The sequence below is a fragment of the Rhinatrema bivittatum genome, chromosome 17 (genome assembly GCF_901001135.1).
Source record: "Rhinatrema bivittatum chromosome 17, aRhiBiv1.1, whole genome shotgun sequence".
Classification (NCBI taxonomy): Eukaryota; Metazoa; Chordata; class Amphibia; order Gymnophiona; family Rhinatrematidae; genus Rhinatrema; species Rhinatrema bivittatum.
Window position 1 is genome coordinate 9698864 of NC_042631.1, and position 144179 is coordinate 9843042.

General features: G+C 43.3%; 1 long non-coding RNA gene across 2 annotated transcripts; it reads right to left on the bottom strand.

The window, feature by feature from the left end:
* Positions 1–20066: 20066 nt before the first annotated feature.
* Positions 20067–96452, bottom strand: LOC115079443. 2 transcript variants are annotated; one of them, XR_003853290.1, is made up of 5 exons: positions 96276–96452; positions 80496–80616; positions 50973–51189; positions 21165–21235; positions 20067–20896 (listed from the first exon to the last, which is right to left on the bottom strand). It is a non-coding gene; the product is annotated as an uncharacterized LOC115079443 (long non-coding RNA). The 2 variants fall into 2 exon arrangements; XR_003853289.1 differs by lacking the exon at positions 50973–51189.
* Positions 96453–144179: the final 47727 nt, after the last annotated feature.

Below are 144179 nucleotides of genomic sequence, written 5' to 3' on the forward strand. Positions count from 1 at the left end.
CGCATTCCCCGCACATTCCTGCTGCCTGCACCACACACCAGAACAATAGGCCCGTCTTCTTTCATACCCATGCCCGGCTCCTGTGAACAGAACTCTGTTGACAACCGAGCCTGCTCTCAGCCCATAAGAATTCAAAAAATTGAACAATATGAGGACAGCCTCTGACTTTTTAGGAGACTGGAAAAAAAAAAAAAGGCAGTTTGTTTTTAAAATTGTGCCTTGCTGCTTTTATGTGTTTCAAACTTAAGAAATGCAGAAAGCCAGCCTGCTTTTTACTGGATCACTATCCAGGACAGGTGAGCGATGAAAGTATGCAGTGTAGGACTGGCTAGTGGGTACCATATTTCCCTGCCAGCAAGGTCCAGTGGTGAGCTACAGTAAAAACCGTGGTCTGCATTTTACATCTGGGTGAGTCCTTAGACATTTCCAGGGAGCTAGAAGCTGGCGAAGGTTTTAAGGTCTAGAATGCTGGAATAGCTATTATATGCAACCTGCAACCACAGCACTAAGTTTAACAATAAAGGCATTTCTCTCCATTCAGTAGCAATAAGCTTCCAAGCCAGCACGTATTATGAGCTTGCATTACAACTCTCTACTGAGTTCTTTGAAATACTTATGTGTAAGTGTGACTGATGCAAAAAAAAAAAAAAATGGTTACAAATGTAAGCTGAAATCTAAGATCACCTAGTGAAGGAAAGATGAACCTTCAGTCTTCCTGTCTGAACACAGCATGGAACTTAATTTTACATTGCAACACTGACAATGTTGACTGCACCCCTGAGAGATGTGCTCATGCTGCTTTGACTAGTAGCTGTAAAAGTTTGCCCTGGTGTTTCTTCTGCTCTGTGTGCCATCATTCCTTATGCACCCTTCCAGTTTTTCAGGATCCTGGAGCTCATGGGACTAGGTCTGCCAGAAGAGGGCCCTGGGAAGCTGGAAGTGGCCTTACTGATTTACAAGAGAACTCCAGTCCAGCCTTGGAGGGCCACACACTGGCGAGATTTTCAGGGTAAGCAAGTGTCGCAAATCAGCCTTTCCTCATGGATTACGTGTACGCCAGCAGATCAAGAGAGCGATAAAGCCACTTCTGTGGGATGAAGCAGGCCTTTCTGTACAGAAGTGGACTCTGAAACTTGCCCTCCCTGACTGATGCTCCTCATTTTACCTGCCTCTGGGTCGTGTTCCCGGGGGCGGGGAGTGAAACACAGAGAGCAGGGGTGATTTATCTTGAGGCAGTTTTCAAAGTCAAAGCACACACGTGCTAGTGCACATCCAGTGGGTTAAAAGCACGTGCAAACTCTGCAGATCAATCAAATCTAATTCACATTGAAGCTGAGTTCATCTTTGCACATATTTAAAACAGGACCTTTGCCGTTTAAATCTAAAAAAAAAAAAAGGACCTTGGAAGCTCTGGGCGCAATGATTAAAACTTGGAGCTTGTAATCTTTTTGACCTCTGAGTTTCCCCTTTCCTCCCTTTTCATATTTCAGTTGTTTCGTTTGTTGGGACTGTTTTGGTTTGGGTTTTTTCTGATGTACTCCCGGCTGCCAGCCATAGAGCCTGAGCACCTGTAAGACATCTCTCCTTATCCAGAGCAGTGCTAGGCATCTTTCTCTTCTGCCCCCCATCAGCTGGGTAGAGGGGGCTTGCAAGACGCAGCCCAGCCCTTCCCATCTCTAATAAACTCCACAGCCATCAATACTCCTCAGGCTCCCGTAGCCTTTCTGCACAGCTCCCCACCAATCTCTTGCACCCTCCAGGCCAGTATCTGGTCGTGTGCTCAGTAATTCTTTTTATCACAACAGAGAATATCTGCCTCAGTGCCAGTCAATCTTTAGTCATCGTGTCCCCCATTCGGTAAAACATTTACATAAAAGCACCTCACAAAACACAAAACAGCCCTTGCACCGGTGGTTGAAAAGTTGAGATCCGGCCACTGAGTTGTGTGCCCTGGGTTTCTTCGCTCCTTATTCCCCAAAGGACCTTGTCTTTTCTGGGTGGGTCTGACTCAATCCAGGGCCAAAATGGAACATGAATGAACTAACTTGCTGACATCACCCAGAGAAAAATAACAACTGGAAAATGACAATCACAGGAAGGGGAAAGATCTTGTCCCAGGCCTTCCTGACACTGCTGATAGTTTATTCAGATGTTCTTTTGATAGTGTTTGCCAGCTTGATCATACAGCGAATTATCATTCCTTGGGTTTCCTGTTTTACTCTTTTTTTGCAAACACGTGAGGCATAATTATAACCCATTTGCATTTCATACAAACCTATTGCAGACTTTGCAAGTTTAAGTCTTGGACTGGGATTGTACGCTGATGATCAATAGAGCTGGGTTCAGGATTATGATGGCCCATATGAGACAATATGTGTTAGGGGGAGGGGGAAGGAAAGAGGGCCTTGTTTTTTTAGTGCCTTTAAAACTGGGCAGTCTAAGAGGACCTGGCTAATAGCCTCATCCAGCCCCGATGATCACTGTGCACTCACAGACACATAACGAGTCAGTGTCTGATTGACCCCAGATGCAAAAAAATCAACGCGCACATTCTAACTCACAAAAATTAATGCCATCCCAGGAGCACCCCAAAAAAACAGCCCAAAAAACTGATTTCCTGTTATTCCTTCAACTTAATATTGTCTCAATACTAGGTAGGAGAAACCACAGAAAGCAGCATCATGAAAAAAAAAAGGCTTGACGGCGGTCAGGTTCAGAAACAGACGCTCAGTTTACCAGCGTCCGTGTTCCCAACCCACAAAGGCACGTCTCCTGGCCACCCGATGCAAAGGATGCGCTGGGGATGCACAATTTATCCCCGGCGCATCCTTTTTAGCTGGCACCACACCACCGTATCGCATGGGGCGCCCAGCAGAGGCAGAGATGGGCGCAGGTTAGGGAAACGGGGCTCAACGCAGGGCTTTTGTTGCATCGGACCCTAAGCGAGTGCGTGCGCATCCTGTCCCGATGATCAGTGGGCACTCACAGACACACAGCACGAGTCAGTGTCTGATTTACAAAGCTCACAACCGGGGGCTGCCTGTATAGAGGGGAAACCATCAGGTAACAAGAGAGTCAAACAGAAACCAGGAAAAGGTGGCAGGAAGATAGAGAAACAGCTCCCGCAGGCCTGATGAAAAAGAGTTTCCAAGTGCACCTCCGTGTGTTTTCTGCCCTCTGCATACGAGCTCTAGAAGGAAGCGTAAACGAGAGACTAGCATTGTGCCCAACACAGCATAAGCCGGTTTAAAAATAGGCTCATTCTGTTCGTGGTATACGCAAAACAAACCCATTTGGAGAAACTAATCTGTTGATACAAGGCTGCTTGCAAACCTTATTCACTGGAAGGCTAATGGATCTGGCTCAGACAGCTTCCTAGCCACTCTTTATATCCGGTAAAATGGGTTTATCTAATCTGCCAATCCACAGATTGTTTAACTCAGGATATCATGAGTATTATTCGCTAACACCAATGACTCTCTTTCTATTAAAAACATATCTAAACCCTAAATTTGGGTGACTCGAGTCCCCTGTGATTAGTGCTTTGCACTACATGGCTTCCTTGCACGATCACAGTTGAAAGCTGCTCTTGGCTACCACTGGACTGTAATGTCCAGCCCGGAAGGCATAGTCTTCAAAGGTTTTCTGTATTTTAAGGAAATCTAAGTGCTCTCTTTTTTTTTTTTTTACCTCAAGTACTTTTGCCAAAGCAGGAAGACCCCTAGACACCCCTGACTGAGAAAAGCCCTAAATCTTTCAGAAATTCAAATAAATTGAAAATTACATTTGTGCAATTTCAGGAAAGAATTGCTGAGAAGCTCCAGGTGAGATCTTTCTCCTGAGGCCTAATGAAGCGCTGAAAATTACATCGAGTAACCTCGCTCTGTGCTAAACCTAGGCCTTACAAGCTATACATTTGTGATAATATTCCTTATAAAGACTTATAATAATTAATCCACATAAGACAAATCAGTGAATGCAGATTTGTAGCACTAAGGCCATCTTCCTTGCACTGAGCTCTCTAATCCAGTAAGTGAGGACCGGTTCTGGGTCCTGAGCAGGGCCGGGCAGAAGTACTGATCGATTTGACTTCGTTTCTAAAGCCTGCAGCAATATGATTAGAACAAATGGAGATTATTGATAGAAATCACAAGGGTACAGAAGAGGGGACTGAAAATCTTCCATATGCTGTGATAAGCACCCCCTCCTCCCCCAGCGAAAGCTCTGCGTTCTTTCAGGGTCCGTTCGCTCATGGGCCTAGTGCGCTTGGAGTCAGCCATATTCATCCATGCTGTGCCCACAGAAGAAGCTCCTTCGTTTCAGTTTAGGCTCCAGCCCAGCCTGCAATCCCTTCTCCGGCCAACCTGATCTGCAGGTCCAGCATTGCAAGTTCCCTCTCACCATTTAAAAATAAAACAGCTCTGTTTCAGCGGGGCTAATGTTCAGGAAACACCACATAAACAGAGCAAAGCTCGATTTTGCATGACGGTGCCAAGCTTTCCATGAGCAAGGCCACAATATCCCATTGTCCTCCACCAATTCCTACTGTAAACAGTGGATGGGAATGGTCCTCTTATACTGCACATTCTCACTACACTGTTACCCTGAATGCCCCCGCAGCGAGGGCTACGGGCCTGATTCACTGGGCTCCCATAAACACAGAATGGGAGGGAAGTGAAGCAGGCCCGGCATTCGTTTCCATGGCACCGAGGGATGGGCTATAAATATCAGAGCTCAGTTATCTGTGGGAAAATTATACCAAAGTTATTTCCGTTGAAGTTTAATATTGGCCCGGCCTGCTCCTTCCAGTTTCCCCTAATCTGTTCCATTCACAGAGAATGGCCGTCTCCTTTCACAGGCAATGACTTAAAAGTGCTTAAGTGTTGCATATGGCACATATTAAGCAAATAATGCCCTGATTCATTCTAATGCTAAACCTAACGTGAGCCATTAGTGTTACCTTGGCACCCAGGGAATAAAGTGGGTGGTTGAAATCACGTTGACACTGCAACAACAAACTAAAGGATTAGGCGATAGGGATTATTGCACATTCTAGGTTCGGATACCAAGCGATGCGGCGATATTTCCTGTACTCTCGCCCATGGCACGTTGAAGGTGAGACAACCCACCCCAATTACTATTATTCCAAATGAATGCCATCTGCAATTGTCCTTCCTTCTCATTGTTTCAGGGCATCCTGGGAGAAGCGCAATTAACATTTGCATTTCTATTATAGCCCCCTGGAGATGGGGATGCGGGCGAAGCTCTGGCAGTTGTTACAAAAAACAGGACCAGAAAGCAAATCGAAAATGGAGACCAGGCTTTAATGCACAGGTTTTATCCGGCTGTAACGAGGGGAAGTGATTTTAACCGGTTTTGATTCAGGAAGACACAAAGCTGTATCCCTGAGGTCTTTCTGTAAACATCAAAAAGAGCTTGTTTTTTTCTATTCTGAGGTCCAGATTTAGTTATCAGACAAGTTAGGCAGATAAATTGTTATGGATATTCAGTGGGACAAGTCACCTGCTGCTAAAATTACTTGGATAGCCAGCAATCTGCTGTTGAAATATATAAAAATCCTTGGAGGCCTCTGTTTCCTTCCCCCACCCTTGCAAGTTAAAAAAACAAACAAACCACAGCCGCGATCGGCCGTGCCCTCCTGACACTCCATAATATTTTATAAAACTTGTCCTGAGGGATCACCGCACGCCCACTGCCCCCTTCTCAGGACCCCCCATCCACACCCCCTCCCACACTGAAAACTCACCTGCCAGGATCCACTGGGGTCTTACAACAATGAAAAGGCAAAGGAAAGACAGAAAAATCCTGCCCGCTTCCCGCATTGCTCTTTTAGCTATTAGGGTGGGGGAGAGAATCACAAGGAGGGGGCAGAAACGAGGGATTGTGACCCGTGGGGGGTTCTTAAAAAATGATGGGCAAGGAGATTGCATCTCTGTGTGGGGTTTTTTTTTAACTTACTACCTTGTGGGGATTTGTGTGTGTGTGGGGGGGGGGGGGGGGGGAGGGTGAATGCCACCTGTGCCTTGTAAGGGTTGGGGGAAGGGGGAATTGGGCCTCAGCCGGCTACGTTCTTTTCTCTTTTCACACACACCTCGCTAAGTCTTACCCGGCTACGTCAGCTCTGCCCCAAAACATCTATAAATCATCTGGCTAAGATTTCCCTAGCTGCTGCATTAGCTGGCTCACACAGTGGTGGTGCCCGCAGTGGGATTTTTGAACCCACAGTTTGTCTGGCTAAATGCCAAATATAGCTGGGTAAACTGGCCAAATAAGTGCCTCTTTCTGCCTGTGGAAAAAAAATCTTTATTGACTAAAGCCCATAATATTTTAAGTTTTGCTATAGGCTCACAGTGAACGAAACCATTTTGAGAACAGAGTCCGGGGTAGACAAAGGTGGCATCAGCTCTGGGGGGTTTATACAGAATGCAATGAAACAATAAAGATACACATATTTATAAAATAACCATAGTAGTTAGGGTAGAGTACTTATAGTGGTTCTTCTCTGCAGAAGGTGCCAGAACTGGCTACACAAGCATCGTGACATGTTTCTGAGCCACACAGCTGGTGCAAAACAGGATCATGTTTGTAGATGGGATCTTGAGAGGCTATCAGATGAATGCAACTTATCACAGGATGTCTGCAGAAAGACATTGTGATTCAGTCACAGAATAGTGGGATAATTTCATGGTCACAGTTTCCTCCAGCTTGCTCATTTTTGGGGGGCTACAGTGCCAGACACATTCATTTCCTACTACCCATGGTATTTTCCCCTATTTTTATGTCCCCTTTCCCAACTCAGCTTGGCCAGGGCAATAACGATCATCAGCTAGGGGCCACGCACTGTGGCTGGCTCTGGGCATGGCCACTAGGTGTCACTACCAAGTGACAGCTGAGACTCCTCCTCCTCCCGGGGCTGTTCTGAGGCATCTCCAGCCCCGGCCAATCCAAGGAGCACAGTCCTGGGCTGAGAGCAGAGCTCAGACCCTCCAAGCGGCAAGTGCTGAACCACCGGACGGGCCATCGATACGCTCAAGCCTTAATGTGATCCAAGAGAGCAGAGTTGCAGAACGATGAATCTAGGTCTTAGATTGTAAGCCCTCTGGGGATAGGGAAATACCTACAGTACCTGAATGTAATCCGCTTTGAAGTGCCGAAAAGTGGAATATAAAAATCTAAATAAATAAGAGTTCCCGTAGCCCACATTGATTCTGGAGAAACCTTTATTACATAAAGGTTAAAATTATCAAAAAAAATTGTTGTGCGTGCACTTTCAAGACCACTGAGGACCCTTCTTCAAATGTAAGGAAGGGACATGTCTGAAGAAAGATAAAGATAAGGAAGGGACTATCTTTGCACTGTTGGTGCATTGATCCATCCTGATATTGCTACAGTGCGTTCAGGCCTACCGGGGGCACCTCTCAATCAGCCTGCAGAGTTGCAAACCACACAGAAGGTATTAACACATGCAATTCCACTACCTTATCAAAGGGAAACCTGCAGACATGTTCTTTTTTGAAAATTTGTATAAAGTATTGGCCATTGGGACTCCCCACGTGCTTTGCACCTGCTCAGTTGTAGCAGTGGCTGAGAAAGAGAATGTATTTGTGGGAATGTTAACGTGCGAGCACTATTTACCTCTCCTGATCTAATCGCGCCTCCGGGAACACCTCCTCGCCATCCAGCTAAAAGTGCGTGAGCTATGGCGGGCAATTTTCAGGTAGGGCTATTTAGGCGCATTAATCTGTTTTAACGTCGCCGGCTTGCTTTGATATTTATACAGACAGATAACAATGTACTCTGCCATCTTTGTCCTCTGAGCTCAGTAGAGTTTTCTCAGTAAATAGTGCAAGCTTATTTGTAAGTGTAGAAAGTGAAGTCTGCATACAGCAAGCCACCTCACATCTGAGAATCTCAGCTCTTTAAAATATAACTGCCTGATGCTTAGGAATTTTAAGCAATATACTTTACTGTAGGGTGCTCACGCCAGTTAAAGGTACAACTTAATGTTGTATATGGCGTCGGCAACAGCTTGCTTTAGCAAAGAAAGGGATGTTTCAGTGGAAGCAGCAGCCTTGCTCATGAATGAGAAATGTGGGCTTCATAAGAACATAAGAACTGCCATACTGGGTCAGCCCAAGGGTCCATTAAGCCCAGCATCCTGTTTCCAACAGTGGCCAATCCAAGTCACAGTACCTGGCAAGTATCCAAACATTAGATAAATCTCAAGCTACTATTGATTATTAATTAAAAGCAGTTTATGGATGTTTCCTCTAGGAACTTATCCAAACCTTTTTTTAAACCCAGTTACACTAACTGCTGTAACCACATCCTCTGGCAATGAATTCCAGAGCTTAACTATGCACTGAGTGAAAAAGAATTTTCTTCAATTTGTTTTAAATAAGCTACCTGCTAACTTCATGGAGTTCCCCCTGGTCCTTCTATTATCTGAGAGAGTAAATAACCAATGTATACCTCTATCATATCCCCCCTCAGTTATCTCTTCTCCAAACGGAACAGCCCTAACTTCCTTAGCCTTACCTCATAGGGTAGTCATTCCATGCCCTTTATCATTTTGGTCGCCTTTCTCTGCACTTTCTCCAGTGCAACTATATCTTTTTTGAGATGTGGCAACCAGAATTGCAAACAGTATTCAAGATGTGGTCTCACCATGGAGTGATACACAGGCATTATGACATTTTCCGTTTTATTTGTCATTCCCTTCCTAATAATTCCTAACATTCTGTTTGCTTTTTTGACTGCCGCAGCACACTGAATCGACGATTTCAATGTGTTATCCACTATGATGCCCAGATTTTTTACCTGGGTGGTAGCTCCTAAGATAGAACCTAACATTGTGTAACTACAGCAAGGGTTATTTTTCCCTATATGCATCACCTTGCACTTGTCCACGTTAAATTTCATCTGCCATTTGGATGCCCAATTTTCCAGTCTCACAAGATCTTCCTGCAATTTATCACAATCTGCTTGAGATCTAATTACTCTGCAAAAAACCTCCAGTGTCATGAAACACATAGATGACTGCGTTTGTGAGGTACGCTTGTGTTGAAAATTCAGAACTCCGCTGAATCTTGCCATACCATCGGTGTTACAATACAAGTTACTAAAACCTCTGAAGCCTTGATACTATCAACAGCAACGTTTCACAGGGAAAATACAAACCTTTTTTTTTAAATTAAAAAAAAAGCTTCCTTTAAAAGGAAATCTTTCCATTCTCTGACTTATGCTTTAACCCAAGTTCTTCCTAACCTCCTTCATATCTCACATCCGGTGCAGTATCAAATGAACACAGCTGTGTTGGTTATCTGGTGTTTAAATTTTACAGATATCAGACAGCAGCAAATATCTCAGTCATTTTCTCCTTAAACCCTCAAAACTTGTTCTGTAATGTTAAATAGTTTATTCCCCCAGATGGACTCTATGTTTTTTTTTAAGTTGGGGAGGGAGAGGCCTCCTATGTTGTGGATATGTGGTCAGAGGGGTGGGAGTGGTCTTCAATTGATAGGACCTACAGATATCGATTTCAAAGGCTGTGAATGGTCTTTGGATCATGAATGCTAGCAAAGAATGCAGGTAACCATGCCATTAAAAAGCAGTACATTCAGCTCATAGAGAAATTAAAATTTGCTTTGTGTAAGATGCCATCCCTTGGTGTTTTAAGGGAGAAGAACCAAATGGACCTATCACAATAGCTGTCAGTAAATGAGATCCTCCTGGTCCATTCCGGCCTGCCCCATCACCCCCTGCCTGCTGCCTCGCCCCTGACTGCTGCGCCATCACAGACCCTACTCCATCTCTGATCATCTCTCTCCCTCGCCCTTGCCACAGCCCCCAGCATCGGCCCTGAGTCTGGCCGAATTCTGGCATTATTTTGATGACAATCAATTTTACTTTCTAAAATGGTCCCATCTGTCACAATAATAATAATTACAGTTACTAGACTTGTTCATTTACTCAATTTTTTATCCTCTTTAAACTCATTTCCCTCTTTTCTATAAGGTTTGAACCATTTTGCTTGCTAGGCGGAGAGGATGTAGATGCCCCTGGGATTATAACACAGGAAACGATATTCTAGGAATGGGCTCAGAGGTACCAACTAGAATGTGTGATGTATTCATTCTTCTGATGGAATATCACATCTGTAGACTGTAATGACAGTTAAGAACATAAGAACATAAGAAAATGCCACACTGGGTCAGACCAAGGGTCCATCGAGCCCAGCATCCTGTTTCCAACAGTGGCCAATCCAGGCCATAAGAACCTGGCAAGTACCCAAAAACTAAGTCTATTCCATGTAACCATTGCTAATGGCAGTGGCTATTCTCTAAGTGAACTTAATAGCACCATAAAAATCAAATAAAATGTAAGCTTCAAATACCAACAAGCATAGAAGCATCTCAGGTTACCAATTATTTTATTGATGTTTCTTTATTATTTCATTGTTGGGATCCTCTTCAGGTTCTTGCATGTTCTACCTGGTACAGCTCCCTGGGTCATTTTGAAATTAAACTATAAAAAATAGTTTTGAAATCTTTGGCATGTTTCTGGTGAAGGATCCAGAATCTTTCCTCTGCGACGGGGCCACACAGGTCTTCAGGTGACTGTCAGTCAGTACTGCTCTTTCACCAGGTTCATCTTCCTCCTGTTTCTCACGTTGCCGAAAGCCCGAGGAGAAGGGGAACAAGCCAGGCAGGTTGGGTCATCACTGCTGGTGGCTGCTGATTCGAAACTCGAGGACCCTTTCCTCTTGGGCCCTTGTAACATGAACCAAGCATGCTACACTCCCTCCATCACGCAGACATTGTTTATGTGGAAGGGGAACATTGGCGCGCACACTATATGAAATACGTGTAAATCTACCCAACGACATGCTTGCATATCAGACATGGCCACATAAATTTTGATTTATCTGGCTAAGTGGCGACAAATATCCAGCTAAGTAATGCTGTGACGACTTACAGTATCTGGCAGTGCTATTTAAGACTTATCCGGCTCTGCAAGATAGCCGGATAAGCACTACATAGGCAGATAAGTAAGATAGTTGGATAACTAGCGTTTGAAGATGTATCAGATTATCTTACTTATCCGGCTATGTAGCACTTTTTAAGATTTATCCAGATAAGTTGAAAATAATCTGGAGAAGTGGTGGATGTCTGCTACGTGCGTGGATTTGTGCACCTAATTTTATTCATCTACACAAGGAAATGTCTCTCACGTATTTACCTTTATTATTTGTTGGCTTTTACATATGAAATTATCTAATTTTATAACATGTGCACGTGAAGGAAATTACCAATTTTACCAATTAGTCCACCAGTTTGCCCAGTCTCTCTCTAGGACCTTGGGTCTTCAGCTGCACTCTCCCCAGTTTACCCAGATCCCTCTCCCAGTCAGTATTTGCCTATAAAGAGCATACCCTGGTATATTGAACGTTAGTGCCTGTGCAATAAATACAAAATGTTGAACTTTACCAGTTTCTCCCTGTTTGTGCTCACTGGCAAGTATCTCCCTGCAGTTTTCTCTGCTGCTGTTTTCTTTCCTTGCAAAGTTTATTTGATGAGGCGTCAAGCTGCAAGCTGAAGGGACAATTGAAGGAGAAATCAGCTCATCAGCATTTGCAAGCAGGCAAGACAGAAACACAGAGGGCAGAATAAGAACAAATGGCCAGGCAGAGGTGTCAAATATACTGGAGAGCAAGTTACAACAGTCAAGAATTTGGAAAGGAGGTGCCCCAGGAATGGAGAACCTCTGCCTTTCCATCCAGCAGACTTGTCTTTTTATAACAAACAGAGTGTAATCATTTAACTTTATCTTTTAGCTCACGTCATAAAGTGGAAGTCAACTGTGTTGAGTGTACAGCTATAATGAATCAGGCCATTATTTGTTGCACATTTCTTTCCTTCCTCGGAGTGGGTAGTGATGCCCCTAAGGGCATGGCATTTCAAAAATAGTCCGAACCCTAGCAGAGAAAACCTAGAAAACTCTAGAAGCTATAGAAATGGTCCAAAAAGAAGACCAAAAACAAGTTGTAGGTAGGTAACATCAATTTTTTGGGTGATATGCATTTCTTTCTAGCTTTCGAGAGCTACAGTATGCTTCTTTTATTAGGGCAAAGCAAAACCCAAGTGCGTTAACATGGTAATCACACTGTTTCATCCTGTGAATGTGAAGGAAAAGTCCCCCAGATTTCACAGTCCCAGGGCATAATGGAGTTTACTGTCTGCTCATTTCAGTACAGAGTAAGGATTCTCACTGTGAGTCACATATCTGAACGTAAGGAAGGAAGAAAAGTGTCAGCAATTCACCTTGAGTACCTGCAAAAGTCATTTTTGTCTTTTCATGACCTTATGTTTGTACGCAGTTCACCTCAAATAGCAGAACAGTGACAATGTCTTTGAAAACAAATGGTGCTACCTGCATCTGCCCCCCTGAATCCCCCACCTCATCCCCTCTGATTGTTTTCTCATTTAGCACTATATAAATGTTTAAAGGTGGTAGTAGTTTGCAGAATCATCAGTCATCATTACTGACAATGCAGGATCCCAGGATTGTATGGTCCCACTGTCCACTCTGCATTTCTGTACTGCATCACTGGCAATCAGGCATTAAAGCCTAAACAAGGGGTCAAATGAGCAACTTCGTAAGCAGAACCTATCAACAACAGGACACTCCTGTCCTGTTAGTCACATCTCTTCCTGTTCAGTGTTACTGCAACCAATTTTAATTGTCACATAGTTTGGTCTCAGAACAAAAGCGGTAATGTGTTTGTACAATGTCAGAAATAGATAACTAAAGCATTGCCTGGAAAGATTCACACCAACACACTGATAATTCTCTCCCTGATAGCACCTTGCATTGACTTGAATAAAGGAGCAAGTGTTGGTTAGGTGGTCCGCATTTCAAAACAAGTGGCTTGGTATGAACAACTTGTTAACAGCATCACACTCCTGGCCATTTGCTTTGACGACGTTGGCCAACAAGGCAATAAGAAGGTGGGTTCTGCTAAGGGGAAGTAGGATGATATTCTAGATAAGCAGCCTATAGCCAATATGATTTCAGATTTCTGGTGATTTATTTTACTAACGAGCTATGAGTTTTGATGGTTAATATGCTCGTTGTGAATCCAAGAGCAGTGATGGGAAGGCAGAGACATAGAAACAATATCGACAAAACTGTTTCCTGCCATGTTAGAACTCTGTTGATCAGTCAAGATTTCTCAGTTATCACTGGATTTACCATGGCTTGCTAAAGACACAGAGGGCATGCTTTCCTAAGTGTTTAACTTCCAAACAGGCCGACACAGTAAGAATTGCGGAAGACTCGGGCGCTCCGTGTTGAGTGTCCACTCTCCCAACGCACCCCCAGCCACCTCTCCTGGGCGCATGATTCTTTATTTAAATGAGGGGTTGTGCTAATAAGGAGGCGCTAGGGACAATAGAGTATTAGCGTAGAGGTGGCTGTCAGCGGGTTCCGACAATCAACGCTCAGTTTTACTGGCATCAGTTTCAGAACCCGCTGACAGCCATGGGTTAGGAAAACAAACACTGGTAAAATTGAATGTCTGTTTTTCTAACCTGCTGACCGGCGGGCAGATTTTTTAAAAAAAATTTCTATTATTTTTTTTTTTTCTGACTTAATATCGCTAGGATATCAACTCCCTTTTAGTGCTGACCATTCCTCTCCCTATGCAGCCAAGCATCTTTCTGGCTTTTACAGTCACTTTATCCACCTGTTTGGCCACCTTAAGATCATCAGATACAATTACCTCCAGATTCTGCATTCTGCATTTTTTTAGCATTAAATCTTAGACCACACCTTGAGCTTTGCTAGATCCCTCCTCATGTTTTCCATTCCTTCCTGGCTGTCCGCCCTGTTACAGATTTTGGTATCCGTTATGTCCCTCACAATTAATGATTCAAAACATAAGTAGACTTTGGAATCTTTTGTCTGCTTTTATATTAAATATCCAAAGTCCTGACTTGCACTGCTCTTGATTTAATTCAGACAATTGGATATTCATTATCGGCCTTGGATTAGATGGCCCATGCTGTCATGTCAGCATCCTGATATTTATGTAACAGCGTCGTAGACCAGCAGCTACTAAGGGGGGGAGCACCAAAATCCGGGAGACAGAAAAAAATGGAGGAAAACTGAAGGGGGAGGGGGCACAAAGGGTAAATGCAACATTTCTGCCCAAATGCCCCGGGATGTGCAATTATTTTCTAATTAAAATGTATTGAGCAGATTATGGTGCTGTGCATGTGCTCATGTGGGGAGCCGCACATTCAGAGCCTGGAATATTTTCCCGCTCTGGTTCTTTGGGTAGGTTCTCTTGCAGCTATAGCTGATAAAAGTTCTCATGGTTTCAACAAAAATCATTAACACTCTCCTTTCTGGGCAAAAAAAAATATGAAAGAACGGTGAAACGGTCTTTTTTCAGCGGTGCGCTTTGCTTCAGCGAGGGTGCGTCCGTCCGTCTGTCCGCATGAGAGGATGTGCACACTTGCATGGCCGCAAGTACCTTTCCGGAGCGGCCCATGAATATTTCATGTCGGGACTGAAAAAAAGTGAAATATTCACATGGAGTAGACAGTAAATCTGGAATAGAAAAGCAAAACCTTTATCTAGAATAGATACAAAATTCTTATGCTAACAATTAGGATATCATAAAAATGGATCTGTACTTATAAGTTAATAATTAGAAAATGTTAGGAATGATATGATTTCTATATGTAATGTTTTCAATACATTGAACATGTATGGTTCCATTTGAGATTGTAAAAAGATATATTTATTCAATAAAGGTAGTAGTCTTGTGTTAACAACTAAGCCATTAGTTATGGTAAGTTGTAAAATTGTGTATGTATGAACTATCTGAATATGTATCTTTATTATGCTTTTATAATATGTAAGTGTGGTGTTCTGATGATGTATGCCTGTGTTTAGTGTTATGACTGTGTATTTTATAATAAAAGGTATGTTTATGATTACTGTAGTCATATAGGATTTTTGTAATAGCTGGTAGGTTATATAGTAAATAATGTGATAAAACGTTTCATTAGTATGGTCCTTTCTTTTTGTTGTTGGTTATAAACTTGCATTGCTACCAGCCTGTGCAACAACTGTTTAATGGGCTCAATGACTAGAACCCACTTGTGGGATGGGACAGTCCTCTCTGTAACTATGCTGATCTGATGAAGCACAGAATTTAAAATCCTATATTGTTGGCCTTTATTGTACCTGGCTTGAACCTTGTTGGAGGCACTTATTCAGCCCTGGTTCAGATACAGCAATGATGTACAGGAAGAAGCAGATGCCACTTCGGAAGTTTAAGGCTTTTGTGTATCATAATTGAATTGGACCTAAATGTTTTCATTCCAGTTGTTGCTATATTTCAATTTGCCCGGGACGCTTCTATCTTACTGTAACTTTTCTACTGCAGAAACTGAACTGTGTTGTATTCTTTTGTTGTACCATGTATACCCCAAAATAAATATAGCATCTAGGAAACATCCAGTCATGGTGTAGAATTTCAGTTCATTGCTTTAGATAAGGCTGCCGCTGCTTGGGAGATCCTTTTGTTACTAACTTTAGAAAAAGCTATTAAATGTATGTGAGAATCAGGCCTCAAACCAGCCTTGGAGAAACACAGTTACAGAAAGATTAGAAAAGGGGAATAATAAGAATCACAAAAGTATATTTAATCTTACCATGCAGTAATTCACATGCATTAGACATACAACTTGCAAGACATCAAGAGAATGATTCAGATAGAAATGTGAGGCTGTGGAAAGTGCTTTAGGAGTTTATAAATCCCACATCTGTCATTTGGATTCCTGGGTTTACCATTTCCTGTCTCCTCTTTCCTACATCCTCTGTAGGATTCAATGAAAAAAAATCTCAACAAGTATGAATATAACTCTCCAAGTAAATTTTGGTGAGTCCCAAGTGCTGACTGTCCTTCCTACTCATGGCCAAAGCATGAAGACTAAGCTGTGCTATTTTGCCTATTCAGTTTCTTTAGGAAACAAATCATCCCCAGATGAATTTGTTCAAGTGATGAGTGCAAAGTGCAAGTATCTCTCATTTATATAACATCATTCCCTAGATCAGCTGTAAATAGGGGATGTTGACTTTGGCTGCAGGTTTTGGGTTGCGTGGCTGCACAATTGCTGCTTGACCTAAGCAAAGTCAGACAACGGGAACCCTATAGCAGATAACAGCATCTGCACTGCAAATCTTCCTACGGGTCTTAGCAACGCATTTATTTATTTATTTATTTAACTTCTTTTACTATACCGACACTCAAGACCAGGTCTTATCGTACCGGTTTACATTAGAACAAGGGGAAAAATCAATTAACGTATAAGTGGAAAAGAGAAGTTACATTAAAACAGGGAGAGTAAAAACATGGATGTCGGAAGATAGGACAGAATTAAGTAATTGAACAATAAGTTAACAAAATTACAAACTATAAATTAACATAAAACAATAAATTAATAATACAAAAAACATGGATTATAATCAGCGGAAATATACATGGAAATATATATATATGGAATATATACAGCTGGAATATACATGTTATGTCAGATGGGAGGAGTGGCGGGGGTGAGGGAAAAGGGTGGGTTGAGGTTGCGAGTGGAAAAGGGAAAAAAGAGAAAAAAGTTTGGGAGTGCGGGGAGGGAGAAGGGTGGGTTGGAGGGTGAGAGAGAGTTGGTTAATATGGAATCCTTCAACGATAGGCTTGTGTGAACAGCCAGGTTTTAAGTTTTTTCTGAAGGTTAAATGGCATTGTTCCTGGCGTAAGTCTTGAGGAAGCGAATTCCAATGTAGGGGACCTGCTGTTGAAAAAGCTCGCTTGTGGATGGAGTTGTGAACTGATGATTTGTTGGGAGGGGCCTTGAGCTTACTTTTGTAGGCAGTTCTTATTGGTCTTGAAGATGTAAGTAGTTCCAGAGGGAAGGTGAGTTGGAGAGAGGATTGTTGGTAGACCGATTTGTGGATGATAGTGAGAGCTTTGAACAGTATTCTATGTTGAATAGGAAGCCAATGTAAGATTTTTAGGATAGGTGTGATGTGGTCCTTGCGCCGTGTGTTTGTAAGGATCCTGGCTGCTGCGTTTTGCAGCATCTGTAGAGGTTTGGTCGAAGAGGCGGGGAGACCGAGTAGAAGAGCGTTGCAATAGTCAATCTTTGAAAACAGTATTGCTTGAAGCACAGAACGGAAATCCTGGAAGTGTAAGAGCGGTCTTAGATGCTTCAGGACCTGTAGCTTGAAGAAACATTCTTTAGTTGTAGCGTTAATGAATTTTTTGAAATTCATTCTGGAGTCAAGGGTGGCCCCAAGGTCTCTGACATGGCTTGCTAGTGGGGTTATTGTGTTATTAGTGAAGGGGTGGTTATCGCTAGGGGAGATAACCAGGAGTTCCGTTTTGGACGTATTTAGGACCAGGTTGAGATTCGTGAGAAGCTGGTTGATGGCATGTAGGCAGTCGTTCCAGAAATTTAGAGTTGAGGAGATGGGGTCCGAGATGGGGATTATGATTTGCACATCGTCTGCGTATATAAAATGGATGAGGTTGAGGCTATTGAGCAGCTGGCATAAAGGAAGTAGGTATATGTTAAACAGGGTAGGGGACAGAGAAGAGCCCTGTGGTACTCCTTGTTTTGATGGGACGGGGTGGGATTCTTTGTCGTTTATTTTAACTTTGTAGTGCCTGTTGTTCAGAAAGGATTTAAACCAGAGCAGTGCAGAGCCAGAGATGCCTATTTCCATTAGACGGCTGATGAGGATGTCGTGATTTACCGTGTCAAACGCCGCAGAAATATCGAGTAGGGCTAGGAGGTAAGATTGTCCCTTGTCAAGGCCCATCAGGATGGTGTCCGTTAAAGAAAGAAGGAGGGATTCTGTGTTTAGGCGTTTCCTGAAACCGAATTGAGAAGGGTATAAGATATTGTGGGAGTCCAAGTAGTCGGTGAGACGGAAGTTGACAAGTTTTTCCATTATTTTAGCTATAAAAGGTAGGTTTGCGATGGGGCGGAAATTTGCTGGGTTGGCTGGGTCCAGATTGGGTTTTTTTAGTAAGGGTTTCAGCGAAGCAATTTTTAAGGAGTCAGGGACAGATCCTTGATTGAGGGAACAATTTATGATGTCTGCCAGAGATCTGGCAATGGTGTTGGGAATGGTGAGGAGAAGTTTGGTTGGTATTTGGTCTAGAGGGTGAGATGAGGGTTTCATTTTCTTGATAATCGATTCTATTTCCAGGGATGATGTAGGTTCAAGAGATACTAGCGTCTGTTTAAGAATAGTAGAGGATGGATTTTGGCTAGGAGTTTGGCTGGGGGGTTGTAAGGCTATTGAAGATTTGTTGGATGTTGCCAGTGGGCCAAGTAGGTTTTTGACTTTGTTGTCAAAGAAAATCGCCAACTCTGTAGATTTGTTTTGGGCTTCTTCTTCTGAGAAGGTAGGGGAAGTGGGAGTGGTGAGGGCTGCCACATATGAGAAGAGCGTTTTCGGGTCGTATAGGAAACCGTGTATTTTTTTGGCATAAAAATCTCGTTTGGTGCGGGTGATCGATGTTCTGTAGAAGCTCATTGCTGTTTTGTAAGTAGCCAATGATGTGGGGGAGGGGTCTTTCCGCCAGCGTAGTTCCTTGTGTTGTAGGTCTTGTTTGAGTTTTCTTAATTCCGTAGAGAACCAGGGTTTTTTGTTCGAGCGTGCTGGGTTGATAATTTTTGAGGATAATGGGCAAATTGAGTTTGCTACTGCGTGTGTGATTGTTTGCCAGGAATTAATTGCGGTATCAGCATCTGTGAAGTCCAGTTTGGATAGGTCTTTGGCAAGGCTGTTGTTGAGTGCGTCCATTGAACAAGGTTTCCTGAATTGGATGGAGGATTTGGAAGCAACAGGGGTCTGTTTTTGATTAATGGCTAGTTTTGTAACTATCAACGAGTGGTCTGACCAGGGGATGGGGGAGCAGGAAGGTGGGGAGATGGGCGAGATGGTTTCATTAGTGAATATAAGGTCAAGCGTGTGGCCTGCCTTGTGGGTGGGATTATTTATGATTTGATTGAATCCCATAGCCTGGAAGGAGGAAAGTAGGGCTTCGCAATTGGAAGATGGGGAGGGAGAATCAACATGGATGTTGAAATCTCCTAAAATGATAGCGGGTAAGATGGAGTCGATATGTTTGGCTATAATTTCGATGAGTAGAGAGGGGTCGGCTTCTAGGAGCCCTGGGGGGGCGTAAATAAGGCAGATTTGGAGTTGGGAGGATTTGAATAATCCGATTTCTAATTTAGTCGTAGATTTGAAGGCTTGTTGAGTTAGTCTTAATTCTTTTTTTGTGATTAACATTATTCCACCCCCTCTTTTTTTAGGTCTGGGGATAGAGAAGACGTCATATTGTTGTATTGGTAGTTGGTTGATTATGGCTGTATCAGTGTTTTTCAGCCATGTTTCGGTAATGGCACAAATGTCCGGTTGAGAGTCTAGGAGATGGTCGTTGAGCAAGTGAGATTTTTTTGAGAGTGACTGTGAGTTTAGAAGGCTTAAGGTTATTAAGGATAGACCTAGGAATTGTGTTATTGGGGAGATCATGATTGGAATCAGAGATCTCTTTGAGCGTAGATTGAGTAATGGTGCGTTAGCTCTGGTGGGGATTGAGCGAGGGATAATCGGAATGGAGAAGGTTTGTAGCATGTTAATGTCTTTTTTGGATGTAGGTTGATGCTGGATGCTGGAGTGGCTGGATGAATGCTGGATGCTGGAGAGGCTGGATGCTGGGGTGACTGAATGAATGCTGGATGCTGGAGAGGCTGGATGCTGGGGTGACTGGATGAATGCTGGATGCTGGAGAGGCTGGATGAATGCTGGATGCTGGAGAGGCTGGATGAATGCTGGAGAGGCTGGATGCTGGAGAGGCTGGATGCCTCTCCAGCATCCAGCTGGTTGTTTGCTCAGGATGGTTGTTTGCTCAGGATGGTTGTTTGCTCAGGATGGTTGTTTGCTGAATGCTTTAAACCAGACGTTCGCTAATGAGAAACTGGTTACTACTTCCAGAGCTCTTTATTTTTTAACATAACATTTGACTAGAGGATTGTTTTTTCAGTAATATCATGTTGAGTCATACTAAAACAACTCTTTATTGTAGAGGATATACCTAAATCTTGCAAAAACTGATAACACCTGTAAAAAGTTTAATCACCGGTGGGACATGTTTAAGGGCAGCTTCCAAACTAATGACGTGAGGCTCCATCTTTTGAGACAGAGCAAAACCAATGCCCCCGCAATAGAGCAGGCTGTGCATCCCCTGGGCAGGGGCATTGCCTTCTCTTCAGTTTGCCCAGTCTGAGCCGTCCCCTGCCTCGTGCTGCTGCTGCCACCGGGCAGCTCGAGTTGGAATAACGTGGGTCAGAAGGCCACAAATTAGAGAGGCAACACTCTTTGGATGGAACAGAGGAAGCAAAAAAGGAAGAGAGAGAGGGGGAAGAGAGAAAGAAAGATGGAATGGCAGTAGTTCTCAAAGCAGGGTCAAGAATGGGTCTGATTTTCAGGCTCTCCCCAGTCACTGTTCATGGGCTGTCCAGGTGCACACCTACGGTGTCAGAATCACATTAATGAGTCCATCTTAGGTTTCCTGGAAAAACCAGGCCTGATGGGAGTTCGGAAGGCCTGGATTTGGGAGCCACTGCCCTAGTTCGTTCCTCGCACCGGGACGCGCAGGAATCACTCTGTTCCACGGTTTGCAGGGGGTTCCTGAAAAGTCGCACGGCCCTGGCCATCGCCTTCCTTCTATTTTGCTTGCAGATAAACCCTGCCGATTGCATATCAATGGGACATTTATTTAATAGAGCTGAAACGAAAACAAACAGGAGATGCCAGAGAGCAGGTTTGCAAAGTAACACTGGCAAAACTTCAAAACATTTTACAGAAACTAGAATTAGGGATTTTTAACCCAGGATTCTTTAAGCAAAATAAATATTCCAGTGGAGGCCAGAAACTGACGATAACACAGGGGAAGTTTGTTGTGATGAGGAAATCCCTAAATGTTGTCGAAAATATGCTTGGAATGGTTAATTAGTATGTAGGGGCTTTGAAGGAAATGATGGCTTCCAGCTTACCCATCATTTGTTTGCCAGGTTTCCTTCTTATCTGCAGGAAACTGTCTCATGGCTTCTGAATTCACTTTTGGCTAAAAAAAGGGAAAAGGATAATGAGTCATGACTGGGCAGAGGTACAAGATCTATTTAGATTCCAAATTTCCACATTAATGCTGGTTAATGTTATATCTAAAGCCCTTCAGCCTATCCATGGGATATCCAGGGTGGACTCTGCGACCAAGTAAAAGTGAAAGTTCTTTAATAAAGCATGCAAAATTAAAAAAACAACAACCCATGCAATTCTAAGTGGACCCAGGGGATGAAAACAGTATGAGCAATACAGAAAGCATTTCATTTTTCTGATGTGAATCATCAGCTATCAAACAAAATGTGCATTTTAATAGAAGACCAGCAAGTGTGTGTGTGTGTATGTCTGTCTATGTATGTGTGTGTGTGTGTGTCTGTGTGTATATGTAAGTGTGTGAGATTGTATATTTGTGTCTGTGTATGTTTGTGAAAATGTATGGGTCTGAGTGTCTGTGTGTGTATGTGTATGTCTATGTATATGTGTGTATCTGTATATGTATATCTTTGTGTATGTGTATATGTAAGGGTGTGAGTGTGAGTGCCTGTGTATGAATGTGTGTATTTATGTATGTGTGCATATGTGTGTGTATGTGTGTGTATGTGTATGAATGTGTCTGTATGTCTTTGTGGTTGAGGTCTGTGTGTGTCTGTATATGAGTGTCTATGTATATGTGTGTGCCTGTGTGAGAGTATGTATGCCTGTGTACATGTGTGAATGTGTCTGTGTGCTTGTGCATGTGTGTGTCTGTATATCTGTATGTGTGTGTGTATGTATGTGTGTGAGAATGCATAAGTGATTGTGTATGTGAACATTTGTGTATGTGTGTGTGAGTATATCTGTGTATGAGCATATCTCTTTGTGTGTGTATATATGTGTGTATGAGTGCCTGTGTATGAATGTGTATCTGTGTATATGTGTATGTGTGCATGTGTATGTGTCTTTGTATATGTGTCTGTGTGTGTCAGTGTATATGTCTGTTTATGAGTGTCTGTGTGTATGTGCATAACTGTGAGTGTGTGTGTGAGAGTTTATGTGCCTGTGTGTGAGAATGTGTCTGTGTGTAAGTGCGCATTTGTGTATGAGTGTCTGTGTGTGTGTATGAATGTGTATCTATGTGTGTGCATATGTGTGTATATCTATATGTGTGTGTGTGTCTGTGAGAATGTGTCTGTGTGTGAGAGTATGTGTGCCTGTGTCTGTCTATGAGTGTGTGTGTGTATGAATGTGTATCTATGTGTGTGCATATGTGTGTATGTCTGTGTGTGTATGTGTATATGTGTGTGTGTCTGTGAGAATGTGTCTGTGTGAGAGTATGTGTGCCTTTGTTTTTGTGTATGAGTGTCTGTCTGTGTGTGTGTATGTGTCTGTACATGAGTGTGTGTATCTAAGTATGTGTGCATGTGTGTGTGTGTGTGTATGTGTCTTTGTGTATGAGGTCTGTGTGTGTGTGTGTGTGTGTGTGTGTTCACACACGTGCATACACAGTGAAGCATATGACAGGAAGTCACAACCAACATCCCCATGTGAATTTGGCTTTGGTCCATCTCAGTATCAACACCACTGATTACAAGGGCTCATGAGAAAGACACTTTGACATCTGTGCGGTTACTTTTCTTACCCTGTGACAACTGTTGTGTTTGGATGTTCGCTGTTTATTTTTCCTCAGGTGATGTGTTTATTTAAACAGTAAGAAACAAAGGTATAATCCTGCTGTGAGATGTCCACCCTACCAGGGCTTCCCTGAACTGCATCCCCTCCCTCACCAAAATGAAGAAGTACTAAAATGTCCACATTACTTACAGTATTATTGGTACTTATAAAAACTTTCTATCTACTTTATTTTCTTTTCATCAGGCAGTTTCCTGCTACTCTATTGTACTTCCAGCTGAATAGGAACCAGGATTAGGTTCTCGCACCTTGAACCTTCATTTCCAACTACCCGGGGATTTTTCCACTATTTCACATTTTCCACCCTCTCCCCACCCCTACTCCCCAAGATACCAGGTCTGGTCATTACAGCAACAGTCCTGGGCCAGGGGGCCACACACCAGGACTCATTCAGGAACTCTGCAATCATGTGTCTGAATAAGGCCACTAGATGTCGCCCTTAAGCAATGACCATGACTCCCTCCCACCTTGGGAGTTGTGAATGCTGCCTTCACGGCATTTCCAGCCCCAGTTGACCTGGGATCGAAGCAGGAATCTTATTTATTTATATTTAAATGTATAGATCACGTCCTTCAAACCAGCTCAGAGTGATGTACAATCACATATAAAAATAAAAGTATACAACAACATACATGCATATACTTTGCAGCTGCAATAATCTTATCATTTATCAACTATTCTTTGCACAATAAAAACCATTCCCTTATTGCTTAATTAAAAGCTATCCTTTTCAACCCTTATATCCATAAAATGAAACAAAGTCATACAATTATCTCATGCAATTACTCTCAATTTGCATTATTCCTGTACCAGTGAGAGCACTGAGAGGAGAGGATCATTTTACTGGTGGCTGAACTGTTTAGGTAAGTATTGCTTTGGGAAATCTTAGAACTTTTAAAGTTTAGGGAGACATAAACTATTGGGGTGTATTCCGATGTGTCTATGTGTGTGTTTGTTTGTTATAATAAGCAAGCCAAAAGGTAGGAAATAGCTTAGAGTTTGTGTGTGTTTGTCTTTCCTTCCCTCCCACCACTAGCTCATCCGTTGATTTATAGGCAAGAGACACTTTCACATTAAAAATCAATCATCTTTTTATCTAAAACATAGGATTACCCCAGCCCTTATCAAGAGTTTAATTATCCCATTGCAGGTCATTACCAGATTCATAGTGAATATAGCAATAAAGTTAAATGACTCTAATTGTACACATTCCTACTTCCATAGCAACCTATACTTAACTAGGAGCTCAACAAATTAAGATGAAGGCAGCAGTACAGCAGCAAAAAGGGGGTGGGTGGGTGGGGGGGTCCTTCTAGTCTTTTGCATCAAGTGTCATATGTATGATTTTTTACCCACTGGTGAGAGGTTGTATGTGTGAACTTGGTGCAAACAGCTCCTGGGTGTCAGAGAACGAGCCTGATCTCTGGAGGCTAGAGTGGCAGACCTGGAGGAGCTGAGGCAGACAGACAGATATATAGAGGAGACCTTCAGGGACATAGTAGCCAGGTCCCAACTCCAGTCTGGCAGCTTGGTGCTGCCTTAGAGGAAGAAGGTCTCATGATTGGAGAGCATCAACCTGGTGCAGCAGGAAAGGATCCTGTAGCAAGGACCTGCTCTCCAGGTGATGCATTGTCCTTTCGCACCGAGGATATCTCCCCAAGGCCTACTGCCCAGGAGGGAAGGGTTAGGTCGGCCATCATAGTTGGTGATTCGATTATTAGGAATGTAGACAGCTGGATGGCTGGTGGGCGTGAGGATCGCCTGGTAACATGCCTTCCTGATGCAAAGGTGGCGGACCTCACACGTCACCTAGATAGGATTTTAGACAGTGTTAGGGAGGAGCCGGCTGTCGTGGTACATGTGGGTACCAATGACATAGGAAAATGTGGGAAGGAAGTTCTAGAAGCCAAATTTAGGCTCTTAGGTAGAAAGCTGAAATCCAGAACCTTCACATTAGCCATCCTCCAGTCTTCTGGTACCCCAGTAGTTTTAAATGATAGGCTGCAAATCACCAGAATCAGATCTGCAATTTCATGTTTGAGTTCCATCAGAACTCTAGCGTGAACACTATCTGGTCCAAGTGATTTGCTATTCTTATTACATCCTCCATTCTCATAGTAATTCCATTTAGTTGCTCAGAGTCATCACCATCAAAAAATGTTTCTGGTGTGGGTATGACCCCAACATCCTCCTTGGTAAAGACAGAGGCAAAGAATTATTCTAGGGTTTGTTTTTTTTTGCTCTTTCCTTGTGCTCCCTGACCACCCCTTTTAATCAGGGAAGACAAGGGGAGGAGAAATAGGTTAAGAAGGAGAGGAGAAAACAGCATGAATCCCACAGTTATTTACAAAGAGGCTTTTCCTTTATTCGACCCACTAAAATCCTGAAAGGTTTAACGAGGTCAATTTATTCCTTTTCATTAATTGGTCTCTGAGTGTTTGATGTTGATCACATTGCATCTTCTCAGAAAATCTGGGCAGCCTTCAGCTCAAAAGTGCTTTGGAGCTAACATCTGAGCTAAAGATATCCAATCAATGTGTTAATAATCAAGAAGGCAGTTCAATGCATTATAGAGAGAAATGAGAGGAATCTCCTCCGCCCTCCCCCTCCTGCACAGTGTAATAAAGAGGCCCATGTTACATTAACATAACTTTATGGAGCAAGCACAAAACAGCCATGTGAGACACGGGATGTTTCCAGAGAGTGACAAACCCCATAGCGTCAAGGGGAGTTAGTTTGGCAGTAAGAGACTGCAGACAAACAGAGTCAAGAGATACGGTAGGACGGCACCAAGGCATGTTGCTGGTGGCCTTTCATGTGCAATTTAAGCAAATTTGTACTGGGGGGAAAAAAAAATCACAAGTTTTGCAAAACCTGACCTGTTACTCGTTTTTAACGATTTTCACATTCATTTTGAAACCCCCAACACAGAGAATTTCGCTTTGGTCCTGCAGAATGTGTGACTGGATGAGATCCCCCCGTCCCATCAGTTAGTACAAACCGTCCTCTCATACCCCAGTACTTCATATCACATTCCTTGCTATTTAACCAGAAATATGAGGAGTGGTATTTCTGCACAAGCTTCCTCCCATTTTTCTTCTTTTTGTTGTAATAAGTAAAGTCCTGGGAAGCATAAAACAAACACTGAAAATGACAAGCCCGACGTGTTACTTATGTGGTCGGCTTATAAAGCCCCAGTCCATCAGTACCAGCAAAATGCTAGGAGATTAAATTCAGCCTAAGGAGGCAGGGATCCCTATAGTTCCCACAGTCTCTGCATGCCCGGGTCACTCCCTCAGAAGGCCATGCAGCGTTAGGGATGGGCGAATTAGCCAAAGCTAAGATGGGGAAGTGCTAAGTTTTGCATTCATGGGACTTTGCAATAGGTCTGCAGAGCTGTTTGGCAGAGAATTTCAGACAACGTCCACTGTCACCAGTGTTTTCAACGTACTTCATTTAAATTTGCATGTTAATAAAGATTGTTCATTTTCTTAGATTAAAAAAAAAAGATTGCTCCTGCTCAGTATTCTACTGTCAAGACGGTATTGCATTTCTTTTACATTCTGGAAATAAAAACTATACTAAGACGGGAAGAGAGAGAACATGAGAAAGAACTGTACAAATCCATGTAACGCTGGTCTGAGTATCAACAGAAGAACTGCAACCAGCCCACATTATCCACGGTTCGCCTTTCCTAGTCCATGATCTGAGAGAATGATGAGCACAAAATAATCTGCTCCCACAGGTCAGACAGGTGACCATTAGCTGCGCATGTGCACTTAAAACTCTCTATCTACCTCTTTTGAGTCACTTTTCCCAATGCCTCCTTCACAGCACGTCTGGTTCCTGACTTTCCACGCTGGGGATCTGCTGTTTGTTGACGCTGACCAAGCATTGCCAGCCTGCACCCTGTCACTTCTCTGGCACGGTCAGTGTACTCGGAGATGACTGGATTTGGCGTAAATAAGTAGATGCGACACGCAGAAAAACGGGGTAATCTAGAATGCTGAAAAACCAGTGCCATGGAGGATAGGATAGATTACTGCCCTTTCTAGGGGTATTTCATAATATATGTGAATTTCTAATGGCTAAGATTTAGTGGGCCCACGCAGTGGGTTTTAAGCGTCCCCCTAAAGTTACATTTTACTGCAGTCCCCGTCGTCCAGAACACCCTATTCCTTTTTGCACGGTGTGGGGTCTGTTTCGTGAACTCATAACATAAGGTATGTTTCTGTGTGTGTGTGTGTGTGTGTCAGTCACCACTGAACTTCCTGGTGCACTCTGGCATCAGGTAGCCGAGACGGTTTTACTGTACTCGGGAAAAAGTCTTACTTCAAAAACAAATATACATTATACAAACTTTTTCAAACACCACAGTTAGAATCCTGTTCCTAGTATAAACACAGGATCTAGAAGCTTTTAATGCTGCAACATTATAGCAGGAGAAAGGGAGAAACTAGTGCTGCAAGCTTATGTCTGGATGACAAGACAGGACGCCTTGCTTCTAGAGCAGGTCTTTTGTTGACACTGGGTTACCATGCACCAGTCATGTTACATCCCTGTGCCTCTGTTTATCCAGCAGTGCTGCTTGCTTAACAAAGTTGTTCCTGCTCCTGACTTCCAAGCCTACCAGGCTAAGACACCGAACTTGCCAGTGACCCATGACCATGGGTGCCAGCTTTGTGGATGCAATGGGTGCCTGAGATCTTCCCAATACTGAGTAAACTCTTTTATTGTGCCAGGGTGGGGTAATCTATCTTGAGTGTAGCACCCCCAAATTGACTGTCGTGAGCCAGCAGCAGGTCAAACGTTGTCGCACAAAATATAGGTGTCTCCCATTCCTGTAGTACTGTGTCCAGTCATTCTTCATACCCCACTGTCAACCTGCAACCTCTTTCCTGTGACAACAACAAGACTTAACCTGCCCATAAACGAAGATTTAAAATAAGGAATTTTACAAGATGACATTCTTTACCATCACAAGACTGATATATTGTATTGCTGTATCTCAATTGCTTTTTACAATCCTTATGTGAAAATATAATACAGGAAAGCATTTCAACACCCCCTCCCCCCCCCCCCAAAAAAAAGTATTATTTTTATTTATTGTTTCAACGTTTTTAGGTTGAGGACCTAAGAAAAGGCTGCATGAAGCAGGAGTGGCTGGAACAGGCCAGAGGTTAAGTAAAACCAAACCCAGCTCGGGGAGATTTCACAATCGTGGGCGTGTGTGGAGAGATAGAGCCACTACTGTCCATCTAGGTGTCCCACCACTGCGGAAGGCTCTCTCTGCAGGCAAACGTATTGTACTAATACATCCTCTATAGGCTAGCGATAAGGGGAATGAAGGGAAAGACATGTAAGATCTTTCTTACTGCTGCTTTGCTAAACTAGTCTTACAACGGCAACTCCGCTGTCAGTAAATCTGCAGGCCTTCTCCCTTCCAGTCATCCTCTCTCTCTATACTTGATTACAGGCTCCTTCAGCTCGACAGTTTGCCCCTGATTGGAGTGGCGCTCAGGTTTTTTTGGTTTATCGAGCTCGGTTACATAAACATTCTATAGGGGCCCCCCGTGCTCACGCCGTGTTTTCAGAACCTGAAATGCTATCACCAGAACAAATGCCTCTTTCATGGGGGTTTCTGGAAAAGCAGAGTTCATTTAAAGCCGAGAAGATTAAATTGTGTTCGTCTGGGAGACAGGCTGCAGACAAAATCTGTTTCAAAAGTCTGAAGGCCCCTGAGTCAGAAGAAAGTTCAATTAATTTGTCAGGAAACCGAACACAGATGATTCCAATCAGCAGGAGAGAGAAAAATGACTTCATTGCAAGCCTGCACGGGGAAGGCCCAGCCTGATTTTTCAATCCACCTCCAAACGCGTGACTGCTAGAATCTGAACTGCGCTTTACTCGGAGTCCAGAAATATTTCAAGAGCCGGACCTTTTTTTTTTTTTTGAGCTCTTGGGTAAATGAGGTCGGGGGCTGTGTTTACGCTTGGCTACAATGGACCCCCCCCCCCCTTGAGGAGGTCCCGCTCCCGGCTCCGCCGGCGGCACGCTGGGAGCGCGCGCAGGCCGGCTTTCATGAATGGCCCCCCCCCCCCGCTTTCCAGCGAGCTCATTGGAGGAGCCGTGCCGGCCAATCAGAGGCCCCCCTCCCCCCCCCGCTGGCTCGCTCTGCCGGAAGTGACTCCTGCGGAGCGCGTGGAGCCTTTCCCTGCGGGACGGACCAGCCGTAGGAGGGCTCCGCTGCTTCCACTCCCCCTTCCTTCCTCCTGTGGCGCCCGTACGAGTTGGGGGGGGGGGGGGGATTGCAGTGCATTCCAGTGCACGCATGCGGCTGCAAGCTCGGCTTTCATTCAGTAAAACGACCCGCAGCCCTCCAGGAAGGAAGGAGGCTCCTCCGCGCCAGTGCCTGCCAGAAGGAAAACGGCTCGTCAGTCCTAGAAATGCCGAACAATTAGAGGAAATCTGCACGAGGTCCTTCAAGAACCATAAAACCCGTGCAAGCATCCTTTCCATAATTAGCACTGACTTAAGGGCGGGGTTTCTGTACGAGGCTGCGCCTTGAGGCAGGCCGTCCACAAAAGTAGGGTTAACCTGAAATAAATGGGTTTCTAAAGCAATGCTTCCCCGCTTCCAGTTTCAAAGCGAAACCTCCAAACTGTATTTGATCGGTGTCCTGTGCAGTGAGTCGCGGTATTTCTCTGTAAGCTTAGTCTTCTTGTCTCACGTGACCAAGAAGTTCACTCAATAAACCGATGCTACAGATAAAAGTGTTAACTCCCCTCATTGCCTGCACTTACAGGAGGGCCACGCTTCCACCACCCGCCCAGGAACAGGCACTGATTTCTCAGTTGTGCTTCTACTGTATCTCTTTGCATTATTGATGTTTAGAAAGCAGATGTAAGCACGTAAGGGGATGTGCAGCCGCTCCGGGAGTGGAGCGCAGAAGCAATTACAGCTGCACCACATCTTTATGCGCAAAATGGAGGAGGACGGGACCAAGGTGGGATTTCGCGTTCCAATGGGGGCCGATGCAATAAATAGGCGCGGAAAGCGGGCGCTGAGCAGTCAGCGCCCGCTTTCTTAACGGGCGCCGTGCAGTATTTAAATTAGGGGTGGTCGCGTTAGCGAGGAGGCGCTAGGGTTGCTTGCGCGCCCCCTTAGCGCCTCCCCGTTAACGAGAACTCGATCGGCGTTGGCGGTCCGCCGGTTAGGGAAACAGACGCCGAGTTTATCGGCGTTGGTTTTCTTAAAGGCCGCCCGGCCAGGGGTTTCAGGAAACGGACGCTTGTCAACGTTATTAAGTAGGAGTTTAAGGAGCGCTCAGCAATTAACGCCTGCTCCAGGCAGGCGTTAATTGCTGAGCGCTAAATGTGCGTCCTAGACGCTCTTTTTTTTTTTTTTTTGATCTGGAGCGAATGCTAATAGCGCTAATTGCATGCATTTGCATGTGATTAGCGCTATTAGACTCACGCCACGTCAAGGCGCGCGTTGAATAGGCGCTAATCCCCTTATTGCATTAGGGGATTGATTAGCGCCCATTCAACCCACATCCGACTACGGGTTATACAGTGCGCGCGGCTGAGCGCACTGTGTTGCATTGGCCCCAGTGAGAGTTGCCACCGTTCTTTTCAAAAAAGCCCTCTTGAATCTTCAGTGCCCCTGGGGCAAGCAAAATTTCCGGTTTCGCTTCCCATCCCAGACTGCGGCTCCAGCAGAGCGGTGACAGCACCAAGTCTGAGCTGAAGCCACAGGGTGAAAGCTGAAGCCACAGTCATCTGGCTCCGAGACAAGAATGCTACCAACTGACACTCCGCACTTTTATTAAATTAAATAGCAGTGGGGAAAATGAGAGCAGGCCGATTCGCATCCAGGCGGCTTCATGTACATTTTAATCCTAAACTAGAGCTAATAAATACTAATTTCAGAAATAGCCCAGAATGTGGGAAAGTGGCAGTAAATGAACTATTTAAATCTGCAAAGTCTGGACAAGACTGGGCTGTAGGCATGTTTCTGATTTGTGCTGCAATTGCTTGGCTTAGCTACAGAATTTGTGTCTTCTGCAGTTTTTCGGGGCTTGTAGTTTCTCGTTTCTGGAACTGATGGATCTCTCCGCCTGGGCTGGAACTGAATTGGGCGTCATTCTTTCTTTCTAAGCATTTAGATATTTGGCTTTTTCCTAAAGGTAGGCCCAGGGAAGATTGCATGAAGTAACAAATCATGGATGGGTAAAGATGTGGCAGTGGTGATGGAGGGCTGTCTAGGATACGTTGGGGAAATGCAGTTAGCTTAGTGGCAACAGGAGAGCAATTCTGATTCCCACCCCCCCTCACAAGCATACAGATTGCCATTTTGAGTAAAGTACACTGCAAAAAGCGTGCATGACTTTATTATTATTTATGTTTATTCATTTTTCTAAAGAAAGGGGCGGGTGCAGGTTGCAGAGTGAACGTAAATGTGGAAATTTCCCTTTCAGATCTCAGCGTTCGCTTTCCCCGTGCGCACCTCGCACCTGGTTCCAGAAGGAGCCAGGTTCCTCTACTCTCCTCCGGCCCTTCACCTTCAAAGGTCAAATGCCATGGGGCGTTTCCCTTTGGAAATGTGGGCCTGCAAGCTCCCCACCGAGTTTCATGGTTGCTGTCTTGGTAGACGCCTGCCTGGGTAATGCCGCCCTCGGCGGGCATCCGATTCCCTCACTTCCAGCAGATACCCCCATCTTGCCCCAGTGCCACAGTCAATATTTGGGCCACCATTGTATTTCGCCCTTCTTCCCCCCGCAAGGTTCATGATTTTGGATTTACGGTTATCAGACTAAGAAATCTCTTCCTTTGACTTACCTTTTCTGGCCAACGAATTTAAAATTTACATAAATGCCCTTTCCATGTTCTGAAAGAATTGTTGCTCAGTCCATTCAGCGCTACTCTTCCATGTATTCTTTTTTGAGGGGGGGGGGGGAATGAGTGGGCAAATAGAATAAGTGCTCCTGCCACATGAAGTGTTGCAAAGTAAAGAGACGCAGTAAACAGAGAAAGAAAGCCTCCAGGCTCTGAGACTTAAACAGACCGCTGTTAATATGTACCAGTTTCATGCACAAGAAATCAGGCACCAGGCTGCTTGGTATGATGTTTGGACAAGAAACCATGGAATTTAGGTTTTGGCATTCCTGATGTGAGGCTCGTTGGAAAGGATACAGCGAGACTGGTTTACCGTTTACTTTGGGTTTCGCTTACAGTAATGTGCTGGGGTTGGAAGTGGTGAAGATACACAGGTCGGAGGCTCTGCACATTACAACCCCAAGGATCCCTCTGTTGCTTCTGAAAACTTTTGGTTACAGTCATATTGGGATGGGGGGGGGGGAGGGATGGAGGGGCACAGTCCTCTCTGGAGGGAAAATTAATATCAAAACTAAAACTCAGTTATACTTTCTTAACTGTGCGTTGGTGATTTTAATTCAAATGAATTCTAGTGAATTTAGCACCTTGTGAAATGTCCTGCACTCTCCTTCATTTATCAACAAAACAGGAACAGCACAGAGGCAGCAGCAGGGCAAGCTCCTCCCCCCCAAACACACACACACACTGCCCCGTCACAGGGAACAATAGTGCAAGCTTCCTTCACACACACACACACACACTGCCCCGTCACAGGGAACAATAGAGCAAGCTTCCTTCACACACACACACACACACTGCCCCGTCACAGGGAACAATAGAGCAAGCTTCCTTCACACACACACACACACACACACACACACACACACACACACACACTGCCCCGTCACAGGGAACAATAGAGCAAGCTTCCTTCACACACTCACACACACTGCCCCGTCACAGAACAGGTACAGCCAGGCAGCAGCAGCACAAGCTTTCCTTACATGCACACCGCCCCAGTGCAGAGGGTGTAAGGAACAGGCAGCAGCCGTGCAAATCTCACTAAGCACATCCCACACACACACACACAAATACACATTATCCCACCACAGAGCTTCTCACAAACTCACACGCCTCCAGTGCAGGCTCTCCCTCGCCTCACACACGCATCCTGCCCTAGCACAGAACAGACACAGCCACAGCAGGATTAGCGCGGCCTCGGCCTTTGCATTTTAAAAGTCACCATTCTCCCCTCTACAGGAGTACTGAGGCTTCAGATGCCAGGCCTGGACAGCGCTGCAGCCTGAAGCAGACACTTAAGGCACTCAGAAAGTATATTTTGTGGCATTACACAAGTAGGGTTCCCTGCCCAGCTTGTGCGGGACTGATCCTGAGAAGCAGCCACAGGAAATTATACAACTTAGGTTGTAGTGGAAAATGTAATGCTTGTTTTTTTGTTTTTTTTTAAATAAATTATTGTATGAGGATTAAATGGAAGTCTCTCAAGATTGTAATGCAATGTGGTCTCTCTTGTTCCGTTTCATGTGGGACCACCAATATTGAAAGAAGCTGAGGTATGTGCCATAGAGAAACAGCTGGATTGAGTGAAAAAATCTTCAACCACTCAGATACACAGTCTATCCCACTTAATTATGTCTGCTAATTATATTTCCCATGATAATTATATATTCTAATAGTCTATGCTATTTCCTGTTCAGAATGATTAAAAACACTCCAACAATCGCAGAGCCTATGAAGCAAAATTTCAAATGCACTGTCTCCTTTTCCCCTATAGCAGCAGAACATCTCTTGTCAGCCACATGGCCAAGGGATTGCAGGTCAGAATGATTCCTTTAGAAGTCACATGACCATCAAAAGTGCCAAAAAAAACCCCCCAAAATCCAACCCTGAAGAATAATTCGGTTTGCAGCTAAAGCAAACAAAATCATTAAGGTCCCCAATTTGCACTGGGTTTGTTTTGTTTTGTGGAAAGCATTGAACGATTTTGCGAGCTCCTTCGACTTAGCTACTAAGGTAACTGATAGTGCAACAGAAATGCACTGAAGCCTCACTTGATGTAATAATGCGATCAAGGGTGTGCATTCGTACAAAGTAAAATGAAAAAATGCAAGAAAACACCCTTTGTTTTGTTTCACTTTCAAAAAATAAACAAAAAAAAATTCTAGCAAAATTCACTTTTTTTTTTTTTTAGCCCTCAGTATTTGCCAGAAACGAAAAAAAAAAACCCCAGAACCACAAGAAAACAAAATTCAGGCAGAAACCCCACCCCCAGCAAAATGAAACAAAAGAAGAGAGAGTGTTTGGGCACAATTTTCCAAGCATTTTCCCCAGGTTAATCGGCTGTCCGAATACGGTTTTCCCTCCACGCAGCCAGCAGTCTGCGCGTTCTTCCATAACGCGTGGCCTTTTAATGGCATTGGGAAGAGGCCTTCCCAGGGTGGGGGGCGTGCTTAGGGAGGGGGATTGCATTTCTACTCCTGCACACTTTATTGCCCAGAGAAATAGAGAAGGTGCAGATGCAGAGCGCCCGTGGGAAGATTCGCTGCCAGAGCTCATGCAGATGTTTACTTCGTTGATGGGTGCGACGTGGTACAGGGTAAAAGTTCCCTGCAGCAGGACAGCAAACTCGGGGTTGGGTAAAGGTGGGCAGAGAATTATAAAAGCAGAGCATATGACTATGGTATAAGGTGCACACCTTTTATTTTTAGGGGGGAAAAAAAAAGGGGACCCAGAGAGAAGGCCCACATGAAGAAGCATCTGAAACAAGGCAATTGGATTTTTCAGCGATCAATGTATTAAAGTTTGGTTTTATAGCTGGAGCCAAGGACTGCACTTGCCGTGTCACTTCCCTCGCATAAATGGAATTAAGGATCAGCAAACCAGTTACAGGTGAGACCTTTTATTGGACTAACTTAATATGTGTGTGACCGACACTGGGGAGAGGCCCCATGAAGAGAGGATAATTCTCAAATGCTCATCACGGTATCTCGCATTAGTCCGATATAAAGGCATCACCCACACCTTTTATAGCTTGCAAAGTGGATTTTTCTATGGCTGCACAAGAAAACGGCGCTGCCCGGCTCTGAGATGACACCGTTTTGATGCAACACTTGGCGTCTGTCGCAGGGCCGGCCGGCACCACTTTTAAAGAGGAGCAAGTGAGGATCACTCCCACCCCTTTCTTGCTTGAAGACCCCCCCATGGAAGGAGTAAGTGTGGGGGGGGGGGGCGGGCCAGGGAGATCCCCAGTCCCAGATCATTTGTGGAGGGGCCCAGGGAGGCTCCCGAGTGCCCTGGGAAGTGGCAGCAAGGGTCTGACGGTGCCTGGGGAAGCCACATTTAAAAAAAAAAAAAATTGAATGATTTATTGGAACTGAAAATACCTGAACACGTTTGGGTATTTTCAGGCAAATCTATTTCCAGTTCATTATTTGGAATGAACTGAAAATTGACTTTTTTTTTTTTTGTATTGAAAAACCATTTGCTTACAAACAAATGCACATCCCTACTATACAGGTTTGTTCCTGGAGCTGAAGGAAGTGTTTCTAACACCTCAGAGGGCTAAATTTCTGCTAAGTGATGCTAATCCAATTTTCCTTTTCCACCTCCTGAAGACCTCTACTTACCTCATCAGAATAATCTTTAGCTATAAATGCTTCCATTTTGCAGCCTTGCGTGCCTCCTCCAGCAAGCAGAAAACCCCAGAATATTTACGACAGGTGAGGGGAGCTATAATGACATAAATCTTGCTGATCATCCTTGTGGGAAGAAATATGGACGCTCTGGTTTTAGGAGCAGTGCCGCGCACACACACAGTAAGCGTATGCATACTCCATCGTACTGATCAGATTATTTTGGCACTTCTTCACTGAAAAGAGACAGACCTTGCAAAACACAAATACATAGACCTGAGAATAAATGAACAAATACCACTCCAGTTCTGATTTCTTATAAAGGTAAAATAAATAAATATATATATATATATATATATACAAAGCACTACCTTTCTAATGAAGACATGTAATACATTTCTTGATTTATTGAGCAGCTTCCAGGAGCTAACGCTCTCTTCCTCAGGTCCAAACAGAGGTAAAACTGCGCGCTGAAATTCAACATATTGGGGGGTTTTTTAACCAATGCGGTATAAGAAATGGAACTCTGGAGGCAATTAGAAAATGGTAAGATAAAACCTCGGGAGTTAAAATAGCACAAACCCAAGTTAAAATGTGCGCTTAGGGGTGGATTTTAAAAGGGTTACGTGCGTAATATACGGGATGCGTAATATACGAGGTGGGGTGGTCCGGGGGGTGGGGCAGGGGAGGGACTGAGGCCTCCGGTATAGCGACTGTGCCGGCGCGTGCAACCTACGCCTGCCTGGAGGCAGGCATAAAAAAATAAAGGTGGGGTGGGATTTAGGTAGGGCTGGGGGGCAGGTTAGCTAGGGGAAGGGAGGAGAAGGTGGGGGGGGGGGGTGAAAGGAAAGTTCCCTCCGATTTCGGAGCGGCCTTGGAGGGAACAGGGGAAGCCATCGGGGCTCCCCGAGGGCTCGGTGTACACAAGTGTGCACAAGTTTGCACCCCCTTACGAGCACCAACCCCTGGTTTTATAACAGGCGCGCGGCTGCGTACCTGTTATAAAACCGGGCGTAGATTTGTGCGCGCCGGGTTGCGCGCACAAATCTACGCCCGCGCGTTATTCTTAAAATCCGGCCCTTAGCTTTCTGCATCGGCTGAGAGCTCATTTTAACTCAGAAACTGGGGGCAGGGGTTCTGAAGAAGTTTGCCTGCCATTTGCCTTCAGAATAAAAATAACCTCCGTGCTCCTGCCTCCTCCTGCAGCCATGGCCGCGGCTTATCCCAGCTCACAAATCATCTTCGGGCCCATGCAATTTTTGGCTCCCTTAACGCGCGCCGGTCCAGCTCTCCGGGGCGCCCGATGCAAAATGCGAATGGGCTGCCGTGGTGAAGAAGGAGGCGCTAGGGGAAGTGGCGCGGCCCTGGCACCTCCTGGGCAGCGGGCGCCCGGGAGAGGTGGCTGCCAGCGAGTTAGGAAAACGGACGCTCAGCTTACGAGCTCCCCCTTTTCCTAACCTGACAGCAGGCACCCTTTAAAAAAAATTTTTTTTTTTGGGGGTGGACGTTTCTAATTTTTTTATTTCCTCCAACTTAATATCACCCCGCTATTAAGTCATATTAATGTGCATAGAATACTATACACTCGTTAATTGGTGAGCTCCAAGAATTTCCTTTACTCTTCCTTCAAAGCAAATACAATGCATTTTCAAAGTTTTCGCAGTTCGAGTCTTCTATGGAAAAAAAAAATAAATGGTGTCGTTTTTGTGTTGTCAGCCCATGCACTCAATTTGTTCCACAAGACCCCTAGAAATGTTCAAAAAGTTTCACAGAGTTCACAAAGCCCAAACCCTCTCGGAGTTCTCCCCGCCCCATTGCCATGAACCCCGGCTCCTGCATTGCTTCAGCAGTTAATTAACAATGAATGTCTTCCTTTGCAAGCCCGGGGAGGGGATAAAAGCTGAAGAGGCCGAGGACAGACAGAACATGAATGGGAGAGGGGGGATGGGGGCCGGGTGGGTGGCTTTTCCAAATTCCACAAATACCAGGCCTGCCGAGGTGATGATTTCACTAATAGAAAAGTCCATTTGTTTACCAGACTTAATCACCCCTTGTAAGGTTTGTTGTTTGTTGTTTGAAGCAGTTCCAGATAATAATAGCCCAATCTATTTGCTGTTTGCAGAAATGAGGATGTACTATAGATGCACAGGGAGGAATTTGAACTCAGAGGGTGGATTGGTTCACCCTGGACAAGCAGAGAGAGCTTTGGCCAATGAAGGCCAATGAAATCCCACAAGAGAATGCGCTGCTCCTGATCACTGAAGGCTGTTTCCAGGTGGCCCGCACAGGGCCTCTGTTGGCTAATTCATAGGCAAGATAGAAGTAACATTCCTCATCCTGTAGGTAGATAGAAATAAGGGCAATAAATACATTTGTGGCTGGCTTTTGAGAGCTCTGCTGCCTTCCTGGGTTCATCAGTCTAGTGCAGGATAAGCTGCTTCTCTTGCAGAGGTGGCTGGCAGCGTATTCAGTTACAGAAAAGGTATTTTAGTGTCACTTGAATTGTCTAAACTCTTCCGCTTGTGTGAGTGTTAAAGAACAAATAAAGGTTCAAACGTGTGAAAGAAAAGTAGCTGTGAAATTCGATATCCATCCAAAAATTTGGAAGAGAATATAACTGCTAGAGGCCGAACTAAATACGTCATGTTGTGCAGTTCTAGGAGAGCATTAATGTGAGCGAATAAAGCTCAGCGTGGACCTGCTGTTGCTGCTGAATATTAAAAAGAGAGCTAATTTAAATGAATTTACTGTGAGCAACAACAACGTGCTCTAACAGGCCAAGGGACCAAGCTGCAAAGTTTTTCCACAAAGAGAATTTTCAGCTGAAAAAGTGCACAAAAATGCCAAAATAAAACAAATGCAGTAAAATGCAAAAACGTAGATGTTTTGCATGAATTTCTGCATGAAAACCCCTTTTGTGAAAAATTGTGCAAAAGTGGCTTTCACAGCAGGAAACCTTTGCATATAGAGAGCTGCGCATGAAAGTTTGCTTAAATTCCGTAGAAATGAGCTGCTGCAAAGCAGAGTCATGTGCCTAGGAAAGGCTTCGTGGGCCCGTTTCCCCTCAGTGAAGTGAACCCGTCATTAGCCAGAACTGCCACATGCAGTTAAGGGGGTCTCGCAGCCTATGTGAGCACCACCAACCCCTCAAGTGTAGGTGAAAGTGGCTCGGCCCCCCCCCCCCCCCTCGCAGGCCATAAATGAAAAAGTAAGAACCTGAAGGGGGGAAGCCCTGCCCGTACCCCTTGTCCCCCAAAACTGATGAAAATTCCCATTCAACCTCCCCGCACCTTCCACTCACCTGTGTACCCCAAAAGCTTACCCCATCCAAAGACGTGGTCTTCCTGGGGCAGGAGTGATCCCCACTCACCCCTGATCTGTTAGGGCCTGTTCTCAAAATGGCACCAAATGAGGACATGAGCTGCTTTGCATGTATGGCGGGGTGAGGAAAGGTCAACCCCAAAGGGGAATTTTCATCAGTTTTGGGCGACAAGGGGCAGATTAGGAAGGGGGTGAGGCTCCCCTTCTATATTTATGACCTATGAGACGCTCAGGGTCTGAGGAGGGACCACCAGAGACTTTCACTTACCCTTGGGAGAGGGGCAGCAGGGTGCTCACATGGGCACCTCTAACTGCCCTTGAAAGTTCACAGATTCCCGGGTAGCTTCATGCATTGCACAGCCGGGAACACCCATTTTTGCTACATTTGCTAATTGGCTCGGAGCTTATAAGCATATGTATCAAAATCATGCGCAAAATAGCCACTAACCTGCAGAAAATACTGTGGGTTAGTACATTGGCTTATTGGACTGGATATACTTACTTAACGTTGTTCTTGTAGTAGACACAAAGTGGGAGAATCCCATATTAATCTGCCACATTAACTTGCACAAGGTTTTGTGCATTCAGCTGCTCTGCTCCAAAATTATGGAGCAAGACACCAGCACCTCTGCACCTTGAGACATCTTACCTTACTTTCAGAAAACAAGTCAAGACTAGACTATTCAGCCAGGCTTTACCCCAGACACCAATTTAATAAAGACAGAGACTGAGGGGGGTTATTTTCTATCCGTATCGCACGCGATAGCAAGCGGGGGGCGGAGTCGGGGCAGAGTCAGGGCGGCGAGGAGGCGGACGCGGCGGTATCTTCGCTGGAGGCTATAAGGTAAGCTACGTTATCGCCACCAGTAGCGTGCCCAGTGACACCACCTTTCACGGTGGTGCTATTCGGTATGAAAGCCGGCAGCAATAGCACCACCGGCCCACCCACCCCCTTTCGCCACCCCACCCCCTGTTATCGCCAGGATTCACCATTCTCTGCGAGAATGGAAAATCCAGGCCTAAGACTCCCTTTTATCAATGACTACCTGACTCAACCTTAAGGCCACTTCATCAGCCACTGCTGACTAATTTACTTCAATACACCTTTCACTATCCTGACTTCTTAATCATCCCAATAGAGCAAGGATTATTATTGCATCCCGACTAATCCAAGATGTCCAATTATAAACCATTCCTCTATTAATACCTATATATATCCCTTGTGTTTGTCTCTACACTACTGTATATTGTGATGTAAATCTAATGAGAATTTATTATACTTCGATTGTAATCCGCTTTGAGGCTTCTTGGAAAAGGAAGAATATCAAATGTTTATAAATAAATCTGGCCCTAAGTCTTCAACGTCCATTAAAATACCAGGTATTTTACCAAATCAAGAAAGGAAAAGAAGAGAACATAAGAATTGCCATGCTGCTTCAGATCAAGGGCCATCAAGCCCAGCATCCTGTCCACAACAGTGACCAATCCAGGTCACAAGTACCTGGCAGATCCCCATAAAGAAGATCTCATTCCTGTTACTCACTCCTAGGGATAGTGATAACTTTCCTTAGCCTCCCTGGCTAGTAACGTGCTATGGACTTTTCCTCCAGGAGCTCGTCCAAACCTCTTTTAAGCTCCGCTACGCTCGTCACCTGGATCACTTCTTCTGGCAACAGAATCTGCAGCTTGATAGTGCGCGGAGTGAAAAAGTACTTTCCACGATCTGTTTTGAATCTGTTGGTTGTTAATTTCATGGAGGGTACCCTTGTTTTAGCATTATTTGAAAGGGTAAATAGCCATCCTTTACATACCCGTTCCAACCCATTCATGATTTTATAAACCTCTATGTCCCCTCTCAGAGTCTCGTTTCCAAGCTGAAGAGCCCTAGCCTGCGTAGCCTCTCACCATAGGAGAGACGTTCCATCCCCTTTATCATTTTTGTCTCCCTCCTCTGCACCTTTTCTAGTTCCGATCTGTCTTTCTTGAAATGGGACGACCAAACTTGCACATAATATTCAAGGTAGAATTGCACCATGGCTCTCTACAGAGGCAATGTGATATTTTCTGTTTCATTCTCCATTCCTTTTTGGTTCATTCCTAACATTCTGTTTTCTTTTTTGATGGCCGCTGTGCACTGAGCTGAGGATTTCAACGTATTGTCCACAAGGACTCCAAGGTCCTTTTCCTACGTAGGTTATTTCAGATTAAGAGAAACTTCTATTCTCCAACATGCACCTAATGTCTATATCAACTCTTAATCTTCCTTAATAACGAGGTTACACACAAAGTTCTAACGTTATCATTATTCCAACTAAAAAGGGCAATAGTATTTTTAACAGGTAATAAAATCCAGTAGTATCTTGTCTAGCCCTCAGTGAAAGCCAATCCAAGTTTTGTCATGTAACACTATAGTGAGTCCCCAAAAGACACCATACTGAAGAATAATAGACACCAACCTGTTATACAGCTCATAAAACCAAGATAATGCCTCATTGTCAAACATCTAACAAGAGAATCATCAAGGTGAAAGCCTCATTGAAAGTCTGATACCTTTTAAGCACACACAATACAGCTATACCCTGAACATAACCTAGCTGAAAAAGGTCTGATGGAGAAAAGGGAAGGATAATTAATAGCTGTAAAAGGGTTTCACATTCAGAATTTAAAAAGATCAAGAAAGATGGGTTTGGGGAATCCCCACTGAGTGATTTGCTCTTCCTGACTGCCAGGATATAAGAGGGTGCCCAGTGCAGGAAGCATCACTTCAATCATCTTAACATTAATTTTGTAAAACTCAAACTTTTCCGCAACTCCTTCCCCCCAAACACCCATAGCGTGGCGCATTTTATGAGGGGAGCACCCACCCCCCTTCCCATGCCGGCATGCGCCTTGCTAATAAGGAGGGGGACCTCCAGGTCCCAAGACCAGGATCTTACAGACTGCTCTCAGCTTTTATGCCAGGACCATTAGAAAAGTCGGCGTGCGTTTATTTATTCCCATTGAAAGGAGGAGGACACTCCAGCTCCAGCTGGAAAGGACTGGGGCTCCGTACTGCTCAGGTTACCCTCCTTCCTAACAGTGGCTGCACAGTTGCCCCAAAGGCAGGGGTGAAATTGCAAACAAGATTCTTATTTATTCCCTCTCCGCTTGTCTTTTTTTCCCTCGGTGTCTTGCGAAGAATGAATTTTGTGATCAAGTTAGTGGAACTGAAGCCTACTGTGACTTCTATTCTATACTGAACAGAGAGGATGCCCGGCAGCACCCTCAGCTGTAACACACATTTGAAGCTGTCTTTCTAAACCATGTGTTGTTTTTTAATCTAAAAATGTTGAGGCCTCTGTGTTCTTACTTGACTCTATCAATGTTCAGTCTTTGGTGCTTGGCCATATAGATTATTGTACCACTTTGGTTTTTGGGCCTTCCTGACGAGATGTTTAAAAGTCACCCAATTAATCCAGAATACTGCAACCCATATGTTGTCTGGAACTATATAAGTCCTGTCTGCAACGGTTGCATTGCCTCCCAGTTAAATGGAAGGTGACATTTAGAATTGCCGATTGCGGTGCATAAGCTACTGATGGCAGAGGATATTTGTGCCCTTCAGACAAAGCTTTCCCGGTGTGTGCCAGGAAGATCTTTAGTTCTGAGAATGCCAATTTGCTTGAGTTACCCCCTGCTAGGGAATTTAGGGGAGTTGCAACAGGTGCTAGGGCCTTTTCATGGTCTGCTCCAGCCCTGTGGAATTCCATCCCTGTACAGCTCAGTTCGTATTTGTGTCGTCGGGAAGCAGTTAAAAGCACCGATTTTTGTTTTTTAAGAGGGTTATGGACGAGCAGTGTTTATTTCTGTTATCTTGTGACTATTTGTTTAATGTTATTTTTATATTTTTATTTATTTGTTTTTAAAGATTTCTATTGTATGGATGTTTTATGTGATCTGCGCTGGACTTAATTATGATTATAAGATTTGTAATAAATAAGCGTTTGGCCAAACATGATACAGCTACCAATTTACTTGTTCTTTAAATGCCATTCCTTCTTCGTTCCCCTGATGTCAAAGGCTGTCGTTGAAACAGCGTCCCAAGCACTGTAGAGTTACGAGAGAACTAGGATCATAAAGGGGATCAATTTAAGGTTCATATTCATTAAGATTCTAATTATTATTTTCATTATCTTATCATTGTTTACCTTCCCCCACAAATATTCAGCAGTATGCTAAGCTCCCACTCTCTCTCCCATTGACTCTGTTTGATCTTAATCAAATCATTTTTCCCTCCCTGTGCCAACATTTACAGAACTAGAATTTTGTAATAATAATATTATCTGCTACATCTTCCTGCATTCTTTTCAGCATTATAATGCAGATTTGACACCAAAATGGCTATAACCTGACTTTCTGTCCCCAGAGAGGCCTGTACGGTTGTTTTTGGCATTTGATGCTTGTCAAGCTCATTGGGAGCCTGTTTGGGGAAAAGGCACCTCAAACAGCAGCTGCCAGTTACTTCTCTTGTAATTCCTGTGGGTGTTAATACTCAGGATCTTACAGCTTCACAGATTCCATCTAAGAAATGTCATTCCACAACCCATGGATCATTCGAAACTCAAATTCCTGTTTCTATTACAATCCACATTTAGCGCAATTCAATGAAAAGAAGATGACAACAGCCATTAAATGCATGTATACAGGCACCAAACTTTTATATCAACACCAACAGACTCCCACCTAATACAACATCAAGAAAACAGAGATACCATCTTGTCCACCCATGAACTCTCAGCACAACCACGAAACCCATGATACGCCGCTCAAGAACTTTTCCAATATATAATAACTAACACCTTTCCTGTTGATTCTACCATGGTTACCTAACTTTTTCAACTATTATACTCCCTGTAGAAACCCTGATGTTACTTTCCCCACCTATTTTGATTACTGTAAACCGTTATGATGGCGAAACCGAATGACGGTATGCAAAACATGTTAAACAAATAAATAGATAAACTGCGATAAAATTTGACACAATTACTAATATCTTTACTAATATGAGCTCTAGGTATAGATTTATAATGCAATGAATGAAATGAAGAAAATAGGAATAAGTATTATTATATTATCCAGTTTTGTGACCCTACTCAAATTATAGAGCACATTACCTTCCCTATGAAATGCCTTGAAATGTAAACATACAGGGTCATGGATTCCTTCTATGGAACAGAATAATCTGCAGAATTCCGGAGGTCTAGAAATGACCCAATATCTGGTGAGCTTCAGACTGAAGCTCTTCTTTCTTGTTGCAACAGATATTTTGTCTTTTTCCCCAGTCTGGCAGTCATTTCTTGCACATCTCTGAAATTCCCACATCGCTCTTTTTTCAAAGTAACATTCCTTGTTTCTTTCCTCGCTAACACTGATATAAATGCCCCACTCCTCTCCTAATTCCTAACTTTCTTCAAGCTTTTTAATAAGGATTCCATATAAAATGCAGGGTGGGGGGCTTGGAAAAGCAGAAGATTTGTCTTGTAAAACGTGAAATTTCTTAGGAAAATCCATATTTTTGGCACAGCCTCTCTAAAAATCTACTTACACCTATCATTAGTTCAAACTTAATAGTTAAGCAGACTCTTACTTTTCTCCTGTCATTTAGAGTGAGTTAACTGATGAAGAGAATGAGTGAAAGTTTAACTCTTTTTGTTTGGATCTTGATGAGAAATGTAATGACTTGAACAGGCACAGGGATTAATCTGAGAAAGGCAGACATCAGAGAACCAACCAGTGGCATCATGTTTAGCCTTCCAAAAATAAGAATAATTATAATTATACAGATTAGCAAAAGTTATTGCCAGACACAAAAATATTTCCTAGTTAAATGGTTTCAAATAAACCTTCTATTCTCATCAGGCTTTCCTATATTAATGGTCTTCCCAAGTCACAGTAACTGAGGAGAAGTTCCCGGTAGAAGAATTTAAGACTCACTCTTAATTGACTTGCCATTTTTCATTCAGACAATTCATTTTAAGCCCATTTGAATGACCCACAGATCTTATTTAAGTCGAAAAGAGTTCATCAGGATTAAACTCAGAGTCAAGAAGAGCTAAACACCAGGAGAACGGCTCAAGATGAGGCTTTCCGACTTCAGCAGAACTAAATTTGTGTTGTGCCGTTAAATACTGTACCTTGAAGAGTACTTAAAACCCTAATAGCTCCAGGTCTGCAGAGCTTTGTATTCCCTAGAATAACCTGGTGCAGGATGGAAAATGGGCAAACAAGATGGGCCTTGTGGGCTGGCCTCATTTTCTGTGTTTCCACACATGAACAAGAGAGCAGAGGCTATTAACTGTGAAAAATGGTGAATTTTCTTAAACATTAACATATTATGATTATGACTTCCAAACTTCAATTCATAGAATTGTTTGGCCTTCAAGATGTAATAGCTAGCTAAGCCAGTTTTTCCTGAGTAAGATGTTCTGTCTTTCTCATTTTCATGTACTGGACTGGGAAGAAGATGGTGGAATCATTAAGCCACATGGAAAGCAATAGAGGGTATACTCAACACCACTGCTTATTATCCAAAGACTAAAAAATAAGTAGCGAAATAAATGTAAACATTATACAAGAAGGAGATAGGATGGTTAGACACTCATATGACGCACTGCTTAATGCAGAAAGGAATCACTTAATGATTTTTTGGTGTCCTTTATCCAATCCTTACCTTTAAACCATTAATTTTATTTTTATTTATAATATATAATATTAAAAATAAAAATATCAAGCCTACGGAATAACCATCTGATATCCCCACGAGTACTCGTAACCTGTTCTATCCCATATTATATAATCATTATATAATTGCTGTACAGAAATGACTTATAGCTATTTTCTTATTTTGTGAAGTCTTGGGGTGTGGTAGGGAGAGAGGGGGGAGGGTCTGTCAGGTTCCAGTATATTTCAAAGAAGAAAATTTCTGCTATCCAAAAGGAATTTCCTCTGTCCGTGGAGCACGCTTCATCTCAATAGACACAAAACTTTAACAATGTCCTTCAGCTGCCTGGCAGTCTACTTTAATGCACAGGAAAGACAGCAGCAGTGGTACAACTGTAGGCCACCTTCTCTCAAGTCAAGGGCAAAGACTGATTGGGAAACTGATCTCACCTGATTCGTGAAACACTAGGACCTAAAGAAAGGATAACAAGAAACGAAATGACGGAATACCTTAATTCATGTCTTGACTAGCTCCCGGGGCTAGCACCCCTTCCTCAGCTCAGAAGGCGGCATTGGCAGTCATACAAGGCATTCCAATGATGGTCTGATCCATTTTATTCTGAATATCATCCTTTGCTCAGTCTGTTCTGACCTAAGGGAGTTAGTCTTACCATATTGTTGTTGTTTTTTTGGTTTGTTTTTTTTGGGGGGAGGGATGTTATCTTTAATTTATGTGCAGTCAAGGGGACTATCATGGCAGCCATACTGCTTTATGAAAAATAAGACCTCAGTATAATGTGATTCCCCTGAGTTGATGTGCATATTCACACTCCTAATAGAGGTCTTTAGTAGAACAATCTCTCTGGATTGGTTGCAGATTACAACACCCCTTAGTACCCCCCCCCCCCCCCCACCCCCCGCACACACACACACACCCACTGGCTCTCCTATAATTGCTCTTTGCAAGGTTCGGAATGCTTCCTTCCAGAGATTCATGTTATAAATAGGGCAGAGTATATTGTATTTCAGCTCCTCATATGTGAAAGAAGATGCTGAGATTCTAGCAGAGGGTTTAGGGTGGTGAATAAGTTAAGCACCTCCTTGTCTTCAGAATCTCTGCTGACTTTGTGGCCAGCTCCTTTCTGACTGCCCTGACACCGCAGATAACCCCGGTGCATTCATCTTGAATTGTCAGCCTGCTCCGCAGGAACCTTCCTTCTTAGCTGATTGCCTATCTCTCAAATTAAATAGCATCTGGCTGCCAAGAAGCTTTTGTTTGTTGGATTCCACTGGCTTAGGTAAAATGATGGGGGGAGGGGAGGGGAGAGTAGAATCTGATGTCTTGAAAGAACTCAGGAGTACTTATTGCAGAGTGGCCCTTTTCAGCACAAAATACCGGCTGCTGGATGGGCTGAAGGTGTCCTGTACCGAGGCTGTCCCACCCCCAACCCCTGCAGTGAAGAAAACTCTTAAAATGGGAGAGGGAGGGAGACCACACTTCAGAGGACCTGGGTTCAGACTCACGGGTCAGGTCTTCCCTTCCCTGGGCCAGCTGGGAATACTGCTGGAGCCCCCAGGGGCAGGGACTCCCAGCCGTTGCATTATGGCGACATCTAGTGGCTAGATCTGGGGCACATGACTGCAAGGCTCTGGAAGGCCCCCTACCCTAGGAATCTCACTGCTGTGATTGGGCTACAGTAAGGGAGCTGGGAGGATATATAAAGCTGCTACAGAAAACTCCTGGGGTAGCTGTGAATGGAATCTCATGTTGCCAGACTTCAGCCCTGTTTACAATTAAGCTGGAACCCCAGAGGAGCAGGGGAGGAGCTACTGAGCCCAAAAATAGAGGAGTGGGTGGGGGATTAGGATGGAAAAGCTTCTCCAAACACTGTGCAACATACATAGAGCATGATACCCTGAAAATCAAACCTTTCACAGGCTAACTCCCAGATCAAATATTTCGTCTTCTATCTAATTTGTGATGTGTGCAGTAGGCTTCTGTTTTATTCATGTTTTATACAAACTAAATTCAATTATTACTTTAGTAACTGCTGCTGAAAACAATTTTCAGCAATATGTATATATATATATATATATATATATATATCAATATATATGCTGGGATATCTATCTACAGGTTCCGTGTGTCTCCAGCGGGGCAGATAGCTATGAGGTCATCACAGCAGGAGTGCACCCCAATGGGCAGTGTTTGAGGTTTGTGAGGTGATAAACCCAAGCGTGCAGAAGGTTCCAGGCTCGCTCTGCTGTAGTAGTTCAGGGCTCAAGGTCAGAGACCCTGGGAAGAGAGGGAGTGGAGAAGCTGCAAGTGGGACTCTCTGTTTAAAATTATTTTGAGGGGGAGTAGTTCCCATAAATCTATTGGGTTTTATTCTCGCCAATGTATTTTGAAGAATTGGAGAGACACAGCGGAGTAGCACAAGTTTCAAAATGTATCAGCGGAAATTCTGTTTCTAAGGAGAATGATCAGCAGGAGCTTAAACATCAGTGGGAATTCAGAAGAAAGCCAAAGGTATGAAAGGGATATCATTCATGTTCAGGGTGGCGCCATCATCCACAGGTTTCAGAAGAGGAGAGGAGTCACAAGGCCATCTCAGTGACAAATAACGGGATCCCAAAGACGAGGAAATTCCCTGGAGCAGCCTGAAGGAGTTTGTTGAGTCAAGTGAAGCCCCTGTGTGCTGGTGAACTGTTCATGTGACTGGATTCATTTCATGGACATTACCTGGAGGAAATTAATGTTTTGCCAGCTCATTACAATTCAGCAAGTTTCTCAGTAAACTCTTATTTTTGAAACAACTCAACCTGGTGTGGAGGTGCCTTTATTTGCAAACCACAAGAAAGAGTCCCTAGTCCTAAGAGCCGTGAAGCAATTTTTTTCCTTGCCAGTGAACGTCATGGAGGCTCCATATGTTCCATGATAGCCCAGCAGCTTCCAGATGTGTCCCCTTGTCCAGTCCAGGATATATTGTATATATAGTTGATGGGCTAGCAGTTGACAACTTGATTAAACCTTGATCTGGTCATCTCATTTCTGATCTTTGTTCATATTCAGAATCAGTTGTAACCCTGTTTGCTCAAAATCCAAGTGTTCATAGTCCACAGCCTACTCAGATGCAGTCAGCCCAGTTTAATTTGCCCTTTTAAGGGAGCAAGCTCATGTTTCGGAAGTAAGTGGAACCAACCTGGTCACCAAATGAGAAGAGAGCAGGAAGATTCGTCTAGTTGTCAGACTTATAATGGTAATCTTAGAGCGACATACCGATGAGACCTCTCCTTGTTCGGCATAGACTTTGGCCAACTTGGTCATGACGAGTCGCTTTGGGAATAAGGGGCAATTGAACTTAACCCAAACTGATTTGCCCAAAATGGCCAGTGACTCTGCATTGGAATTCACAGTGTCTCATATAAAGTCCCATGACTGGTCAGCAGATCAATAATCAAATTAGATGGAGATTCAACAGCCAGTTTCCACCCTTGCCAGGCCTGAAGCAGACAGTCCTGCATCTGAACCCATCAGAAACTGAACAAGAAATCTATCTAAGTCAATGCTGCAAGTTTCATATTCTTGACCCTTTTATCGTTACAAGGTATGGACTGTCTGGCACCTTATCACAAATACCATGCAATTAATATACAGTTCCATACTGAGAAGCAAGTGGAGATTCAGTTAAAATCATGACACTGAAATTAGGGATGTGAAGTTTACGTGGCTTTTAAAAAGACATGTAAACATAAACAATTTTTGCTGCATTGTTTTATGCCATTCCCATCCAAAACAACACGAAAAAAGTAATGAAATATCATATGTCATTTAAGTAATTTCAGCATACTTTGTAAAATATAGAATGTGATAAAAATGAAGCAAACACTACTCAGGAATATACTTTTCAAAATGAAATAAAATAAAATAGATGGAAAACGAAATGAAAAAATTAAATATTGTTTATTTTTCATGCACACCCCTAGCTGGCACCAGCAGAGCAGTGATACATGAGAAAATTATTCCACTCAGCTGCTGTAATATCCTGTCTGTATTTGTGCGTTTTGTGGGTTTATGTTAATGGCTTATTTTATGCTATGTATTATTTGTGGTTTCATGTTTTAGTTATTGAAATAACGTTTGACTTACATTATGTATTAGAACTCTAAGTTGATAAACTGTAACCTGCTTTGAGCATTATGTTATGAATGAAGCAAGACATAAATCTAAAAAAATAAACGTTAATAGTTTGCCTTTCAATCATTCTCCTTCTGCTGTACACCTACAGAACCAACACGTGTGCTGCTATTTTGACTTTGTCAACACAATTATGTCCAAAGGCTGTAATTGCATCCTGACTTCTAACTTTATGGGAGACCTGATAAGTCTGTAGGGGAAGACTGTGGCATTCCCACAACCCCTAAGAATACCCCATCAGATTTATGGCAAATTCATCGTATTACGTTTAACTTCTGATTCATTTTACATTGGTTTCTGCACTATTCATTGTCTAGTGCAGGAGTGGCCGATTCTGCTCCTCAAGAGCCAGAAATAGGCCAGGTTTCCAGGATCTCCACAATGAAGACACATGAGATAGATGTGCATGCATTGTCTCTACTGTTTGCAAATCTATCTCAAGCGTCTTCATTGTGGATTTCTTGAAAACCAGCACGTATTTTATTTAATTGGGTGAAGTGTAATAAATCACAGTTTTACCTGCCAAATGCCTTGGGTTCTGAATGTAAATCCTTCCACACACACACACTCCCCCCTCCTCCCCCACTCCCAACCACCAGCACCACTACCTCACCTCCTCCCCTTCTGGCTTCCCCTTTCCCCCTTCCTCCCCCCCCCCAGCAGAGGCATACGTGGCAGTCTACACATTTTAAAAAGAGAAATTCAATTCTCTCTTCATACTTGTAAACAATTCAAGCATGGCTTGTCAGGCTCTTCATGCTCAGGGCCTGCTCCTGCTGGTGACGCCCGTCCCGTTCCCTGGTAGTAAGAATCTGATGGCTCTTTTGCAAGACTTTTTTAAAGCAAAGTTTGTTTTAATGTGTCTTCAAAGGTTAACATTTATTCTTAGCCTGATGTGAAAAGATGGACGAGATAAATCCCAAAGCCTCTCAGCAATTTCCCACAGCAGGGGAAATACATATTTTTGTGCTGCCTTTGGACACAGTGCCCAGAAAGGCAAGCCTCTGATTGGTCGGTGGGGAGGACTTCGGAGGAGACGGTTGGGTCTCCATTAGCAGCACCGTAAGACATGAGAGCAGGAATGGGGCCCAAAAGGAACAGTTTGCAGCATTAAAGACAGGAAGTCATTGACATTCCTATGGCGAGAAGGCAGGGTTAATCAGTACCTGACCTGAGCAGGATCCCAATTCCCTCCTCTTTTTTTCTCCTTGCTTGGAATATTTAGAACATAAAAAGATGGGGGGAGGAAATTCCTACATTTTATGGCAGAATACAAAAGTGCAGTTCTGGATCATCCGAGCCTTGACAAAAAAAAAGAGTCCCCACCTTATTCCCCGTTGAAGCAGTCATGAAATATCAGCTTTCTTGTCTCTTGCGGTCTTTGTTCTCTTCTTCCTCTTTTGTTCTGAGAGCTGCCATTTTTTTATACCTCTGTATGATTTTGGAATAGAAAGGACGCACCGTCTGTCATCATCATCATGCCACGTCTTTTCCCCCTAAGTCCACTGTTCAGCACTGCCTGTAGGTGCTTCTCAGCAAAGCACTGGGTTTGCATACGAGAACCAAGAAGGAAGAAAACAAAAAAAAAAATATGGCTTAGCCGCATTTTTCTCTTGGAGAATTGTTGCTCATACAAAATTTACCTGGGGTAAAAAAGCAAAAAGGCTGTGCTGCTGGTGTTCACTTTGTCTGGGCAGCGCTGAATACACCTGACCACACAAATTGCAAGCCTAAAGTTACACAGGTAAAGTAACTGCTCTGTGCGGTTTTGAAGACGAGTCTCCTTCCATGTACTCTGCGGATGCAGATGAAAGCCAGCATTACCAGATGCCTCTGTAGGGCAGGCTGAGCCATTGTATGCATGCATTTTTTATTTTTATTTTTTAAAGAAGCCAGAACTACATCTCCCTGCACATTATGGGGCATAAGCAGGAATGACCACGCCTTTCCAAGATGACGTGGAGTCATCTAATAAGCCCTGTAGATCGCAGTGAATAAAAAAAACCCCTCAAGTTAGTTGACTGCTCAATGTCTGCATGAAAATGTTAATGCAACCACAGAAATACTTTTGCAGAAACAGCAGATTGTTGTGAATGGAATTTCCTTTTTTTTTTTCTGAGATTCTTTTAGCTTCGCTTTTGAATTCATTCTGACAGTAATAGTTTACAGTCTGTGCACATCATAATTTGTGCCTTTCTCTTAGGAAAGGTGTTTTTCTTTTAAGTATCGGAGAGAGTAATTTTCAAAGGCATTCCGCTGGTAAAGCAGTCGGGATGTCCATTCGTTTCAAATAAAAGCAAAAAATGGATGGAACTGAAAATAGCCTCCCATGAAAATGCCTGCAAAGATTTTTGGGTGTTTTTGTCTTCGCGGCATTTAAAAAAAAACAAAAAAACCCCAGGACTCCAGAAACCCAGGCTTAGCTTCCCCCCGGGCCCCTTGATTCCCACTCCTGGCCCAAAAAACAAATCCAACCTGGCTGTGGCCTGGCCAGCGCCCCCCCCCCCCCCCATTTAAAGATGCTGAGGCTGGGGAGCTCCCAAGCCAGCCCCCCACTTACCCCCTTCCCAGATCCTCAGGAAAAAGGGCACGAGCCATACATACTTGCCTCTTCCCAAGTCCCGGTGCTTTAGAAATGGTGCTGTCCACCTGGAGGACGGCGTGGAAGTGATGCCACATTGGCGTCTTCCTCCGGTGTGGTCAACCTCATGCTGACATACAACCACATCGGAGGAAGACGCCAACGTGACATCACTTCCACGCTGTCCTCCAGGTGGACAGCGCCATTTCTAGAGCACTGTGCCCCAGGTGGGGAGTGAGTGGCCATTGCTTCTATGCTGAGAATGCTAGAAAGGGGTAAGCGAGGGCTGGAATAGAAGTTCCCTGGCCCAGGCTCCTTTAAATGGGGGGGGGGAGGGAAGGCTTCTAGAGCTCCAGGCCTGCCCCATGCTTGCTTGGCTGGATTAAGTTTTTTTGGGCCCGGAGTGGGGTTGAAGGGGCCTGTGGAGACCTATTTTTTTGTTTGTTTTTTTTAAATAATATCATTATTATGAGTTTGCATAGACACATGAAAGAAGCTTGAGTTGACAAACACAGCAATGCCATTTAGTAAAACAGAATAAATAACCATAATAGCACTGACGCAGGAAAAATAAAGACTCAATAATATTGTCAAGTAATATATTCCCCCATACCATACCATATCACACACACACACAGAAATAGCTTGTTCTAAAATTGCCCACCCAATGCGTTGAGAAGCGTGCATGCGTAGAGCTCGTATGCACGGAAATGTATCCACGGCGAGCAGAGGCATTCCCGGGGGAGGGGCTGAGGAGGAGTGTGGACTTACATGCATACTCCAACATTTTCAAAAGTCTGCGTGTAACTCCGTCCCCCCAGTTTCTGCACGCAAATTAGCAATGTGTAAACGTGCGCAGGTAATTTTGCTGGGCTGATTTTACACTCGTTGATTCGCTTTGAACATCAGTGTAACTTACGCGCGTTATTTGCCAACTTTCTTATGCAGGCTGTTACAAAATGACTCCTTAGAGTAATTACCCCTTAGGGGGTAATTTTATAACAATCCACATACATTTGTGGGCTGCAACAGGCTCAAGTTACACCAAATTTGGAAAGGGGACTTGTGCGTGAAAGTTCAGTTTGAAGATTATCCCAGCGAAATTGCACGCACACAATTAACCTGCTATTTGGTGTGCATAGCTTTGCAGAAAAGAATGTAACGCACATGTGAAAAGTCCCAACCCCATCCAGATTACCCACAGAACACCTCTCCCCTATCCGAATAAAAGTCCATTTTCTCCCCTGCTGAACTTTTCAAATTGTATATGAGAAAGGTTTTGGGAATTTCAAATGACATTTCTCCTACTGTTATCAAGGAATGTAATCTTCCTTCCAGAACCTCTCCTATAATTACTGACCCAAGTCGGGCGGGTGTAGTGGGACCGGTAGAGTTGGACCCTTTCTGCTTTTTTTGCAGAAGACGGTGGAGGATGAAGAGCACATGACTAGGTCACTGGTTCCCTTTGCTCCCATTACTCAGCCGGTCATGGTTCTTAAGCTTTTTTTTTTTTTTTCTTTTTTTCGTGCTGCCCAAGTGCCTTTCATGGGATTCAAAGTTTGGTTGTTTCCCGATTTCTCACGAGTGACTCAAGAAGAAGAAAGGAATTTCCTTCTGCGCATAACGAAGCGATTGGTTTAGGCGCACGACTCTCACTGCGTTTTCCGTGTAAATGTCAAGCCTTGGTTTCTTCAGAAAGGTTCTGTATCTTTCGACCCTTCCCAGCTTTGCTCTTTTCTAGACTCCAGGCTATCGGGGGTTAGAGATCAGTGCTGCGCACAAAAGCCTGCTTCATGCACGGAAATCACTTTAGGGGGTTCTGCGAGCAATTTTCAAAAGTAAGGACATAAATGTGCACACACAAGGTCATGCTCTTTGGGAGAAGGCGTAACTTTCTGTGCACATCTCGGCACGCAAGCCCATCAACCACAAATTTATGCGCAGAAACCCACTTTGAAAATTTGAGCTAAGGTTTGCAGGAAGACCTTGTGAGGCTGGAAAACTGGGCATCTAAATGGCAGATGAAATTTAATGTGGACGAGTGCAAGGTGATACATGTAGGGAAAAATAACCCATGCTATAGTTACACAATGTTGGGTTCCATATTAGGTGCTAGAACCCAAGAAAGAGATCTAGGCTTCATAGTGGATAACACATTGAAATCATCGGTTCAGTGTGCTGCGGCAGTCAAAAAAGCAAACAGAATGTTGGGAACTATTAGAAAGGGAATGGTGAATAAAACGGAAAATGTCATAATGCCTCTGGATTGCTCCATGGTGAGACCGCACCTTGAATACTGTGTACAATTCTGGTCGCCGCATCTCAAAAAAGATATAATTGCGATGGAGAAGGTACAGAGAAGGGCTACCAAAATGATAAAGGGGAATGGAACAACTCCCCTATGAGGAAAGACTAAAGAGGTTAGGACTTTTCAGCTTGGAGAAGAGACGACTGAGGGGGGATATGATAGAGATGTTTAAAATCATGAGAGGTCTAGAACGGGTAGATGTGAATCGGTTATTTACTCTTTCGGATAGTAGAAAGACTAGAGGGCAGTCCATGAAGTTAGCGTGTGGCACATTTAAAACTAATCGGAGAAAGTTCTTTTTTACTCAACGCACAATTAAACTCTGGAATTTGTTGCCAGAGAATGTGGTTCGTGCAGTTAGTGTAGCTGTGTTTAAAAAAGGATTGGATAAGTTCTTGGAGGAGAAGTCCATTACCTGCTATTAAGTTCACTTAGAGAATAGCCAGTGCCACTGCCATTAGCAATGGTTACATGGAATAGACTTAGTTTTTGGGTACTTGCCAGGTTCTTATGGCCTGGATTGGCCACTGTTGGAAACAGGATGCTGGGCTTGATGGACCCTTGGTCTGACCCTGTATGGCATGTTCTTATGTTCTTAGGTGAAAAGTACCCGCAGGCTTTATAAAAGTTACCCTCCCTCTGTACACCATAGCTTTCCTGTTATTTTGGCATTCCCTGTAATGTATTCACTTCCTTTTCCCGCTGCATAGAACCGTGCACCTCGTTGTCCCATTTAAATGCTTCCAGCTGATGCTAGGAAAATGAAACATGCTAGGGGTTACTTGCTTTTCTTTCTCCCTGCTTCCAAACAATAATAACTTCCAGTCTGCAGTGTCTGATATCCTTGATTGCTTCTGCAGCCCCCGCTGCTGCCTCCTCCAGGTATTTCCCAGCACATTGGAGCTGTTAAGCCAGTTAAGCAAAAGGGTTAAGAGCACAGGGGCTTAATCCTTTCCAGTGCATGTTCCTGTCTCATTAAAGCATTCTCCCACAGTAGTGTAATGAGAGATCAAATAGAATCCATTTCAAGGTAAAAAAAAAAAAATGGGGGAAGGCCCTGCTGGTGTCTGACACGCTGTAGGCCCCAGTGCTAGTGCAGCCCAGCACTGGAGTAGATTAAATATCAACCCAGGTCACGTTCTCATGGCCCAGGCACAAGTGCCAGCATTCTTGCAATTACTGAAGGCCAAGGAAAGAGCAACCTGCCTGACGGGGCTGTCACACGGCTTCATTAGATTTCTGCTCAGAAGCCGGCCACAGAGGGCACTCAGATATTTAACCTGGGCGGAAAGAGGCACAGCGTCCCTGTTAAAGCTGTTGGAAAAGTAAAAAAAAAAAAAAAAAGTGAGAACTAGAGAGACGTTTCTCAAACACTGCCCTGTATCTTGATAGCTCTGCTGTCCTCAAGTGCGAAATAACGTCTCCTAAAGAGCTACCGTACCTATCTGGAGTTGCACGTGAACAGACTGCTAAATTAGGATAAAACCCATTTACCGTTGAATGATTAAACCGGAAAGCCAGAGACTCTTACGAAATACTTTCCCAAAGGCGCCCACCCAGTGGTTTCTCCCCCTGGTTGCGGGATAAAGCACATGCAGGCCGATCAGAAAAACGCGCGCACAGGCCACCCTCCTGGGCGCGCGATTCAGGAGGGTGGCCTGTGCAAATGAGGACCCGCGGTAAAAGGAGGCGCTAGGGACACTAGAGCGTCCCTAGCGCCTCCTTTTTGACAGGAGCGGCGGCTGTCAGCGGGTTTGACAGCCGACGCTCAGTTTTGCCGGCGTCAGTTCTCAAACCCGCTGACGGCCGCGGGTTCGGAAAACGGACGCCGGCAAAACTGAGCTATGATATTAAGTCGGAGGGTGCACAGAAAAGCAGGTTTTTTTTTCTGCTTTTCTGTGCACTTCCCCGGCGCCGGCAGAAATTAACGCCGGCCTTTGGGCAGGCGTTAATTTCTGAAAGTAAAAAGTGCGCACTGTACTGTGTCGGCCTGTAAGAGGGCTATTTACAAAAATGCCTTCAAAGGCCACATTAATGCAAGTTGTTCAATGCTGTGCTCACTAGAGGGCGAAAAGCCTTCGGTGAACTCTGTGTCAAAGCAGTTTCACCTTGACCAGCAGCATTCCTTCCCCGAAGTGATTAAAGACCATCCATAGCACAACCCACCCACCCCCTCCCTCCAAGAGCTTTGAAGGAGCACTGCTCCCCACTTTCAACCCACTCACCCCCAAGATCTTTAAAGGGGACTCCATTCCCTGATGTTTCCATAACCTTTCGCCCTCCCCTCCCCAAACCTCCAAGGCTCCCCCCCCCCCACCCCCCACACATGCACACAGAGTTTTCTACCAGATGACATCCTCCCCTGCCTACCCCATCCGCCTGCACCCCAGGGTCTTCGGGGCAGCAGCGATCCAGGCAGGCTCCTGCTCCACTGGCTCTGACGAAGCTTCTCCTGTGACGGGTCATAATATTTATTTCTTTTTCAAGATTTATGACCCGAACATGCCCATTGTTTGTGATGGGATGTAGGATAAAGACAAACAAATGATCATTAACGTTGTCATCCTTGGGGCAAGTGGTGATTGTTCCTGCTCTGAAGACCTTTCTTCACCAGCGGATGGGGTAGGCAGGCTTGGGGGGGGGGGGGGAACTGAAGAGAGAGTGTGCAAAGAGGGTCCTTGGTGCCCCTTCAAAGATCTTGGGGGTGGATTGACATCCAGGCATGAAGCTTCTGTACCCACTGTTACCTGAATGTAATCCGCTTTGAAGTGTTGAAAATTGGAATATAAACAAAATAAATACAAAAATAAAAATAAAAAATTACAGATCTTGAAAGGGGTCAATATCAGGGCATGGAGTTCCTTTAAAGATCTTACGGGCACCTGAAAATGGAAGGTCACTTATTCCATCTTGCATTCTCATAATTTCATCTGGGACTTTTTGGTCCTCTGAGAGGTCTAGAACGGGTAGATGTGAATCGGTTATTTACTCTTTCGGATAGTAGAAAGACTAGGGGGCACTCCATGAAGTTAGCATGGGGCACATTTAAAACTAATCGGAGAAAGTTCTTTTTTACTCAACGCACAATTAAACTCTGGAATTTGTTGCCAGAGAATGTGGTTCGTGCAGTTAGTATAGCTGTGTTTAAAAAAGGATTGGATAAGTTCTTGGAGGAGAAGTCCATTACCTGCTATTAAGTTCACTTAGAGAATAGCCACTGCCATTAGCAATGGTTACATGGAATAGACTTAGTTTTTGGGTACTTGCCAGGTTCTTATGGCCTGGATTGGCCACTGTTGGAAACAGGATGCTGGGCTTGATGGACCCTTGGTCTGACACAGTATGGCATTTTCTTATGTTCTTATGTTCTTATGATATCTGTATTTATTTATGTTTTAATTTTCTGCTGTCTTGTTTTAGTCTTTTTATCGGTTTGGGAAAGTGGAGCGAGGACATTGGCAGGTACATTAGTCTTTTTTTTTGTGCATCTTGGCATTTTTTATTTTGCATTAATTGTTAAGGACGTGCATTTGTTAGGTCATTCATTGCATTCATTTCAGCGGTATGTGCGTACCTCACAAACGGATAGTACTCTTGCATTTTCCGTAACAGGTTGTATACCTAGCATCCGTTTTACGCATGTACTGTGAGTCCCCGAGGTACGCACATACCACTGAAACGAATGGAACAAATGACCTAGCGAGCGCGCATCCCTATTAACTGTAACACAAATACATGGGTTATTCTTAGCACACTTTTGTGCATTAATGCAGTTGAGTAAATAGGCCCTAAAATAATTAAGCAGAATAGAAGTAAAAACACAGCTGTTTAACGAGACACACTGGACAAGCTGGTAAAACAAATCTGAAAGCCGTTAGAAAGGACATTTTGTTATCCCAGAACTATTTGTCACTCTTTGTCTTTTATCTACGTTTTATCTTTTAATGGAAAGTTTTCAGATTTTCTGCTCATGATGTATGATGGACTTGCAATAGCTGTGGTGCAGCAGCAAAGATATGTAAACAGGCAAAGCAGAATCTTAACAGCGGCTGTGCAGGGATTGACTGAGCGTCACAGATCAATTCAGTTCCATCACTCTGCATTCCTTTCCTGCTGCACCAGAGTTGTAATTTAAATAATTGGCAGCACTGTTTAAATTCCCATTCTGAGAGCCCCTGGAAGATTCCCGTTTGCTAAACAAGGACTGGGAGCTGACTTCCTTGCTTGGGGCTTGGAACTAATTATTATTGAGATTATCTGTACATAATCACTTGAAGTGGTTTTAGCATGGATTCATTCATTTCCTTAGAAACCCCTTAACGACATAAAGCTCTATTTAAATTGCATTTCTTTGCTTAATCTCTTAAAATTACTGTATTTCACTGAGGGTAATGACTTAAGTTTATTTATAATACATGCTTACGGGAAGTTAGACATTCAGAGGCCAATATTCAAAGAAATAGAAAACGGATAAGTTATCAGGGATATTCAACCAGATAAATGGCCAGCTGAATATCCATGAATAAAGTTATCCGGCTAACCGTAGCCAGGTAACTGTAAAGCTAACCGGCTATTTTTGAATGTCCTAAGAACATAAGAAATGCCAGGCTGGGTCAGACCGAGATCCATCGAGCCCAGCATTCTGTCTCCGACAGCGGCCTGTCTGAGTCACAGGTACCGGTCAGATCCCCAATAGTTGATCTATTTTTCTTGTATCTCACACCCAGAGTTGTGCTGGCTTTCCCGAGTCTGCCTGGCTAATAAGTGTTTATGGACTTTTCATTCAGGAACGTGGCCAATCCTCTTTTGAATCCCACTATGTTGGTTGCCTTGACCGCATCCTCTGGATCCAAACACTTCCACTGTGTGTGTGTGTGTGTGTGTGTGTGTGTGTGTGGGACAAGGAGAGCAGGGAGGAACTGTCCTCACAGCCCTCAAGCACGTCCAGTCTGGCAGCCTGGCTCCACCACCTTCTTCCTTCGTGCACAAATATCGCCAGTTAGATATAAAATTATCTGGCTACAGTTGGCTGGATAACTTTAGCCGTAACCAGTTATGTTCAAAAGAATATAGCCGGATAAGTGCCGAGCTGCAGAGTTGTTAAACAAAAAAACAAGATGATCGTGCCCCTCTTCAGCTCCTTGGTGAGGCCTCACCTGGAATACTGTGCTCCGGTCTGGAGACCTCGTCTCAGAAAAATTAAGAACAGAATGGAAGCGTCCCCCAAAAAAAGGCAACCAAAATGGTGTGGGGTCTGCATGACAAACTGTATCAGATGAGACTGAATAGGGATACCCTGGAAGAGAGACTTTCAAATACCTGAAAGGAATTAATGGAGTACAAAAATCACATTTTTCTTTCCAATGGCGAGGAAGATGTAAAACTAGGGATCAGAAGGGGGAAGACAAGCACAGTTATGGAATTCAAAAAGTCGTGGGACAAACACAGAGGATCCCTGCTGGCTAGAGAATGGAAATGAAGAAATGGGATCAGCTTGCAACGACCAGCAACGGTTGCTGTTACCCTTAAGAGAAGGCTTGGGGGTAGCTTGCATGGAGCAGCAACGGTTGCTGTTACCCTTAAGAGAAGGCTTGGGGGTAGCTTGCATGGAGCAGCAACGGTTGCTGTTACCCTTAAGAGAAGGCTTGGGGGTAGCTTGCATGGAGCAGCAACGGTTGCTGTTACCCTTAAGAGAAGGCTTGGGGGTAGCTTGCATGGAGCAGCAATTGCTACCGTGCCAGACTAGATGGACTGTATTGGCCTTTCTCTGCCATCTTTCACTATGTTACTATGTAAGATCATGGGCCTAGTGCCCTATTACAGGCCCACTTACTCCTCCCCCCTACCTTCAAATGATTGGCCCTGCGGGACCAGCCCTGCAACCAATCCCCCCCCCCCCCCCCCAACTCCCTCCATCTCAGCTAAATAAAAAGGGAAGCCTTGCCTCACCAATCTGCTACATTATTTTGAAGGGGTTAATAAATATGTGGCTAATGGTGAGCCAGTGGGTGTAGTCTATTTGGATTTTCAGAAAGCTTTTGACAAAGTCCTCCATAATAGACTCATGAGAAAATTAAAAAGTCACAGTATACAGTAGGAAGCAATGTGCTATTGTGGATTACAAACTGAGCAAAAGACAGGAAACAGAGAGTAGGACTTGATGGTCAGTTTTCTCAGTGGAGAAGGGTAAACAGTGGAGTGCCTCAGGGATCTGTACTGGGACCCGTGCTTTTTAATATATTGATAAATGATCCGTAACAGGGGAACGACGAGTGAGGTGATCACATTTACAGTCAACACAAAATTATTCCAAGTGGGTTGTGATAAATTGCAGGAGGACCTTGCGAGACTGGGGATTGGTCACCCAAACGGCAGATGAAATTGAATGTGGAGACGTAGAAAGCGATGCGCCTAGGGGGAGAAATATCCATGCTGTAACTCCAGGATGCCAGCCTCCCGTGCACGCAGCTCCTCCACCCCTGCCCACACCCTCCCGGGTCAACCAATTTCTTTACAACTAATTTGCCTCCAGGGCCCACCCCCTCTCTCTCCTCTTCCTCCCCCCCCCCCCCCCCAATTGGGGTCGATTTTAAAAAGAAGCACGCATGTGCGGGTGGCCCGCGACTCACGGGAATGTTCAAACTATGTGCGGCAACACAATCGGCCTTTTTTTCCAGTTAAGGAGCGGACTGGGAGGGAATTTCCCTAACCCCTGCCTAACCTTCCTCCCCTTTCCCCTCTCCACCCTGACCCCTAACCCCTACCCACCTAGCCTATATTTTTTAGTTCAGTGACTTACCTGATCAGATGGCCTGGATTGGCCACTGTTGGGAACAGGATACTGGGCTTGATGGACCCTCGGTCTGACCCCGTATGACATATTGTAGTGCATAAATAAATTATATCTGACTCCACCCCATCAAAGACTGAGGTTCATAATACAGGACCTGAAATGGTGATCACTGCCCTTGCAGAGACTTCATGTTAAGACACAGCCTAGGGAAGCCATGTTTTGTATCTTTGTATGCAATGAAAAAGGAGAAAACTTGGTCTCAACATTCAGCATCGATCACTTTATTTTTAAAGGATGATTGTGATGCACGCAGCCTGAAAGAATATGTAAACAGGTTTTAAAATGGCACATTTTGCTCCCACTGTGGATGTGCATCTATTAGGTATGATGTAAGCATACTAATACCGGTATATAAAAGTTTCAAATAAATAAATAAATAAATTAGGGATTGCATTTGTTTGAAAAAAATGGGAATCTGAACTGAAGCAGGCATTTCCATTTTGTACAAACCTACCACCCCCCCAAACCAAAATATCCCTTTAATTTTTGACTTTAGTCATTTTGGAAATTAGTACACACACACACACACACACACACACACACAAAGCCAACAAAAACCAACACAAAGAAAAACCAAGTTAAAAAGACGACCCAAACATGAAAGAAAAAGCACAATGCAAACAAATTCCCTGCACATCCCTTCTTTCTGTCTCTCTGTGTAACCTGTAGCCGTCCATATTTATATCTGCAGCTCCATTTCAGCACTTTAAGGAGTTAAATGCCTCTGTTTTAGAAATAATGAATCCACACCCAAAAGAAAAAGTGATTCGTTGATTTTTAGTAAATGTACTAAGAAGAGAGAGATGCAGAGCTCCCTGGCTTCATCAGGTCACGCACAGTATCTGAGGAGAGCCTGTGGCAGGGCAGGAATGTGTGCATTACCTCTGCAGCCTTAGGTGCACTTGTTTGCTAAATCTGCACTTCCTTAGAATAGTTCGTCCATCCTTTGAGAACAAATGTGTGTAATACCGCTATACTCTACATTTGTGACATTCATTTATTCAATTTATTTGATTTATGTTCCCCTTTTCGTGCATCTGAGACCTTGGAATGCTGCACTATAAAGCTAATACAAGGGAGGCAAAATCCTCCTATATATTTACAAATCCCAGGCCTTTTAAGTCATGCTGGTGAAGCCAGCTGCTGATTACGGATGGAACTTTTGTATCTGGTACCATGTGGGCCAAATGTAGCAAAGATTGCAGGGAATGGGAGATGGACACTGAGTTATAAGCAACTCCTAACATTTTGGCCTCTGCCAGCTCTTAATGGGTGAACTGGTTTAGATACAGCAGCACCTCAAGCCCCCTATGCCATTTTAATTTGAAGGATTCTGACCTCTGTGACTCAAGGATGATTGATTGCCCTTTCCATTCAAGCCGTTTTAAGCTGGATCAAAGCCGGACTGGCCACACTGCAACTTAAATCACTGCCCTGGCCTGGCTAGGATCTCTATCTCAGGATCAGAGAGCACCTGCCATCAATAGGGACATTGTCTCCTGGGTGGGCAGCCCAGGAAGTTGCCTTTGGGACCCAAGATGCCTCCCTGGTAAGAGTGCAGTGTTCACTAAAGGCCGTAAACACCAACATCATACAGAGCTCCAACATAGAAAACTTGCAAAATATTTTGAACTACGTTTTAACAATAGATCTTACATCTTTTTGAAAATGAATAAATCTGAGAAAAATTAGGCCATTTATATAGCAGATCCAAGTTAAAATCTGTTCCATCACATTGACTGCACCAATCTGTTGGTCAAGCTGGTTAGCCTTCTATCACTTTTCCCTTTATCTTCTGGCTTCCTTTGCCTGTTTTTCTCTCATATATGAGCCTCCTAATACATAATAAATGCCAGGACCAGCTTATTAGACGCCATCATTACTGAGGTTCTGCCATGCCCTGAAACCAAAGCTAGTGCTGTGAACAGTGTTCAACGTGTTGAGACCTCAGCAGCTCGCCGCGTGTCTGCCACTTCAGTTCGACAGCATATAACCCCAGTTCTGACAAAACTTCACTGGTGGCCTACATGTTGGCGCACCAAATTTAAGGTTCTTATGCTTGTTTATAAGGGATTCAGTGGACTTGACCCCTCCTTGTTTTAATGCTGCTCTTAAGTTTTACCGACCGTTTAGGTCGACATCACATAATCTTCTTGCTATTACCTTTTTTAGCGCGGTTAGTTCGGATGAAACACCAGAACATCTTTTCTAGGACAGGGCCCAGAGTTATGGAATCTATTGCCACATGATGCCAAGGAGGAGAGTTCCATGCATTTAAAATTTTGAATGGTTCTGGCTCTCGGTCATTGAAGGGTTCACTGGAATGGCATGTGACCAAAGGAAATCTGCGTTCTGTAGGAAGATGGTTATTTGTGTCTTCCGCCAGTGAAAAAATGTAAACACTCCCCTTTGGGTAGCAGATTGCTTTCTACTGTCATTTCAAGTTTGTGGAACAGTCGACCTCTGGAAGGGAAGGAAGAGGTAGATTTAAAGAAATTTCGGAAAAAATTAAAACCTTGGTTCATGTCCACTAATAATCAGTGATATTGCTCCTATAGTTCTGAGATAAAATATGATTTCGGTAGCAGAATGTGTTCTTAAGGTAAATGGTGAGTGGAGATGAGATTCATGGATGAGCTTCACTGTATATGTTTGTGCTGTTTATGTACTGTCATGTCTTTTAGTTGATCTTATCTCATCATATTATTGTAGTAAACTTATGTTAATTTTTATTTTTTGTACATCACTTTGGGTAATAGTTTTATCTGTAAAGCGATTAAAAATGCTAATAAATAAATAAAATAAATAAATATACAAAAATTCATGAAATTAGTAAAGAGGTTTTTTTTAAGAAAGCTTTTAGCTAGAGAGAGGCAGGTTTTATATTTTATATTTCATACTTTTATTTCATAGTCTCCTGAGGCCAGTTAGGGACATTAATGTTTTGGATGATTGTGTATATTATATAAATTAACAATAAAACCTTTATTCTGTGGTAATAAATTGGACAGATGCTCGTCACTGTGAATGTTTGCACTCGATAAAAGATTGGATATTCCTTGACACTTTAAAACTACTTTGACCCCCTTGCCAAAACAAATTGCCCCTCATGAAGGAAGACAATGAAACACAAGCCATGCCAGGCTTGGCGATATAAGGACTTGGTGACATAAGAATATCTAATGGACTTCTTTAAGATACGTGTCAACGAATCTCACTTTTTTTCTATTTTTAAATGCAAAAAAAAAAAAATGTTGCAAAAAAAATATTGACTTGCCTAGGAGATCAATGATTATAAATGATGAGCTACACTACATTTAAGTAGTTTTGGTGTAAATTGCTGATACCATTAACTACTCTTAAGTGATACACTTTAAGCCTTTAAAAATAAATATGATGATCTCACTAAGGCCTAGATTCATCAAGCTGCTATATTTTTTCACAGGAAGGGGATCCCACTATTGGCGCGTTCTTTTGTGTCGCAGCCAAACCTGCGACACAAATGAATGTGGTGAGTGGCCCTTTAATTTGATGACAGCAACAACTTCACAGGACTGCCATCCTCTTAAAGGGCCTCTAGCCTCCCAAAAAAAAAAAAACTGTGGCCAAATAGGGAGGTTGAATGGGGCCATCAGTTGAGGCAACCCCGACAGCTGCAGCAGACACCCCCCCAAAGTCTAACCCTCCAGCCCCACTGGCAAAGGCTCCAATACCCAACTCCCCGAAGGCGATATAATATGCCCTAACGCAGCTTGATGAATGACCCAGTAAGGTCATTGGGTTTAGCAACTCCGTTTGATGTGGTTTTCTTTTGTTGTATGTTTACTACATGACGGAGTGTAAGGTATTGTTTTTATGTATTTGTCTTATGTTTTAGTAATTGTTTTATAAGCCATTGTATTGTGTTTAGTGTGATTGTTTTATGAGTTTATGTATTATTTATGCTTTTAATTATGTATGTTTTTATGTAAACCTCTTAGGATATTTAATAAGCGGTCTATACATTTTTTAATAAATAATGCTATTCTTTGCCTACAAATGAAGTAATCAAACATGCACTGTAAAAATATTAGATATTATAACACATGATCCTAAAGAAATAACAACCGAACAGGTAGAAGAGTAGTGAAAAGGGAGTTCACCCTATACTGCCTGCAGTTCACTGAAGATCTGCCTTGAATGTTTGAAAGTGGATTTCTGGTTGGCATCAGAGTAAGGACTTAGGAGATCTACTTTCAGAGGCAGCAGAACCTCATCAGTTCATGTTACTGGACCGCAGGTAGCAAAGGGAGAGAGCCCGGGAAGGATCCCATTTCCTGTGGCTGAAGGAGGAAGAAAGCCCCTTCCTGGTGTGTGAAGGTTTGCAGTGACCATGGTTTCTGAACTCTTCTGTTTCGGATTGTTTACCGTCTTTTGCTTTTCCGTGCACTTTGTTCCAGGGTTTCCCCCGGCTCATTTTATTCATATGTATCAGTTATTCCAGTAAAGGATTTAATGTTTGAACAACACCAGGCCAAGCGGCAGTGTGCTTTTCTTCCTGGGAGGAGTTAGAAGACCCTCCAAACAGCCTAAAGGCATTGAAACACTGTAACTTCCCCTCTGTCAGGGAAGGACCCAAGGGGACATGGGATGTTGGCTTGTTCCACTGATCCTGATTGTGCCCCAAAGTTCTAGTAGCCGCTGGAAGAAGGGTCACAGATATGTGGACTGGCTCAGGAGATATTGCTCTCAGACCCGCAAAGATTTGCCTCCATACCCAACATTTAGCACACCTCCTAATATGTGCCTGCGGGAGCACAGGTCAAAAGTATTTGTCCCAAGGAGATCCAGCATTTATGCAATAATCAAAAATTTAATAAAGATATAATTGAAAAAAAAAAAAAAGAAGATCCAGCAGTACGTTATGGGGGTCATTTTATAACCAGCCACATCAATTTGTAAGGTGTTATGCCCCCAAGTTACACCCATTTTCAAAGTGAACTTACACTTGTAAGTCTGCTTTCAAAATGACCCTAGCGAAACTCCCTGCACACAAGTCCACCTACTGTTTGGGGGCACGTGGTTTTGCTGAGACAATTTCCGTGCATGCATTTTAAAATGAAAAAAGTATGTGTGCAAGCTCCACCCCCAAGCCAGACTCCACCCCCTGGAACGCCGCACCCCTCCACATGTGAAACTGATGGCGTGCAGAGTGCATGTGCATAACAACATGCGTATAGGTGGTGCAGTTTTCTAAGGGAGCCATTTCTGGGGGGGGGGGGGGGGGGAGTGGCAAAGTGCTACGTTAACTGCAGAAGTCTCTTTTGAAAATGACCCTCCCTGTATTTTAAATCATGAAAAAATGTTTGCTGCTTAAGGTGAATATTTTACCCCAGCCAGCGAGGCCCTCCAGAGCGTGCGAATGATCTCTGGTGCGCGCGGCACTGCGCACGGAACACTCACGCCCGTGCCTGCGCGCGTCCGTCCCCTCGCCTGCCACCACCTTATTGCTCTGCTCCCCAACGAGATCACTTCTGCCGGCACTAATCACGATATATATATTTTTTTTTTTGTTAGCCCTTTGCACAATGGAAACATTCAAAATGCCGCACGTCAGGAACCCTGCACCACTTCCCTCACCCGCCCCTCGTGTTCCTCCCCGTCCCTCCCCCCACCCCCGACCCCCCACATATTACCTTCCTGCACGTTCTGATCCCGTTCCCGTGCAACTCCAAGGCATGAAAGGAGGACTTGGTATACACTGGGATACGTTACAGCCCTCGGGCTAGGAGACCGAAAGACCCTAGACATCAATTCTAATTCAAAAGTTTTTGGTTATCAAGAGGAAGTTTCCAGTTCCTCTCTCACATGTGGGAAAATATGTAGGCTGCTGAGAGGGCCTTTTGTCTGGGCCCTTTAATGGGTGCAATTTGCAAAGGTTCCACCATGCAGCGTTCAGAGACAGTAAGCAGGCACATGCTCGGTGTTTAATGAAGGCCCATGAATCATTATCCATACAATAACCATAGGATCCTATAAATCACCTGCAAAGGGGTTTTCAGCCCAGTAAGTCCAGGAACAAAGGGGGAGCATCGCAGGGAAACCGGGAAGTTTATTGGGGGCGAAACGGGAGAAGAGGGGTGGAGGAAGGGACCAGTCCCCTCTCCTGCCAGCCAGACTGCCGATATGAAAAGAAATCCCCTTGTTTTAACTTTGCTGGCTTGAAAGGAAAACAAGGCAATAAAGCAAAACTTGCGCCAATAAAACCAGTAATACCCTAAAGAGGAAAACGCAGCGGAAAGACAGGCCGCATTTAGACACTCCAGCCTCTAGGAAATGCTAATTTTGTACTTTTTGTACACCCTTCCTGGTTTCCGATAGGGAATGCTGTCTTAAATTCCTGTCCACAAGAAAATCAGGGAAAAAAAAAAATTGCATCTCCTCAGTTAAAGCCGTGCTGATTGCCGGAAAAGCCACAATGTTTGCAATTCAGGGCCGAGCAAGGCTCTATTCGTGGATCTTCCTGTGTTAAGTTAAATCTGGAGAACAGATCTTCTGGATGCCGGATGCAGCAAGCCTCTATATCCAGTGACAAGATTCAGGAAACATTAAGTAATCTGCACTTTAAGGAACTCATGGGCAGTATTTTTCCTGTGCCCGTGGAAAAAGAATTATTTTCTTCTGCCTTTTCACCCCTTTCTGCCTTAGCCAAGCTCTGAGCGTAAGGAGAAAAGCTGCGAGCCCCCAAAAGAGAAATATTTAAGTGAATACATTGCCCTTTCTCACTAGAGAAATATCACCACTCCCATATAACTTCTGCTGGAGTCGCTCTCTATAAAAATGCTTTCCTGTCTTTTACCTCTGTAGTCTGAGCGCAGAAAAACTTAACAAGTCAGGGTTTGCCAGAGAGGCTGCTTTCTCTATAGCTTTGGAGGTGCCATTGGCTTCCACTATATTTATTTCTTATTGAAAGCAGAAAAGCCCACCTAGATTTAGGACAGCTTTTTGGGTGCCACAGTTAGGTGGCAAGGCATCTGGGGGTATAACCCTAAAGTTATCATAAAATACCAGGGGTGTGCAGATTTCTTTTTTCTTTTTTTTTAAAATTCTATTACTGAGGTTTTCCTGTTTGATTTGCTTTAGCTTTCCAATTTTAGTGCACATTAATTTTTTTTTTTTTTCTAAAGTGCAGTAAAGTGGTTTTAGGGGGCACTAAAATGGAAACCAAAATTCCGTTTGTTTTCCTTTCACTTCATTTTAAAAACGACAGGAAGGCGTAAAGAAAGTTTGCTGTTGTTTCCGCGTCATTTTCAAATGCAAGCGCAGCCATTTGTGTTTAGGGATTTCGTGGGCCAAGAAATATGAGAGGGGAGCCGAGCGAGCATAACTTAGGAAACGTTGGCAGAAAAGAGCGTTCCGGCCCAGCCAGTCTGCCCAGTTTTCCCACTGCGTGCGGTGTCATGGCGGACTGGGCTTCTTGATCTTCCATCCCTTCCTTGCCTTTATCACCGTCCTCTCTATCTGTCCTACACATGCTTGCATTCTGGCGCTGTTTTGGGCAAACCTGACCCATAACGATGCTGTTGGGCTTGCATTTTTAGGTAAAGTACATTTATAAAGTTTTCATGCAGAAAACCAGAACTGGATTCTTTGCTGAGCTTCCCTCTGTTTGCCATCAAACACATCCATGCAGAGAATTGTAAATAATGAGGAGGGTAAGTGATTATCTCTGAGGCTGCCAAATATTCAAAATTCCTTCACTGGGTAGGAAAAGCATTTAAAGCTTTCAAAAACAATGGAATGCTCCTATTTAATGAGAGGATGGTCTGTGATGCTTTGTTCTCCTCAAGTCAGACAAAGCACCTTCCTTTTTCCTTTTCCAAGTACTGTTTTAAATTCCCAAAGCCCTACAGGGAACCTATAGGTATTGCTACTAATCTCTTGGCATCAAGATCTACATTCAAGTGTACCAGTCACAGGTGAGATGAGTGTGATGGGTCTCAGCATAAAATGGGTAGAGAAAGTATACATTTTTCTGCTTTATAAATATACGTGCATACTTTGGGGGCATAAATACACAGCATTTCATGAACTGGGCGGCTTCTGCCACACGTAAATCTCCGTGGGCCCACTTACATATGCATTTGTTGACTTACATAGACGATTGAAACCTGGGATCAAAGTGCGATGGTTTAGGTAAGAAGAGAATCAGGGTAGGATGGTGTCCCAAAATATAAGTGAGGACAGCTTATGAAGGAGCAGATGGTGATTAACAGTGTCAAAAACAGTGGACAGGTCAGGAAGGACAAGGATCGATTAAAGGCCATGACCAGGCCTCTTGCTTTCAGAAACCTTGGATTGGGTTAACTACTGAAAGGAGTTTGCAGGTCTCAGTCCAGCACAGGGCATAATGCATGGTGCTGCCCATTCAAGAAAAGGCTGGGACTCCAAGTCAAACGCGTGAGATTCTCTAATTTAAATAAAAACCTAGGCAAAAGCCACAAGACAGGACAAGCAAAAAGTTAAAGAGAGAATTTTCTGTTATCTCATTTTTTTATATGAACACCCTAAGTTAAATTTGCTACTGGAACTATTTTACAACGTCCTGTTCTGTGCGGAGAACTTGAATGGGTTAAATGCATTCACTGGGTTTATTTGATGCTTGCACTGATAGGGGTCCATCTGTAAATCAGTTCCCTTTCTTGTAAAAAATAGTTCAAAGTCCTGCATTTATTTATTTATTATTTATTTTTTTTATTTCCACAATTTATTACTGGCCGTTTCAAATAATGTTCACAGAAAGGCACACAGACCTAAAGAAACTCTCCGAAGCACCCACGAGGACAGAAACAACAGGCCCTTTCTAGTGACCTAGGACTACATCTTGTTTAATGAGTCATCTCCATTTTTTTGATTTCTAGTACAAATTATGTATTAACTAAAAATGTTTAAAGCAAAACTATCTACTTAAAACCTTGAATAAGAAGCTAGAAAATAGCAACCAAACCAATACAAAAATGACTATGAAATGGAAGAAATAGTAGCATAGAATGTGGCCAACACCACATCAGATTTGGCAGCCAGGGAAAGCCTGTATACTAGATGTTTAGACGGCTAGAGTTATCATCATCCTTGTTGATTTATATCACACTTTTCCAACAGAAGTGTCCAAAGCATGTTTCATGGCATTTTGGTTCTACAATAGTTTAAAGGACATCAGTAAATGACAACTAATAGGTAGAAGTTACATTTAGTACATGCAAGAACAACAGGAAATAGCAATCAACAGCTATAAGTTACATTTAGCAAGTACTGGATGTATATATAAATATTACAGCAAAAATACAGGTTATAGAAGAGGTCTACATAGAAACATGATGGCAGAAAAAGAGCACGCAGGCCTATGTGGTCTGTCCATCCACACCAATTATTCAGCTTTACAATCCCTGCTACTCCCTCAGAGATCCTCTGTGTATATCCCATGCTTTCTTGAATTCAGACTCTGTCCTCATCTGCACCACCTCCAATGGAAGGCTGTTCCATGCATCCACCACCCTTTATCCTTAGATTACCCCTGAGTCTACCCCTTTCTCCCTCATCCCATGACCATTTCTGTTAGGGCATCCTTTTCCTTTCCAAGAGGATCACCATGGAGGTATTTAAATGTCTCTGTCACATCTCTCCCATCTCACCTTTCACCTAGGGTATGCAAGTTTAATTTGTTCAGTCTATCCCCATATGCTTTAGAATGAAGACTATTGACCATTTTAGTAGCCACTCTTTGGACCAAACTGCCCCTGGAATAATGCACGTGACAGTTTGTGAATGCAAGAAGACAACGTATGGACGTTGGTGGCCAATCCCTCCCACACTCTTCCTCCTCCTCCTCCTCCTCCCTTGGCCTCTCCTTCCCACAGTCCAGGCTTTCTAAGGCTCTTCCCACTTTAAGAAAACGTATCAGAGCCCAAGAGTTTAACTGACCTGACCTCTCCACCCAGTGCTGACCCCTCATTCATGATAATTCTCTTCACAAAAGCCGCAGTATGTCAGGTCCCCTTCTGTCCTTTGTTTCACTTGGCCCTCATCATTTTTAATGACAGGGAAGGCACCGAGCAGGAAATTCTTTCAGCACATTAAATCTGAGGGTTTCTTACCCTCCATGGCTTTCATGTAGGTAGCCAGCCACGTGAATCAGCTGTTGAGCTGTTTCTGCAGTGGGGAACAAGGACTCTGTCAGGAGAGCAATATTTCAACCAAAACAAAAAAAAAACAGATTTTTTTTTTTTAACTTTACTGAAGCAACAGCTATGGTTTTCCAAAACCTCCCCCCTATTAACCCTGATTTGAGGGAGTGTCACATCGTGGACAAAATGTCACAGCAAGTTAAAAAAAAAAAATCTCTATATACCTGCCACATACTGTGCAAAGCCTCATAAATCCTGCCCTATAGAAACGAAAAATGCTGCTTTTCAGATGTTAGAACCGTGGCCAAATTTAGGCAGTAGGTGCCAAGTGCGCCAAACTCTGAAGGCACTCCCCCCTCCCCCCGCTGCTTTCTGATTCCTGGGGCTGGGCGAAGCGATGGGGTAGAGGGGATGCCCCCAGTCCGCAGCCCCTCCCACCCCTCCGCTTATGAGTGCCTTAATCTTAAATCCGACCGTGGTTCTATTCATGCCAACCTCTAAAAGCATAGGGTCCAGGAACAATCTCATTTACTAAACATCGTACACTCCGCTTGTTGAACAAGTTATCTGTGCAGCGTGGCATCTGGCTCAGGTAGGGTTTGTCATGACATTTGAGACATCATAACTAATATGGACCAATCAGATCCAGTACCTTGGAGAAAATGATCCCAGGCACTGAAGGGGGCTTGCAAGGAGCATTAGGAAGAATTTCCAGGCAATTGTTAATGTATACATAGAGATCTGCATGTCCTCTTGGCATATGCACTTGGGAAACACCACATGATATGGGAGCGTGAAGATTTCCTTTTCCTAAAACAATGGAATGGACGTTTTACTGCTCTTCCCTAGGCAGGAGCTCAGAGTCCACTGCAAGGTGGTTTTCAACATCTGAACTGATCAGGTAACAGCAGAGAGCCCTGAAAGAGCTGCAAGCATTGACGAGCGAGTCATATTGATGCAGATCACTAGAAGATCCATTCAGTTTCTGATGACGACACATTTCATATAACCTTGCTGCAGTTCTGGCATTTTAACTTCCTTTTGCTGGCATTAGAGCTATTGGCCTTTGCCAAAAAATATCCGAAAAATACTGATCAAGCATCATTTTCAAGAAATCTCTGGGCAGCCACTCAGGTGTAAGGAAGCAAAGCCGCCATCTGAATTTTCTGATTTATTTTGTTGCTCTGCCCATGACTTTTGGCTCATAAAGGCGCACACCCCCTAGCCCATTAGAAAGTAGCACAGCGCCACTTCTGACAGGCGAAATGCAATAAAAATGTCACAAGGCTTTAACTGCACTTCTGTCACTCAGAATTGTTCCATAAAATGAGGGAAGAAGAGGATAAAGACCTCGCAGTTGAAGGCGAATTTTAAAAGCCAGACTCACGCCCAAACCGTGAGATACGCAAATATGTTGGGCGGGCGTGCGCCAAGCAGATTTTAAAAGCCGCTCGCGTGCGTACATATCTCCCACTGTGCGCGCAAACATTTTTTTTTCTAAAAAAGGGGCGGAGCGTGGGCATGGTCTGGGCGGGGCATGTGCGTTCCTGGATATCTCAACGAAACCAGCGCGTAAATACTTACGCTCACGAGCGCGTGCCGGGGTCCCCTGTCGTGTAACTTTGCTTCTGGCGTGCAAGTCATAAAACAAAAAAAATCATAGGCATGTTAGCAGAGTTTTAACAGGGGAAAAGGGAGGCTATTTACCTACTGGGATTGGAAGTCTTATCCCTTGCCTGGGTGAACTGGGAACGAACTGATGGAACTGGCAAAATGGTGTGAACGCGCGACCCTTTTAAAATCCCACCCCCCCACGCGCAGGGGAAGCGTGATTTGTGTGCACCCGGGCACCTGTTGCAAAGTTCCCGTCCCTCTGTCTATCCCAGAAGTCAGTAACAGCTGAAGGGAGGACCAGCAGCAACTCTGACTGCCATGTGCTCTGCACCTCAGGACATAAATAGCGTAAAAACCACAGCAGGCGGGGTCTTTGCCCTTTTCTACAAGGCCTCTCCCTTTGTCACGATCCCTTCTTCCTTCCCTCTCATCTTAAGGAGCCCTAATGCACAGCCGGTGCTTTTATAAATGTGAAGGTGAATTTTAAAAGCCTGGCGCGCGCCAAAATCAGGAGTTGTGTGCACATGGAGGATGTGCGCCTGTCCACCTGATTTTATAAAATGGAGGGATGTGCGCGCAGGTGCTGATGCGCACATATCTCATATCAGAGGAAAAAAAGGGGCGCGGTGTGGGGGTAGTGTGCGTGGGGCATGTCCAGGGCGTGGGCATTCCGGGCGTGGCCAAAAGATGTGCGTGCACGAATCTACACATCCACATCCAGGTCCAGTAAGTTTACTTCTGCTATGGAGGAGGTGTAAGTTAAAAAAAAAATACAGGCATTCCTGAGGGGTGTAAGGGGTCCAGGGTAACTGGGGAGGAGTGCAGGCTAAAGAACCAGGGGCATTTGGAGAACCTAACTCTAGACTGGGAGAACTTAAGAAGCATAAGAAATTGCCATACTGGGTCAGACCAAGGGTCCATCAAGCCCAGCATCCTGTTTCCAACAGAGGCCAATCCAAGTCACAAGTACCTGGCAAGTACCCAAAAACTAAGTCTATTCCATGTTACCATTGCTAGTAATAGCGGTGGTTATTATCTAAGTCAACTTAATTAATAGCAGGTAATGGACTTCTCCTCCAAGAACTCATCCAATCCTTTTTTAAACACAGCTATACTAACTGCACTAACCACATCCTCTGGCAACAAATTCCAGAGTTTAATTGTGCGTTGAGTAAAAAAGAACTTTCTCCGATTAGTTTTAAATGTGCCACATGCTAACTTCATGGAGTGCCCCCTAGTCTTTCTATTATCCGAAAGAGTAAATAACCGAGTCACATCTACCCGTTCTAGACCTCTCATGATTTTAAACACCTCTATCATATCCCCCCTCAGTCGTCTCTTCTCCAAGCTGAAAAGTCCTAACCTCTTTAGTCTTTCCTCATAGGGGAGCTGTTCCATTCCCTTTATCATTTTGGTAGCCCTTCTCTGTACCTTCTCTATCGCAATTATATCTTTTTTGAGATGCGGCGACCAGAATTGTACACAGTATTCAAGGTGCGGTCTCACCATGGAACGATACAGAGGCATTATGACATTTTCCGTTTTATTCACCATTCCCTTTCTGGTGGACGAATGGTCATGTTACAGACCATCAGATACCTGAAAGGTCTTAGTGATGCATATTTTGGGTGCATGCCCTTGAAAGTTACCATTTAAGTGGTGATGAGGTGTTTTTATTACTGCTTTGTTTTTGCATGATGCAATTATAACTCACTTTTTTTTTGCAGGAGATATTACAGTATCTTATTATCTACCTTTGACAACTTCCACGGTTCAGAAGTGTCTACCGTACAGAGAGGCCGTACCACTGGAGGTCTCATAGCAAAATAGATTCCCACATCCTTCAAGTGTTATATCCAATAGAGAGAATATTAAGCACAAAAAAAATTCAAATAGTTTTATGCCTTTGTTTTATATCCTTCTTTGTTGTACGTATGGGAAGGAGAGACAGGCCATATCACATCCAGAACACTAAGATACACACACATAACACACAATGTGTGTGCTTTAATCTGATGCATTCAAGCCTTGCATCTAGCAGCAAAAGTAACCAGTTTTTACTTGTTTAATTATTCCTTCAGAAAGAGGAATTGTTAGTTTAGAACGACTTATGCCAAGGCGCAGGGTGGATTCTCTCTGATTCATCATCACCTTAAACAAAAGACCCAACCTCAGGAATGTCAGGCAGCAAAACAAATAATCCAGCCCTCCCTAAGAATTATATTTCTGTCTAATTGTATTGTTAAATGAATGTAATTTTGCTCCTGTTATTTGACATATGCTGCAGTGTGGCAGGCTGGACAGTACAAGAATGACAATGTGACAAGTTTCCATTTAAAGCAGGTTTCAGATTCTGAAAATCTTGAATTTGTGTTTTACCCTCTTTAGCGAAATATATTGGGGGCAAAAGGGGCAAAAGATTCATCGGTGACCACTGCCACACTGCCAGGACAATTTTTTGGGTCATTTCCAGGGGTAAAACACCTTTTGCCCGCATTCCCAGGGCAGGGTTAGGTCAGGTGAGAAGACAACGCACCTAGTTTTGGATTTTTCAAGAACTGCGCGTGCTATTTTGTTCGGAAAACGTACTCGCAATAAAAGTAAGGGCGAGCCTCTAAAGCTCCTTTCTCAACTTCCGCAATTTCCAAAGGGAGAGAAGACGCAGATTTTCACTCTGAAAACTGTGGGTGAAACGGGCACTCCAGCTTTGCAGTAACGCGGGTGGCGTGAAAATCACCTTCAATATAGCCTAGGAAATCTGAAAGGTTATCAGAAATATCATCGAACAACAACAGCAACTAACAAAAAAAAGGCAGCGATTCATTAATTAAACATAATACTTCTGGAAAGCAAAGCCCCTGCCTCCCAAGCCTGCAATAGTGAAAATTCAGCGAAATTAAGATTTGATTACAGAAGAGGTCAATAAGTTCTCAAAGGTGGTTGGCCAACCAATGGTAACACCTGGCCTGGCAAAATCTGTCTTTAAATATAGAGATGCTCAACCAAGTTTGTCTTTTGATCTAATACTATTGTAGCCTACATTAAATCTATTGTAATCCGCTTTGAGTTCATTCATGGTAAAAAGTGTAATATCAAATGTCAATAAATAACCGAAACGGCTGGACAGATAAGTCGGCGTTAATTTAAGCAGATAAACCGGCGGGAGCTGCTTGAAGCAATTTAAAGAATAAGTTTGTACAGTTATGCTTTCTTGGGAAGGTGATTTTGGAATTTTACAGATTGCTATGGCAGACTGTTGAATTTTTTAATTCACATATATACACGCTAAAAATTCACAGAAAAACATTCGGCTGGTGGAGGTTTGTTCATGATTACACAAGAGAAATATCACCCGGTTGGGGATAAAGAAGGTATGAAACTTTCCTCTCCAGCTAAAAAAAGTTTTTTCCAAAAGAATTTTCCTGAAAAAATGTCTTAAAAAAATGTTTTTCAAAAAGATACTTAATTGAGATATTTAATTGCATATTTGAAAGATTTAAGTAGAAAAAAATATTGCTTTATGAGGTGATCTGTGGTTGAAATTATATATTATATTTTGAATCCCTCTTAAACACGTAAGAGTTTTAGTGCATTTGATTGTGGTATCTTAATAAATAAATAATAGCATAAAATAAAAACACTAAGCACCTGCTTCACAAAGGCCTTTCTCCCATTCTGTGTCTCGGAGGAATCAGGTCCTGTAAGTGTTTTTATGGGGATATGAAGAAGCAGACAGCCATTCGGAGCATGACTATGTGCTACTGATTCCTTGCTTTTGATTTCTATATTGTTTTTCTGTTACTCGGAGGATATTTTTCTTAATTTGTTGATGGGCTTTTTGAACTGTGAGGAAATTCTGTAGTGTTAGGATTTCCTGGCATTGCCACTGTCTGTGAGGCTGCAATGTATGAAATTCTTCTGAAGACAGAGAACTGAATCCTCCTAATAACTCGTGTGACTTTCTGCCAACTATTTTTCACTCTCTTTCTTTAGACTGGTGTCATCCAATACACTAAACTCAAGGTTTTTTTATTTTAACTGTTAGAATTTGTTTTGCAAACTTCTTGCAGCAAAGATAACAAATGAATGCAAGACCCTTTAGTTCAACTGTGTACAATATTAAAGGTAAAAAAAATGCAGTACCGGCATTGTTCTGCAATGGCTGTGGCATTCGTCATCAACATAAGCCCTAGATACAAGGAGGGTGTAATAAAGAAAAGATGGAAGGGACTTAATTCCAGAGCATGGACAAACACAGAGGATCCTTTGATGCAAGGATGTGAGAATTGTAAAGCCTCAGGTTGTGCAGGCTCTGTGGAACTCAATAACAGGATGGGCAGACTAGATGGGCCTGGTGGTCCTTACCGGCAATAATTTTATTTATTGGGCAAGTTCATTTCCTCTTCCTTCTCTTCATGTAATAAGTTTTGCAAGTCATCCGAATTTAAAGACCGATATTAGCCTGACTCAGAATGTCCCACAAAGCAAAGGTCTGTAGAGTAAGCTGAATTAACATTGTAGCCCATCAATACAGGCGGGGTGGGGGGGGGGGGGGGGCATTAGGGGCTTTGATACAATTCAAGAGCACATAAACATTTTAGATGTAGTTTAAATGAGATCAAAGACATTTCAAGTCAGTTTCATTACAGGAGGAGCCAGACTGAAAGAAAGTTGCATGATGGTGGAATTGGTTGACTTTTGGGCGTCTCTCTCTGAACTGTAATATGCAAAGCTTGAAGCAATTTCTTTGCTAGACTGTAAACAGAGCTTTTAGATAGCTTTGTGATACTGAGATGTGAAGGCCAAATATAACCTGTTTATATAAGTAAAAATGAATATTTAAATAAAAAGCAGCCACCATCAAGATTTTAAAGAAATGTCGTTTTTTGTTAAGGCAACTTATTCCTGCCAGCAAAGGGAGTTTGTGATCAAGACAAGCAGTACCCGCACAACCCCCTCTTCCCCCCCCCCCCCCCGCAGAACTTTCAGCCAGGGTGGTCTTTCTGAGGATCACAGGAAAGGGGTTTAGTTGTAATGCACATATTTCATAGAAAGAATGCAAGCTGGTATCCGCAAGGCATTACTCCCACCGTTGGTCACCAAAGATGAGAGGATTCCACGAGCCTCCTAGGTGCAAATATGTACCTAAGCATTGCCCCAGGATGGTGGCGGGGGGGGGGGGGTTAAGGGGGTGAGGGCAATGCCAGCTTTTGGGCGATGTGTTAAACAGCTACACGATTACCTTCAAGGTAAAAAGAAATCGCCCTTAACCTCTTTACACTTGTCATGTTAAGTCAACCATTTCTACTGAACTATCTGAGGAAGCAGGAAGTCTTGTGCATTTTTTTGGTCCATTGTGCTCTTAAAAGTAGTTCCTTCTAATTGCATCACCGTTATGATCTCACGGCTCTTTCTGTACACCGTGAGTTAAATGTGTGATGAATGGACCCTGTTAAGGGCACATCATCGGCATGCCCCTCGTCTCATGATGATCTGCTGATGCAGTGCTCTAGACCATGGGAATCACTAACAAGCCGATGCAAAACCTTACACTCAGGCTAGCACAAAGGTTAATGCGCGTCCATAACCCCTGATGCAATAAGGGTATAACCAGGGCGTAGCTAATAGCACTCATCACATGAAAATGCCATGTTGATGAGGCTATTAGCTTGTATCCTTGATGTAAAAAATAACCATGTGCACATTTTAACCTTCAAAAATTAACACCAGCCCTGGAACTGGCGTTAAGTTCTGAGAAGCCCCAAAAGTTGATTAGAAAAGCACAAAATACTGCTTTTCCGTGGTTCCTCCACTTAATAGGAACCACAGAAAGCAGCAACATGAAAAAAAATGTCTTGATGGCAGTCAAATTAGGAAAATGGACGCTGAATATACGAGCATCCATTTTCCTAACCCGTAGAGTCCATCATGCCCAGTATCCTGTTTTCAACAGTGGCCAAGCCAGGTCACAAGTACCTGTAAGTATCCAAACATTAAATGAATAGTTCCCAAGCTAATAATCCTTATTATTAATAGCAGTTTATGGACTGCTGCTCTAGGAACTTATCCAAACCTTTTTTAAACTCAGCTACACTAACTGCTATAACCACATCCTCTGGCAATGAATTCCAGAGTTTAACTATGTGTTGAGTGAAAAAGAATTTTGTTTGATTTGTTTTAAATGAGCTACTTCCTAACTTCATGGAGTGCCCTCTAGTCCTTGTATTATCCAAAAGAGTAAATAACTGACTTACATTTACCTGTTCAAATCATTCATGATTTTGTAGACTTCTGTCATATCCCCTCTCAGGTGTCTCTTCTCCAAGCTGAATAACCATAATCTCTTTAGCCTTTCCTCATAGGGGAGCTGTTCCATTCCCTTATCATTTTGGTCATCTTTTTTGAGATGCGGCGACCAGAATTGCATACAGTATTCAAGGTGTGGACTCACCATAGAGCATAATGACATCCACCGTCTTATTTTCCATTCCCTTCTTAATAATTCCTAACATTCTGTTTGCTTTTTTGATCGCCACAGCACACTGAGCCAACGATTTAAATCTATTATGAACTATGATGCCTAGACCTCTTTCCTGGGTGTTAGGTTCCATATTAGCGCCTAATATGGAACCTAACATTGTGTAACTACAGCATGGGTTATTTTTCCCTATATGCATCACCTTGCACTTGTCAAAGTTAAATTTCATCTGCCAGTTGGAAGCCCAATCTTCCAGTTTTACAAGGGCCTCTTGTAATGTATCACAATCCACTTGAGATTTAACTACTCTGAATAATTTTGCGTCATCCGTAAATTTGATTACTTCTCTTGTCGTACCACATTCCAGATCATTTATAAATATATTAACCAGCACCAGTCCAAGTACAGATCCCTGAGGCACTTCACTGTTTTACCTTTTTCCATTGTGATAATTGACCATTTAATCCTACTCTCTGTCTCCTGTCTTTTAACCAGTTTGCAATCCTCTATGTTATAGCACTATAAGATAGTGCTATACATTCCTAATGAAGCATTTCAGCACAGACTACTCTTTATTTATTTATTCAATTCCATTTACTTTTGGGGGTGTTACACATTTCCACTTGGGACCATTGCATTAACTATTTGGCATGCGTTAAGTTCCTTGCTTTAAAGCTGATTCCAAAACATGAATACTTATTCCTCTGTTGGCCACAGGATATGGGTGAAATGAGATTATGCTAACAAGCTACCGACACATCTGTAATAACTTTTTCTTCTACAGAACAATGAATTAATGCTTCCAGAGTGTACTCACAATAAAGATAGGGTTAGAGATCAGATAATGCAAACCTGAGTGGCAGATGGGCAATGTGCCCAGAAGTCAGAGTCGGTTAACCTATGAAGGTCACAATTACCACATGTAATTACTTCATGTGATCCACGAGCGCAGCAATTCCATCAAGCTTCAGTTCTGCAGTGCAAAAAAAAAAAAAATCCAATTAAGATGCTTACGAGAAGTCAGTGGCTAAAGCACTTTCAAATATGCTTATGCTGTGCTATCAGCGACTTGATTCATAGATTCCGAGTGAGGCGTGGTGCTGACTTCATTGTTTGCAGAAATTGCTCAAATATTTTCTTTCACATCCCTAATGTCTTAAAGGCTTAGCGTGTTTGAAAGTGTTGTGGCTTGCTGATCACCCAATGAGAGAACAAATGAAGCCTGCATGTGTAATGCACAGCCTTGGCCAATGAAATATCTGTCCAGTTTTGCGACTGGCGTTCAGGACGGGTACTCGTGAATACACAGTGGCAGGGATGCAGGCAGGCGACACCAAATTGCATGAATTTCTGCCAGAGCTCCAGCAGAGTCCTTGCTAGGTGAGGAATAGATAACAAAACAATATTCATTCTCCATCTCATAAATACATTTAAAATTAAGATCTGCTTGATGTCTGATGTATTTTCACATTACCCGCCATGAACGTAGGATACCTGCGGAATATACAGTTGAGAATGAGGATATGCGCAGTCACTGGGGAGAACGACTGGGGATCGTGAGCTGGGACGCATACTCTATTTTCTCTCAGGCCTCACGAGTCAGAGGATGTTCCAGCAAAAGGGTCAGTACTTAGCCGTGTCAGGTTAAGAACTAATCCCAATGTGATGGGGCCTAAATGGAAAAGAATGATGGTGGAGCCAATTAAGAGAATCGGGAGAAGCCCCTTTCTGAAGTGCAGGTCAGAAATCAGGGCCATGGCCCAGGGGCATTAAGCATGGCATTAGTGGGGCAGGAGCGACCGGGGATCATTCTTGCCCCATTTGGATCCACCACAGCTATTCAATAAGGTGTGTGTGTGCGTGTGTGTGTGTGTGCGTGTGTGCGTGCGTGTGTGTGCGTGCGTGTGCGCACATGCGCACGTGTGTGCGTCTGTGTGTGCGTGTGTGTGTGCGCACGTGTGTGTGTGTGTGCATGTGTGGGGAGCAGGGGGCGGTCTTGCCAAGATAATTCAGAGGTACAAATTGGGTGGGTGGGGCCCAGGCTGACACCATTTGTTTTCTTCTGTTTTTCTCGCTCTCTCTTTGTTTTTAGTTCATTCCGTTTATTACATTTTAAATACATGAAATAAAATAAACAACAAAGGAAATTTAAAAAAATAGAAAGAAAAAATCCTCCCTGAAGCAAACAAACAAAAACAAAATGAAAAATGTTCAGAGCACACCCCAGCTATAAATGCTTCCTTCCTTCAGCTGAAGATGTGGTCTCTACACCTTGTGTACTTCATTATCTGTTTATTCTTCAGCTTATCCAGTTTCCTCTGTCAGCAGTAGGGATCCTAGAAATCTGCACTGTGGAAACCCACAAACCAAGACGAATGAAGAAGAGAGAACTGTATCACTTTGTATCACATATTATACTTTCTCATTCCAGTCTGTCTTTATTCATTTCTATGGCAGCGATATTCATAGCCTAGCACTTGTAAATGCTCTGACAAAGCTTTTTAGCACCGAACTTACAGGACTGCTCCTAAAAAGGATGTCTGTCCATCACCATGGTTATCCTCTTCTGTGGTCTCTCTTCTTCTTCAGCCACCATTCCTTCACTCCCAACACTTTTCTAAATGTAAGTCTTCCAGGGCAGGTATGGAAAGAGAACGTTTTGTTTGCTTTTCGGAGGCCAGCAAAATGCAAATGCATGTGGGGATCCGTCAGTCACAGAAAGATACTGGAAGGAGTGGATTTACCTGCGTATAAGTGCGCATGTTATAAAATAGCCTGGATACACGCACATTTTAAAAGGACGTGCGCAAATGCCGTTTCTACTGCAAAAGTGGGAGAATTTTATAAGGGACGTGCACCGACGCCATAGCTAATTTTCCCAGTTCATCCAGTTAAGGGATAGGACTTCCAAACCCCACTACTTTAATAGCCTCTCTTCTCCCATGTTAGCCTCAACCTTTAAAAGCCCGCTGATCTGCCTAGATTTGTTGTTTTATGACTTCCACGCCATCCACGCCCAGAAGAAAGATTACGTGGCAGGGGACCCTGACACGCGCCTGTGCGCATAATTAGCTACGTGCACTTTTCTTGGTCTTCCCCGACATGCCCGCGCCCTGCCCGCTTCTAAAACGTTTTGACGTGCGCGCAGCGGCAGATAACGCATGTAGACGGCCGGCTTATAAAATCCTCTCGCTGCGCACTGACCTGACTTGTGCACGTATCTTCCGGCTTTGGCGCATGCTGGGCTTTCAAAAGTCACCATTATGCCCTTCCTTCACAATTTTGCGTGAATTTTCAAAGGCATTTTATGTGTAAACATAGCACATACACATTTCTGTGTTATTTTAAAACCCCTGAGAGTACATGCGTATTTTCAATTTTGTGCATATATTTTTCCTGGGGAACATAGGGTGGTCTGCGGCGTTCCAGGGAAGGTTCAGAAGTATATATGGTAGGTGCTATTTTGTAATATATGCGTTCAGTTTTACACCTGCCAGTTGACTCACACAATCAGACTTGTCTATTGGCTGCATTTCTTTTGGGTGTGAGGACTGGGTGAACTGATAGGGGCTCAGGATGAAGTGATGAAGTGCTAGAGAGGGTCTAGGGGAACAGGAGACAGACTGGGTGAACTGGTGAAGGTATCGGTGTGAGCTGGTGATCCCAAGCACTCGGCAGGGCCATCGCAACCATTAGGCCGAACTCGACGGTTGCTTAGGGCAGCATCAGTGGGCAGGGCGCCGCCAGGCTGTGCGAGGGCACCATTTTCAAAATGCGAAAGAAGAGGTGAGAGCAGTCACAGAGCAATCGCTAGGAGAGAGAGAGAGAGAGAGAGAGAGAGAAAGCACCATAAGAGGTTCACTATATCTCTATATATCAACCGCTGTCAGCGGGTACATTCAACTCAGGGTGGGTTTGGGGGGGGCGGCGGTGTTACATTGATCTGCCTAGGTCACTATTACCCTTGCACCAGCCCTGGTTCTCGGACAAGTAAGTATTTTCAAAATGGTATACAATACATGCATACGTTATCAAATACCTGCCTCCGGGTTTTATTCTGGCATTTATTCGTGTGCAGTGACACAATTATTTTGCACAAATGCACAGCTTATAAAATACTTGCATTAATCTCTGCGCGCAAATGCTCTACCACGGGTAGCTCTGGAAATTGAACTCCCTAATTCCCCCTCCCACCCACCCACCCACAGTGTTCCCTGCATGCTGCATTTTCTTAAATAAACTCTTAGGCAAGGCAAGACAAGGATATCCGGTCAAACAGGAATCCACTACACAGGGCAAAAAATGTGACCATTCCAAGGGCTCAACTGCAAGACGGTTTTAGCTTACTGTGAGCAGGCAGGATAGGGGCTGCAGTGTCTCTCCTGTCAGATAGTTACTAAATTAAGGATCAGCCAAGCAGGTTTGTTGGACCACCAGGCCATTAATACCCTGCTACATGACCCGAACAGAGGCAGACTAGGAAAAGCTGAGCACAGAATCAAGGTTTTGTTCACTTTTTTTTTCCAGCCTGAATGTTTGGGTTTCTGTTTCCTGACTCATTAAGGGGATTCAGGCAGCGAGGTGAGTAATGTGATGAAAGTTAGCCTTGAAGAAAAAAAAAATCAGCTCGTGTCAAGGGCTAGGGAAGTGGTCAGTCCACGAGGTCATTTTCTTGTGAGAGTTTGTGGCAGCTGGATAAAATTAACCAAAATAGCTACATTCCAGGCCTTAAAAGGCCTGGCTGGGGGAGGGTCAGATGTCCTTTAGAAATTGCTAATTAAGTGCCGTATCCCGGGATCTGGTTTCTAGTTCCTGCATCAAGAGATGAAATGCATTTAAACTTAGCTTAGATCAACCAACTGGTTTCTTTCTCATCGTTCATGCCGCCTCTGATTCACAAGTTATTAGTATGGGAAAGGAGTTTTCAAAAGTAAACACTTCATTTCCATCAGTAAAATTTATGAATGGTTCACAAAATTGGCAAAGCTTTTTGCTTTTTTTTTTTCCCCACAGTCTTTAACCGGATCATGTTTGTGCCTGAGCTGAGGGAAAATGGCCAAAATCTGCCGACTTTGCCGAACTTCACAAACACTTCGCAGCTTTCCACAAATGGGGCGCTGTCCCCGCCTGTCCCTTGAAAAAGCCTTCCCATTAAATGGTGCAAAAGGAAACATTCTTTGCAAACATTTTCTGCAAGAGTGTTTAACCGATGTACCTGCTCATCTCCAATCCTGCCTCCTATCCTAGCAGGGCAGGCAGTTAACCTAGGGAGCCGCCTTCTGAACCTGGCCCAAAAAAGGAGGAGCCTGCTCCCAACCATCCCCTCGCTGCCACGGCCCTCTGGTGGAATGGGGGCCACTTTCATGTCAATGTCCAGGGACTCCCCCTCCCCCCACACTCTCCAACCCTGCCCTGCTGCTCAGAGACTGAAGGAATCCCCTATATGTGGGCGAGATGTGCCATATAGGTCGATATGCTCATATTCAGGCTCTAAATTTATATGGCCTTTAAATTATACAAACAAAAACAATTCTCCACTAGAAAGAGTTAAGTGAGTACTATAGGATTTGCAAACCTAGTACACGTGTTAAGTAATTTGTGATCTAAAGATACAGAATATTTATTTGTATAAAGCTGTAAATGGATAAATATGCAAATGCAGTTTTACAAAATCCCATTAATGGGAAAAGTAAATTGACTTCCCAAATGCTGCTGTGTGACCTGCTATTGATGTGCAGGTTCTGAATTAAAAACAAAAAGGGGTTGAATTAACCCAGCTTTGAAAGGTGGGAGCTGTAGGCACTGAACAGAAGGGCCTCCCAGTGGAGAAAGAGTGAGCTAGGCAAGTTGCAAAGAGATGAAGGAAACACCAGAGATCACTGGGATCTGTAGCGTGGCACCAGGTAGAAAAGTGGGCAGACATTTAAACACCTGAAAGGTATTAATAATATGCAAGAGGTATCTTTTTCAATGGAAGGTAAGTGATAGAAATAGGGGTCATGATATGAAATTCTAAAGGGGTACATAAGAACATAAGAAATTGCCATACTGGGTCAGACCAAGGGTCCATCAAGCCCAGCATCCTGTTTCCAACAGAGGCCAATCCAGGCCATAAGAACCTGGCAAGTACCCAAAAACTAAGTCTATTCCATGTTACCATTGCTAGTAATAGCGGTGGTTATTATCTAAGTCAACTTAATTAATAGCCGTTAATGGACTTCTCCTCCAAGAACTTATCCAATCCTTTTTTAATCACAGCTACACTAACTGCACTAACCACATCCTCTGGCAACAAATTCCAGCTGCAAGGTGAAGTTTGACCTAAGGAAGAGAGTGTTAGCTCTCAAATGCTAGACAAGAGATATATTAAGTTAGATCAAGGAAAAGGTATCATCTGATATAGATATATAGATATAGATATATGGGCCTCATTTTCTAAAGTATCGCAGGCCTGCGATACTTTAGAAGATGAGGGGCAGGGGGCTGAAACGGGGGGAGGGCCTGCGCTAGCCGGCAGCGATCGCACCGTCGCGGTGCGATCGCTGCCGGTTTCGCACCCAATAGCGCCACCATAGGAGCTGTAGCTATTGGGAGCGAAAGCTGCCGCGAAAAGGCCCTTACCTTTTCGCTGTCTGCGGCGTCAGAACAGAGTCGGCCCCGGTGACGCCCCGACTCCTCCTCTTCTGGGGCTGACTCCGCCCCGACTCCACCCCCATCCTGGTATCGCACGCGATAAGGGACTTTTCGCGTGCGAAAGGTCCCTTCTTGCAGGCGAGCGGCGTGGGAAATGAGGCCCTATATTTTTTAAATTAATATTTGTTAACCTTTATTTCTCTGCATTCAAGTGGACTAACATGGCAGCCACACTACTTTATCTAGGAAATATTGTTTCGTGGAAAGGGTGGTAGATGCCAGGCATGCCCTCCTGGAGGAGGTAGTAGAGATAAGAACAGTAATGCATTTCAAAATAAAAACATGAGCTAAAGACGAAGGAGACAGGAGAACGGTAATGAAGTCCTGGGATAGCCTGCGTGGAGTGGCACGATTACCCCAAAACAGCTATGGTGTGACTCCCCTGTCCTGCCAAGAAGCATATGGAGGTAATCTGCATGGAGCGGCGGTTAAAACACTTAACAGAAGCGGCATGATTGCATCAGGCCTCCAAGGAAACATTGAAGTAAACCAGTGGGCACTATTTTTGCTATATTTATAACGATTTGATGAATCTAGGTCTAAGTCAGAAAGAGAGAAGGGGGTTTATTGAGGATGGTTCTAGTAGCCTATGTGATGTGGGACTAGATTAAGACTGGCCTAATAAATAGTATCACAACCTACTACATTCGGTTTACTGTTTCTTCCTGGTGGGAATTTCTGGCTTACAGAATCCCTGTTTAAATGTGGATGGTATTTTCTTGCTTCAGTGTATACTGTGTAGAGTCTTACTTATTGTGCTCTAAATAGTAGTGAGTTCCTCCTATATTGCATTGGCCTATAATGCCTATTGTTGGCATGTGGTTCCTCAAAATCAGTTTAGGAAGGATACTAGTGTTTTGTTAATTCTTAAAAGGCTGCTTTTCCTCTTCAAAGACCATCTTTTTCACTCGCTCTCCTCTCTAACGGCAGTGACATTAGTTTTGTAAATTAATAAACAGGCCACAGCATCTGGGGACTGCATGAAGTCACAATCATACCTTACTCTGCTTTCTCTTCTGACCCCACTTTCCAGGGCAGGGCCCTCTTCTCCACAACAATACCCTGAAAGCCTGTGTGGCACTCTGGGATCACACTTGAAAAGCTCTTTGGCTGAGGCTGGCTTTTAAGAAGAGGGGGACAATTGGCAAGAGGCCTGTGGCTATTCATGCAGAACAGGCAGTGAAAAATGCCTGAAGTCAGTTTGGGGGGGGGGGGAAGGGGGGTGGTCCATGCCCAGGAATGAAAGCCCACATATCGTGAATGGCTGCTGCTAGGAGACTAAATCTGAAGGCATGCTACTCGCAGGCCTCCGTGTGCCAACATGAATGGGTCCATCCTGTCCCTATTAGGGGCCTAAATGATGGAGAAACTTGAGAAGGGAGTACAAGTGGCAAAAGAAAATATACCACCATGCACAGCGGTCATATTGTGGTACGAGGTACTCAGTGGGGGGAGGGGGAGGCGGGAGCAGAAATAATACGCATAGACTTTCTTAAATTATATACCCTTGAGTATTATGTCCAAATAAACTCATGTGTCTGAGACATAAAAGGCTTCTGGAATTCTTTAGGTGTTAAACCAGACAGCCTTTGGTTTCGTGTTTGCTGTGCTTGTCTCCTCGCTGTGCTCAGGGCCCTGCGCAAACTCGGAGCTCTTCAGTTATCGGAGGATGTGAGCCTGAGTCTCTCCCGTTTTAGGTAAAGCTCCTGAACCCACAAGTGCACGATCAGGTCGATGCAATACGGTGCGCTTCGCCGGGCGCAGTGTTTAACCCGTTGTTGGATCCGGGTTTTGGATACATGTCCACAACCCTTTATTCTATCAGGGGATCCGCGCGTCCAAAATGCGCCTCCAACCACCCCCGCAAAGCCAATAGTGCTCATCACATGCAAATGCACGTCGATGAGGCTATTAGATATTCTCCCCCGATTCAAAAAAAAAAAAATGTGCGCCCGACGAGCACATTTTAATCCCCAGAGCAGGCTTTAATTTCGGAGCAGCCCAAAAAATGTACAGAAATGTTAGGAAAGCAGGCGCTCAACACGGAGCGCCCGTTTTCTGCGCAGATTTATTGGATCGGCCTGCATATTAGCAAAAGTTAAACAAAACCCTGCCTCACAAGACTAGGAGAATCGGAAAACGAGCATAGTGAACGGGCTGCCATATTTCCAGTCAAATGCAACTCAAATTCTTTCATTCACTCATATCTTAGTGATTATTATTAATTCAAATCACTCACGAAAATAGTAATAGACTATATTTATTTATTTACGTATTTATTTAATAATTTTTATATACCGACTTTTCATGCAAGAATATCAAATCGGTTCATAGTAGTTAGCAATTAATCATTTTAAATTATTTGCATTTCCAAAGAAGAAAGAAGTAAATACATTATTTCATAATATAATTAACATAGCAAACTAAATAGTATGCTAAATAATCAAAATTTAGAGAGGTAGTATAGTTGGGGTAGAGATAGTATAATAAAAATAAAAATATACATTACCTTGGTATTAAATCAGAAGTGTAAGATAATTATGCTAACAGCTCTTGGTAGGGTTGTTTAAAAAGCCAAGTTTTAATCCCCTTTTTAAATAATTTGATGTCTGCTTCTAGTCGTAATTCCTGCGGGATGGAATTCCATAGAAGGGGTCCAGCAATAGAGATAGATCTTTCGCTTACATTATTTAGGTGGGCAATTTTGGGGGAAGGAATTAGTAGCATCCCTGTTCTGGTTGCTCTGGTGGTTCTTGAGGGGGTGTGGAAGTGAAGTGAAGAGGTTAGCCATTCACTGTTTTCATTGTAGAGAGTTTTGTGTATTAGTGATAAGATTTTATGCTGGGCCCTGTATTTGACTGGCAGCCAATGAAGTTCTTCTAATATTGGGGTGATATGTTCAGATCTTCAAGTACCTGTCAAGAGTCTAGCTGCAGAGTTCTGCAGAAGTTGCAATGGTCTTGTTATATTTGCGGGAAGGCCTAAGAATAGTGAGTTACAGTAGTCTAATCTTGATATAAGATCAGCACATTGGGTGTTGCTATCTGGTCTGTCTACCTTGAAAGGTCTTCGTTCTTGAATCACAACAACCCCCTGTAGCTGTTACATTACAGTGGTTTCTGCCATATTATGGCTAACTTATGAATAGAGAAAGTGTATTCAAGTTCTCAAGCAGATCATTGTAAAGAAAGACAATTTAAGCATGAAACCAAAGCTGTGGCAAAATGACTTGCCCCCAGATGGGAGGGCGTAAACTTTCTTGCCATCTTACAGATAATATAAATATAAACAATGAAGTCCATATTCCAAGGCATTTAGCTAAGTGGATATTTGGGCGCTTCTCAGACTAAATTTTAGCCAGATATCTTATTATCTGGCTAGAATTAGACAGATAACTTTGGGGTGTTCCGGGGAGAAATTACATTAGCCAGATAAGTTACCTGACTGCCTCCATCGTCCGGCCAAGTCTGGTTGCGCCAAAGAGCTGTCAGATAGTTATCTGGCTAACTTTAATATAGCTGGCTACATTCAATAGCGCGGCTGCACTTTTCAATATACCTTCAAAGTTAGTCGGATAGGTTTATCTGGCTAAGGCCTATATTTTCTAAAACACCGCAGCGTCATGAATCACGCGGGGCGGGGGGCGGGCCTGCGAAAGCCGGCAGCAATTATACCTCTGCGGTGCGCTGGCTGCCGGCTTTCACACCCAATAGCGCCATCATAAAAGGTGGTGCTATTGGGCGTGAAATGGGCAGCGAAAAGGCTCCTTACCTTTTCGCTGTCCACGCTGTCTTCATGGCGTCCACCCTGACTCCTCCTCTTCCGGGGCAGACGCCGCCCCAACTCCGACCCCTTTTAGCTATCGCACATGAAAAGGGACTTTTCGCGTGCAAAACGTCCCTTTTTGCGTGTGCTAGCTTTAAAAAATGACCCCCTAACTTTGCTATCTGGACAGAGCACATTGAATACTGTGTACAATTCTGGTCACTGCATCTCAAAAAAGATATAATTGCAATGGAGAAGGTACAGAGAAGGGCTATAGCTCCCCTATGAGGAAAGACTAAAGAGATTAGGACTTTTCAGTTTGGAGAAGAGATGGCTGAGGGGGGATATGATAGAGGTGTTTAAAATCATGAGAGGTCTAGAATGGGTAGATGTGAATCGGTTATTTACTCTTTCGGATAGTAGAAAGACTAGGGGACACTCCATGAAGTTAGCATGGGGCACATTTAAAACTAATCAGAGAAAGTTCTTTTTCACTCAATGCACAATTAAACTCTGGAATTTGTTGCCAGAGGATGTGGTTAGTGCAGTTAGTATAGCTGTGTTTAAAAAAGGATTGGATAAGTTCTTGGAGAAATCCATTACCTGCTATTAATTAAGTTGACTTAGAAAATAGCCACTGCTATTACTAGCAACGGTAACATGGAATAGACTTTGTTTTTGGGTACTTGCCAGGATCTTATGGCCTGGATTGGCCACTGTTGGTAACAGGATGCTGGGCTTGATAGACCCTTGGTCTGATCCAGTATGGCATGTTCTTATGTTCTTATATGCTCATGGGGCATGTCTTTGGATTGTTCTTAGATTGGGCTAATAAATGCTATCACAACCTAATACAAGTATAAGAGTTTTCTTCAGGACCAATATGGCCGCTAAAACTCTACTTCTAATATGATGGGAAATTATTTATCATCAAGTTGCCAGGTTCTTATGGCCTGGATTGGCCACTGTTGGAAACAGGATGCTGGGCTTGATGGACCCTTGGTCTGACACAGTATGGCATTTCTTATGTTCTTAAGTTTCTAGAGGGAGATCCTTATAGGGCTGGCCTTGTTGCTTCATGCAGATCTCAAGGTAGTGGGTAGTGTGGTCCAAGCTTTGCTAAGTGAGGGCTCCTGTTGGCGAGGTGGGGCTCTGCCTAGCAGTCAGATTCATGACAGGGTGCAACTATTAACTTTGCCTTTGATAAATCTGGAAATCTGGCAGTGCACTGAAAATCCAAGTTAAATGTTAACAGCCATTCAAGCCTGAGACAAGCTAAACACCGGAACACGTTCAAAGCAAGGAGAGGAGATGGAGCTTTTTTTTTTTTTCCCCAGGAAAGAGACAGGCATGTTTCTCAGGCTCTGGGAAGCAAAATAACAGAGTTCCAATGCAGTGGAACACACTTGGGCCCATAAAGTCCAGACTTAATGAAACGCAGCACAGAGCAAACACAGTGGAAAACAAAGTCCAGACTCAGTGCCAGGACAGACACTTCAAACTCAAGTAAAAATGCAAACAGACGCAAATATAGTCTAAACTTCAATGAACCAGATAAATGCAACTGTAGCTGTCTCTCTCTCCAAGCCAAGTCTGACCTCTAAAATTCTCCAAATAGTAGCAGCAGGTGTCTTCAGGAGTCAGCTAGGCAGGTAGAAAAAGCAACGGGCCCTCCATGATACCAGAGGTCCTGTCTTAATTTATCTACTTTCTTTAGGCTTAGCTATTCCCAGTATGGCTGGAATGATGATGACCACCAGGAATGCCTCAAGGAGTGATGAACAGGACAACTGTTATCAAAGTATAGGAATTTGCAGCTGTAGATTAGAGGGAGACAATTGTCAAAACCGCTTACCTGGTGAAAAATTGTCTTTCTCTGCCAGCTAAAAGTGTTCACAGGCTTGCACAGCATGCCTGCTTTTTAACTGGAAGTGATCCCCAAGGGCGGGAAGGGGCCTGTTAGGTAAGCAGCGTGCACAGATTTGATTTTCAAATCGGCTCATGGGGTTTTTCACAAAACATTTGCCCTCACGAAAAGGAAGCGCAAATTCCCTGAGTACTTTTGATCTCACGGACCTAGCAGGCAATTTTGAAAGGGTAGTTTCCCTTTGAATATTAACTAAAAGGTCTGTGGGTTTAAAAGTATTCTTGCACTTTGCAGCTAGGTAGGCTATTCAAAATTGCCTCCTACAAGGATGAATATACAGGTTGAAAATAAGTATCAAGAAAGAGCTTGGTAAAATCAGTGATGTCAGTAAGGATCTCAGTTACTTCAAAGTTCTAGAGCAGTGGTCCCCGACCCTGTCCTGGTGGCCCACCAGCCAGTCGGGTTTTCAGGATATCCACAATGAATATGCCTGGGCCCCCAGGACAGGGTTGGGCCCAGAGGATTTCTCAGATGACATCACTTTGATGGTTTTGCCATAAACAGGCTACGGCTTGCCCTACGTCTACAGTCCATTTGTAGCAGGGTTAGTAGGAAAATCTTTCAATCATGAAATTCACTGGTATTTTGCTTATAGATTTTACTGTTGCACATGTGTCAGCCCCAAGAAATACCACTTCTAACACCGCAGAAAGTCATTGGTTAACTCCGAAAGTGAATTTTTTTTCATTGGGCTTTTTGTACTATAAATTGGATTCTTTTTCACAGTCCAGAAAATACAAAGAAATCCACTTTGGCCACTAATAATGAGAGTATTCTGTTCCAAGAGAAGCAGTAAACATCTGCTTCCAGCGTAGGTGCTTAGTGACGCTAGAATAACTGGGGCTAGGTCACAGCAGGCCACTACCATGATCCAGGCTGAAGATTACAGAAGATTCAGCTATCGGGAGAGTGGGAGGGTAAGGGCCGGGGGCCTGGAGCTTACAAAGATTTTTAATTTCAACTGGGCCTAGTAGTGGGGGGAGGGGAAACAGTGAAACTGAGACCGGACCCAGCACTTAGATTTTTCAAAATATTAGATGATGGGTGTTTGGGGGGGGGACACTGCAGGCTCTGAATTTGGACCTTGAATGGGAGGGAGGTCCAATCTTATATATATATATATATTTTTTTATTTATTTTTTTTTTTTTTTTTTAAGCTTCACATTGTCACCTAACTGGCTATATTCTTTTGAATATAGCCAGTTAGGTGACTATATTGACTATATTCTTTTGAATATAGCCAATTAAGCTAAAACCAGACATCGGACACATCTAGCGCTAGGCAAATAACTTATCCAGCTAATTCCTAATATCAGAGTTAGCCAGATAAGTTATTCTCCTAAATTTGCCCCACCCTGGAACGTCTCCAACACGCCCTTGTTATTCAGCTAAATCTTCGCTGCATAAAGACTTATCCAGCTAACGTTTAGCCAGATAAGAAAGGGGAATATTCAAAACTAGCTATTTAGATGGATAATTCACAAATTATCCATATAAATGGCTCTGAATATTAATCTCACAGTAATTATTATACACATCACAAAGCAAACTAGACTAACACAACTCATTCTAAAAAATACCTCTTTTGAAAGGAAAACTGACAATATTTCTCATGTCTCAGTGCTATGCATACTACAGTCCCACCAAAAACAAACAGAGATGCTATCAATTTAAAAATGCAAAAGTGTTTGGTTGCAATTTTTAAGTTATCGGTGTTTTGATTGACAGCTTTATTCATCATTCGTCATAAAAATATTATTGGATCCTATCTCAAGTACAAATGAAAATAAAACAACCAATGTGGATAAAACAGTTTAAAGAAAAGTTTAAAATGAAAACATTTTGGAATGAATTATTAAAAGGAATTAATTTAAACAAATTTACAACAAATCAATTTGTTTTTTATGAAAAAACTTTAAAAAAAAAAAAAACAACTTGTTATACCTATTAATTATAGTTAGTATAATGATATACAGGAAAATAACATATTAAACAAAAATAATAAATATACTAAATGTAAACTACTAAAAATTATTGGAAGAATATACTGCAAAAAAGTTTATACAAATAGCAATAAATAAAACACCTGCTGGTATCCTCCAAAAGAAAAACACTGATTGGCCTATAAAAAACTTTATTTATGGTGAAAAGATGAAAGAAATAGCAGATATATGATTTTATCACTCTATCTTATAATAATACAAAATTATGCCTAAAACATTAGTTAAGGTATCAAAAAGTAAAATAAAAACTAATCAGAGTAAACATTTATCAATAAATCTGCTGCAGACAAATAATATAAAGTTCTTTCTTAGAATATGTGTATCATGCCAACAGTCTTTGTAGAAGATGTAGATGAACAAATGTTCCATGGAAAAATGTAGTCCTACTCTAAAATCAACAAGTGCTTAAGTATACTAGATCCATATCTTGGGTCTAGTACTGAAAAATATGGCAATCTGACCAACGTAGAACTATTCTTCAAACCCCAACAAAAGGCCTTGATGTATTGCTGAAGAATGGCTTCATGAGGGGGAGGAATGTCAAATAACATCATAATTCTTTAACACTGTTGAATAATAAAAATATTTTTTGCTAATATGTGTATAAGCTATTTTGCATAGGCCGCCGGTGTGCGCAAAGCCCCGGGACGCGCGTAAGTCCCGGGGCTTCCTAAAAGGGGCGGGAGGGGACGTGTCCGGGGGCGTGTCCGGGGGCAGGGGGCGGTCCGGGGCAGGTCCGGGGGCAGGGGGCGGTCCGGGGCAGGTCCGGGGGCGTGGTGACGGTTCGGGGGCGGGCTGGGAGGGCGGTCCCAAGTGCCCCGGCACTGCGGCCTGTGCCGGGGGATGCCGGGGCGGCGTGCGCAAGTTACGCCTGCTTCAAGCAGGCGTAACTTGCCCAACAAAGGTAGGGGGGGGATTTAGGTAGGGCTGGGGGGTGGGGTAGATAGGGGAAGGGAGGGGAAGGTGGGGGGATGCGGAGGGAACGGAGGCAGGCTGCGCGGCTCGGCGCGTGCAGGCTGCCGATTTTGCGCAGCCTGCACGCGCCGACCCCGGATTTTATAGGCTACGCGCGTATCTTATAAAATCTGGTGTACTTTTGTTCGCGCCACCTGTCCACCATTGTAGCATTCACAGACAGCCCTGTCTTTTTATTTTTAAATTTTAGAGGTCCTATCGCCAGGTTTCTTTTAGCGCAGGCCAACTCTAAGAGCTTAGGGACATCCGCTGCTTCTGCCAGGGTAATTTTAGCGGTTTGCATGGATGGGCATCCACCAGTTTGCCCAGTGTTCAGCCAAGTCCTCCAAACCCTCCTGGTTCCTTAGTCTGCTTGCCCCTCAGTTACCCCAGGCCCCTCAAACACTTCGCAGATGCCTGTACGTTTTTTGTTTTGAGACTCACACCTCCTTCCTAGCAGAAGTAAAGTTACGCAGCACTGGACCTGGGCACGTACCTGTGCGCGCACCTCTCGGCCCCACCCTGGAACGTGCGCACACCACGCCACGCCACGCCACGCCACATTCGGTCCCTTTTTTTCTCTGATGCGAGATATTCATACATCAGGACTTATGTGCGCATGGGGGTGGCTTTTAAAATCGGGCAGACACTCATATGTCCTACATGCGCGCTCGCCTCCCAATTTTGGCACGCGCCCAGCTTTTAAAATTCACCTTTAAATGGATATCTATGGCAGTGGGAGATAAAGAGCTTGATGTTCTTATCCAGGAGTGGATTTGTGGGAATGAGCCTGTACTTTGCACATTTTTTCTCAAACTTGCTTATTTAAATATGCATTTCATGTGGACTTTCTCACACACAAAAAAAAGCTTAACTACACATCCCTGTGAAGGAGTTAAATTTAGCAAAAAACTTGGGTTTGCAAACATTTTCATGTGAAATTGAACTATGCAAACATAAATAATGCATAATAAGAAACATAAGAAATGCCATACCGGGCCAGCATCCCATCTCCGACAGTGGCCAAGCCTGGTCCCAAAGAAGAGCTCCAATCCTTCTCATGCTTAATTAGGGAAAAGCATTGCCTTTCCAAAGTCTACATAGTTAATAATGGTTTATGGACTTTTCCTCCTGGAACTTGTCTAAACCCTTTTTATTCGTTCATATATTTATTGCTATCTGTATACTGCCAATACCAGTGCCGTAGGCGGTTTACTTTCTAAAAACATATACAACATTCATAAACAGATAAAACACATAACAGAACAGCCAAGTAAGGTCAGAACTTACTGCTATGATGAAACCAGCTCAATTAGGAAAAAGGCTGCCCGGAGAAGAAAGCCTTTGTGCAACCGAGTAACCTCAGATCTTGAGGCAATGAGTTCCAGAGGTGCAGCGATAGAAAAGGCACGTTCTCTTGTTTCAGAAAGTTTTGCTTGCCGGATGGCTCGCTGTGAGGAACCGAGATCTCTTGGCGGGTTGTAAACCCTCAACTTTGCATTTTAAACCCAGCTACGCTATTGTTTATTTAACACTGCTTATGACTCAATCATCACAGCGAAGAGCCATCCTAAGCGAGGAACATAATACATAAACATAGTTAATAAACAAATAGAACAGACGAAATTTACAATTTCTCAAACAAAAACACAAAATAATGCATAAAACAATAAAAATCACATAATCATACTGAAATGAACCAAAAGTTTCTTCAAATAAAATGGTGCTTCAATTTTTTATGAAACATCTCCACATCCAACATGGAATGTACATCAGATGGGAGGGTGCTCCATAATGTGGGTCAACCACATAAAACGCTCTTGTTGAAACTAATTTAGCTGAAGGGATCATTAACAGCACTAATTGCTTTCATCACATCCTCCAGCAACAAATTCTACAGTTTAATTGTGCAGGAAGTTAAACAATGCTTTCTCTGATTTGTTTTAAATGTGATATCTATTAGCTTCGTAGAATTTCACCTAATCCTAGGTCTATTTAAAAGGGTAAATAACCATTCCCTGTTTACTCATTCTAGGCCACTCAAGATTTTATAGACCTCTAGCATATCTCTTCTCCTGGCTGAAGAGCTATAAGCCATTTAGCCATTCCTCACAGAGGAACCGTTCCATCCCCTTTATCATTTTGGCCTTCCTTCTATATACCTTTTCTAGGTATGCTATATCTTTGTTGAGATGGGGTTACCAGAACTGCATATATTACTTAGTCACACCATGGATCAGTTCAGAGACATTAAGATATCCTCTGTTTTATTTTCCATTTCTTTCCTAATAATACCTAACATTCTATTTGCTTTTCTGACAGCAACCAAACAATGGACTGAGGATTTCAAAGTATTGAAGTTCCTTTTCCTGAGTGGTGATGCCTAACAGTGTACCTACTATTTGGATTATTCTTCCCTATATGCATTGTTTTGCACTTGTCCACATTACATTTTATCTGTCATTTAGACACCCCAAGTCTCACAAGGTCTTCATGCAATTCCTCACAATTGGCTTGTGATCTAACAATTTGAATAATTTTGTATCATCTGCAAATACGATCACCTCACTCTTCACTCCTTTTTCCAGATAATTTATATATTAAAAACCACTGGTCCCAGTACAGTCCCCTGGGGCACTCCACTATTTGCCTTTCTTCATTGAGAGAAATGACCATTCAGTCTTACTCCGTTTCCTATTTTTTTAGCCAGTTACTAATCTACATTGCCTCCTATCCCATGATTTTTAAATTTCCTGATGAGTCTCTCATGAGCGACATTTCAAATGCCTTCTGAAAATCTAGATACACTATAGCACCAGTTCATCCTTTTGAACATATTTGTTAATCTGTTTCAAAAAAATCTAACAGATTTGTAAAGCAAGACATCACTTTGCTATATCCATGTTGACTCTGCCCCATTAGTCTATGTTTATCCAGATGGTCAGCAATGGCTTTTACCATTTTGCCCATCACGATGTCAGGCTTACTGTAATTTTTTGGATAAGTCTAGTCTTTGGGGTACTGTAGCTGATTTGAATGAGAAGTTAGAGATAACAAGTAATAAGTCTGCAATTTCATTTTTAAGAAAAGTAAATTGGTTTTAAATTCCAAAAAGACAGAAGTGTTACAAATTGGGGAGACATCAGAGAAATGCTATTTAGGAGTTAAAAGTAACAGCAATTGATGCCGTAAAGTCTCTTGATGATAGTCTGGATAGCCATTTGAACTTAGATCAACAAGTTTCTGCACTGATCAAGATGTCTTATGTTCGTATAAGACTGGTTAGACAGCTGCATCCTTTCTTGAATTTCTAGGTTCTAAAATCTGTGACCTACTGCTTGGTAGTAACAGTAACTGATTATTGCAAGGCAATTTATTGGATTTTCTGGGAGTAATTACCCAGCATTTACAAGTGATCCAGAACATGGCAGCCAGAGTTGTTTTGGGATGTTCGAGAAAATTTCCTGCAATCCCACTTCTCTCGAAGCTCCATTGGTTGCCCATTAGATTGCATTGCAAGTTTAAAATTCTGGTGCTGGCATTCCAGATTGTGAGAGGACCAATCGAATATGTTGGTCTAGATCCAAAAGAATATTGCAATCACAGTATCAACACCAACTTCATCTCCCCTCAGGAAAGGCATTTCGCCAGCTTAAATTTCAGAATAGAGCTTTTTTCTACGGTAGTGCCAAAGTTGTGGAATGATTTACCCTTGGATCTGAGGCAGGAAACCGAGTTAAGGAGTTTTAGGAAGAAACTAAAAACTTGGCTGTTGATGTCAGAAATGAGGAATCTGTAGAATGGAATATGCTGTTGCTACCTCTTTTTTGATGCACAGTTAATTTTGTTTGAAATGGGCAGAGAGGAGACTTTTTCCTGTTTTGTGGATTTTTTTTAATTGATTTTATTGTTTTAACTATATTATAATTATGTTTTAAATTCTGTACCTCGCTTTGGTAGATTCTTCAGAATCTGGAAGACGATTCATAAATTTAATAAAATAAATCAATGAAGTTCTTCCAGAACTCTGGGTGTATACCACACCAGTCCCGGTGATGTTGATTTGCTATATTGCATTTTCCTGGTTCTTCGTAATTTCATTCAGTTCTTCTGAATCGTCCCCCTCAAAGACTTTTTCCAATGAAGGTATCTCCCCAACACCCTCTTTAGAAAAGACCGAAGCAAATAATTCATTTAGTTGTTTATCTGCTTTCCCTTGTCTTCCATGAGCACCCCTTTTATCCCTCGGTCATATAGCGGTCAATCCAACTCCCACAGGCTTCTTGCTTCGACTATACTTGAAAAAGTTTTTACTTTGAGTTTTTGCCTCTCTGCAGCTCATTATAAGGTGAATTTTAAAAGTTAGATGCGTGTCAGAATCAGGAGATGGGTGCGCATCTAGCACACGTGATTGTCCACCTGCTTTTATAAGCCGCCCACATGTGCGCACAAGTACGGATGCACGAATGTCTCGCATCGGGGAAAATAGGATGGAAAGTGGGCAGGGCATGGGCGTTCCAGGGAGGAACCAAGAGATATGTGTACAAGTAGCTATGCACCAGGGTGCGCCCCCCCCCCCGGTACATTTCAGCACAAAGTTACTTCTGCTATGGATGAAGTGTAAGTCAGAATAAAACAATTTCCAGGCATCTCCAGGTCTGGGGTAACTGGGGGGAGGGCAGGCTTAAGATCTAGGGGAGTTTGGAGGACCTAGCTCTAGACCGGGCAAACTGGTGAATGAACTGCTGAAACCGGTCATGGCTTTTACAAGTGTTTTCACCTTCGTCTTTCTCTGTGGCAATGATATATGGGCCAGATGCACTAAGCATTTTGCAAACGGGCATGCGGGCGCGCATGGACACACGTGCATTGGCACGCACCCAGAGACGCAGCAATTTTATAACATGCACACACATACGTGGTCATGCTATAAAATAGCCTAGGCATACATATATGTGCACCTATTTTTAAAATTGTGCATACCCAGCAGTGTAAATTGGCTTACAGATGCACAAGTGAGGGTATTTTATAACAGATGCACGTCCAGCCGAGGACCAGTTCATCCACCAGTTTGCCCAGTGTTCGGCTAGGTCCTCCAGCCCCCGGTTCTGTAGCCTGCACTTCTCTCAGTTACCCCAGACCCCTCACAGAAGCCTATAATTATTTTTTTTAACTTGAACCTCCTCCATAGCAGAAGTAAGGTTACGCAGCACTGGGCCTGGGTGTGCATCTGGGCGTGCGGTCACTTGCACGCACATCTCCTGGCCTCACCCCAGAACACCTACCCCTCACTCACACCTCGCCCCTTTCCTGTCCGATGCAGGATAAAATCAGGCGGACACGTGCAAGAGCCGGACACGTGCAAGTGCCAGCTCCCGATTTTGCCGCGCGTCCAGCTTTTAGGATTCATCTTTTAATGGGGAAAGCTCTTTAGTACATCTGGCTCCTAGTTAAAAGTCTGAAGTGCTAAAGAAAAGCAAAGCTACAGATGTGAATTCCATAACGACTGTGGTCCTGTTCCATTCTGCGTCCCCCCAGAGGTCAAAGGCTATGTCACTGAACCCATGGGATTAGCCTGGTCTTAAAGCATATCTACCAGGAGGCAAAGTGCCAGAAACATCATTACACAAAGAGTTTGCCATGGCAAAGAATGGGGCCTACAGTTTTGAAAGCAGAACCCCATATGATGCTATATTTTTTAGAAATTTCCAATAAATACTTGTTTTGCCATAAAGGTGGATTTATCTGTATTTCTGAACAAATATGGCCTGGTCCTTAGGAGCAAGAATACCCAGTTGTGCACTACATGTGGATTTCTTAGTGTTGGAGACCACCCAGAAGCATCCATCTTTGTCCCACTCTCTCTCCCTCTCAATAAAACTGCATCTCTATTTGGTATCTGTATATAGACCTAAGTAATGAAAGAGACACAGGCAGGTACTTTAGCTAAGTTAGCAACTGTTCAGTCAAACATTTAGTTACAAGTAAGGCAACGAAGAAAAAATAAAATGTCTATCATGCCAGCATTTATAAGCATGGTCATATACAGATGTACAGGCATTTCCAAATAGCAAGCAGATGTGCGATGCGAAGAACTCCAGGGCTGCGAGCTAATGAGCCGCACCACACGCACCTCTGCTGGTTCCATTTAATGCAGAGGAAAGAAATGACTCCGGATGAAACGTTCCCCTTTTGTGCAGCTCCCCCTTCTCCTCGCTGCAAAGGTCAAGCAGGAGGAAATGTCCATTTTTATGTCACCAGCACTGACAGGAATAGTTTGTGTTTTGGACTCTACGAGTGGTTATTTTTAATTCATGTAATTATTTATAATTCAGGGCTGAAGGGTATAAAGTTAATAGGTGAATAGTAAAGTGCCTTGGTGAAAGGAGCCAGTCCCCAGGAGCTTTTAGTCATTCCTTATGTCATGTGTTTTCTTTCCTTTAACATTTATACTCAAAACATGAAGGGTTCCCATTTTCTCTCCCAGCCTGTGCCTACAGCAGAGCTGCTTTGAAGGTGAAGTTCTAAACGTCTCCCATACGGTGCACACCCTATTATCACACAGCTTGCTTGCCTGGGTCTCCTGTTGGAGTTAGTGTGGCCCAATGGGTTTGTTTTTGCACGCACCATGCGAGAAATGAAATTCATTTTTGAACCTACCCATATTGGGCATGATCTCAGTCTCGAAAGTCTGCCGCTGGGACTCTTCTGTGCATTGCGCCAACGGGTCGCGTCTCTCTAGTTTTCTCCCATAGACTCTACAGACACTCATTTTTGTTCATTTGCCATCCACCGTAGCAATTATCGGCCTCTCAGCACGACGTTTGAGCTCACTGCTTTTTATGCATTCGTCTATCAGGTTCATGTCTACATGTGGCTGGGGAAGACATCTTTGCGGTTTCTGCATAATCTTTCTTGCTTATTGTTCCCTAATGGGTTTGTTTCATGCATACCATGACAGGAGTGAACTTCATTCTTTTGTCTGCTTAGGATTGACATGGACCTCAGTACGTATAAACCTGTGTTGACATCTAGGGCTTTTAGCTCAGTGCCCCTCTGCGAGTGTCGCCCATTCTTTATCTTATTCGTAATAATGAGACGAGCTGGGGCAGCAGCCCACCACACAGATCCTACGCTCAATAGGTACAGTGAGTAACTTCCTTTCTCTGGAACAGCTAATGACCTCATGCAAGATGTGTTGGCCAAAGTCTGATGATTCACGATAAATTTAAAAAATTGCCATTTTATTTCTCATAACAAACAAACTCCCATCCTGAATGTTGAATTGCTTGATGTATGTATGTATGCATTTATTTATAAACATTTGATATTCTGCCTTAACCAAGCCGGTCTCAAGATGGATTACAATCAATTTATAGAAGGTAGGAGTAACAACCCAAAGTAAACCTCAGCCAAAGGCACTTTCACCATTCAAAATTGTGCCTACAAAACTGGAAACGTTTTCTCCTGCTCCTTTGGGCTTCCAGCTCAATCAGAACCAGCTTTCTTTTTTTGGGGGGGGGGACGACGATATGGTGCCATGCACCTTCATGTGCAATTTACCCAAGGATTTTCCCCGTCTTTTATATTTCCTCCCAACTACTGCAGCAATGCTCTTTGGCATGTGGACCCCGAGTCTGGCCACCAGGTGCCACCATTGCGCAATGGCTCAGATTTCCCTCTTTCCAGGGTGTGCCAGTAAAAAATAATTATGCTTCCTTTTTTTTTCCTTCCTTTTTTTAATGTTTTAATTATTTTTTTCGTTTAGTGTGCACTTCAGAGTCGTAGTGTCCATGAAACCAATTAACGCACGCTAAAATGATTTTTCACGTACGCTAAAACCAATTGGTGCATGCGAAACAAAAACCCATCTCTAGTGAATGCTGCCTTCATGGCAGAGTTCTCATATAGCATTTAGACTGAGCCACCAGGCCAGAAAATCAGTTTTTAAAAAAAAAGAAAGTTAGATACATCAGGAGAAAAATGTAGCCATCTTCCGCTAACAGATAATCCGAGAGAGTCCAGCCCTTGATTTTATTTTTAAATTGAATTAGAAACTTAAAAAAATAAACCTGTCCCAGTGAAAATTCTGGTTATTTGGAAAAAGTCCTCAGTGGTGGATTAGATAGAATGGCTGTGCCACTCACAGGTAAGTGCTTCAGAACCATATAATAAGAAGAATTTTAATTTGGTCTCAGTGTGCACCTGATGTGTACTCTGGGCTCAGTTTTCACGCAGCTGCCTAATGTTGGGATGCGCCTTCGCCACCATGGTGGAAAGGCAAGTGAAAAATTGCAAATGATGAATAATACTGACAATGTGTATGGATACTCGTTGTGCCCGTGTAAATTTTAGCAAATCTTCAAACATAAACTGCTGCTATTTCTGAGATTAGTTTAACGCACATTTCATAATTCTATTATAGGCTCATGGTTTACTCCTATGTCCTAAATATGCACTGAGAAAAACCTATGTGCACTATGAAGTACCGAGAACCTATTATTATTATTATTATTATTATTAATAATAATAAATGCTGTAAGGATACGTGAAGTTTTGTACTGTCTCTTTTATTATTGTTATTTCATTACAGTATTTTTTTTCTTGTTTTGTGAACCAACTTGGGCATCATTGTTGTAGTCATCAAAAAATGAAAATAAGTATTATGATTAATTTGTATAAACTGCAAGATATATGCATCGCTGTGCAGACACATATAGTCTCTGCTTCATGGAGCATACAATCACATACTTTTTACAAAATAAGGAGGGATAAGTTTTCAAATAACTGGCTCTATCCACAGAACTCCCTAAATTATGTGGATAGATCCTTTATGCATTAATTATACGTCATAAACAAGCATCCAACTATCATGAAGGTACAAGGCTGAATAGTATATTCCTGATGCTCAGATTACATGAATGGTTCCACGTGTTATTATTCTTATAATCCAATCCTAGTTTGGTAAATGGAGACACGGGGAGATGCGGTCACAAGCTAGAGACTACAGAGAGTCAGTGAAGCATCAGAATTAGAGCTGAGGCACAGGGAAGGGGACGTGATGTGCCCAAGATCTGATAGAGAGCCAGTGCAGAGACAGGGAGATAAAGAGACTTTTAGGAACACGGCATGCGGGATGGTCCGCGAGCCGCCGTACCCACCCCAACGCAGCTGAGAGCAGTCTAGGATGCTGTCAACATGCTTCTGTGGCTGGGACACCGCCATCTTAACACTGCTGAGTGCGGCCCCACACACTGCCATGCTGCTCCTGTCTTGGAACTTCCTTATGCATGCAAGCAAGCATATGCACACATTATATGGGCCCCACTGTGAGATATCCACAATGAAATGCATGAGATAGATTTGCATACATTGGAGACCCTTTCTCGTGAATATTCATTGTGGATATCCTGAAAACCTGACTGGTTAAGCTGTGCTCCCAGTAGGGCTGGGAAAACATTGGACTAGTCTGCAGCTTGTTCATACCATGAAGTGCCACTTGTCAAACACAGTATTACACTCATCTTTTCTAGGTTTTCTGCTATACTTATCTGCTCAGCTCTTCCCTCCAACTATTGTCCACGCTAATAATAATCACTTTTATCCTAATTCTCAAAGGGAAAGAAGGCTTATGAGATCACATCCTTACTGAACACCTCCCCTCCCCCCTCCCCAAAAAAAGTTTATGTTTACTATCCTATCCACACCAAATTCTCAGAACTTGTTGATTGGACAGCATGAGGGTGGAGGGGTTGATCCATGCAGATCCATGAGCAGGTGGTGTGTGTGCATTCATTCGAGAAAGCAAGTTTCTTTAATTCTGAGTGGATAATATGCTTGCAACAGGCACAATGCTGGGAAGATTACATATCTATATATAATATATATACTTGCAGGGTCTCTTTTCTAAAGAACAATCTCTGTCAACAATTTCCGTGCACAGAGAGGTTCAAAGATTACAGTTAGGGTGAGCAGTAGGAAAGTAATACTTACTTTATGTAATCTAATGACAGTGCTTCTAAAAAATGTGAATTAGAGGGAGTTAAGCATCTCTCCACATGCAAATATATAACTCAGATTGAAAATAAGGTTCATGTATCAATTCAGAAAAGAGAGAGATTTGTTATGCAAATAGTAAATCTAACAGTCACCTGGCCCATGCTCACAAGACTGTTCACAGAGGAGCTTATTTGCAAATATTTTTACATATGGAAATGCTGCAAACACAGAGCTTACTCCAATGTCAATGCTGGGACCACAACATTCAGGTTGTAATGATAAGTTGCAACTCCATGAAATCTGTTTTTGACAAGGTATGCAAATTCGCTCCTTTCCAGATGACAACACAGGCCATTCCTCTGTGCCCTGGAGCACACACCACTAAAATGAGAAATGATTTTTTTTTGTTCAAGCCTTTGTTTTGATCCTTTTTTTTTTTTTTTAGTTGAATTAATAAAGGCCTGTATCTTTAAGGCCCATCAGTAAGCAGACATAACAGCAGAAATACTAGTTATGCCACCCTCCCTCCCAAGCCTACCTTAACGCAGCCATACAGGACTGCAGCACATCCGTGGGAAAGTTTTTTGTTTTTTTTTTTTACCTGTAGGTATAATTATCAGTAATAAAAACAGTTCAAACCTTGCCAGGAAGGGTGTGAATTTCTAAAAAGAAGGAAAAACGCTACATTCCAGAACCTGAGCAAACAAGTTAGTACAACAGGAAAAAAAAAAAAAAGTGAGCACAAGCCTTTTAAGACAGAGCATCTATCAACAACAGCTGGACACATTTTTCATGTATGTTGCTGCAGAAGTGACTCAGTGAAAAAAGCTGAGGAAACCACTCCGGCCAAACTGCCAGGCATGGAAGAGCAGTGAAGACAGTGCCTGCAAAGAGTGGCCACGCTCCATGTTTTCTCATATGGTAGATAGAGCATAAACTGTTAGTGACGTGCATTCATTTGAAATGAATGGGTAAAATGTAACAAATGAGATCGTTTTTATTTCATTTGTGGACCCCTGAAACAAATAGAGCAAGGCCATGAATTTAAACAAAAATGTTCAGTTCATTCATCTCTGTTTCCCATTCAAGTCTATGGCTTATTGAAAAGTGCTGCAGTGAAACTATAGCAACTATTTCCGTGTGAGATAGCAGCCAGGCTGGAGCCAAAGCAGAAGAAGGAGGCAAATAGACAGGATGGAGGACCAATAAATGTGAATGATTTTTTTAAAATCTAGCCTATAGCTGTCATCTGGATCAAGTGATACTAATGCCCTCCCACTAAAAGGATGTGCAAAGAAACGCCATTTTCTCTGCTGGATTTCACAGATAAAGCTTGTGATTTTAGAAAATATCTGCAATTGAAAGACAAACTTTAGAAAAGAAGGAGAGAGAAGAATTTTGGCATGGATAAAGGGCTTTTTCTGATCTTCACTGCTGCAATACAGTGCTCTCATTCACTGTGACAGAGAAACAGAGGCACTGCTTTCTATCTGCTCACAGGGACAAGATGAGACTGGAGATACAGAAGTAATGCCAGTGAACTCTGGATTTGTTTGTGTCTGACTTTGCACAGTGCATGGCACTGCTTATCTGCAGACAGAATGAAGTGAAGTACAGCCTTGCAGTCATCTCAGTTTATTCTCTTTCTAAAAGTTTTTATATATACAAAAGGAGTCAGTCAACAGTGTGCAAACATAAACTGTGTGTGTGGCATGGGCCATCCAGTCTCCTATCATGTGACAGGGGCCGGCCAATGACATGGATACCCTGTCACATGCTAAGGGCAAAAGGCCATCGGCGCCATTTTGTTTACTGGCAGCCGACGGCCCGGGATTTGGAGAATGCTTCCGGGACCCCCATTGGACCACCAGGTACTTAAAACTTTGGGGGGGGGGGATACTAAAGAACTAATTTTAAAGGGTCAGGCTGTGTTTTTGTAAGTGTCCTTTCTTCCCACCCCCATAATGATAAGAGAACCCACAAAATTAATCGTGGGGTTTCCTATCACTATCGGGGACCCCCCCCCCCCCGATATCTGATGAGATTGAAAATATCATCTGATATTTTCAATAGTCAGATAAACGATTCACATCCCTACTGGGAATTGCTGCAGAGCCAGCCCATCATGTCAGAAGTACAAGCAGTACAAGTAACAGTGAAAAAGAAGGGAGTCCTGCACCTAAACTTAAAAGAGACTTTTTTAGCTGCAGAAAGTCAGGAGTGGAAGTTGGCTCAAGCCATAAGAAGTTTACATTAGGAGAGCATGTGCCTTGCATTAAAGGCTCATGTTAATGACATGCAAATTAATTTTGCATTAATTTACTAGTGTTAACTTGGACATTAATGCAAAAATCTATCTACACATCTCTGAGGTATAGTTTTATGCATTAATGGGTCTGTTCACTTGTGCATTTTAGCACATTTTTTCTGTGAATTAAGAGGTGTGCACTAATAGGTTTCTGGGTTAAACCTCTCATGAACTAATTAACATCCATTAAAAGTGCAGTTAAACATATATACTAGATTGCACATGTTAACAACACTTGTAACATGCATTTTTTATTGTAAAAGCATTAGCACAGTTCAGAACATTGGCCTCTTAGGAGCCAATATTCATCACTTCTTAGCTGGTTAAGTTCCAACTTAGCCAGCTAAGTGGTGCTGTCTAAATATTCAGATGTGCTTAGCAGCCGCCACTTAGCTGACTAACTGTTTATGCAGCTAAACAGCTGGATAAGTGAGGGGCAGGACAGGGTAGAGCTACTTATGTGGATAAATGCCAATATTCAGCCTTATCCAGTTTTATTAGTAGAATAAGTCTAGGACAGTTATTTGGCTATTCTATAGTTATCTGGATAAATTTATAACTATAATTTAGCTGTCCATATTCAGAGGTGTGGCTGCACTACTAAATATCTTGACCAAATTATCCAGATACGTTTATCTGGCTAACTTGTTCAGCTGGATGGTGGCTGAATATTGGCGGCCCCTTAGTCATTTTGGACCAGTGAAGAATGAGCATTTTTTAGAACATTTTGTGATTTAGGAATAAGGAACTGATAACTCTTATCATTTCATATACAACTGTTAGTGCAATTTCAGTTTTGTCAATTGTGATTAATGCAGAAAACCGAAAATTGTGCCCCAGGCTATTCAGACTATAAATTCCAAAAGTTGGATTGATCGATCTCTAAATCTGATTAGTATCAGCACAGCAGCACCAGGATTATTAGTCAGATTCATCATGGCAGAGCTTTAGACATTTTTAAATGCTAATATCTCCCCAGGCACTTAATAAAAATTAGAGTATAAGAGGGAGATCTTGATGGTTTGTTCATTTTCTTCATCTGTAATGTGGATTATCTGAAACATTTTTAGCCAGTTCTCTTGCTTTAATCTGTGCTCCCTGCACACTGGATGTAAGCAAAGTTATATGTTTGGGAAAATGAGAAAGAACTTTTGTTGCCACTCAAATAATATATTAGCATTTATCCCAAATTATTTTGTAAATAATGGGAAGCCAATCCTTCACTAGGAATACTCGGAGTACATCTTTTGCTGTTAATAATATGTGTTTCTCTATATACCGTGCTGACCTCTGAGGGTTTTTAAATCACTTTTATTGTGTTACATCCCCATGACCCTTAATGGTTCCCTTGACAGGTGTCAAAGTAAGACAGAAGCATGAAAATCCCATGCCGATCCAAGGCAGCATGTGAAACGCGTTATGTGCCCCTTTGAACAAAATACCAACAGCTCCCTAGGTGCTGTTCAGCAAAAAACTTGCCTATGCACTATTTATTTTAACATTGATTGCCACATTTAGGATGCAATGTTGTTCCAAGTGGCACATCTGACCAGCAGGTTGGTCCTGTTTCTGATTACTTTGTTAATGTAGCCAAGGCAAGTCAAATGTCATCTACGGAGACAAACCTTCCTCCTGTGTTACTATGAGGCCCTGCAAAGGAACATGCACATTCCAAATACTTGAAAGGAACGGAGAAACTTGTAGATTGCCATAAAGTAATTATCAGCTGTGGATGGGAAGCTTCTCCCTTTAACTGGAGGTCCATCCACTTCTCAAGCCTAAAGATGAATGGGATGACCCCGGAGTCACCCATATGCCCCCTTCTTGTATACCACGACACAAACTAGAAGCACCAATGCTTTGTTTAATGATAGCAAATCAAAACACGCAGCACGAAAATAACTGTATTTCTTTTAGCGCTAATGTTGGAAGATATACTGCATCTGTCAATAGTAGAAGATTTCTAATCTGCCATGGAAATGTTTTGGGGTGAGGGAAACTTTAGAAATCGACAAGTACAAAAACAACGGTCCATTTGTTTTTCAGACAAGTAAGGAGTACCCCACACATTTGACGTTCGGTGGCCTTATTTCCCAAGAACTGACAGAAATCCTTCATGAAGACGTCACCAGGCTGGTATGGCACGGTGCCATTTGCTTTATTTCATTCAGACTACATAATCACCACTTTCATTTTCTATATTGCAAATACAAAGTAATGGTATTACACTGTAAACACAGTTTGTTTCAGGATTGCTTTTTTTGTTGACATAAAATCAGCTTCTTCTTCAAAAAAAAACAAACAAAAACTCGAGGACCAGATAAAATGTTTGTGTTTGAATAGATAGACTTAAGTCAAACCAGGCTGCAGAATCCTGCAAGGAATAAGGAATTAAACTTCTAAATATTCCCTGGCCATATCCAGGCAATCACATGCCACATCAACGGGCGTAACTATCTCAAACCCTGTTAGGAATGGGTTTCAGTAGTTGGACCTGGCCACAAGGAATCCGTATGTTGAGGCTCACCTGCGTGGTCATGGGGCTACAGAGGTGCTACGGTTCTGCTGAGGAGAATAAGATCACTCCTCAGAGAATGGTTTCTGGAATTCGTCAGAATGGTCTCATTAGCAGAACCTTTTATAAAAGGATCAGATTTCATAGGCAATAACAGACTGATACTTTTGAAATGATTTTCTGGTATGTGTAGGCCACTGAGCTAGAAAAATCAGTCTGCCTCCTTTGATGTGTAATTGCACATTACTGGCTAAGAAAGATTGGGAATTTAAAATGTATTTTAAATAAAACCTGGTAGGCAAAGGTTTTTGAGATAATAAATTCAGTCTGTAACTTTTCTAACGCCCAGATCACTGCTTCATTTTAATTTGCTCAGACGAGAGAGCTCTGAGCATAAATGTAATTATAAATAATCTAAGGATCAGACTGGCAATAGCATTATTATGGCAGTTACATGATGCATTTAAATGATGTTAAAATGAATCAGTGGTTAAAGCATTTGAGGACTTTATACATCTTTAATGGTGCTCTAAAACCAAGCATGCAAATTTATTAGCAAAGTGCATACAATTCTGTTGGGAAACCTGGCAGTCCTGTAACAGGTTTTAAACCGAACACTTGTTACACACATACTTGCAAAAAATAATTTATCCAACTTACCTAGGTAATTACATAGTGCATTTTGTTATCATACTTTAATGAGATATAGTTGCAAAATGTTGCCAAATGTTTGGTTGCCATCTGTGACACAGCTTCTGAAGCCAACCTGCAATAATTTCATGTGTAGATCGGATTACAAGATTCTGAAAACTTAGTGACAGGTATTGATGACCTCACAGTCAGTTCTTGCAATGATGCAATACACATTTATATAACTTCCTTCATATCATATAGCCCCAAATGATTTTCAGATATAGCCAATTCTGTAGTAAATCAGCTGAGGTGAATGAGCCTATGGCAACTGAAATCTCCAGTCTTTGCGGGCTCTCTGGACTGACCCAGCTCGCCTTTACTGGGGGTGGGGTGGGTGCCATATATCGCTGTGTTGTTTCCTTCATCATTGGGAAGGCATAATGGAAATGGGCCTACGTGATGTTTTCATTTTATCCTTGGGAACAGGAATAACATGATGCTAAGCCTTGCTTAATCCAGTCTTTTTACTAATCTTCACTTCCAACAAAATTCCAGTTTTCACAATGCAAACGATAAAGCACTTGTGATTATTTTCTCCTTGCAGCATACAGAAATCGCCTTGAGAGCTTTATAATTGCAACGTGTCACATTAGGTCAGCGGCAACAGTTTCTTGCAGCTTCTACAATTGAACCTAAATTCGCTAGTAGGAATCAGCCTTTCTTTTTTTTTTAACAGACCTGTGCCAAACACTTTTCCATCCTTCTGTGGGATCTGCAGAGCTAGTCATTCCCTCCTGCACCAGGAGACAGCAGCAGACTCTGCTTGCAGAGCCCACGAAGTGCAATAAGGAACAGCAAAAGCAAAGAAACAGAAAAGTCTTCTCTTACCAACCAAGCAACCTTTTATTTTTCCTATTGGAAAGTACGGAGCAGGCATATTTACTGCTCTAGCTTTAGGAATACAATCAATAGGATTCTAAGCCATGCTTCATCCAGGTTTCCCCGCTACTTTTTAATAGGAAGAAAGATTAGGTTTCCATGATGTAAACTTGTAAAATGCTTCTGATTTGTTTATTCCTTTTGAGGAAACTCCCAAAAGGAATCCTTATTTTTCATACTCTGAAAGGCAAATTTTAAAAGCCCTACGTGTGCCAAAGCCGGGAGATACGTGCAGACGTTGGGCTGGCACACGCCGCATGGATTTTAAAAAGCGCGCGAGGACGCACCTATCTCCCGGTACGCACACGATACTTTTTTTTTTGCAAAAAAGGGGCGGGGCATAGGCATTCCCGGATTTCCCAATGAAATCTGCGCGTAAGTATTTATGCGCACAGGCGCGTGCCGGGGCTCCCTACTGCGTAACTTTACTTCTGCTATGGATGGCGTGTAAGTCCTGAAACAAAAACGAAAGAGGTTAACGAGGTTTTTAAAGGTTGGGGTTAACAGGGTAAAAGGAGGCTAATTAACTAAGGGGGTTAGGAAGTCCTATCCCTTACCTGGGCAAACTTGGGAATGAACTGGGGAAACTGGTAATTGCGTTGGCACGCGTGTCTACTAAAACCCCTCCACTACACGGTAGAGGCGGCATTTGCGTGCACTTGCACGCAGCCATATAAAATTGTGTGCACACGTACGCACGTACAGCCTGTTTTGTACCATGTGCGCATATACGCGTGTATGTTGGCACGAGGCGGCATACGCGCTTACATGTGCTCCCACGCGGCTGTTTAAAAGTTACCATCCCCGGTCATTAAACTTCAGCCGTACTGCGTGTTGACCGATCTTTCTTGACAATACAAAGTGGAAAGTGCGACAGAAGAAAATTGTGGGCTCAGAGCATTTTATTTAGTTAGTTATTTTGTATACCCTCATTCCAAGTGAAGGTCACGTGAGTGACATCCTGTCCTTTTCTATAGCAACCTCAACTTTAGCTTTTGAGACTGTCTAGCAAACGGGATCAAGGCATTAAATATACAGGGGGGTTTTTTTTGGGGGGGGAGGGGGTTAGGATTATGATCTGAATGCTTTGCACACAGCTAGAAAGTAAGGATAGAGCTCACTGTTCAAAAACCCAAGATCGCTGCGAGGAGGATTTTAGTTGAAAATATGTATTTCAAAAACATAGACATAAACAGCAGATAAGGACGGAAGGCTCAACTAGTCTGCCCCGTTTCCTTCCTGTTGCACTGGCAGACCCCCCCCCCCCCTTCCACCCCCACCCTACCCCTTCATCTCCCTCTGTACTTTCACTTCTTCACAGCTAAGGGACGGTTGTGTTTATTCCAGGCTTTCTTCTTTTTTTTTAACATTTGCTCTCCCAGGTTCCTCCTCCTTTGAGCTTCCAGCTCAATCAGAACTAGGGCCGGGAACCCGGCACCACGAGCCTTCACTTCCCAACCCCCCAGGAATTCCCCCCCCCCCCCTATTTGTATGTAAGGACCTTTGCTTTCAGTTTGTATTTTATTTTATTTTCCTGGGAATTTTATCAGCTTTTTTACAACAAAAACACAAATAATATTTATCCATAAAATATTTACCCATGGATTTCTCCCGTTTTTGCTCTTGCTTTAATATAGACTGATACATTTTGTTATTTAAAGGACTCAGTTACCAGCATGCATTGTGGCTGAATGATGAAGGCACTACACAAGAAATGGCACTGCAAAAAAAAAGTGAAGTCCACAATCTAGGAAAAACTCACCTTCTCCTCAATATCCTTGGAATTATACAGAATATGTGCTGACAAGCCAGTATATGTCTAAAACTTAGCACAAGGATCTGCCCATTAGCTTATTTACTATTTTAGTTATTAGTTTTCAGTATTTATTTATTTATGTAGTTTTATATACCGAAATTCAGTTGGGGTACCATCATCACGGTTCACAACACATAAATTTAACAGAACAAATTGCATACGTTACAATGAATCTAGTTTACAATGCGTACAGTTGACAAAACATTTTGCATACATCAAATGATTCTAGTTTACACAGCATATAAATGACAATACATTGGTGAATTCTGTTTTGTTTTGTTTTTAGGGGAGGCGGTTCTACTTTCCTGGAGAGAACGAAAGAGGGAGGTTAATTAAAGGATTGCTTGAAGAGCCAGGTTTTCAACAGTTTTTTTAAACATTTGTGTGTTGGGTTCCAATCTTAAATTGGCGGGCATAGAATTCCAGATGGAGGGTCCTGCAATTGAAAGTGCTCTAGATTTAGTCGATGCGAGGTATGTGAGTTTGGGAGCAGGGGTGTGTATTGCCCCCTTGTAGGCTGATCTAGTGGGTCTGTTAGAAGAGTGGAAAAAGAGAGAGTCATTCATCCATTTAAGGTCTTGGGTGTATAGGGTTTTGTGAATGATGGAGAGACTTTTGTAGAGGATTCTTGATGTGATGGGGAGCCAATGGAGGTCTTTCAGTATGCAAATATAAAACCCAAAAAAATTGTCCATTGCTCAAATACAGGCCCTTCAGAGAATCCAATTCTAAACAAACAATCTAAGTCATCCTAGCTTATTTTATTTTTGGATTTAGCTCACACCTTTTTGTTGGCAATCTGCAAAGTCCCCAAACTTCCTGAATAACACAGCAGTGTTTCCGGATCCCACAACAGGTGTCCAACATCGTGATGTTTCGGCATGCATAATGCCTTCTTCAGGGGCAATTTCTAAAAACTAGAACATCTACAGATTAATACACAACAGTAACAAAAGTGTTGCAAGAAAGGTTCTCAGAACACATCAATCAACATGGTGGACCAAGCAGCCATGTTAAAAGGCAACCAAGCAATAGATTAACCAATCAGCATTCTTCATTCATATGTGGATCCACAATTAACAAAAATTAGTATGTAAATAAAAATTGGCATGTTAATAAAAAAGAACACTCTAATCAGTTTCCTTATGCAAACCACAGGGACTGACGGTGTTATGTTTAAAGAACCATTTTTGTTCCCAGTCCCAAAACAACCTGAGAAGTCCGATTCTTGAGGTAAGATTTAAACCAACATAATGTTAATCCAACCTCCACTAGTCTCTGGATCAACAAGTGATGATCTATTGTATCAAATACGGGAAAAATGTCAATAAGGCCAATAAGACATCTATACTTGAATTTCATTAAGCAAGGCCACAAGAGATGTTTCTGCATTGTGGCCCTGCCTAAACCCTAGGATGAAGCACTTTCATACTCTCCAAAAATCTTAACTGTCCATCTGCAACTTTCTCCATTACTTTTGAAACAAATGACAGGTTAGAGCAGTGATGGAGAATTCCAGTCCTCGAATACCACAAACAGGCCAATCTACAATGAATAAGCATGAGAAAGATTTGCATGCCCCACCTTTCTCTTTCACAACTGGATACCTACCATTGTGTCTCACGCGGGCATCCATTAAATGAATTCTCCAGAAATCCATTATAGGCCCATCTCCTCTTCCCCATTGCTTGCTAAATCCTCCACACGGAAACAACTCACTCAGTTCCTACTTCCTTCATGAACATTCCATAGTAGATCAGCACTAATTTGGCTTTCGTAAATATCATAGCACAGAAAGGATGGACCATGAGATGAGGGTGAAAGGGGGTAGACTCGGGAGCAATCTTAGGAAATATTTCTTTACAGAGAGGGTGGTGGATGCATGGCACAGAAGTGATGGAGACAAAAATAGTATCTGGATTCAAGAACGCCTGGGATAAACCCAGGGGATCTCTGAGGTAGTGATGGGAATTATAATGCTAAATTAGTTGGGTGAATGGGCAGACTGGATGGGCCATACGGTCTTTTTCTGCCACGATGTTTCTCTGTTCTATGTTTATTATCACTTACACAAGATACTTAGCAGGTGTAAAACTGCGCTTGTATGTTGCCCATAAGTCTCTCTTAAATTAGCAATCTACATGTGAAACTGTCGTCCCCACCCCAAAATGCCACGAGAATGCACCTTTTCATGTGTTTAGTGAACATGAAATGTTTATAAAATGCGGAATACACGAGTACATGCTGTTTACGCACAGATCTTCCCATTTTTACACGCACAACATTTTGTAAATTTACCCCAATAGAGTTCCTGTGCTATTGAGGTTATTTTTTTAGCACATGTACTAAAAGATTTAGTGCATTACACATTCAGTGACTTTTTTAGTATGCAGATTCAAATTTTTAATGGCCACACAATAAACAATTCTTAGCACAAGTACAGAGGCTTCAGTGGCTTTAGTGCCTGCATATTTCAGACTTATACTAATGCAGCTATACGTCTGCATGTCATGCATTGGAAAGCAAACACAAGCGTTTCTTGATCTTGATGAAACTCAGGTGAGTGGTACATATGCAGCTCGTGTGCTGCAGGAAGCATGCATGTAATAGTCTGCAATATGCACCGTTCATAAACACGAGCTTTGGGGCATGGGTGTCATCTTGTCAGCAATCCATTAAACCCCAGTTTTGCATTCAACTATTCTTCACAAGATAACGAAGCTCCCAGAAACCTGTTCCTGTTGCCATCCCAATGACCTTTAGTCCCTGCTGAACTGGAATTAGAATTGACTTGTGTGGGTGTAGCTTGGTATGAGAATGGAGCCTCTCATAATTCTCAAACACACCTAGATTGCTAAGGTTGCGCAGTTTTCTCCTGTGGAACAGCAAGCAGAAGAAGAACAGGCAAGCATCGCTGACAGTGCAAATAGTGTCTGAATGCTTTATAGAATACTTACTGAGGGCAAGACACAAGTTAAAGCTAAGACAGTTCCTCCAAGCCCAAGATTCTCGTGCTTTCCATTTCCCAGCTATTCTATCTAGTGTGATGTGTTCTCTGTCCTTGAAAAGATCTGCAATAAGGTAAAAACTGTTAAGGGTAGTAACTGTTGCTCTATGCAAGTTACCCACCAAGTCTAATGGTAAGGGTACTAATATTTATAATCCAAACTGTCAACCCCATTCCTAAAAGCAACATTTTTATGGGGTGAGCAGCCTTCTTGATAGTTCAGACAGTGCTACTTGAATGTGCTTTGATTTTGGACTTGGCGGTAGAAGCAGACCTGTGCTTTTTTTCTTAGGGAAAAAGTCACAGTCAAACTATTTCTTGTTCATCTACAGTGGTTTGCTATTATAGATCATTACTAGACATGCATGGCCCTTAGTCCTACGATGGGATTTTAAGTGTCACAAAAGTTTGCATCTTCCCTCAACAATCAACAATCAACATCTTTCCTCAACAATCGAAGCTACAAGGTTAGAGTCAACAACAGAGAATCACCAAGTTATAAAGCAATGCTAGGCGTCCCACAAGGCTCTTCTTTATCCCCGACCCTCTTCAATATCTACTTACTGCCCCTATGCCATCTTCTCACAAACCTAAAATTAACACACTACCTCTATGCAGATGATGTTCAGATATTGATCCCCATAAAAGAATCTCTGCCAAAAACGCTTGACTACTGGGAAAATTGCCTGAAGTCCATAAAAAGCCTTCTCTCTAGCCTGAACCTGGTTCTAAACTCATCCAAGACGGAAATCCTTCTTATCTCCCCTGAACACTCGACCAACACCGATTTTACAGCTCTGGACCCATAGATCTCTCATACAAGAGATTTAGGAGTGATATTAGACAATCATCTGAATTTAAAGAAATCTATTAATAATATCACCAAGGACTGTTTCTATAAGCTTCAAGTTCTAAAAAGAATCAAACCCCTTTTCTGCTTCAACGGCAGGGGAGAAGAAAAACTGATACTACACGCATATCCAGCATAGCTCCCTGCTTCAACAGCAGGGGAGAAGAAAAACAACCAATAAGGGCTGAATAACACAGTCTGGGTAAAACAAATAAACATGGGTGTAGCTTGCTTATTGCGGCGGTTACTACCCCTACTACCCCTAACTAATCAAGCTTGATATTTCACTTGGTTGCAGCTCCATCACTGCTCTCTACATTAATGGTGGGGGTGGAAGAGAAATAGAACCAAAGAGCAAAGAGAAACAGATAAGTATGAGAAAAAAATGTGAAGCTTGCTGGGCAGACTGGATGGGCCGTTTGGTCTTCTTCTGCCGTCATTTCTATGTTTCTATGTTTCTATGTTTTCCACTTCCAGGACTTCAGAACCATCCTTCAATCCACGTTATTCTCGAAAACTGACTACTGCAATGCTTTACTCCTGGGGCTCCCCATCTCAGCCACAAAACCTCTACAAATGCTCCAGAATGCAGCAGCCAGAATCTTAACCAACACCAACCGACGGGCGCACATCACCCCCATCCTCCGAAACCTACATTGGCTGCCAATAAAACACAGAATTCTACACAAAGCACTCACTCTAATCCACAAATCCATCCACAAACAGCTCACACTAGACCTGCAGATCCCTTTCAAACACCGCTCTTTGGAAAGACCTATCAGAGAAGCATATAAAGGAACCCTTCAAGTCCCATCTACTAAATCCACCCGTCTTAAATCCACCAAAGAGCGTTCCTTCTCCACAGCAGGCCCTGTCCTCTGGAACAGACTACCGACTAACCTAAGACTTGAACCTTGCCTTCACACCTTTCAAAGAAAACTTAAGACGTGGCTTTTCCTCCAAGCCTTCCCCTAAGTCAAAATTTCACGTCGGACTCAGCACATCGGACTCAACCCAAGGAATGGGATGTTCACTAATCTCTTAACCCGTCTCATATTATTTATACGTTGTTAATTTCTGATCTGCCTACTTCCTGGCTACTATAGCCCCCAAGTTCTATGTCCCTGTTATATGTAACTTTGCTTGCTTCGGCCTTCTTGTTTTGGTTATACTTGTTAATCCCTAGTTCCATGTAAACCGGCCTGATGTGAATTTTATTCATGAAGTCCGGGTATAGAAATATATATTAAATAAATAAATAAATCTTTAAATATGCATTAGCCTGCTAAAGGTTTCTGCTCTGCACATCTTCATTGTTAATACCCTTTTAACTAATTTTACTCAGTGCATGGCCTGTTTTCTCTTTCCACTCACAATAAAAGCACCTTTTGAAAATCTCTCACTGGGATTATCCCATTTTAGGCGTTCTTCATCTTTCTCAAATCCTTGACCGCTTATACTGTATTTTAGTGAAAAATATAAATGAATATCCCTCATTCCAGTGGAAATTAGACAATACTGTTAATTACATTTCTTTCTTGGTTGGAAAAGTAGAAAGTCTTTGTCAAGGCAGCCTGGTGTCTCGGAGGTGGAGGTGCCATCTTTAGAAGCGTAATAAATGTTTTGTAGAACAGCACTCCCCAAGAGAAAGGAGATGGAGAAGCAAGCGTGGGTGCAGTTATTCAACAATTCTTTATCTTATAGGACAGCCCCATTATTTATTGCACCGCAGTAAAGTATTTACTGTAAAGTAATGAGATATCCTTTCTAGTAAGACAATCTTCACAAAAAATTGTAATAGAAATTGTAATCCTCCGCTTGCATCTGTCCAATGGTGGTCAGGTGGCAAGGTGTTAAACCTTACCTACACCTCCAATTTTACAGGTTCTCGATTTCAGTCAAGGCCTAAAAGGGACTGCCCTCATATTACAGCTCAAATCTTATGCCCACAAGCCATCTCTTTGGTGGACAGTAGATATCAGATGACCACCTACTATAGTTCTTTATTATAATATGGCATGGATGTCAGCACATTTCAGATTTTTTTAGCAGGGTATATGTTAACATCCTCTATACTCACAGTGTTCCAGATGCCCAGAGGCCATGCCAGCAGCCACTGCCACCACACCAAGGACTCTCTGCCTTCTGTTCCACTCCTAGTGAAGTCTATTTCTCTGCCAGCATTGCTACACACACAAACTCAAGAATATAATAATAGTAACTTCAGGAGTAATTCTGATATTCTTGCAACCTACCCAGGTGTGGCTGTCACTCAACTTTGTCATGGAGGGAGGGATGTAGATAACTCATGTTACTCATAGTCCGTGTTAAGTCTTAATATTTGATTATTATGCTGCGTAGCACAATTAGCTCACAGAATGCTGAATATAGAAACATAGAAACATAGAAACATAGAAACATAGAAATGACGGCAGAAGAAGACCAAACGGCCCATCCAGTCTGCCCAGCAAGCTTCACACATTTTTTCTCTCATACTTATCTGTTTCTCTTAGCTCTTGGTTCTATTTCCCTTCCACCCCCACCATTGAAATATCTAGCTTGATTAGTTAGGGGTAGTAGGGGTAGTAACCGCCGCAATAAGCAAGCTACACCCATGCTTATTTGTTTTACCCAGACTATGTTATACAGTCCTTATTGGTTGTTTTTCTTCTCCCCTGCTGTTGAAGCAGGGAGCTATGCTGGAAATGCGTGATGTATCAGTCTTCTCCCATGCTGTTGAAGCAGAGAGCCATGCTGGATATGCATCGAAAGTGAAGTATCGGACACAATTGGTTTGGGGTAGTAGTAACCGCCGTAACAAGCCAGCTACTCCCCACTTTGTGAGTGCGAACCCTTTTTTCTTCTCCCCTGCTCAACATGCTCAACAGGTGAGCACGGATAAGTGATTTTCCCAGTCTTATCACTGCACACTATTATACATGCAGTACTAAAGCATGTTTATATTCAGCCTAATTTCACGAGCAATCATGTCACTGTGTCCCACAGGGTTCTGTTGATAAACAATGGAAACAATTGTTTTATCAGAATGAACCAAAATCAGGCAAGAGATGGTGAGGGAAAGTAAACCAGGGTCTCCAGTTTCTGCAGGTCTAATCACTGGGCTACACCGTGACCTGAAGACACCTCAACCTGATAGCTTTTACAGGCTATATCAGGGGTGGGCAGTTCCGGTCCTCGAGGGCCTCAAACCAGTCTGGTTTTCAGGATATCCCTAATGAATATGCATGAGAGACATTTGCATGCACTCTGCTTCCGTTGTATGCAAATCTATTTCATGCATATTCATTAGGATATCCTAAAACCTCGACAGGTTTGTGGCCCTCGAGGACTGGAATTTCCCACCCCTGGGCTATATAGTATGCATTGAAACTGAACCCTTGCCCCCAGTAATGCTAGCAAATAATTCAAACATGCACAGAATCCAATGAAGAAATGCTTCTTGTTTTTAACGGTGTGAATTTATGTGTTTGTGCAGCATAACGGCAAGCCAAGGAAAGCAAAGCTTCTATTTTCCTTTAGATCAAGAACAATGCACGCAGCTGGCCTGGTCCATACTATAACACCTTGCAAACCAAAGGATTCTGCTTTCTCCAGATCTGAACGATAGAGGCCAGGGAACAAAGGCATGGAATCTGCTGATGGAGAAAGCATGTCATCACTGCTGGCCAGCCCACTCCCAACTATTGCTGGGCACGGGATCGTGAGAAGCAAGGACACAGGGCACTGCTGATGTTATTCCATGCACCCCCCACCTGCTTTTACACTCATAGCCCTGTGCTGTGCTTCTACTGAAAGAGAAACTAGAAAACTGTGCAGATGGCAAAGAAGGACAGACTTCTCCCCAGAGGAGGGGATTAGCACCATGCAGGTTCGCACAGGTATCAGAAGGGGGTCTCTTGTCAGCTGGGGGGGGGGGGGAGTTAGCCAAACTCCATTTCAGGATGCCAAGTTAATTCTCAGCAGCGTAACGTGTTTGCCCGGTCACGTTTAATGCAACAGAAAGGAAGCCGGGGTCTATGGAAGAGGAAAAACAGCGAGTGCTTGATCCACCATATACACATCTACTTCTGAAATATGGATGGATAAAGAGGTTTTGAAAAGCCGGAAATTGCTGTTTTCACCTTCATCAATTGATTTGGATAACTATCAAGCATTTTATTTTTAGCATCAAAGTAACTAACAAAGCATTGTTAGAAATAATAGGCCTTTTACTTCTTGGCTTATGCAAGAACCTAAGGGAGGGGAAATAGTGATCAGAGCTACATTCTAAACATTTTTGTCCCAAGTTCTAGCCAGCTCCAAAGACAAAAGAAAGTTTTGCCATCTTCTCAACGCAAGTCTGTGTTGAGTACGAGTTGCGGAGTGCAATAAGCATTGCCAATGCCAAGCAATGATTGTATTGTGTTTTGCCTTGGCAAAGACATGAAAGATGAAAACCTTACATCAACAAGGTATGGCAGAATCTGCCTAATGCAGGATCGGCAGCTCTCTCATGCAGGATCGGCAGCTCTCTCATGCAGGATCGGCAGCTCTCTCATGCAGGATCGGCAGCTTCGTCAAGACCATGAGAGAGCATGGGGAAGAACCCCAACGGAAGACCTGGTGAAAAGGATAGTGAGCTTTGCTGGCCACCTGCTCAGAGGGCCCAGTGGTGAGTTAGGTTGTGCAGTGTTGGAGGGCTCGGCAGAGGGCAAAAACAGAGAGACAAAAGCATTTTGTTCTACAGCCATAACAAACATTTGGCAGCACAAATACAATGGCACTGGCCTCATTTAGAACCAGGACCCTGTGGGGCGGGAGTGACTGGGGATCGTTCCTGCCCCTTTCACACAGACCCTGGGAAGGGGTAAGATACCTCTGGGAGGGAAGATGGGGCACTTATGGGGATGGCCCAGGGAGAGGAATTTTCATTTTAATGATTGGTGCCGGGGGAGGTGAGTGGAGGCAGTTTTTTATTATTTGTTTGCTTTGTATTTTAAATTTAATGTGAATATTGGTTTAGTAAATGAAACAAAATGAAATAAACTACTAATACTGCTGCTATTTATCATTTCTAAAGCACTACAAGAGATATACAGCCTGTACAGATACGTGAAAGAGACAGTCCCTGCCCCATGGAGCTTACAATCTAGCCAAGACAAACATGCACGACAAACAAGAGTCTGTGGGAAGTGTATATTATATCACCCTTGTCTCTCCTCTCTTCTCCCCTCCTCCAGGGTATACATATTTAGGTCCTTCAGGATTATCTCACAAGTCTTTTGTTGCAGACTCCTCACCATTCTAGTTGCCCTTCTCTGGATTGCTTCCATCCTCTCTCTATCCTTCTTGAGATATGATCTCCAGAACTGAACACAGTATTCCAGGTGCGGCCTCACCAGGGACCCGTGAAGGGGCATTATCACTTCCTTTTTCCTGTAGGCTATGCATCTCTCTGTTAGCTACCACCTTATCACATTGCTTCACTGCTTTCAGATCATCAGACACTATCACCTGTGCACATCAGTCTGTTGCCCCCTATCACATACAGTTTCTTTGGTTTACTGCATCTCAAGTGCATGACTCTGCACTTCTTTGCATTGAATCCCACCTGCCAAACTTTCATCCAATCCTCAAGTTTTCTTAGCTCACTTCTCATTCTTTCCACTCCTTCAGGGGTGTCCAGTCTGTTGCAGGTCTTAGTGTCATCCATGAAAAGATAAACTTTTGCCTCTAAACCTTCCACAATATCACCCATAAAGATATTGAACAGAACCAGTCCCAGAACCAAACCCTGAGGCACTCCACTTATCACACATCTTCTCTCAGAGAGTCTATGCCATACACTCAGTGCAGCATGGTGGAAAGCACACAGTTGGGAGTTTGTGGTGGAGGTGGAAGTGACCTGACCAATGAAAGGAGTTCACAAGGAAAGGTGTCTGGAGAGAGAAGAGAAAACAGGTAGTGAGGAGCTGCAGAATGAATGCATTTGTAGGTGAGTAAGAGAAGCCTGAACTGCATGCACAAGTGGATGGGGAGCCAGTGTAATGACTTACGGGGTTACATAGTCATAGCAGCACAGATTAAGGAAAATAAAGTCATACAGCTGAATCTTGAATAAAGAAAGTTCAGTGGGGGGGGGGGGCCCGTGAAGATCAAGTTGCAATGGTCTAAGTGGGAAGTGATACACAGGGGCAGATTTTCAAAGGGATATGCACGTAACCCCCGAAAAGCTACTCCTGCCGGCCCCAGCGCGCGCGAGCCTTTCTTGCATAGGCTCGGCGGCGCATGCAAGCCCCGGGACGTGCGTATGTCCCGGCGCTTGCAAAAAGGGGCGGGGCGTGGGCAGTCCGGCGTGGCCTGAGCTTCTGTGCCCGGGATCGCGGGCCGGCTGTCGGCCAGCGTGCGTAAGTTACGCCTGCCAGGAGGAAGGAAAGTTCCCTCCAAGGCCGCTCCGATTTTGGAGCGGCCTCGGAGGGAACGGAGGCAGGCTGCGCAGCTCGGCGTGCGCAAGCTGCACAATTGTGCACCCCCTTGCACGTGCCAACCCTGGATTTTATAACATGGGCGCGGCTGCACGCACATGTTATAAAATCGGGCATGAATTTGTTTGCGCCAGGTTGCGTGAACAAATCTGCGCCTTCGCGCAGGTTTTAAAATCTGCCCCGCAGAGTGGATGTGCCTTAGACACTCTTGCCCCTCCTCTTACCCATCCTGTAAGGCGCACTAAACCCCAGCCTTAGCTCACCCTGAGAATTCGCTGCCTACGTTTCTGCCCCTATGTTTTCTGCAGAACGTCTCTGGCTAAAATCCCATGCCCATGCAGACTTCATACACTTCAAATTCATGCTGACCACTTTCCAGTCTGCTATTGCACTTGCCAAACAAGGCTACTATGTCCATCTGACAAACTCTCTTACATCCAACCCTCGCCGTCTCTTGGCCGCACTCAGTTCCCTCCTCAAACTTCCCTCATCTCCCTTTCTCTCTCTGCCCAGACTAAGGCTGACTACTTCCATGGTAAGGTTCACAAAATTAGTCTTGAGTTCTCGACTATTTCACCTTTACCTACCTCTCCCCCATTTCTTTCCCCTCCCCTAGCCTCCTCCTTTCCTGAAGCCACAGTGGAGGAACCTGCTCGTCTTCTCTCTACCTCCAAATCATTACTTATTCCTCTGACCCTGCCCCTACCTGATTCCTCAGCTCCGTCTCCACTGCAGTCATCCCTTCTATCTGTCACATCCTCAATCTATCACTCTCCACTGCTACTGTTCCTGCTGCCTTCAAACGTGAGGTAATCCTACCACTCCTTAAAAAACCCTCACTGGATCCTACTTGTCCTGCCAACTATAGTCCCATATCCATTCTTCCTTTTGCCTCCACCATCGCTATCTTGACTTTTTTACATCTCAAGCTGTTCTTGATCCACTCCAGTCTGATTTTCACCCTCTACATTCCATAGGAAACAGCCCTTGCCAAAGACTCCAATGACCTGTGTATGGCTAAAGCCAAAGGCCTTTACTCTGTGCTTATCCTCCTTGATCTGTTTGCTGTTTCTGACACTTGATCACCAAGTCCTCGCTTGGATTTCGGGACTCTGTCCTGTCTTGGTTCTCTTCTTACTGCTCCCATTGCACTTTTAGCATTTCCTCTGGTGGTTCCACTATCAATGGATGCCTCAGGGCTCTGACTTGGGCCTTCTCTTCTCTTCTCACTATATACTAATTCCCTTGGTGTTCCAATTTTCTCTCATGGTTTTCAGTACCATTTTTGTGTTGATGACACCCAGATCTATCTTTCTATACCAGAAATGTCACCAGAAATCCAGTCCCTAATGTTGATCTATTTGTCTGTCCTGCTACTACCTTAAAACCAATATGGTCAAGACAGAGCTCCTTATCTTTCCCCCCAAGCCCATTTCCCCTCTTCCTCCTTTCTCTGTTGCTGTGGATAACAGGGTCATCATCTCGGTCCCATCAGCCCATTACCTTGGAGTCCTCCTTGACTCCTCTCTCTCCTACTCTACGCATATCCAAAACACCAGCCTTCTTTATAACATTGCCAAAATCCATCCTTTCCTTTCTGAGCACACTACAAGAACACACTACAGGAACCTTTATCCACTCTCTACATTCTCTACATCTCCTCCTGCTTAGACTATTGCAATCTGCTCCTCACAGGTCTCCCAGAAAGCCATCTCTCTCCACTGCAGTCTGTCCTAAATTCAGCTGCATGACTTATCTTTCACCAAAGTTGCTACGCTCACATAACCCCTCTTCTGAAGTCACTGCATTGGCTCCCTATCTGCTCCTGCATACAATTCAAGCTCCTCTTTCTCAACCACAAATGCCTTCAATCTGCAGCACCTCACTACCTTTCCTCTCTTATCTCTCTCTACCTCCTCCTCGTGCACTCTGCTCGTCGGATAAGTTACACCTATCCATGTCCTTCTCCACTACTGCCAATTCCAGACTCCAGTCTTTCCACCTGGCTGCGCCGTGTGCTTGGAATAGTCTTCCTGAACTGGTGCGTCATGCTCTCTCTCTTACCATGTTTAAAGTCCATCTAAAGACCCACCTTTTGGAAACCACTTTTAAATCTTATGCCTGATTGTCTGCTTTTAGGCTTGTTAACTAAATTTCTTTTCAACAATTGTCTTGCTTTATAAAATACCCCAAGTCTCTGTCCTGTATGTTTGTCTTATTAGATTCTAAGATCTATTGAGCAGGATCTGTCTTTTTGTGTGTTTGTATAGTGCTGCGTATGTCATGTAGTGCTATAGAAATGTTAAGTAGTAGTAGCATCATGAACATTTTGGGAGCACGCTCAGAAAGGAAGGCACTGATTTTAACCATGTTATCAAGAAAGGAATGACATACATTAGCAGTGCTTTGGATGTGTGCAGAGAAGGAGGGAGAGGCATCAAAGATGACTCCCAAGGAAACCAGAAGGATGAGAATGCCATCCACAGAGGCAATAATAGAAGAATTGAAGCAGGGGGGGGTTTGGGGGGAGGGGGAGAAAATGCCGTCATGGCCATGTAAAGTTTAAGGTGGAAATAAACTAAGAGGTAAAGTTTAAGACCTGTGCACAGATGCACGTGTACGGGTTTGCCGGCTCGCGCACATGGATGCAGCGATTTTAAAACATAAGCACGTATATGCGCATATATGTGCATGTGTTTTAAAATCTGCTATTCATGCATACATGTGTGCATGATTTCATAATGATGCATGCATGTGCACGTAAATGCCACTTTGTTTGCATAAGGGAGGGGGATTTTATTAGACACATGCGCTGACGCAATTACCTCTTTCCCAGTTCATTTCCAGTTCACCCCAGTAAAGGAGTGGACTTCCTAACTCCCCAAGCTAATCTACCTTCTTTTCACCCTATTAGCCCTGACCCTAAAAACCACTCTGACTACCTTATGTTTCTTTATTTTATAACTTACATGTTGTCCATAGCAGAAGTAAAGTTATGCAGTAGGGGACCCCAGAGTGCACGTAAAGACTTACGCATAGACTTCAATGGTACAGACCGGCCCCATCCATGCCTGGCCCCAAACCACGTCCATTCCCCGCCCCTTTTCCTGGAAATTATTTTTGTGCGCGTACCGGGAGATACACGCGTACGTGCACGGGTTTTAAAATCCGAGCGGCATACGACGGGCTGAGTCACGCACCTATCTCCCAGTTTTGTTGCATGAATGCTTTTAAAATCGATAGTAAATGAATTGAAATAAAAAAAAAAACAACACAGCTGCAACAACAAAAAACAAAAAAACATCAAAATGAAAAAAAAATGTCACTGTATACCCCTATATTTGTTATATCCTGAAACCTGTTTGGTTTGTGGTCCTCCAAGCTCTGCCCTAGATAATCATGAGCTAGCTTAAGCTGAAGATGATGCCCTACTAGTCTTAAATTCCTCCATTTTGTGCCATTATATCCTACATTTTTACAACGTAGAGAATGGCAGTTCATCACTTTAATTGTCTTTTGTTTGTCAGCATATTCCTCGGTTTTCCACCAACTTATTTTCTGCATTTTAAGACCTGTCCGGCTTGATTCCAGCTGTTTTCAAATGATATCTGCAGACTTGTTGGATCACTTTCAAACTGGTTTCACTCATCCCTACGTAAAGATTCTTCCCGTATCACAGTGAAGACGTAACATTCAGCAGGTCAACACGGGAATATTTGTAGCTCTGGCTGGGGGTTCAGCCAAATGCCTTGAATCTTCACAGAGGTGGGGATTATCAAACATTCTCCTGTTCCTATAAAAGTGTGCTTACATTTAAAAATGACTACTTCCATTTGTTATTATATATATATATATATATATATATATAATAACTATTCCATCACACAGCTTTATAAAAGGACATTTCCCTGGGTAAAGCATTGCTTACATGTGGAAATATCTTTTAAAATTACTCTCCCTAAATTCTATTTCCAAAAATCAGAAGCAGCCTAAAGGTGGGTCATAAATATTATATATGATTAAAATATATATTGTATATATATATTTTTAATTTTAAAAAAGTGTGTGCATAAGACCTGTATGTGGGTACTTTTACCCACTTTCAGGGGCAGAGACTGGGTGGGATTTTCATTCACACTCATACTTTTGTATAAATATTCACAGCATACTTCCTGCACCGAATATCAAGTACAATTGTGAGTTGGTAGTTTGCATGTGTATGTTTGCTTTGAAACCTGGTGCAAGTTATACGTATAGAGGCTGTTATAGAATTACCCACTAAAAAATTCTTGCGACTGCTCAGGCCCAGCCATCACCATGGGACTGGAAATCCATTCCTACCATCCCGCAGCTGACACAGCCTTTCACTCTTTTATGCTGCTCCTGGAGAAATCACTGAATGCACGACATGATTTAGGGATCTACATAGAATTCGCCTCATTTGTTAACTGATGAGTTAGTTCCTGTTACCTTAACTGCAGGCTCTGTTGAAAAAAAAAATAAAAAACCTAAACCTCTCTTTTTCACACACACACATACACACACACACACACACACACACACACAGGATCTGTTCTTCTCTTCAAATTCTGCAATAGATTCCAGTTACTAATACTAACAGGAAATCCCACGAATCTGCCCCATGGCCTTTTACTGAGTTCACAAATCCAAATGATACAGATACAGCCAATTCCTGCAACTGCAGCTGTCCATGCTTACAAAGCTCTAACTGTTAGATAAGGAAATGCCAGCTGGAACAAGAAGTTCCCCTTATTACTAGATGCCACAGTCTTAGCCAAGTGGGCAGCTGTCGGCTTGGGTGGCAGCAGAGGAGCGTGAATGGGAAACCCCCAGCCTCTCACAGTCATCCCAAAGCAATGTGATAACTGAGCCAGCCAAGTCTGATATCATTCCAATCAGACCTGTCCTCATTAATTGGACTTGGACATCATCTTATCTGGGTATAAGAGATGGGGAGGAAGGCAGAGAGATGGAGGGAAATGGAAAAGGTGAGAGAAAAGAGGGAGAGGGAGGGGGAAAAGATGGGCAATGAAAGAGAAGGAGAAAGAGGGAAGGAGATAGAAAGAGAGAGAGAGAGAGACCCTCAGGGAGGAGATAGAAATAGAGAGAGAGACCCTCAGGGAAGGAGATTAAAACAGAAAGAGAGAGAGAGACCTTTAGGGAAGGAGATTAAAACAGAAAGAGAGAGAGAGGGACCCTCAGGGAAGGAGATTAAAGCAGAAAGATAGAGAGAGCCTCAGAGGAGATAGAAATAAAGAGAAAGAGTCCCTCAGGGAAGGGGATAGAAATAGAGAGACCCTCAGGGAAGGAGATTAAAACAGAAAGAGAGAGAGAGAACCTCAGGGAAGGAGATTAAAACAGAAAGAGAGAGAGAGAGAGAGAGACCCTCAGGGAAGGAGATAGAAATGGAGAGAGAGAGAGAGACCCTCAGGGAAGGAGATAGAAATGGAGAGAGAGAGAGAGAGACCCTCAGAGAAGGATATATATATATATATATACATACACACACAAAGAAAGAGATCCTCAAAGAAGGAGATAGAAACAAAGAGAGAGAGACCCTCAGGGAAGGAGATTGAGAGAGAGAAACCCTCAGGGAAAGAGATGTAAGATAGCAGAGCTCATTGGAAACAGATTTACTGTCACTATCCCCTGCATTCCTTTGGGGGCGATCACGTAACCTCACAGGGTTTTGTTGTCTCACAATCAGTTTCCCTCTTTGTGGCTTTCTCTTTCTCTGTCTCTTTCTCATTCATTTTTCCTTATAAACCTTCTGTGAATCACTCTCTCTGCAGTTGCTTGCTATGATAAGTGCCAGAAGGCACAGAATGTGTTTCCTTTCCAAAGTGTAAATTATCTCCAAACTGGCATGTGCTGCCCATGTGAACTGCAGCTTGGTGAGCTCGGGCACAGCTCACAGATCCTGACAGGGCAACAGATGATATCATGTGTATCTGCTCCCTGCCAGTATGAATCAGTGGCTGACAAAGCACAGTGCCTCGCCCAGGAGTGCAGGATCCCTCACTCAGGCGCGCTGTACACTCACTCACTGCTAGACCCTCACCCCCACGCAATGGCCGCTCTCCCTTCCCGCACGTCTGCTCTTTCACAGATACCTTCCTGGGGCTTTCTTAAAATGCACTCGCTGCCCTCACCCACTCCCAGCTCTCTTCAGGTGCTCACCCACATATTCACTCACTCACTCACTCACTCATGCACAATAGGGCTCTGCTCTAGATCCAGCCATGTTACCCCTCCCCCAGACACACTTATCCCTCCTCCCCCTCCCCCGCCCCAGGGATGAGGAAGATGAGCAATGAGATTTTCATCAGACTGTAGGTAAAAGGAGCAGGCCCAGGCCTGAGAAACAGCAGGCCAGGAGCAAGAGGGAGTCAGGGTGAGCCCCTGAGTCTGGGGGCTGGGATTATTTGCCCCAGGCCAGAGATTTGAAATGTCTACTGACAGCAGAAAGGCAATATATAAAGCATTGTAAAATAAACAAACAAACAAATAAATAAATAAATAAATAAATAAATAAGTAAGTAAGTAAGTAAGTAAGAAATGAATTTAAAATATGAACATAGTTCCTATATTTTGAGAAATGTCAACTTGCTAGGGAACTATTCCTTCACACAGACAGCAGTGACTTGGTGGTTTTGCTAAGTAATTTGATTCATTGGTCCTTCTACATAGCGTAAGACCCCCTTCTCATAGCCACCCTCCTAGCTCTGAGGCGGCAGCTTCCATATCCATTCTCCCAAAATTCCAGGAGACCTCCCCTCATCCCAGTTGTTTTATATGGGACCCAAATTAACTAACTGTTGAATATTACAGTGATACGGTTTCCTTTTATTCCAACATCCTATGAAAATATGCCCTGAGGAAATGTGTGTGAAAGATGCACAGGGAATAGGGCACCAAGCACCTTTGAATGTAAGATGAGGAAATGGATCGCCTGCCAGCCTGGCTCGGTGAAATTTAACACATATCCAAGAGATCTTTTGTATCTTTAGGTCAAATAGTGAGTGAGGACACTCTTTAGATCATATAAGCAAATGTAACCTATAAGTAAATAGTTTGTCCTCTAAATGAAAAACATAACCATTTCCAAATCACTTAAGGTAAAAATATTACCTGGGAATACCATGGAAGTGGTGGTCAAAGCAGAGTCCTAACCATAGTATCACAGTAACAACGGCAGAAAAAGACCAAATGGGCCATCCAGTCTGCTCAGCAACTTTCATAATGTTGTAACCTCCACTCCATACAGGTTGCCCTATGTCTCTGTTAAGGGTAGTAACTTCCGCTCCATGCAGGTTACCCTATGACTCTGTTAAGGGTAGTAACTTCCGCTCCATGCAGGTTACCCCTAAGTCTCTGTTAAGGGTAGTAACTTCCGCTCCATGCAGGTTACCCCTAAGTCTCTGTTAAGGGTTGTAGCCATCACTCTGTGCAGGTCACCACAGTACCACTGTTAAGGTTAGTAACTGCTGCTCCATGCAAGTTCCCCCAAGTCTTATGTTAAGGGTAGTAATATTTACAATCAGACAATGCTACTTGAATGTACTTTGCTTCTGGTCTTGGCCATTGAAGCAGAGAGCAATGTTGCAGTTACACCAAGACCATCAAGGCTAATCAGTTAAGGGGGGTAATCCCATTCTGATTAAGGGTAGTAACTGCCACTCCATGCAAGTTACCCCCATGCACTCTTTTCCTCATTTCCATTCTCTAGCCTTTAGGGATCCACATTGTTTATCCCATGCCCCTTTGAACTCTTTCACCATTCCAGGCATCCACCACCCTCTCCATGAAGAAATATTTTCTGCCATGGGGGTCTGAGTTGTTTCCCCTGATTTTCATTTCGTGACCACTAGTTCTACTGTTTCCTTTCCAACGGAAAAGTTTGAAGTTTGTGCATAATTAAAACCTTTCAGGTGCCTGAAGGTCTGTATCCTATCTCCCCTGCACCTCCTCTCCTCCAGGGTGTACATATTTAGATCCTTCAGCCTCTCCTCATAAGTCTTCTCATACTGACACCACACCATTTTGGTCGCCCCTTCTCTGGACCGTCTCCATCCTGTCTCTATTCTTTTTGAGAGACAGGCTCCAGAAGTGAACACAGTGCTCCAAGTGAGGCCTCACCAAGGACCTGTACAAGGGGATCACCACCTCCTTTTTCTTACAAGTTATTCCTCTCTCTGTGCAGCCCAGCATTCTTCTGGCTTTAGCTATCGCCTTGTCACATTGCATCGCCACCTTCAGATCACCAGACACTATCACCCCAAGATCCCTCTCCCAGTCCGTCTTTCATCGCCCATCACTTAAAGCTCTTTTGGATTACTGCATCCCCAGATGCATGACTCTGCACTTCCTGGCACTGAATCCCAGCTGCCAAATCTTCGACCACTCTTTCAGCTTTCTTAAATCCCTTTTCATTCTCTCTACTTCTTCAGGCATGTTCATTCTGTTGCAGATCTTAGTATCATCCGCAAATAGACAAACTTTACCTTCTATCCCTTCCGCCAGGTCGCTCACAAAGATATTGAAGAATAGAAGTGGTCTCAGAAACAATCCGGGTGGCGCTCCACTTAACCCTGTTCTTTCTTCAAAGTAGGTTCCATTTAGCATTACACGCTGTCTCCTGTCAGTCAACCAATTTGTAATCCACTCCACCACCTTGGCGTCCACTCCCAGGCTTCTCATTTTATTCATGATCCTCCTGTGTGGGACCGTATCAAAACCTTTACTGAAATCCAGATAAATCAGATCAAGTGCTCTTTCTTTATCCAATACTCTAGTCACTCAATCAAAAAAAAAATCATTCAGAATTGTCTGGCATTCATTACTCGACAGCCAAGGCTTCTGGCCTGGACTGAGGATGCATTATGTAGTAGCACACCGGGTTCAGGATTGGGGTTGTCAGCACAATGGCTGGGTTAGATCATGCCAGGCTGGAGGTGTTAAAAGAAACAAGGTAAAACCCCCCAGAGAGTTGTAATTGGACAGTCATGGTGGAATAGGCCTGGCAGAGTCTGGTTCCTATTCAGCTGGAAGCCTAAGGAAGCAAGAAAATACTGCGGGGAAGACAAAATATTTTAGAAGCACCAAAAAGCATTTTCTAATACTCTCCCAGGGAAAAGCCAGAGTTTGAAAGTACGCCCTGCTCGCCCACTCTGCAAGCACTCAGCTCCACGGACCTCGACTCACTGGATGTCCACGGAGAACATTAAACGCAGAGGATGGGAGCAGAAGACAAGGGGCAGACTTGCATGCTTCAAGGACACGTCAGAATAAAAAGAAGAGAGAAATATTTTAAGCTGGAAAGGAAAGGGGGAAAAAGTAACAGATTAGGTGAGAAGAGTCATGAAAGAAGAAGGCGGATAGTTTTCCTCCTTTTGCTGTTTTCTCTAAACAATGCACTCTACCTTGTGGCTCCCTCTCCTTCACATCTCGCTTCCCTCCACCACCCACCGCCTTCCTGGGAATAAATCCTTTCTTAAGACCTTAGGCTCATCTATGAAGTGTAGGAAATCTGTCAAGATGCTGCACCTTTGGATCTGAGTACAGAAGGTAGCAGAGATGTTTATGATTGGAAAGGAACCACAGAAAGTAAATTACTGGGAAAATTGTAATGAGACATTTCCTTCCTCAGATTATTCTCTTTCAAGCAGTTTACACCGAGAAGTGTTTATACAAGGAAAGGTAGCAGCTGAACGCAGCGTGCTAGCATGAGCATGACACAGGGTGACCAACACAGAGCCTGGCTCAGCCCTGGGGTGCCCCAGCGGTGACATAGAAAAGGACAGCGGATAGGGACCACGTGGCCCCCTCCAGTTTGCCTGTTCCTGCTGCAGGATCGCAGAGTCCTGCCCGCTCTCAGGCTTTCACCCTTCCCACCCAAGGACCCTCTCTGCTCAGCCCGGGCTTGGATTCTGTTACTATTTGGGCCCTCTCCCCTGGGAGCCTGTTCCGTATCCGTCGCCCATTCCATGAAATAAATGTGTTACTGTGGAAGAGTTACAATTTGCCCCCTATCAGAAATCCGGCTGCAGAACTCTGCCTAGGGGCTTCTCTATGCTTTGTCCATTTATGTATTGAAAACATTTAAATTCAGAACGTAATATGTTCCATGTCATGTAAACATTAAATAAATTAAGCACCACTTAGAAAGTGATAGGACATTACTTATAAGCACCTAACTCTTCTCTTAAATTTGGTTCAATTTATTTGTATTCTGGCCTAAAAAGTAAAAGTAGAGGGACTGAGACAGAGAGAAGTAACGCTGAAACACAAGGATTCCAGAAACTGGTGCATTTTGGCTGTCTGGGAGTCACGCAGTGCATTTACAAATGGAACGACCCCGTGCTTCAGTAATTAAATCGAGTGTCCCTTAAGGCGTGTGCCCTCTGTGCACACAGCACCGGATCAGAGCCAGCCCTGGTGCGGCGTGCCAGCCCAAGCCAGCTCTTACCCTGGGGACACGAGCCCCGGATGCTGGCCAGGTGACTATCAGCCTGCCAGGCAGTAGCACTCGTGCAACCAGGAAGCTGTCAAGGGGCCTTCGCAGCAGTGACTACCTCGTAGCTAAATTCTCGTGCTGCCGCAGTGGGGAAAAAGGGCGACCTGGCTTAGGACGTCATGAGGTTGCCTCGTCATTGCACCACTGCTTGCGTTTTCAAATGCATTGGACAAGTAAAGGATGACATCAGTAAGCAACAGTCTTTGAGTTTCTTTGTGGAGGAGGACTGGCGTGTGCTGGCACCGATGTATTATTCTTCTCAAAATTCAAATAAGATTTTTAAACTGGCTGGGTGGGGGGGGGGGGGCAGGGGGCAGGTAGTAAGTGCATTGTGAAGAAAAAGAATGAGAATCCTCCACCTAGAATTACCCAAATCTGCCAGCCCAGGCACACAGAGGTTTACTCACAGCGAGAAGCAGAGTTTGTGCCTACGCTCGCACTTTCTAAAGTACGTGTGAACGTTTTTCAGAATCTGTGCACAAGTGAGAAGTATAAATTTGTGCAGGAGAGGGATCATTTTCAAAGAGAAAGAGAGCACAAACGTTCCCTTTCAAAACTGGGAGGAAGCATGCGAGCAATTGACTTAAAATCTCTCTGGGCTGCTACAACGTTGCCCCCTTAAGGGCACAAGGTTCAGAACCTTTATACACACGAAGGATGTGGGTTCATTTCACCTCAGGGGATACAATGTGACAAATGAGTCCATTTTTGCTTTGTTGCCAATGGAACAAACTCAAAAATGGACTCATTCCGACAGCCGGAAAACAGCATTTGGATTTTTTCTTTCCATTCAGTAAATGGTGCACCCTAGCAAAGAGCGGGCACTGTTCACCAGTGCCTCCCCGGCCCCTACTTACCCCACCAGGGGTTTCCAAGACAGCAAGGGCCAGGCCCGAGCCCCAGGGGCTGCAATCCAGTGTCAGGGCTGCTCAGCATCACGTTTTTTTATGGCTGTAAAACACGTTTTATCGTCGTGAAACATGCATCATGGCCATATTGCTTTACAACTGTGAAGCCACTCAGCACCAGCTCGGAGACTGCTGCCATTTTTAAATAACAGCTGGAGTGACTGCTGATGGGGAAGAAGGACCCAATGGGGAGCCAGGGGGACCAGGAGCATTGTGGGAGAATGGGTGGGTTGCTTGTTTTCTTGTTTTGGGGAGGGGGGGGTTTAAATTTAATGTTTATTTTGTTTTGTCAGATGAACTGAAGTAAAACAAATATTAAATGAAACAAATTCCAAAAAAAAAAAAATACCCCAAAGTGAAAAAATAAACTGGAAAGAGACCCTTATACACCCATCCTATATACCAGACACACACAGATAGATTCCCAGTCTGACAGTTTACATGTTTTGCCAAAGAAATGCATAACATTCAGACATAATCTATGCAGTCAGCTACTACAGGGAGAAGCTAAAAGATTTAAAGCTACTTTCAGTTGACATAACTAAAAGTTAATAAACTTCCTGTCGGTTGACTACTATATTTGTTCTGTAATTAAAGTGAGAGCGTGGCAGCCCTTCCAAGCACTGTACAGGTGGCAATAGTAAGCCTGCCTCTTGCAAATACATTTCTCTGTTAGGGTACAAATAAAGGCAAAACTACGTGGAGGCTGGGCCCATCATGGACAAGTCTGTGCTGTGATTTTGCCAAGACAAGCTCCCCTCTGGTGTCGACCAACACTCGCTGCTCACTCCCCAAGGAAAATGCACAGTTTGCACTGAGTTGCCAACGATAACAGAACGAAGCAGGATTCAGGCTGTGTCAGATGATTCAGTGCATGTTTACAGATCTATGGGCCTCATTTTCTAAAGTATCGCAGGCCTGCGATACTTCAGGGAATGAGGGGAGGGGAGGGGGGCCGAAACGGGGGGGGGGGGGGGGCGGTCCTGCGCTAGCCGGCAGCGATCGCACCGCCGCGGGGCGATCGCTGCCGGTTTCGCACCCAATAGCGCCACCATAGAAGGTGTAGCTATTGGGCGTGAACTCGGACGCGAAAAGGGCCTTACCTTTTCGTCGTCCGCGGCGTCTTCGCGGAGTCGGCCCCGGTGACGCCCCGACTCCTCCTCTTCTGGGGCCGACTCCGCCCCCATCTTGGTATCGCACGCGATAAGGGACTTTTCGCGTGTGAAACGTCCCTTATCGCGTGCGATCCGGATGGAAAATGAGGGCCATAGATAGCTAGATTAACATAAAGATATATAGATATACAGATGATATAGATATACAGAACACATTAAAGCAGTGTTTCTCAACTCAGTCCTGGAGCAGCCCCTAGCAGATCTGTTTTTCAGGATATCCAGGATGAATACGCATACAATAGATTTGCTTACAATCGAGGTATTTAATTCAGATCTAGTTCAATATGGATATCCTAAAAGCCAGAGTGGCTAGGGGGCACTCCAAGACGAGCATGAGAAACACTGCCTCAGCATTCTACAAAATGGGGCAAAAAGCAATATGTTAACAGCAGAAGTGACCCCCCCTTTTAGTGGAATATCCACCTTGACCCTTCAGAAACTGCCACTCAGCGTCCTGCACTAGAAATATGTTTTCACGTAGAACCCACATTAATTTAATATTTTACAAGTTATCTTTTGCTAGTTATTTTTGGGCTCAATTTTCAAAGTCATTTCCATAAAAAAAAAAAAAATGTTTTATTCAGGTAGATGGCTGTTAGACAACAGCCTGGGGCTCTGTGTGCATACAGGTGTGCATGGAACCAGGTTACGCCCCTGCTTTTAGGTGAACTGTGGAGAGATGTTCCCGGAGCAGAGTTGAAACTCGGATGCAGACCTTTTCATTTTAAAAAGAAGATGTGTAAGTTTAGCCACACAGGTTATGCCCTCTAAGGAGGAGTCTAACTTTCTGTGAGTTAATCTGTGCGTACACCAGGCCAATTATCGGTGAATTTTCAAAGTCAACTTATACACAGTGGGGCAGATTTTATAAATCTGCGCACACGCATACTTTTGTTCGCGCACCAGGCGCGAACAAAAGTATGCAGGATTTTAATAGATACGCGTGTAGCCGCACGTATCCATTAAAATCCGGGGTCGGCGCGTGCAAGGCTGCCCAAAATCGGCAGCCTGCATGCGCCGAGCCGCCCACCTGCCTCTGTTCCCTCCAAGGCCACTCCGAAATTGGAGCGGCCTCGGAGGGAACTTTCCTTCCACCCCCCACACCTTCCCTTCCCTTCCCCTCCCCTACCTACCCCACCCCCCTGGCCCTATCTAAACCCCCCCCCCACACCTCTGCCGCGCTCCATGTTCCGGTCCGGGGGTTGGTCCGGAGGCCACGGCCATGCCCCCGGGCCAAAACCACGCCCGCGGTGCCGCCCCCGAAATGCCATGTCACTCGTGACACGCCCCCGAAACGCCACGTCACTCCCAGCACGCCCCCAACACGCCCCCGACACGCCCCTCCATGCAAACCCCGGGACTTACACGTGTCCCGGGGCTGTGTGTGCACCAGCGGCCTATGCAAAATAGGCGCGCCGGCGCGAGAGTGCCCTGCGCGTGTAAATCCGGCTGGATTTATGCACACAGGGCTTTTAAAATCCGGCCCACAGCCTCCTCATATGCACACGTACTTAGTAGGTGATCAACATGGCTCCCCTCCACATAATTCTTATTATGAAAGATCCGGAAGGGTGCATGGGATTCCATTTCCATGTACACACATGACCTAGTAGGTAGTCAATAAGACTCCTCTGAAAATAAAAATCTGTTTAGAGGGTGCCAGCATTTCTTTGGCACAATTATTGGGTCTCCATAGCTCCCATGAGTATCTAGGACTTATGAATCATGCCATAAGAAATCAAGTAGCTTTAATTAATAACCATGTGGGTTTATTTAATAACAGTTGAGTGTTTACATTGAAGCCACTTAAATAAAGATGTTTATTAGTTGGTTATTTTCAATTATTCTGAACTAAAGGTATTAGCAATGAAATGCACAGATCTGTTTATAAGATTAAAACATATCTGTGTGAAAGAGACCGAGTATTAAACAGTTCGCCTGTTAGCCTTACATCTGAAATTATTTTGTATACTGTAGAGATTGTTGCACTATGCCCCAAATGGGAGAAAAACCTTGGCAAATAGTGTGGTGTAGTTTGATGGAAAAGGAGGAAGTGTTTTATCATGTGGCTGAAGCTTTGCAAAACATGTAATTGGGCTAAGAAATACCACAAAATATTAAGTGAAGGAAAGAAAGAGAGTATGGTGACCATCCCACAGGTGGTGCATGAGCTCTGCCAATAAAATGTCATTACAGCAGAGATCTACAGCCTATGCCTCGTACTCACCGCCATACCCACCCATCTCCTGCTCTGGAAATAAAAGCTGATTCATGCTGGGGAAGAAAAGTCACATATTGCTACCATGGAACTATTTAAAACTATTTATGTATATATATATATATATATATATATATATATATATATTTTATTTTTTTTTAACTGAAAAAGTTCCCCTAGTGACAGTGACCTATGGTTAGACACACATGTAATACACAGTCATACATTAGATATTTCACTACTCTGTGTGTGTAGAAGCAGAAATTGTCTGCAAAGAAAAATGCCAAATGAATCCCTGTAGCTTATTTTTCATTGAACAGGTAGTTTTGCCCAAATCAAAAGCAATCCTAGCTATGTTCCTCATAATCATTATGCCAATTAGGATGACATATGCTTTAGCTCTAATAGTGGCCAGGAGTGTTGGAAGGCTGAAACAGGCTGTCATTAGTTAACAATTTGAATCTGTTGCGTATTGGAAGTGTTTGCGAGTTCTCAACATGTGGCTTTTGTGATATGAGTTGCTCTCACCAGAAAATGCACCTTCACAAGTTAACTAAAAGCAATTTGCCCCATCTGAGGCATTTTGAAGGTAGTTGCCATGAGCTCACCATCTGAATAGGAGATGCACTGCACTGAAAGCCTGGCAAGATTCCGGTAAAACTGTGATTGACAGTAGGAGCAATTTTGAAAGTGGCTACCTAAAAAAATGTAAGCCTCCTGCTAGAGATGTCCCATAGCTTCAGCAAGTTAGCAAAACTTGCTCAATGACCTGAACCACTAAATCATGAGAAACATTTATATATAATGATACCACTTCCACCTGAGATGGCAACAACGGTAATAATTGTAATTCTTTTAATACATGCATGGTAGCTTGTACAAACGATTTCATGGAATTTACATGAGATTTCAAGAATGTACCTAAAAAGATAGCCAATGGCTCCAGTAGGGCATTAGTGGTTTAAAGTTGTTACAGTTTCCCTTGACGCATCAAAAGCAATTTAATGAAGATACGTGCTATGCTCCTTATGTACTCTTGGACATTTAAATGCACTATATAAATTTGGAAAACTGTTATGAGACCAGTGATTAAAGTCTAGAGCTGTCTTTAATGCTTAAGTTGATTCTTAAAGGACAGCTGTCCTTTTGAACACTTTTAAGTGAAAGTACACAGTTTATACGTACGAGGGTCTCATTAAGGTAACCGTGGTTGTCAACTATAATTTAGCCGTGAGAAAACCATACATATCAACAGAACAATTTATTTTTGTTGAATCATATTTAAAATAATTTGTGCAGCCACATCGCATGAGAAACAACTATTTAATTCAATAATTGCACTATTCAATTAACACAGATCCTCTTTTAAATATATAGACATTAGAAAATTCTATCAAAAACCTGAAAACTCTCCTTCCCCACTAGTTCCCCCCACACAGACGCGTCAGTGTGCATCTTTTACCCAAAGCTTACATTTCCCTCATGTAAAACATTCTGCAAAAATTGTGCAAATTTTTGTACTATGGACATTTTGCCAGACCCTGTGGCCCCAAGCTTGTTTTCCCATCAGGTTAGGGTTCTGGCACCCTTAGTTTGGGAGAGGCTGGACTCCTTCCTAATCCGTCAGTTGCTCTCTTACTTTAGACGTTGCGTTTTCCCCCTGAGATATATCAGTCAGACACAATCCTAATGAATCCCAGACAGAGAATCAGAAGATTTTACCTTCCAGTGGTGTAAATTTGTGACTTTTCTCACATTAGATTTTCAAACCAGATCCACTTAGCTTCTCCTTCCATGCATTCATTTCACCGGTTTTATAAAATAATCACAACCAGAACAAAGATCTGTGAGTTTGTTGTATCCCAGACTCGTTACCACAGTTTCATCAATTTTCTTCAAGAGGCACAACTTTAATCACAAAGGGATCTAGAATGTACCAGTTTTATATCAGTCACCTGCTCAGGAGATAAGGTTTATGATAAAAGCCAAACAGATACACTCATGGATTAAGGTCCCGGATAGGTGGTTGCACTTTCTCCATCTGTTGAACCCGCCTCACTCAGTGCAGACACACATTCCTAGCAAAGGGAGAGTGAACCTTGAGATTCCCACCTCTAACCTGAACCAGGGATGTGCATTCATTTGAGGAAAAAATATGAAAAATGCCATGAAACACCCTCGCTTTGTTCCATTTCGTTTTCAAACAAAGCGAAAAATTTCCTACTGAAATTTTGATTTTTGTTCTTATTCGTTTCGGCAAATAGCGCATGCTATTTTCAAATAGTTACCTCGGGTCTTCATTTCCATCCTCTAGACATCAGGGAGCATCTGTGTTTGTCCCACTCTCTTTTGTATTTTGTTATCGTTCTTATCTTCACCACTTCCTCTGGGAGGGTGCTCCAGTTATCCCACCACCCTTTCTGTGAAAAATATTTCCTGATGCTATTCCTGAGTTTACCTTCCTGAAATCCTCTCCTTCTCTACGCATATCCATAACACTACCAAAACATGTTGTTTCTTTTTCTATAAGATCAGGGAAATTTGTCCCTTCCTTTCTGAACACACTACCAGAACCCTTATCCACTCTCTCATCACATCTTGCCTCTACCAGTGTTTCCCAATCCTGTCCTGGAGGATATCCAAAATGAATATGCATGAAATCGATTTGAATGCATTGAAGAGTCAGTACATGCAAATCCATCTCATGCATATTCATTTCAGATATCCAGAAAACCCAACTGGACAGGTGTGCCTCCAGGAGAGAGTTGGGAAGCAGTAGCCTAGACTATTGCAGCTTGTTCCTCCTAGTTCTCCCAAGAGCCATCTCTCTCCACTATAACCTATACAACATTGAGCTGAGTCACATCTTTTACCAATAAAACCCCTCTTCTAAATTCACTACATCGGCTCACGGTCCCTCCCCGCGTACATTTCACCTACAAGAGCTTTTACTCTGCAGCTCCTCACCACCTCTCCTCTCTTTTCTCTCCCTACGCCTTCGTATCCAGTCTAAAAACCCCAGCTTTTTGAGGCTGCTTTTAAATCTTAACCCCTGTTTGTCCCTCTTACAGCCTTAGTGATTTTAACAATTTTCTTATTACATGAAATTCCCCAAATCTCTTTTGTCCTGTATATTTGTCTTGATTCCTTCTTGATAAACTCTACTAAGAAGGAACTATATGGTGTGTTACTTTACAACGCTATACAGGTGAAGTAGCACTATAAAGGTGATAAGTAGTAGTTGTAATAGTAGTTCAAAACTGACCACTAGTCCATGCCCCATCTTAGCCATGAATAGTCACAAAATTTCATTTCTGTAGCTCACTGTTTAACTGGGGGCAGCTTCGTCCTCCTTGATACAGGGTAGGGCAGTTTCCAAAGAAAGCGGTGATTTACACCCGTCAGTTAGGTTCCTGAAAGTTGCCCTCCCTCGCTCCATACAGCTGCCTTTAGCCACATGTACAGGGGGTGTTTCCATAGGCATTTAGGCTGTGGGGAGGGGAAGAGGAAAAATAACACTTTCAAACTGAAGCTGTTTTCTTTTGCCCTAAAAATAGGTGCAAATGTCTGTGAGGGCTTTCTGCCCACAACGAGCTTCGAAGTGCATATTTTTGCTTTGCAACCTGAGGCAAACTCCATGGGCAAAAAAAACCCAGTATCTGTGGACTTTGACCAACTGTGGACAGCTTGAAAATTGCCCCCTTAGATAGAAAAAAGGAGCCGCTGGGGGTCCCTCTGTCAAGGCAAGTGCCTGTACATTTTCCCCTAACAGCCGAGGAAGTAACTCCTGTTGGCAGAGCCTTTCTATCTTTTAGAAGACAACCTTAGACGGTCTTCTCCAGAAACTGGGCTGGCACCATTCCTGTGCTTCAGAAGCCGATGGCAGGAATCGTATGTTGAAAACACCCAAGCATGTTCTCGCCTTAAACAAGAAAAGCTGAAACTGTATTTACAGGAAAACACTGGGTTTTTTTTTTTGCTCTTCGTAGTGTAGACTGCAGCGGGCCTGCCAGCAAGGGTTTATGAAGTGAACTGCATTTGCTACAAACGTTAACTAGAGGAAAACAAGCGACTTCATGCGACAGTGGAAATGTGGGAATGAGGTATGGCACTCACTGCTGCTTCTTAGCTACTCCGAACCAGCCTGTCAAAACATTTCTAATTTTTTGACTGAGAAAATATCACCTTCAATTATTTCAAGAAGTCAGCCTAATTAATGATGGCCAAAATACTGTATACCTACATCCTACCATACCTAGGAATTCTAAGGCATGCGTATTTATCAGAGATCCATAGAAAAAAAAAACAAATATGGTTATTGATAATCTTTCATCTGAACTATTCAAAGTAATAATGGCGTGATAACATAATCAGAGCTATGCCGGTGTAATTGTTTTTTATGACTCACAGTTCAAGACTGATCATGGTTCAAGCTCAATGATAGCCTGCCTCGGTGCCCCAGAATCGGGGTAACGCATGGCGTGAACGCCGCCCTAGACACACACACACACACACACACAAACAGATGGTAGCAAATTCCAGAAATAAGAACCATTTAGGCTCCAAGGTTTTTGGTTCCATTTTTAAGAGGCGGTTAAAGTCATTTTTGAAAGATTATTACAGGTCAGAGAGCTGGCATCTCATTCAAACACCTGATACTTATTAACGTACAACCATATGACTAGACCAAGTGGTGGGTGGCTTTTCCCTTGCACAGCAGATTAAAATTGCTAAAGGTGCAGCTTGACCCAACCAGTCCAGCATCTTCAGGAATGTGAAGGCCTCAGAGTGCCTTGCCAGCACTGGTCAGTCTCCCCTTTATTGACATAAAAATGATGTTTTCTGCTTTGGGGATACTCAGGGGTCAGACTATGACATTAGGGTGCCTTACGTGCTTCCCTTAAACAGCTCTAAATAACTGAATAGCCTTTTAAAAAAAAAATCTCTTTATTTACATAACCTAACCTCATGGAAGATAAGAAGGAATGCATCTTCTATCAAGCAATAATTACATGCATTTCCCTCTAAAATTTTGAAAACCTAAAACCTAGAGAAACCTCTCATTGCAGCAATGGGAGTAATTAAAGAATCATATAAGAAAATTACTAGCATGTAAAAGTGCCTTCTAATTTCTTTGGAAGCTCAAGGAGGAACAACTAAAGAAATTAGTAGAATTTGAAATACAAAACAAATGTAGCTTTTCTAAGAGGCATTTCTTTTATTGGCTTTTTAAGAGTCTGCCAAACCAAAAACAGAGCTAGACAACTTTTCTGAAGTGGAAACAAACAATGTACAGCAAAGGGGGTCCTGTGGACTAAGGGGATTGCTCCATTCTGGGCCCAGATGGGCTAAAGGCTCAGTTCTGAAAAGGTTTTAATGAAATGGACTTTTGGAAACTGGGCAGCCTGTGGGGGAACGGGGTTTCCTTTGGCACGAAGGGAGGTCAGGAGCGTTAAGGAGCACGCGAATATTTGATTTTCCCCCATGTGCCAGAGCCTCAAACACAGCAAGTACAATAATCTCAGGTCCAGTTTTCAGAACCAAAAGCCACGGGGCATTTCCCTTTGAAAATGGGCTTCCAGGCCTGCACACTCCATAGGGATTTTGAAAATTGCCCCCAAAGTGGAAAGAATCCTTTAATACATCTGACCCTTTGGGGGTCTGAGGTTTTTGTGCATCTTCAGACTGGTTAGGGCACACAAAAAATGGCGTGTACATTAAACTGCCCCTCTCCCCTCACACAGACTTCAGAGAATGTGCACTGAGGTCTGCACCCACATTTTAAATGAGGCAACATTGTATGG